Genomic DNA, 144,179 nt, shown 5'->3' with positions numbered 1-144,179 from the left:
CTAGAAATTGACAATAAGAGTTGGTTGAAAACAAAAGACAAAAGACAAAAGAGACGACTTTAGCTTCCCAATTATGAACTTTCCATTTCTATGTAGCAACATTCCAGCAGGACATGCTTACGCAGAATTTATATCTCCCTCTTGATATGAGATTACCGGACTGATTTTCCAATTATGATTTCCTTGATAGATGGTGGCTGTTCATATGAAGATATTACACCAATATTTCAAAATGGTTAAGTTGAAATCATCTCTTTAGTAATAAAGAAAACGAGTTGGTTGACTGTTACAAAATATACGTTTTACAGATAATATCGGATATGTTTCGTATGTTGTTAATATAACACAACAGGTTCAATATATGGAGCACTACCCTTCCGGCTGGGATCACCCGAAGTTTTGGTGGGGTTTATGTTGTCTTTATGTTTTTTTGTTTACCAACAATAGTTATCAAAGGTACATGGATTATTATGTAATACGCCAGACGCGCGTTTCGTCTACATACGACTGATCGGTGACGCTCATATCAAACTGACCCTGCCAACAAATGCAAACCTTCGAAACAAAAAGCAAAACTTAGCTCCATTCATTGTTGTGTTGCAGTTTATCAATATAACTGTAGGTCTTGTTGAATGTATCAACGAAATACTACATTGACGGGTCTTTATTGGGTTTGGTGGATTATGTTATTATATTTGATTTTGTCGGTAATTTGTCACAACAATTGAAGAAACAATAGAATACAATCATAAATAAGATGATCCATCAGATTAATACACAAAGCACAATTAATTTAAACATATTTTGTGTGTTGTGTTCTTGATAACTCAATGTTAAGTTAATTTATATGTTTTTCTGTATACCTGCGTTCAACTAAGGTGATACTAGAATAGAACTGTGATTGCTTTTTCATTTTCAGGATGATTGTCAAACTATGAATGGAAATTTGGTAAAAATAGAGAACTCAAATGAAAAAGACTGGATAAATTCAATAGTACAAGCAAGTAAGTATGTCTTACCACATCTGCTCCATGCAAAATTTAGTCCATTGTATACATATGTCATCTAAAAGATCATATTCAAAACAAATCACGAATTTTAACTTAATTGAATAATCAAGGAAACACTATATTCTCAAGACGTCATCATTAAGATATACGGACACAATGACAAAAACATGAATCGGTATCCCACACAAATTTCATAAACAAGCCTGCCCCAAACAAAACCAAATAAAATCAACGAGGTCTGTACCAAAGTGATTTAACTCTCTCTCAGAGCAGCAGAATCAAATACTCATTAATTGTGAAATCAGATAAGACAGTGCTGCGGAAAACTCTCCTAAGAGTAGATTAATCTAAAACAGCTCATTTTAATGGCTTTCAATTAACCTAACTAATGTTACACTACCTTAAGGTCGATTGATTGTTACACTACCTTAAGGTCGATTGATTGTTACACTACCTTAAGGTCGATTGATTGTTACACTACCTTAAGGTCGATTGATTGTTACACTACCTTAAGGTCGATTGATTGTTACACTACCTTAAGGTCGATTGATTGTTACACTACCTTAAGGTCGATTGATTGTTACACTACCTTAAGGTCGATTGATTGTTACACTACCTTAAGGTCGATTGATTGTTACACTACCTTAAGGTCGATTGATTGTTACACTACCTTAAGGTTGAGTGATTGTTACACTACCTTAAGGTTGATTGATTGTTACACTACCTTAAGGTTGATTGATTGTTACACTACCTTAAGGTCGATTGATTGTTACACTACCTTCAGGTTGATTGATTGTTACACTACCTTAAGGTCTACCTTAAGGTTGATTGATTGTTACACTACCTTAAGGTCGATTGATTGTTACACTACCTTAAGGTTGATTGATTGTTACACTACCTTCAGGTTGATTGATTGTTACACTACCTTAAGGTCGATTGATTGTTACACTACCTTAAGGTTGATTGATTGTTACACTACCTTAAGGTCGATTGATTGTTACACTACCTTAAGGTCGATTGATTGTTACACTACCTTAAGGTCGATTGATTGTTACACTACCTTAAGGTCGATTGATTGTTACACTACCTTAAGGTCGATTGATTGTTACACTACCTTAAGGTTGATTGATTGTTACACTACCTTAAGGTCAATTGATTGTTACACTACCTTAAGGTCGATTGATTGTTACACTACCTTAAGGTCAATTGATTGTTACACTACCTTAAGGTCGATTGATTGTTACACTACCTTAAGGTCGATTGATTGTTACACTACCTTAAGGTCGATTGATTGTTACACTACCTTAAGGTCGATTGATTGTTACACTACCTTAAGGTCGATTGATTGTTACACTACCTTAAGGTTGATTGATTGTTACACTACCTTAAGGTTGATTGATTGATGTTTGTTTAACGTCCAGTGGAATTATTTCATGCATGTTCAGGACGATATTACTCTAAGACTAACTAGCAAAAGAATAAATTTGAAACCAGATCCACAAGAATAAATTTTTGTGAAAGACATTCGTGCAACTCATAATGCTCTGTTTCGTTCAGATTACGCCAAGTATCGTTAACGCAAATAAAGACCTGATCGGAATTCAGATATGAAAAAAACTTTAAAAGAACATGCCCATGATTACCATTGATTCTCGAAAACCTTCCATTTGGTTAGCCTAATTAAAATAAAAACTTAGTACCTTGGTTAAAAGTTCATGTTTTAAACAATTAAAAATGAACTAAACACTTAATTTGATTCTTTCTTGCTGGGATGATTTTCCTCTTTTTAAAGGACTCGCATTTTTCAAATCTTAAAAACAAAAAAAGGTCACACGGAAACAAATTGAACAGTTTGACGTTATGATTTGTGAAGACAAGTGCTAATGTAAATTTTTATCAAAATGACCTGTTTAGATATAAAAGATAGCAATACGATATAGAAATGTCTCTTTGTAAACGACAGAGGTGCGTGAAACATTACATCCGTGGCACGAATGTTTCAGAGTATAAATTATCTCGTAATTCTGACGATCACGAATTAGTTGATTTATACGATGTGTTTGTGTCTAAACTAATGTTTACCATGTCTTACCTTGTGGTTGAACATATATGTTGTATGTCTGTTAAGTACACAACGTGACCTATTCCCGAAAATCACTGTTATACCGAGTTTGAATTTGCATAGCTATGAGACGTATCTCGGTATTTCATACATCCATCATTCATCTATTTATTTTTGGAGTTTGCGTTAAGCCTCGGTCACACCTTACCGGATAGCTCGAACGGACGTCTAACGGATAACTTTTTTTCAATCCGTTCATGTCCGTTGGACGTCCGTTCTTATCCGTTAGACTTCCGTTCATATCCGTTGCGTGTCCGTTAACTTATTCTTGTTTTAAATAAAGAAATACTTGGCATGAGTAATAATTGACACATAAACTTAGAATAAGAAAATGTATGTCACCAGATTAGTAACACCATTGTGTTTCCAGTGAGAAAGCTTCTACAAACAAATCGTTTTTTATAGTTCGTTTGATGCTTTTGATTTTTAATTTTGCCATGGTTTAATGGACTATTCATTTTGCCATGGTTTAATGGACTATTCATTTTGCCATGGTTTAATGGACTATTCATTTTGCCATGGTTTAATGGACTATTCATTTTGCCATGGTTTAATGGACTATTCATTTTGATTTTTAATTTTGCCATGGTTTAATGGACTATTCATTTTGATTTTTAATTTTGCCATGGTTTAATGGACTATTCATTTTGATTTTTTTTTAAGTTTTTTTTGTCTTGTTATTTCACTTTCAACTACTGTTTATCAAAATTTGGTATGCAAATAGAATATTTCTTGCGATTTGTATATACATGTACTTACCTTATTTTGTTTTTATTTTCCCCCAAATAGTACATGCACATTTCTTCTTTTTTTTTTTTTATATAAAACATATTTTATTAACAATCGCCTGTTACATCAACCCTCAGTTGCCCAGGGGAGCAACTAAGGGGGCCCCAATTGTTACAGTCTCATTTGTCGGGGAAAAATCAAATGAGAAAAAAAAACACCCCACTATAAATTATTAACATCAACCTTTAAAAATATTATCTGTCCTTGTACAAATGTACATGTACCTGCAATCATTATCGATCTATATATCTTTACCTCTCCCCATATATTTTTTTAAATAAAGTATGTTTTGTATCTTTATTTATTTCTCACAAAAGCTACCTGTATTTATTAAGAAGTATCATAGTTACCGTACATCAAGTCTTTTGTTATGTTAATTTCAATTACATTTAAATTCTGGTCATGTGATCATTTACCACGTGCGATTTGTTAAAGAGATGTGTTACAGTAGTTCAATCATAAAAAAATGTATTATTTAATGATTTTTGATTTCCAAAAAGGTTTTATTTCAAAGTTATGGTGAGTAAATTTTTGTTTATAAAATTAACCTGTTGATACAACATGTCTTGTTACAATTAGATGATAAACCTGAATTACATACACAATAGAAATTACATGTAGGGAGCTGAGAGCAGTATACATATTAATGTGGTGTTCGTCTTGGGGAAAGACTATTTCCCTTGAAAGGACCTGACCTGGACTTTATACATATAAGAAGTACTTAGGCTTAAATATTATGTAATTATCTATAACTCGGGCGTTGTTACTGTGTCTTCGTTATATTGCGTCTAACGTATTGTTGACCATAAGGTGAAGAGGGCGCTGCAGGCGTGCGCAGGCTCTGACATCCGCTGTATCCAACCAGAGGCCCATTGGTGTCCATCGTCTACTCCTGGCAGGGAGAATGGTATCAGTTGTCTACCCCTAATAGGGAGAACCCGGGGCTTAGGGTAAAGATACAACACCCCCTCCTTCCTAAAAAGGAGGAACTATAAGTTCTGACAAAGGCCTGACAACTGAAGACGCCCCTTATGCCTTTAATTCAAAATACTAAGTTAATTACCTAACCAACGAATGGGTTATTTCTAAAATCCACCCCCCCCCCCCCTGTTCCCTGGCTATTGGGTCTCTATTGAAATTTTATCTTTTCCCTTAAAACATGACATTTAAAAAATAAATCACTGAACTATTTGCCTAAGACAATAAAAAAAAAAAATCCATGTCAGTTACTCGGAGCTACGATTTAGAATTGTCCTAATTCTGAATCACATATCTCTAAAATACACAAAAACTAAATCTACTACAAATAATCAAAAATTTACAAAGATCTCTATTTCTGTCAGTTCATTAAGCTACCCTTGAATTTCAAATTAATCTAAACTACCTGCTATTCTACTAAATCTACTAAGCACCCGTTCCAGCATGGAACAAAAAGTGAAAACCATGACCATAAAAAACAATGTATACACCAATACCGTTCTTCAATATGGCGATATGTAAAAATGTCCAACACTAATCTACTATTTTACAATTTATACACTGGCCTGGTTTTCAAATCCTGGGGAGTACAGCTTCCAGACAGGAAGCGGAGGCTAAGCCAAAACCAAAAAGAGTCCAGAATATCATCCACGTATCTCATATATGGCTCATTTGCGTGTTACTGTCAGTTCTGCCATGGCTGGCAACAACTCCATCCTTACTGAGCTGGTCAGCTCCGCTCCCAGGTAGGTGAGCACGACCTCCTGGTCTTCCAGGTCAAACACCTCCCTAGCCTGAGCAACAGCACTAGCAACAGATGTTACCCCAACCAACTTCCTAGTGTTGTGGTACACTAGAACCACCAATGATTCCTCTGGCTTGGTTGCCACGGCTACTGGCTCCTCCACTGGTGGAGTGACCATCTCTTCCTCCTCCCTCTGGGGCACTGACTGCAATGGCTGTGTCACTTGTGGGACATCCACAGAGCTAGAGCTACAGCTTGTCTCTGTCGCTGGCACTCTGGTTGTGGACTTAGCCACGGCGGGCTCTGCCACAACTTTAGCTGCCATGAACTTCCAGTTCATCTGTTAGACTAGGTCATAAGTGGGACCGTTGTTCCCGGTGTATTCGTCCATGGCAATGGTTATTCTGTTTGCCATGCTGAGATGTCTAATAAGGGACAACATCACCCTCCAATACAGCACAACCACTGGACTATTAAATGGGTGGATCGTATACACCCTGCGCTGTGGCCATTTCATAGCAGAACAGACAGCCCGGAGCGGGGGCATATCAATTCCCTGAATCCTAACTCCGTCTGGGATGCCGGCTCGTCGCTGGAGCCATGATACAAACTCAGAGGCTGTAACATCCTCTCTCCCCGTCAACCATCTGGCAATGAGAATGACCATCTGGCCTCTGAAATGCTGGAACTCTCTGTCCTGCAAGATCTGTTGGGAGAACTTACTGCCGAACATCCCTGACAAGTGGTCAGCTAGGGCATGTTCTCTCAAGTGCCTGGTTATCACCGGACAGTCTGGGACAGGGCACGCGACATCCCTGTCACTCAGTCTCCAGGTTCTTTCCTTGAACCCACTGTATGGTCCTGTCCATACCAGGTGCTTCTTCCCCTTCCAAGCCTCTGGAATGACCTTCTTGAAAGCCATAAGGTCGACTTCCTTGACTGCTTCCTCCTGAGCGGCTGCAGGCTCCTTTGGAGTAGGAAGTGACTCTCCAGGTTCCTGTACAGATTCCTCCTGTTCCTTTAACTCACTTACTTGGGGTATTGCTGGTACCTCCGGCAGTACTGTGGGATCCTCTACAGGTCCTTCCTGGCCAGGTACTTCCCTCCTGACCCTTCTCCTGTGGTTGGCTTCATCCAAGATTGTGGTATCAAATGGCTGAATGCCCACTCCCGGCTGGGAGTTACAACTACTTGGCCTCCAAGACCTTTCCTCATCTTCACTGCCCTCGCTGGAGCAAGACCTGAATGATTCTGAGTCTGACATTCTGAAAAATATGAAAAAAAATAAACAAACATTAGTTAAACTGACAATTTACGTATCTAATACACAATAATTAAACTGACTATTTACACAATATGGTTACCTACTCATTTTCTCCCCCTTTTTTATCTTTTGAGGGTGGAGTAGGACGGACAAGTTGGCAGTTTGGGCAAATGTAGAGATCTATCTCATTGGCCTCTTGGATTGACATACCTATGCAGGTTAAATGGAACCATTCCCTACAATAATCACATTGGACCATTGTCTCACCCGTGTCTGGGCCCCGACACACACAGTACTGAGGGGTTGTAGGCTTGGTCTTATTGCCTGCCAAGACATCAATACCTTGTTTAAATTTGTCCCTACACGTCTCCAACCAAGCAGGAATCTTCCTATCCCCACATGGCTTGAGTCGGTCATGATTAGTGTTAAAAATCACCCGTTGGAGTTTCACCTTGTACACGTACCGGTAACCTTACTAATTACAATGCCTTGCCCTTTCCATGGTGACCCTAATTTTTTACATTTACCCTTAATTTGGGCAGTGTCTAAAACATACACAAGATCCCCCGGCTGGTACGATTTTTCTAAGACCCTTAGGTCATAGTCTCTCTTCATTCTCTCCTGGGAAGTCTTGAGCTTATCCCGAGCAATGGTATGCGCACTTTTAATAGCTTTTTCAAGGTCTATTATATAGCTATCAGCACCCTCATACTTCCTTTCGCTCTGACTGCCGAACATAAGGTCTGCTGGCTGATTGGTTCCCCTGCCCAGCATTAGCTTGTTTGGTATATACCCTGTACTCCTGTTGACACTAGATCTCATGGCTCCCCCTAGTTGAGCAATATGTTGATCCCAGCTTTCTTGTTGTGAATCAACAAAGCATCTGACTGCATCCATGAGACTGCGGTTCTGTCTCTCAACCTGTCCATTTGACTGAGGACGATATGGGGTCGTTCTCGCCTTATGAATTTGCAGCAAATCACATACTGCTTTAAGGAGTGCGCTCTCAAAGTTACGTCCCTGATCTGAGAATAGCTGGAATGGATAGCCAAATCTTGTAAAAAAAACTCATTAATGGCAGCCTGAGCAGTTACTTCCGCCGTTTGTGACGGTAGTGGTATACATTCCGTCCACTTGGTGAATTGGTCTGTCATCATTAAAATATGTTCATTGTTTTGTTTCGTCTTTGGCAAAGGGCCCATAAAATCTATGTGGACTCTTTCCATAGGGTACCCAGCATGGTACTTGGTCAGAGGACATTTACTATGTCTGCTCGCTTTCTTGTTCTTGTTGCAAGTATCACAACTAAGTACAAACAAGTTAATGTCTTTGGTCATGTTATACCAGTGATATTTGTCCTTTATCTTGGACATGGTCCTTGATACACCTTGATGTCCTGCACTAGGCAGTTCATGACAGAGCTCCATTACTGTTTGTCTTAAAGAAGCGAGTACAACAAGTCTTGTATTGGCTCCCTCTGTTTTGGGTTGACTCTTTAAAATACCATTGTCTAAGAAAAATCTTTCTTTATTTATCCAGTGACTCTTGGCTGCTGGTGGTGCCAGGAACAAATCATTGGATAGTGGTTCACAGCCATCTTTTAAATACGGGAGGATAAACATCAAGTCTAGATCACTCTCTTGGCCTGTTTTTATATCCTCTTCACTGAAACCTGAGATGGTTATGCCCTCTTCTTGTGCGATTGCTGCTACGACACAATCAGAAGAGTCATCCATTACAATTCTTACCGTTGATGGAGTAAAAATCAATTCTATACTTGTACTGAATGGTGGTAAATCACATTCCTCAGATGACTGGCTTGCTAGTGGCTCAATTAAGTTTAAGCTGCTAGTGTAACAACAGTCGTCAGTAACTGCAGATTCAACTGGTACTGCAGGTTGTTCCAAGGTTGAAACCTGTTCTGGAGTTTCAAATAACATCATCATTGCTGTTGCTACTCTTTTAAGTAATCTTGGCTTTTGCTTTCTTTTTCTAGCCAGTGGTACTGCTTCATCTACATCACATAAGATCTGTGCCCAACTTTGATGTGCTCGCTGGCAGTAATTACAGCCCTTGCAAGGTAAACTTGCCGGTATGGTGTCTGTAGTATAATGTGGACATTCTTTTAACCTATCCGGGAGACGAGACAAGACATCTGCAGCAATGTGTTGTTTACCAGGCCTATGCTTTATGACCAGGTCATATTGGCTGAGCTCTTCCAACCATCTAACTAATTGCCCCTGGGGCTCTTTGAAATTGACAAGCCATGTCAAACTACTATGGTCTGTCCTCACAGTGAATTGTCTTCCCAGAAGGTAGTGTCTGAACTGTCTAGTAAATCTAATTACTGCCAACAACTCCTTCCTAGTTGTGCAATAACGTTTTTGTTCGGCCCATAGTACAAAGCTACCATATACTATGGTCCGTTCCTCTCCATCTTGCACCTGAATGAGTTCTGCGCCTATTGCATTTTGGGAGGCGTCTGTATCCAGGGTGAAATAATCCTTGTTGTTATGCAAAGTAAGTACTGGTGCAGATAACAAGTTGTCTTTTAACGTCTGAAATGCAAGTTGACGTTCATGGTTCCATGAAAACAATTTTTTTCCTGTCACTTCATATAGTGGAGCAGATATTTTGGCATAGTCCTTGATAAATGAACGGTAGTAGTTCACAAATCCCAGGAATTGTTCAACTTCCATTGTGCTAGTAGGCACAACCCAACCACTAACTGGTTGCAAATGTTGCTGACCTATTTGGAGGCCCTGGTTACTGACACTCCTGCCTAAAAGTTCCACATTGGTTCTGAATAAAGCACAATTCTTAGGCTTTAGTCTAAGTCCATACTCTCTAAATCTGGCAAATACATTCTGTAGGTTAGTGAGATGTTCATCAAAAGATGGTCGTAGAACCAATATATCATCAAGGAAAGCCAAAACAGTTTTCCACGTTAAACCTCTGAGTACCAGGTTCATTACTCTGGCATAGGTACCTGGTGCGTTGCAAAGTCCAAATGCCATCTTGACGCACTCAAACAATCCATATTTGGTGACAAATGCAGTTTTCTTACGGTCCTCTGGCTTGATCTTTATTTGCCAATATGCGCTATTAGCGTCCAGTTTGGAATACCATATGTGTCCAGCCAAAGTATCCAGACATTCGTCTATCAGGGGCAGAAGAAATAAATCACGTGATGTGACTGAGTTTAGCCTCCGGAAATCAATGCACCAGCGTACCCCGCCATCTTTCTTCCTTATAAGCACTGGTGCTGAAGCCCATTCTGATGTTGAAGGTTGTATAACTCCGGCATCTAACATTTTCTGGAGGTGCGCCTCCTCCTCTTGAACAAAACAAGCTGGTGTTCTCCGCATACGGAGCTGAATAGGCCTGGCATCGCCAGTATCAATTTCATGTTCTACATGACTAAAATTACCAAGGTCAAACTCTGTCCTTGCAAAAACATCACTGTACGTGTAAAGCAAAGATCTCAGTTTTGATTTCTGATCTGATGTCAAATCCTGACTGGATGTAGTAAAGAGTTCTTGGAGATGATCTGGGAGGTCCTCTTGTTTAGGTGGTGTACCCTTTTGACTGGTACCCTGTTTACTGGTTGAACAAGTACCAACACTTAGCTCTTGAGGGTCATCCATAGATTCAATTATGGTCACAGCATGTGCCTCAGCTACTTCTGTTCCACCATGGAGTCGGACAGGGTTGTCCGTCACATTCATAAAACAAACAACAGGACTTTGTCCTTTAGCACAAACGGACCTTGGAATCAAGAGTGTAGTCTTCGAGTTTGGTTCTATCACAAAATCATTATCCTGTACTGGTACTGTACAATTCATTCGCATTACTGAGTTAGGTGGGACTACTTCCGAGCTTGGTATTGTAATTCTGCTGACTGAGGGTTGAGCAGATGGTATCTCTCCTCCTAAGACTAGCTTAACTGTCTTGTCGTTGATGGACATGTATCCTTGACCAATGTTGAGAATAACATTATTACTAGCTAAGAAGTCATGGCCCAGTAGCATCTCACAGTCAATTGGAGCGATATATAAGTTGTGATTGAAAAGTAGGTCCTGTATACTAAACAGAGTAGGATTAGTAATTCTGCAGGTCATCTGCATTTCTCGGCCTGCTCCATGCATAAGTGTCTTTTTAATGACATAAGGTTTTTCTTTCAGAGAATCAAAAACTTTGTCCTGCATTATGTTAACCTCTGAGCCCGTATCAATCAATGCAGTTACTAGCTTGTCCTGGATTTGTACCTTTACTCTCAACAGTTGATCAGTCCCAATTGTTCCTACCACAGTAAACCCATTAGATGGTCCCTCTGTAGCTTTGTCCTCTGGCACATTCATTGTAACTGATTTGCGTTCTGTTTGCTTATTCTGAGTTGGCGGTTTGCTGCCAGGTGAGTTATTTAACTTTGGGCAATCTCTTTTGAAATGTCCTATTTCATGACAATAAAAACATGCCCCGTCTGGGGTTTGTGACCTGCGGTTACCAGCACGATTATTATAACCATCTCTTCTACCTTGACCACGTCCACGTGAGGTATTATCTGATCTATAGTCCCGACTGGGCGAAGTACCACTAGATCTGTTTGAATGTCGCATTTCCTCTGTAAGTGTAGCCATTGAGGACAGTAGGCTTTGCATCTGTTGCATGCTCTGTTGTTGCTCTTCTCGTTGTTGACGAAGCTGTTGCTCCATTTGAGATACTCGTGTGTCTATGTTTGGTTTAGATGAGCCTACATCGTGCACTGATGGTGTGTCACTAACTTGTGCTGTTGGTGTTGGAGCTGACGCCTGTTTGACTTCATGTGTTTTTCCTTGAGCAATATGGGCTTGCACAGCCTTTCTTGAATGCTGATACCACTTAATTATATCAATTGCATTTTCAACCGATACTGGTTTAAACCCACATGCGTGTTGTCCAGCCTCTGGGTCGTTGCAACCTTGACAAAATTTCATTACTGTTTGTTTTGTCATGTACTCTTCAGAGAGGTCTTTGAAGGATTGTGTCGCCAGGGATAATACACGATCCGCCCAATCCTCCAGGGATTCCTCTTTCTTTTGGGTTATAGTCTGAAACTGTATCTGTGAAGTTTCTTGTGGTTCTTGAAAACCGAAGCGTTTCACCATTTTAGTCACTACTGCACTAAAAGCAATGTCTTTGTTGGATTCAAGTAGCACTGTATAAAAATCACTAGCTTTGTCCTCCAAGCACCAACAAAGCTGTTCTCGTTTTTGTTTGTCCGTCCAACCAGCAGCCTCAGCGTACCCGGTGAACTTTGTGTAAAATGCCTTCCAGTTGCCTTTCCCTGTGTACTTAAGGTTCTTGGGCACCGAAAAGAAAAATTTCTTGTCCTGTTGCATTGGAGCTGGCTTCGCTCTATGACGGTTGCTTGAGGAATGGTGACCATCCGTTTCCGACTGACCATGTCTGTCTGACCTCTTTTTGTCATGCTTCTTGCCTGAATTTTTTCGGTGTGGCGATGAGTGTTCACTAGCCTCCTCCTCCACTGGTAAAACATGTCTGCTTGATATACTGAGTCCAGAGTGTGTTTTGTGGCTTCTACTCTTATGACGACTCCGACGATACACTACCCCTGATGTAGAACTAGATGAATCTGAATCACTATTTGAGCAGCTCGTAATACTAGACATACTGCGTTGATCCTGAAACTGAGTGTGTGGACTGTTATTGTACAACTGTTGTTGTGGGTACACTGGCAAGTGTGGAGCTGTGTCATAATACCCTGATTGAGCCGTTCCTTGTACAAGATTGGTGTTGTTGAAGGATAGGGCCTCCCTTGCTAATATGGTATATTTCCATATGGCTGTTGAGTCTGATGTATAGGTGCAGTAACATTTTGGAGATGTTGCACCGGTTGTTGCCTGTAAAATTCCTGTTGGTTATGTATGGCCTGAGGCGTTTGCCCCTGCTGACCCATTGTGTTATTGAGTGGTTGTTGAAAACCTGACTGGTTGGTGTTAGGTTGGTATAGACCTGTTCTGTTAAATTGTTGTGTCGGTGGAACATGGCTGTTGATATGTGATATATTAACAGGATGGTTGATCGGTGGTTGATCTTGTTGATTATCAATCACTCTGTTTTGTTGTCCGGCTGTACCGACTGGAAAGGTATAGTTTTGTTGTCTAGTTGACTGTAGTTGACCTGTTGAACTGGGACAGGGTGGTTGATTGGCCCTGTTAGCGGTCGGTGGAAGTTGTTGATAAGGTTCCCTTTCCCTGACGGGTGGAGTAGACCTAAGTGCAGGTAAAGGGTTCGACCTGTTGAAATTGGGTTGAGGTGGTTGTTGACCTGTAGCCCTGTGGTTGATTGGTTGGTTGGCAACAGTCGGAGGTGACCTGTTGAAACCTTGTTGAGTAGGCAATTGTCCGTTAAGCACGGATGTGCCGTGTGATTAATGTGGTACGTTGCTAATGGTATGCCGGGTTTATTGTTGAATTGATTGTTGAATTGGTTGTGTGTTGGTGACTGTGTGACCACCAAGTAGATGAATGGCTCTAGTATTTGATCGCGGGTAGTTGTCATTATGTTCAACAGGGAGTTGCAGCTTGTTGACGCTGGTTGATACGTTCAACAGGTAGTTGAACAGCTTGTTGACGTTGGTTGAAGTTGACTGTATGTTCAACAGGCAGTTGAACTGTTGGTTGTGGCGGTTGAATATAGTTGACAGAATTTTCTAACAACCTACTGCGCTGATTGATTGGTTCCCTAGTCTGTCTGTTAAAGTCCTGTTCAATTGTTGATTGACTTTGTTGGAACCTGTCGTTGAGGTGGGTGTTCTCGAAATGTTGCTCTTTCATAGCAGTTGACGACTCGTACTCTGTACAATGTTCACCCACTAACCTTGGTTGCTGATTCAGCTGAACCTCTATCATAGTGGTGCTATCATGCTGAATACTCATAGACCGATCTAGACTTGGCAAATCTGGCTTATCTGACGGTTCATATTCTACATAATGTGGTCCGTATGCTGGGTCAATTTCTTCTGGCTGGGAAGTAACGATTCCTCACTACAGGACAGATTATCGTCAAAAATTCTGCAACGATCCATCTCTTGGGTTGGATATTCATTTTCCTCAATGCATGAGGGCATGGATCTCATTGACGGGCGATCAACCTGCGAATTCCACACTGTATCCATGGCAATCTCCGAGTCAGAAAAAACCGGTTGATGTAAATTAGGTTTTTGATAAATTACACCCCCCTGGACAGGTGCCTGTGTGGAACCGTGTTGGTCTATCCACCTCTGTGTATCGGTGTTAAATTCTTGCAAATGAGCAATTTCCCGTCTAATAGTACCCAGGGTGAAGGGTGTGGAAACAAAATTTGCTGCCCCTCCCTCGTGTGATTTTACATGTGTATCTGTCTCATAGTCTTGTTACTCATGTGGCTGACCTTGATACCTGACATCAACATTGTCCATGTCATTGAATTCACAAGGAGAAAAATAAATCATATCGGACACAAGTGACATTTTATTTTTCATATATGGTATTTGGGCCAATATTTCTGGTGTTATTGTTATGCCATTATTTCTCATTACTATAATTCTACGAGCAGTAGCCGTACCAATGCCAGGTACATGTAGGAGAACAGACTCCGGACTGGAGTTTATTTTAATTTTAAACCCACTCATTGTGCTGAATATTACCCTATATTCCGTGATACTTTCACTATAAATAAATGACAACACAATAACAAAATAATAAACAAGTCTTTATTGATTTAAATCCCGTTTACAAATAGCAAAGATGTGTATTGCATATGTAAGCAAATCACGGAAATCGCTTCCGGTATTGATCTCAAGTATCGCTGTTACCTGGTAACACGAAATCACGCGAGACTCAATCTGAAAAAAATCAATGACTTGGACAAAGTTTGAAAACTTTCACAGACAGTGAATAACTTATCTTACAACGCTTTGCTCAATAAGGTATCGCTTCTAAAGCTTTTCTTTTAAGCCTAATCCAACTTGCAAAGTCTCATAATAGCCAAAATTATTTTGCAAATCACGCTTGATTGCACCTAGTCAAAATTCCCTGACCAAAATGGCTAACTAGGTCACACCATGTGTGTTCGAACCACCCGCAACTACCAATAATGTGGTGTTCGTCTTGGGGAAAGACTATTTCCCTTGAAAGGACCTGACCTGGACTTTATACATATAAGAAGTACTTAGGCTTAAATATTATGTAATTATCTATAACTCGGGCGTTGTTACTGTGTCTTCGTTATATTGCGTCTAACGTATTGTTGACCATAAGGTGAAGAAGGCGCTGCAGGCGTGCGCAGGCTCTGACATCCGCTGTATCCAACCAGAGGCCCATTGGTGTCCATCGTCTACTCCTGGCAGGGAGAATGTTATCAGTTGTCTACCCCTAATAGGGAGAACCCGGGGCTTAGGGTAAAGATACAACAATATTATTATTCAATCAGTATCAAAGAGGTCATTGCACTGACCTGACCACACAAAATATATATTTATATACAAAATGGACAGCACATTTCTTCTATAACAAACGCTTCTACCAATTTAAAATGTTGTATAAATTAAAATGAGAAATGAGAAAACCAAATGCCAATATATAACAAATTAATTATAAAAAGGATATGACAAACACTAAAAAGCGACAATTACTGATTTAAAGGCTTCCAATTGAACAGAACCACATGTTTTTGCAGTATTTTAGTTTTAAATGGTGTATTTTTTATATATTATTTACTCTATGAATGTTTTTTGTTATTTGATTTTGCCACGTGATTATTGACTTTCCGATTAGATTTTCCTCTAAGTTCAGTATTTTTGTAATTTGTTTTTGCCTATCAAAGTTTTTTATTAGTTATTAGTCTCTTAAGCTGAAATGGACTTCAACATGTTCTGGTTGTCAGTCCATCTATATCACAAATCAGTTTCTCATACATTTTTTCATGCTGGAAGATATTGATTTTGGTTAGATTATTTTTACAGAGTTATTGTCCTTGTTTAATTGTCCTTTGTCAAGTCAAACGAATAATTTTATTTTTTGAGTTATCTCTCTTTGTGCAGAGTTAGGTAGATCATTTAACAAAATATATTATTGTATAAGTAAAGTAAAACTATTTACTTTGATAGAATAGAAGGACAGGTTTAGTGTTGACAATTATATTTGACAACTATTGATTGAAAGAAATAAGGTTGATGTGTTTTGTAATAGAAAAAGGTAAAATCACAAAAAATATTGAACTTAGAGGAAAATCAATTCGGAAAGTCCATAATCACATGGTAAAATCAAATAACAAAACGCATCAAAAACGAATGGACAAGAACTGTCATATACCTGACTTGGTACAGGCATTTTCAAATGTAGAAAATGGTGGATTAAAAAGTAAAATCACAAAAATACTGAACTCAGAGGAAAATCAATTTGGAAAGTCCATAATCACATGGCAAAATCAAAAAACAAAACGCATCAAAAACGAATGGACAAGAACTGTCATATTCCTGACTTGGTACAGGCATTTTCAAATGTAGAAAATGGTGGATTAAACCTGGTTCTATAGAGCTAACCCTCTCACTTTAATAACAGTCTCATCAAATTCCGTTACATTTACATGATGCGTTAAATAAACAGTCACAATCAATAAAATAGTCAAAATATGGGAACATCAGTCATCATCGTATAACAATTTAACAGGACACAACAACATCTGCTATCTACGAACACATGGATTGATTTGAGTGTCTGACGTCAGAAAAATTATATACGTCACATAAGTTTGTCGTTCAATGTGCATACAATAGTTATCAAAAGTACCTGGATTATAAACAATTTTAAATTTTACATAGGCAATGAGCGCAGACAGGGTTAAAAAATCAAAAGTATGTAAGAATAAATTACAGAAATCAAACTAGTCCAAAAGTTATACATAGAATTTATGAGAATCCAAAACTTTTAAAAGGAACAATTTAACAGGACACAAAAACCTATCCACGAACACATGGATCTACTTGAGTGTCCGACGTCAGAAAAATTATATACGTCACATAAATTTGTCGTTCAATGTGCATACAAACAATTTTAAAATTTACATAGGCAATGTACGCATACAGGGTTAAAAAATCAAAAGTATGTAAGAATAAATTACAGAAATAGACCGAGATTCAAACTAGTCCAAAAATTATACATAGAATATATGAGAATCCAAAACTTTTTAAAGGGAACAATTTAACAGGACACAATAACATCTACTGTCTAAGAACACATGGATTGATTTGAGTGTCTGACGTTAGAAAAATTATATACGTCACATAAATTTGATGTTCAATGTGCATACAGACAATTTAAAAAAAAAAAATTTTAAACCTGGTTCTATAGCGCTAACCCTCTCACTTTAATGACAGTCTCATCAAATTCCGTTATATTTACATTGATGCGTTACATAAACAGACACAATAAATAAAATAGTCAAAATATGGGAAAATGTGAGTTTAAGAATTATTGTTTTTATAAATATGTTGATATGAGCGCACTGATGAGTCTTATGACGGCGTGCACAAAGTTGACGACAACTGAAAAATGCGCTTTTTAAAAAGTTTTATACAACCGTGTTTAAAATATGTTTAAATAAGAATGAGAATAAAAAATTTCTATGATAAAATGATGAATGCATGGCATTTAAATCCACCTTACTATTAAGGTTAATTAAAACTTTATCTGTAAAGCATGAAACAGACATATAGAAAACCGCAAAAATACGGTGTAACTTGTAACATTAAATAAGCATAAATAAGAGTTATTGACCTAAAACTTATACATATTCGACATATTTTCCTGCATTTTCGTATAATAGAACTGTTCGGATTCGGACTCGGAAATCACACGAAATTCATCGCCATGAAAATCAAAAACGATCATGATGATAAGTCTGGAATGATCTTCGTTATGTGTAAGAAGTAGTAATTTGGAAGGACTAATAATCAAAATGGAAGAATCGGCAAGAAAAAACATGTTATTGCAATCTTTCGATAGTCCATACTGAACACCTGATTTTTTTTTAATGTCCAGCAATTATGTTACATTCTTAAGAAATGACGTTTTAACGCTATTTTCTGAAAAGATTCCACGATATAGTCGCTAATCATTTCTATTTCACTTTCACTACTCTGAGCATATATTTATCTATATTTCCAGAATGTGCATTTACTGCACTTTTTTGTTCGAAAGAAAAAAGAAATATGTTGAACGTAAATATTTAAAGTTATGTGATAAACTAAGTGTCCAGCGTTTTTGTTACTCGCTTGTTTTCGGGGGGAAAATGCCGTCGTCGTATATGATTTTAATAATTTGAAGACGTTACGTTTGTGGACTCAGCTTTGTGCACGCCGTCTATGTAACACGAAACGCGCGTCTGGCGTACTAAATTATAATCCTGGTACCTATGATAAATATTTACACCACTGGGTCGATGCCACTGTTGGTAGACGTTTTTCCGAGGGTATCACCAGCCCAGTAGTCAAAACTTATGTGTTGACATGAATATCAATAATGTGGTCATTTTTATAAATTTCCCGTTCACAAAACTTTGATTTTATCGAAAAAAAAATAAGGATTTTCGCATCCCAGGCATAGATTATCTTAGGCGTATTTGGAATAACTTTTTGGAATTTTGGATCCTCAATGCTTTTCAACTATGAACTTGTTTCGCTTTATAAATATTTTGATATGAGCGTCACTGATGAGTCTAATGTGAACGAAATGCGCGTCTGGCGTAAATAATAATCCTGGTACCTTTGATAACATTTTATATAAAAGTGTTTCATAAAATATTAAAGAACAAAACATAATATTTGCACGTAAATAACCTTCATAAGTTTTGAACATCCAAATATAGTTTTGACCCTTTGGTATCCTTGATTACATTTTGAAGTATTTTTATATAGTAATTGTTCACTGAAAATAGAAATGTGATAGTGTATAACAGTTGGTTACATTTTATAGTCTTTTTGGTAAGGTAATCTATGTTTTATGTTGAAGTTAACTTTTTTGGATTCGAGCGTCACTGATGAGTCTTTTGTAGACGAAACGCGCGTCTGGTGTATACACTCAATTTTGTCCTGGTATCTATGATGAGTTTAATTAAACACAAATACAAATGTTCATTATTATGTGAAATTTCTAAATGGTACACCAACTTAGTGTTTTGACCGCAATTTTATTGTTTAATGAACATAAAAAATAATAGTGGCAGTGGGGCATCTGTGTACTGTGGAAATATTTTTTTAGGAAGATAAAACAAATAAATCAAATATAGAATGAAACCCAGGGCTGAACTCCTATCGCTTTCATAAGAGAACATAAGCCTATCTTGTAAAAGAGGGACGAAAGATACCAAAGGGACAGTGAAACTCATAAATAGAAAATAAACTGACAAAGTCGTGGCTAAAAATTAAATAGACAAACAGACAAACAATAGTACACATGACACAACATAGAATACTAAACAATATACAACACGAACCCAACCAAAAACTAGGAACCATCTCAGGTGCTCCGGAAGGGTAAGCAGATCTTGCTTCACATGTGGCACCCATCATGTTGCTTGTGTGATAACAAATCCGGCAGAAAGTATAATAGGGTAGGTCACATTCATGAAAGGGAAGGGGGTTGAAGTTACGACGTAAGGAACATATCCGATATCATATGTGAAACGGTTATTCCATAACGGTCTACCAACTTGTGATGGCGTCCGTAAAATGTACGAAGGGATGATTTCAACTTCACCATTTGGAACTCTTGGTTTAATAGCTTCCTAGTGAGCAGCAACCCTCTATCAAGAAAATCATGATAGGAAATGCAAACACGGGAATATCGTATCGATTGGGAGATATATACCCCGTGTGCAGGTGCTGCTGGAATGTTGCTACTTAGAAATGGAAAGCTGAAATAATCTCATTTGTCGTAAAGTTTTGTTTTGTTTTGTCGTAAATTTTTGTTTTCAACCGACCATCTTCTTATCAAACGTGATATTCCCAACCAGAAACCATGATTAGATCCCAACTCATTACCCATATATTTTCTTGTCATATCTGGTAAACTGTTTAGATCCAATCTCTGAATCATTTATATTCCTGTTTGACATGTCAAATTTTTAAAAGGTTCATCCCTATCTCTTGCCATATGGAGATTTTTTTGTCGTTTTCAGAGGTTACACTTACAAATAAATAATACAGTATTTTTATTCGTTTATCTATACTTTAACATTATAAGACGAAGTCTTATGCACATTTACCAGATATCCTGTTACTTGTGCATCAGTATTTGGTAATTCAACAAACACTTATCAATAATAAATCAAATGGTTTATTATTGATAAAAAACAAAGGTTATTACACATTCTGTTATTTAAATGGCATTATATTGAATTTACATTGAATTTTCATATTTCTTTATTTCAGAAATACAATGCAGGGGAAGCATTATCTTATTGGCATCAAAAGAGCACATTTATATCATAAAACTATTAATTATGAATGCACAAAATGTTACAGAAAATTTAAAAAAAAACATTACTCAGACATAATTGTCCACATTGCCTCACTTTTGTATGAAGAGTTTCTACACAAATACAACAGTTTATGATACCATATATGAGAGAGCATGTATTCAAAGACATTGTATTAAAACCGAATTAGTAGAACTTTTTTCCTACATACACAGATTTAAGATAAGATTATTAAGGCAAGTTAAAAAAAACAAAGATCAGATGCTTTAAATACAGAAATCGAACTAAAAAAAACAGACAACAAGATCCTATTTGCAAACAGAATGAGTTATATGAGAAGAAAGGTCAACATCAGATTTTTTTGCAGCAGAAGTAATCGAATAACAAAAGAACCAGAAAAGAAAGCCTTGATTTGAAGAAGAAGGAATTAATTAACAAAATAAAGAAGGAAAGTCCTTTTTTTAAGCAGAAGGAATTGAATCAGAAAAGAACCAAATGAAAAAGGATTAATTTTAAGCAGAAGGAATTGAATCATGAAAGAACCAACAGAACTACTCATACTTTTGAGAAAAAAAGAATTGCTTTCTCGTGGAGAGTTGTCCTGTTGACAATCACCACATCTTCTTTTTTACATAGACGACAAGAATGAAAATAAACACAAAATGATGCAGCTAAATCCATAGACGAACTTGCAAAAGCATTCAAGTCATCTCTTCAGCATGGATGTATATATGTATGTTGCTCATGCAGAAAATTTGGTTAAACGATTCTGATGTTTCTGAATCTAAGTATAAAGATGAAATGGTGAATGGATATGTCACACTTTTGCCAATGAGAACAGGTATAAGACCCTCATTATCCACTAAGAAAGACTTGGGTTTCCACAACAAGACACCTGCATTAAACTTGATCAACTAGAGAAGAGATTGGTATTTCCAATTATTTCTTTTTTTTCTTTCTTTTTTTGCAAATGATGGAATTACATAGAAGTGGACAATATTTGATGAAAGCCAATGTCGTGAATGTTCCTTCTGACGACATTAGTACAGTTACGTGTTGATCGTTGCCACGAAGAACTGATGACAACAATAATACTCCACTCAAATTGAAAAGGGAGGTGCGTTGCATAAGCCACTACATGAAAATATCAGACCAGCAAAATGTGAAGCAGCTGTGAACTATTTATTCACAAAAGATCTTTTTAGAAATATTTAACAGATGGTTTTAATGATAAGTTCTTCAGAGTTTTTAAGAACACACATATGGTTAAAACTACTACACGAGTAAATTGTGTAAGAGTATTTCTGACGACCCTCATTGACTACGGAAAGAGTATTTATCCATGTAATGGACATTTCTCTCTCTGGTCGTACCCAATACCTGGTGCATTTATTTCAAGGTAAAAGCAATTTACTGTTACAAAAATAAAATTGATATACTTTTTATTAGATTGGATCAATTAATTCAGATATTCATAAAAAGATGGGCCAAAATTTCCGCAAAATATTTTCGTCAAGAAGATACTCAAACTTGATATGTAACTCTTATGATGTAACTGACTTTTAAAGTGCTTAAAAACGATTTATTCACTAACTTTTACATTTGATAAAAACAATACAATTAAGCAATAATATTTTTTTTCCATAAGGTGGATATTTTTTACTGGAATCCAAATGTTTCTTCTTTGGTGAATTTTAACGAAATCTTCATTTGTGTGACCTAGTTTTTTCGAGGGCAGATTATAACGAATCTTCCAGAATATCGTATGAGGTGCTGATTTAAAAAACTTTACATAATTGATGATATGTTGCGAGAAGTGAGATCGTTTACCAATACCCAACCTCTTATCAAAGTAAAACCATTTCAAATTTATTATTAATTGATGAATCTCTCTGAACTGTAGACATTATACAGCACTACCACACGTAAACTCCATATGAATTTGTCCGTACAATATATTTATATTTAACGCACAAAATATTAATTGATACCCACAATTTTGTAATATCGATCAATCAATATATTAGTAAGTTCGCACAAATCATGTCAATATTAAAAGGAAATATGTTTGTAATGGTGTTAATGCTGTAGTTTCCTGTGTTATTTTCTAATCCTGTCGGTTTTTCTTCTTAATAAAAACTGTGCTTGTGTTTGTCTATGTTGTGATGTTATGCTTTTGTTTCAGAAAAAGGGAGAAGTTTTGGTACTATTGAAACGTTTAGTCCGATGCAAATATTTGCACCTGTCCTAAATCGGAAATCTGATGAACAGTAGTTGTCGTTTGTTTATGTAATTTATATCCGTTTCTCGTTTCTTGTTTTTTTTTACATAGATTAGACCGTTGGTTTTCCAGTTTCAATGGTTTTCACTAGTAATTATAGAGCCCTTTATTTAGCTTGTTGTTCGATGTGAGCCAAAGATCCGTGTTGAAGGCCGTGCATTGACCTATAATGGTTTACTTTTATAAATTGTTATTTGGATGGAGAGTTGTCTCATTGGTACTCACACCACACCTTCTTATATCTATTAACTAAATTACCATGTTCACCTAGTGACTTTCAGCTTTAAATCATATAAATGAAGTAGCATATAGTTTTATCTACACTTTAACGTTCATATATATATATATAGAAAATAAATTTACGATAATAATAGACAAGATCATGTAGGACAAAGGAGTAAGCACACATGTAAACAAACAACATTGATCTAAAACCCTGTAGACAAACAACGAGTAACTCGGCTATTCTAAGAATTAAGCCAAGTACCTAATTCATACCACAAACGGAATAAATAGACAACAGCTCAACACAAAATGACCTATCGAACCCTAATGCATACGAAAGTAACAACTAAATACACGAAAGCGGGTGTATAAACACCAAGCCACGTTGTCTCCAACTGCAATAAGATTTTCTCTCAATCTTAGGAGAAAAAGAAAAAAATAGCCCAGTCTATTAACGCCACCTGTCGGTATACTGATGATGTACTGTTTCTTTATAATAATAGATTCAGTGATCACGTACATTCAAGTCCAAGTGAACTTGAAATTGAAGATACTACCAACACAGATAAATCTGCTTCATATTTATACCTTTTTTCTCGAAATGGCTACTGATGGTAGGTTAAATACCAAAATTTATGATAAACGCGATGATTTTAATTTTCCTATAGTCAACGTTCCATTTCTTTGAAGCAACATCCCAGCGGCACCAGCTTATGGCGTATATGGGTCTCAATTGATACGTTACTACGTTGATACGATATTGCTAGCTCAAAGTACGTCGATTTTGCTGAACGAGGAATACTGTTTTCTCAAAAGTTGCTAAGACAGGGCTATGAATCAATCAAATTAAGGTCATCAATCCAGAAATTTTACGGTCGCAATCATGAGCTGATTGTTCATTATGACAAAAGTGTGTCAGAAATCATATCTGATTTTCATCCTCAGTCATAATAACCTTCAATATTAACAAAAATAAAAAAAGAAATAACACGGTGCTGTATACGGTGCAGGAAATACTTACCCTTCCGGATTACCTGATTTCACTCCCGGTTTTTAGTGGAGTTCGTGTTGTTTCTTATTAATTTTTTATAACTGTTGATGTAAATGTCCTTTGGTTTTGTGAGTCTTTATTTACTCTTTGGTTTTTGGATTGTTATTGTCTCCTTTCAGAGAACCATAATTTAGTTCAGCAATAATATATATTTCTTTTAGGCGGAAATGTGTAATTTGAATCAAAAATTTCTTTTTGATTAATGCATCAAAATCTTCATGCGGACCATAGCTTATTTGGAAGAATATTAAAACGAAGCTTCCGTAATATCGTTTCACGTGTTAGATTTTTAAAAAATACATTATTGATGATATTTTACAAGAAGTGAGATAGCTTTCCTATATTTTCACCTCGTGTCAAAATATGACATTATAAAATCCATTGTGATTGATTCATCTCCCTAATCAGGACATATTAGATAGCACTACCACATATAAACTCCATTTAAATTCGTGTTCACAATAGATTATATTTAGCGCAGATACTTTTAATTTCATCCCAAAATAATTTAATATCGAACAACAAACAAAAATATTTGTGTGGGCTTCATGTAATAGTGAGTGACCAAACTTTGAATTCCAGCCCAAATTTGTTTTAAATCGAGTAATAGAACAAATGTATTTATTTGCGCTTCATATAATATTAAGCGAACAAAATATATTTTGAGCGCACACAATGTTGTAAATCGTCGCATGCAATTTATTTTGTGTCTGCCTAGATACCTTACATGGCGTTGTAAAATCAGTCAACCTAAACAACAGATACTTTCATCTTTCATTTATACCCGTGAAAAATTAAAACTTAACCAATCAATGGAACGGATAAAGGCAACTGTCATATTTCGTACAAGCATTTTTCAAAGAATATAATGGGTTATATCTGGTGTTATAGCTAACTAAACCTCAAACGTGTATTGATATTGGATGGGAAACATAAAAACAATTAATATGTACGACAATTTGTCGTATTCCTTGAATCGCAAATCTGTGGCATGTTTATGTTTGAAATAATGAATTAAATAGTTTCTACATTTCAGACTAAAAAAGTAAAAGTATCATGGATTTTACAGGGATGCTATATTTATAAGTTAAATTGAGAATCTACCTTTGTTTCCATCTCACCTCTTCAGTTATAGACCACAATATTCCTTTTGGTAGCTCTCTTCGCGCATGCATTTGATTAAACCCTTTTTTAATTAGAATAAGGTTGACACGTTTGAGGGTCAACTGTTATATATCTGTATGTGGAATCCGTACTTTCCGGAACTGTTGTATTGTCTTAACCATGATTGTTTTGATGATTACATGTATCAGGCTATTTTGGCGTTTGAATGAAAAGTAAAAGGATGACAATTTGAAAACTCTTCGTTTTATTTACAATATATACGCTTGTCTTTAGTCCCCCAAACCTAAGTCAGGTATACCATATGGTGGAGGATTTAGATATTTTATGGTCATTGATTTTATTATTTAATATGAGGATGAGTCAAATAGTATTAACAATCTCTGAGATGAAAGTTAGAACAATGGTTTATACTCCTGTCTTTCATTGCTATTCTTATAATAAGCGGCCAACGGCGGTATTGGGAACGTGAAATTACTAAAGAAATCATGTAGTTAATGCACCAACTTAAATATCCTCACTAGAAGTTAATATGAAAAAATAACATTTATGTTAAAATACATATCAATATGATATGATAAAAAGTAAAATCACAAAAATACTGAACTCAGAGGAAAATCATTTCGGAAGGATAATAATCACATGGCAAAATCAAATAACAATACACAGCAAAAACGAATGGAGAAAAACTGTCATATTTCTGACTTGGTACAGGCCTTTTCAAATGTAGAAAATGATGGATTAAACCTGGTTTTATAGCGATAACCCTCTCACTTTAATGACAGTCTCATCAAATTCATAAGACAATCAAACTAATATGCAGTAGTGATCAACAACTGGTTTGATTTGTAAATTTAGACCGCGCAGGTCAAAGTATCATCAACACAAAATATACTAAGGAAAATAGGATCATCAGTTATGCCATAAGTTTTATGTAAATAAGTATATTTTCAGAGGTCCTAACTGATTCTCGAATGACTTGTATTACTGATCTTTAATATATCTATTGAATGTAGCTCCTAAACTAATTTAACAAGTTGCATTTTACTATTAACACAATATGCTTTCATAATTTTTACAGAAGGATTTAAATAAAACAACAGTAGTATACCGCTTTTCGAAAGTTTTAAATATATTGAGAGAATACAAATCCGGGTTACAAAATAAAACTGAGGGAAACACATCAAATATAAGACGAAAACAACGAAATAAGTGCAGCAAAAAATCAAACGACAATGCAACACACACAGAAACGAACTATAAGATTACAATTGTCATTTTCCTGACTTGGTACAAACATTTCAAGAAAAAATGGTGGGTTGGACCTGATTTTGTGGCTAGAAAATCCTCCCGCTTTTATGGCAATGTTAAAACTAAAATGACAAAATCGCATGACAGGACTAAAATTCAAATAAATGGTAGAACATTCAATACAAACAATACTAAGTCAAACATTATCTTATGACTAAGAGAAGTCAAACCAAATACCAAAAAATTGAAGCAGCTGTACTTTAATTTTACGGTATCAAGAAGCAATAATACTTTTCTATACGTTAATGCAAAGTTCGACATTTTGAGTGGCATCTTAACAAACATTCATAATACATTTATTTCCCGATAGATATTATTTACTACTATCCCAATTACATTAACTGCCACAATTTAAAAACAACAAAACAAATTCCAAATTGTTTTTTTTTTTAATAATTACATGTCGACTCTACAAGTGCTTATTTAAAATGGAGAATGGAAATGGGGAATGTATCAAAGAGACAACAACCCGACCATAGAAAAAACATCAGCGTAAGGTCACCAACAGGAAATTCCCGCAGCCGGAGGAGTCCTTCAGCTGGCCCCTAAACAAATATATCCTAGTTCAGTGATAATGAACACCATAATAATTTCCAAATTGTACACAAGAAACTAAAATTAAAAAAATACAAGACTAACAAAGACCAGAGACTCCTGACTTGGGACAGGTGCAAAAATGCGGCGGGGTTAAACTTGTTTATGAGATCTCAACCCTCCCCCAATACCTCTAGCCAATGTAGAAAAGTAAACGCATGAAAAAACGTACATTTAAAATTCAATTCAAGAGAAAACCGAGTCTGATGTCAGAAGATGTAACCAAAGAAAATAAACAAAATGACAATTATACATAAATAACTACAGACTACTAGCAGTTTACTGACAAGCCAGCTCCAGACTTCAATTAAACTGATTGAAAGATTATGATTTCATCATATGAACATCAGGCACAATCCTTCCCGTCAGGGGTTTAGTATCTTACCATCATAACATATATGCGAAGAACATAACCCGTGTTATGCCAACAACTGTTTTTTGAATAAGTGTGTTTAGTTCCGATGCAAAGACCCTATAAAAGATAGACGAAAGATACCAAAGGGACAGTCAAACTCCATGACAACGCCATGGCTAAAATGAAAAAGACAAACAGAAAATCAATAGTACACATGACACAACATAGAAAACTGAAGAATAAACAACACGAACCCCACCAAAACTAGGGGTGATCTCAGGTGCTCCGGAAGGGTGAGTAGATCCTGCTCCACATGTGGCACCCGTCGTGTTGCTTATGTGATTACAAATCTGGTAAATAGTCCAATTCTGTAGGTCACATTCATGAAAGGGAAGGGGTTTGTAGTTACGACGTAAGGAACATATCCGATATCATTTGTGAAACGGTAATTACATAACGGTCTACCAACTCGTGATGGCGTCCGTAAAATTTACGAAGGGATGATTTCAACTTCACCATTTGCAACTCTTGGTTTAATAGCTTCCTTGTGAGCAGTAACCCTCTATCAAGAAAATCATGATAGGAAATGCAAGCACGGGAATATCGTATCAATTGGGAGATATATATCCCGTATGCAGGTGCTGCTGGAATGTTGCTACTTAGAAATGGAAAGTTCACAACTGGAAAGCTGAAATCATCTCTTTTGTCGTCAAGTTTTGTCTTCATCCGACCCTCATTGTCAATTTCTAGATGTAAGTCAAGATATGAAGCCGACTTAATTGTATCTGTAGTATCCAATTCGATGGGATAGATGCGTTCCACATAATCACCAAATTTAGAATTGTTTAGTGAAAGAACGTCATCTATGTAGCGGAAAGTAGAGTTAAAGGTCATAGCTAACTTCTTATCTTTCTTCCTAAGAAGTTCCTGCATGAAGTCAGCCTCATATAAGTGAATCAATATTAACGCCAATATATGCAATCTTTAATAATCTGACAACAGTATCGTAACTCTATCCCTTCTTAATAAGTCCATTTATAGTTTTTGTTAGTTTCTGCGGTGAATACTGACATTTTTGTGCTTTGCAAAGAATATTTCCATAAAAAATTGGATGTGAAATACCTAAACGTATAAGAAGTCTGTATGTTGAGCTATATTTACGAATGATGTCCGTATACCGATGATTAAATTTAGTAAATGTTTTTACTAGTTTGTGATATCGAAAACCCTGGTGTAATAATTTTTCAGTAATACATAAATTTCTCTCGTTAAAATCTAAATCATTGTAACAAATAGGAGCAAATCGTACTAGTTGAGATATATAAACACCGTAAGATGGTGACAAGGGAACGTCACCATCTAAAAATGGATAATTGACGATAGGAAATGAAAAATCATCTCTTTTATCATAAATGTTGGCATTAAGCTTTCCGTTAGTGATATAGATATCAAGATCGAGGAAAGGGCAGTGGTCATTGTTAATATTAGCTTTATTTAAAGTAAGTTCAACAGGATAAATTTCTTTAGTATACATACTGAAGTCGTCATTATTGAGAGCCAAAATGTCATCCAAATATTTAAAAGTATTATTTTTGTTTATCAGATGTTGTTTCGATGGGTCTTTGCTGATTTTTGTCATAAATTGTACAAGGGGTACAATCAAAATCACGTGATGGATATACACACACCGGAAGTAACAGTCGAGCAGACCGCTAGAAAGGTAAGTAGTCGTATTAACTTGTTTATATCAATAAAATTTAATAAATAAGGTAGTGCACCGAATGTCGGATACTATCTAGATTTGAAATACACAATTATCCTTGCTGGAAAGCGTGCAGTTAATGCTAACACTTCGACACAGTTCCAAAATTTCACCAGATAACTGTGTCGAAGTGTTTGCAATAGGTGCACGCTTTCTAGCAAAAACAATTGTGTATTTTAAAACTACATACTATCCGACATTCGGTGTGCCAACTTATTAATTAAAATTTAATTGATATAAACAAGAAAATGCAACTACTTACCTTTCAAGTGGCGAGTTCGACTGTAACTTCCGGTGTGTGTATACCCATCACGTGATTTTGATTGTACCCCTTGTTGTAACTCGTAGCAATACAAAAACAGGTCCGCAATAAGTGGTGCACAGTTAGTCCCCATTGGAATCCCGATAACCTGACGATATAGGGAATCTCAAAAGCGAACAAAAATGTTATCTAGTAAAAATTCAAGGGCATATATAGTATCAAAGCATGTCAAATATTTGAACATATAGCTACTGTACTCGTAAACAATAAAACATGTGTTTCCATACTCATGGTTTTCATGCATGAAATAAACGAAGTTTTTAAAGTTTTGTGATTGCGACAATATGGCTGATTATTCGCATGGGAGAAGTATTTATGTCGCTGTAAAACAACCAGTTCCGACACTTGATGATTGAAACAATATCCTTCATCTTGCGGTTACCTTATCAACAAATGTTTTATTGGTAGCGGGCATGAGAAGATGTTTAATTGGTAGAGGGCATGAGAAGATGTTTAATTGGTAGAGGGCATGAGAAGATGCTTAATTTGTAGCGGGCATGAGAAGATGTTTAATTGGTAGAGGGCATGAGAAGATGTTTAATTGGTAGAGGGCATGAGAAGATGTTTAATTGGTAGCGGGCATGAGAAGATGTTTAATTGGTAGAGGGCATGAGAAGATGTTTAATTATTGGTAGCGGGCATGAGAAGATGTTTAGTGGTGGTTATCAGTCAGTGTAACACGTTCACAATGACAGTCTGCAGTAAATGTGCGTTAACTTTTAACCAAACTGAAAGACGCGTCTTGTTAACGCGTTTGCTCTTTTCAAATAAAAAGACGCGCGGTTTTCGCGTTCACGCAGACGTAAACGATCTTTTAACTTTTATGTATACAAAAATTTTACATGAATATCAGACAAGTTAACGCCATGTTAACTTTTTCTGCCCCACGTCATGCAACGATAGAGCTGCACCTAACTGATGAAGCGGTCTTCGTGTGTTTGCAAAGTGACATAGGACAGTTGTATTTATTTGAAAGGGTAAACTTTGCTTCACTTCTCTAGATGAGCTGTTTAAATATATGTGTATGAGTTTTTGTTTATTTTTTTATATGCGTTCGAGGCCACGAATAAGATAATGATTAATCGTTAGGAAAATTGGTGCTTAAATTCTTACAAATACCTCATTTATTTCAAAAAGTAAAATAACAAAACTACCGAACTATCAGAAAAATTAAATACGGTTAGAGTACATAAATATAATGAAATGGAACTACTAGTATACAACCGACCATAACGTAATACAAATATGTCAAGCACTAAGACATATTTTGTTAATGTTTCATATATTTCTATTTCTATTTCGCTTGTTCATACATGTTCTTACAATATATAGGTTTTTGCTATATTGTACATGTGTACTATACAATAATGTCTACATAACTACTTTGATAAAATCAGGTAATGGAAAAAAACAATATATTATCGAAAACTTATGATTGATAAAGACTAGAAAGGTATTGAATATGACAATTGATTTTATTTCGAAAAGAACGATCCATTAATTTTAAAACAACCAATGATATTAACACGAATTTATCAAAACTGTTTCAATATTCTTATTAAGTCTTGACATATAAAAACGATCCATCTATGTTTACACATGTTTTAGTGTATCTCATTTTATAAGCACTAAGTAAATTAAACACCAAAAATGAAATTGCATTTTTCTTTTTTCATCATAGTTGCGATATTGTCATTCAAACACATTATTGTGCGTGGTAATATAACTGTATTTAATTCAAAAAGTGGTTACAGCATTGTCGGGATCAGTAGTCTTAAGGTCTACTTTTCAAGCAGTAAAATTGAGTGTTCATGCCGATGTGCTATAGAGGAGGGATGTCGGACTGCAAGTTTTGACAACTCAGCACAAAAGTGCTCCCTTCATGTTACAGATGTGTGTCTAGAAACAGAAGCTTCTCACACAAGCTCTGTTTTATATATTGGAAACGCAGGTTTGTTTTATTTCTTTATTTTTCTTTGCGTTTCGATTGAATAATTGCACTCACTTCATAAAAGGTCAGTTAATTCATAGATCAGGTTATGGATAGTTTATTATTACCTCCTCCTGATTAAAGCCAGACGAAGGGTTCATCTTTCATGCGATAGCAGCGGCAGCGTCGTCGGTTGCGTCAACAGTATATTAGTTTGTGAGTATGTCACTAAAGGAGGAACTTCTAGTGGTTCGGCAATGATATGTGTTATTCAATTGTTTAAGCATCGGGACAGCATATGTCCGTAGAAAATATTTACCCCAACGCTTCAGTCGTTTTATGACTTTGAAATTTTTGAAGGTGAAATGTTTAAGATTGTGATATAATTTTTGTTATTCATGTCATGCTGTAACTTCAGAACTTATGAAATATTTGTATATTTTTCTATATACGAGATATCATCGGAAAACAGTTAAGTTTTTCCAACATTGGACGATGTGTCGAAACTATGTGGCATGTTTTCCCAAACTACCACCAGTTCAAGTTTACTGAATTTCTTTCTTAGTGTACACTTAGTCGATTTTGCCAAAGTATATCAGAACAACGATGGTTCCTAAGGTTTTATATACTTTGATAGAATATACAAATAAAATGTTGATGAACCTATTGTTAATTTTCAACTATATCAGTTTAAATGTTAATTTCTAACTCTCAATTAGTCAGGTTTAGTTTTTATTTTCTTTGTTTCCCCGACTCGTGATTTGTAGTGTTGTGGTTAGCTTTATAAAAAAAAAGAATATTACTGTATATTGGTAGTAATTTTTGTCGAAAGATGGTTGATCGAGGTCATTTATATTTTGTAGCTTTTGAAGTGTTTTATTTTTGACGATTTATTAGAGATTAACTCTATTCCACATCGGAATATACTCATTACAGTACGGAAAATGTAAGACACTCTTGTAAAATTTGCTAAAACTGATCGAATTCCTTGTAGTTTAAAATTCTGCAGTATTTCTTTAATTTCGGTCAGTAAAGTTTGTCAAAGGCAACAGAAAAGAAGAATACTCTTTTTGAGGGAATGTATATGAGGAAATATAGTATGTATCGTCGTCTACATGAGGAATTCGAATCAATTTACACCAAAAAAATCGCTGAATATTTCAGCATACATGGCTAATTTTATGCTGAACTGACAAAACTTATGGTGCTCCTGATGCTCAAATGAAAATGAAATCTTATGAAAATGATGATTTTCATAGGCATTATAAAGTCTTTACGGGTTTTTTTGTGGTTTATTTTGTGAATATAAAAGCATTGTCGATTTATTTTTTACAAGTTACGCATTGATCCTTTCGTCCTGAATAAAAGTATAACAAGTGTAAGTCTTAAGTGCAAGTACTAACTTCAGATCAACCCAAGGGAAACGTTTCTGGCAGATCATTGTAATAAATTAAAATTATCGTGGCTCCATAAATCGATCAGCCTTGTCGTACACTTATAAAAATCTTAAAATATGGATTAATTCATTTCAACTTTGATTAAAAACTCTTCAAATTTTTTTTAGGCTTATAATGTTGTACGCCAGATACTTGTTTCGTTTACAATAAAAAAAAAAAAAAGACTCATCAGTAGGGCTCGAAATAACTGTGTGAAATTCTTCCTTAATGATGTATTTAGGAATTTGTGTTAGATGTTCGGACTCCTTGTCTTTTTCCCTATGATATCGGGTAAAATATTTGGCACCATGATACCAATTTTTATTACAAATAAGACTCCAATAACTCATAAAAGGTCATTTACCAAAATTTCAGTAGATTTTAGATTTCTTTTATTTCGATTTGATACCCATATAATACCAATGCAAATATAAGGTAAAAGTCCGAGTCAGCCTTTTTCTGCCATTTAAAAAAATGTATCTCGAAAAGAAGCTCAATAACATCAATATCTTTAGCTTATTTTGTTCCCTTACTGATAGTATCAATTTTAAGTTCTATATCTGCAATACAAACAAGTCTTCATCAAACCTATCTTTTTATCATTACTATATTAAATAATATCCAAGGTTTTATAAACCAGTACAAAGTATATTCACAAGTAAGACTATATATATACAAATCCTTGTATAAACTAATATGAAATTATAAATTGCTGATTTTTTTATGGTCTAAGCAGAATAAATTCAATTCTGAGAAACCTGCATTCAAAATTTTAGGTAGAATTTGATCTAATCCATATACTTTCCCACTTTATAGTCACGATATGGATGCAGAGAACTTTTTTGTTATCTTCAGTAAAAACAAAAGTTTTTATAAAAGTCGCATAATTAAAAAGACATGATTAATCATTTAAAGTATGTGTAACATTTAACAACAAAATCATACACATTCTCTCTTTACAGATGGTGAGTGCATTGATCCTTGGAAGGCTTTCAAAACCCATTGTTATTATTTTTCGAGGGATGTCCTGTCATTGAGGGACGCTAAGGTATGAACATTATTTCATAGTGTACGACTTTGCCTCAAGCACAGCTAAAGAAATATTGAATTCATAAAGTTGGAAGTAAACGTACGATTTTTATTATATTTTAAGGCGGAATAGGGGGTTGAAATGGCACATCCTCCATTTTTTCAACAAAAAAGAATCAAGCCTGTTTAATTGAAATAATTCTTATCCCCCCTTTTCCGTTTTTCCCCAAATACAAATCAAACGTTAGCTTGCCTACCTCTGAAATATTTTTCGTATATTACTTGCTTGTGAAAATGCATTTCTAAATGTTTCAAACGTGTACAACATTCATCTTTTACTTAGCATTGTTATTTTTTATAAAATTTTTAGATTTCTTGAGAAAAAAAACTCTCGGGTGAAGGGAAGAGAAAACCAAATTTGTTTAACTCATACATATACTGGTGTTTTGTCTTGTTTCAGTGTCTAATCTGTTTACTGTTGCTGTCTCTCCTAAATTCACAATGTACTCTCATACATTTACTGGTGTTTTGTCTTGTTTCAGTGTCTAATCTGTTTACTGTTGTTGTCTCTCCTAAATTCACAATGTACTCTCAAACATATACTGGTGTTTTGTCTTGTTTCAGTGTCTAATCTGTTTACTGTTGCTGTCTCTCCTAAATTCACAATGTACTACTCCTTTCTTGAAACGTCGTATAAGTCAGAAAATATCGATTTTTATCATTAGCAAAATTGAAACATAAATAAATTTGCATTCTTTTCGGAATTTGATGAGACTGTTATTAAAGTGAGAGGGTTAGCGCTATAGAACCAGGTTTAATCCACCATTTTCTACATTTGAAAATGCCTGTACCAAGTCAGGAATATGACAGTTCTTGTCCATTCGTTTTTGATGCGTTTTGTTTTTTGATTTTGCCATGTGATTATGGACTTTCCAAATTGATTTTCCTCTGAGTTCAGTATTTTTGTGATTTTACTTTTTCCTAACTATCCTCCTGCCTGTCAAAACATTTATGTTTGGCAATGACCAAGCCATGTCTTCTTAAACTGTTCATGACATTAAAATATTAAATCCCTTTGATGTGTTTTAGTTGATTTTAGTCTCTGATGCTTGTTTATTTTTTTTTTATTATTAATCATTTTGGCTTTTAACTAGCTATCAGTTACTGCGAGTACCCTGAAATCGGTCTTTATTGTTAATTTGACCAGTTAATACAATTTGATATGGTTTTTTTTTAATTTCTACTTATTAGTGTTATATCTCGTTTCTCTATTTCTAATGTATACCAGCTTTGATAAGTGTTTGCTATGACTATGAATTTTTACTTCTGTTCTCGTACTATGAGCAACAAAATTATTAACAATAGTGTCTTAATTCTATCCTAAATATCTACTAAATACCCCATGTTCACAGAAATAGCAGATTTAATTAGCAAATCTGAGGCCCTAATGCCAAAAACAGAGAAAAAAATCCTACCCCTGGGACATGAATCAGATAATTTGACATGTAAATGCATTTTTATCATTATAAAGTTCTTTTGTTTAGAAAACAATAACCAGATTTTAGCAGACTGTAATATTTTGTCGAATTCATGTATAGAAACTATGATTTATTTTCCTTCTCAGAATGCGTGTAAAGTAATGAATGCGAAAATGATGAAGATAGACAATTCACGTGAAAACAAATGGATGATTTCAGTAATAAAAGCATGTAAGTAGATTTATTTTACCATGTGTGCTCCGTGCATGTCTAAATTAGTAATACAATCATGTAAGTAGGTTTATTTTACCACGTGTGCTCCGTGTAAATCAGTAACCAGGCATGTAATGTAAGTAGGTTTATCATCCCACGTGTGATCCGTGTAAATCAGTAATACAAGCATGCAAGTAGGTTTATTTTACCACGTGTGCTCTGTGTAAATCAGTAATACAAGCATGTAAGTATGTTTATTTTTACCACGTGTGCTCTGTGTAAATCAGTAACACAAGCATGTAAGTATGTTTATTTTTACCACGTGTGCTCTGTGTAAATCAGTAACACAAGCATGTAAGTATGTTTATTTTACCACATGTGCTCCGTGTAAATCAGTAATACAAGCATGTAAGTATGTTTATTTTTCCACGTGTGATCCGTGTAAATCAGTAATACAGGCATGTAAGTAGGTTTATTATCCCACGTGTGCTCCGTGTAAATCAGTAACCAAGCATGTTAGTATGTTTTATTTTACCACGTGTGCTCCGCGGTATTCAGTAATACAAGCATGTAAGTAGGTTTTATTTTACAACGTGTTCTCTGTGTAAATCAGTAACACAAGCATGTAAGTAGGTTTAATTTTACCACGTGTGCTCCGTGTAAATCAGTAATACAAGCATGTAAGTAGATTTATTTTACTACGTATGCTCTGTGTAACTCAGTTAAACAAGCATGTAAGTAGGTTGGTTTTATTTTACCACGATTGCTCCGTGTAAATCAGTAACACAAGCGTGTAAGTGGGTTTTATTTTACCACGTGTGCTCCGTGTCAATCAGTAATACAAGCGTGCAAGTAGGTTTTATGTTTACCACGTGTGCGCCGTGTTAATCAGTAATACAAGCATGTAAGTATGTTTTATTTTACCACGTGGGCTCCGTATAAATCAGTAATACAAGCGTGTAAGTATGTTTTAGTTTACCACATGTGCTCCGTATAAATCAGTAATACAAGCGTGTAAGTATGTTTTAGTTTACCACATGTGCTCCGGGTAAAGTCATCAATTATTAACATTTTACATTATACGTAGGGCATCTTATTGATTATATTTAAAACAATTTCATCAAGAATTTTAACTTAATTGAACAATCAAGAAAAACACTCAATTTTCAAAACATTCCACTCTGTGTTTTTGTTAAATGTATTTCTATTTGTATCCATCTGATGAGTTGAGCCTTTTGAACTAATTTTTATAGTTCGTTCTTATGCTGTACTGTTACACCACTGTCCAGGGTTATAGTGGAATATCGAATTTTATTTATGTCATTTCATCTACTAATGTGCCAAATTTACATGAAATGCATCTAACGTTATGAAAATCCAATTTAAACGTTTCCAAGCAGATAACACTTCTACATAAAAAAAATGGTATTTTAAAATTTTAAAACTCAAATTCACATCTGCTAAATCCTCTAAAACAAAAAGAGGGGAAGAATGCTTTGGAAACATGTTTCCATTTGGAGTCATGTTCTGCCAGAAATCTTTTTACCCACATAAAACGAAAGGAAAACAACTATAATTCAAAATTTGGTGCTGTCAGTCTCACCCCCCAACACCCCCCCCTTTTGGAATCCGAATTTATTAGGTTCAATCCTTTTATTAAAGTTGACAGAACGAGTATTTGTTACAGATCGTGGTACATGAAATGCATAAGGTTCATTAATGATGTTGTAGATGATTGTAAAGATTGTTGCCAATCGTTAATTTAAAAACAATATCTTTGGTTTCTGGATATTAAATAATGACTAAACAACTTTTAAAAGTATAAGAGATTATTATTATCAATAATAATAAATACAGGTAAATGAAACACAATAGATTAAAATGTTTGAATGAGTTTTTTGTGTATGCAAAATTACCTCTTTGAATCTTTGAAGATCTGTTTAAATTCGTTTCGTTATAAGAAAGATCCGGTTTTTATAGACCTTAGCACGCCTTATCCTTGCGTGTAAGAAAATAGTTCGCTACCGGTCAAGGTTTATCATGTAAACAACTGTCAGTGCGTAAATAAATATGAATTATAAAGAAAGCAAACACGATGTCATACAAGTCTCGACACCGATTCAACAATATAATGCATGTAAATACAAGTAACTAAAGAAATGTAGGATTCATAACAAGCTAGAAAACAAAGATGTTATCCGAACGCCACATGTTGGCGGAATTTCGTAACGTTAAATCGGCAACTGTCAAATTTGCCGGGAAGGACGTTACGTTTACTATAAGGTACTGCCGCGGTATTTAACGTTCACAACACTGCCCTCCGTCAAAATAGAATTTCGTCTCGAAATTTAAATAACTGTGAAATATGAATTCATTATGCAATCAAGCAAAATTTAGACAACCACCTGCTGTCTCAATAGAAATTAAAATTAAGAAAATTTCTTCCTGTCTAAATCACGAATATCGGAATAACCTACCACGATCTATGACACGTATAAATAATGATAAAATTATACCAACGGCATACAAAACAATATACAATCATATAAATGATATTAACAAATGTCTAGTTATGTGTCTTTTCAATATAAATAAATGTTATTAGAATTTTCGACGTCTTCTTTTTCCAACAACTTCACTGTATTATTGGTTCGTCTTTTTTTTTCTCTTCTGTTCTTTGTCCCTTCTGTGTTCTCTTCTGTTCTGTTCTCCTCCTGTGTACTCTTCTGCTCTTTCTTCCGTTTCCTCCAATCTTTTTGTGTATCTCGAGTCACATGTGTTTTATTCCCAAGTTCATTCCTAGTTTGGTCTAAATCAGTTTTATTGAAACTTACTTTCAGTTGACTTATCTTTTCCTCCTGACAGAAAATGTTTCCATCCTCTTCTGTAACTATAACATTTACAGTTTCTTCAGTAACTGGAACATTTTCATCATCTTGTGTACCTAGAACAATTACAATTTCCTTTGTAACGCGTACATTTTCTTCCGTAACCTTGATGTTTTCTTCTGTAACAGTTATATTTTCTACTGTTACATTTTCATTTTCTTCTGCAACATATTGCAACAGTTCAGGCAACATTTGAACATCGACCTTGTCCGTCTGTATACCCTTATAACTTGCACTAGTAATATTGTCCTTATATACATGTAGATGCATGTACTGCATACATGCTATCATGGGGTTTTCGGTATTTGCCAGTACTGGCTCTACCATTGAATTTCTAGTTGACAGGAACTCACTTCTGTCCGCTTCTTTGCAAATGATAAGTCCAGAATTATTGTCCTTTTCTCCGACTCTGGCTACTTTCATTTCATCAATTAGGTCACAGCCTAATAACTTGTTCTCTACAATGTCAATGGGCGCTACATCAACTGGCCATTTGAAGGTTTCACTCCCCAGATTAGCCTCTACCTCTTCAATCCCTCCTGTTGTCAAGCTCTTTCCGGCCTCAGCAACTTCCCAATTTCTTGCTGCTCTCCTTAGTTTTGGCCGTTTACTTTCATGAATCTGATCATACAACTTCTCACTTAGAACCGTCACCTCTGCTCCAGTGTCAATAACTGCGTTCTTCGCAATCTTGTTAATGACCACTGGAACTGCAATGCTAGCTGCTGTCACCCGATCAACGATACTCTCTTCTATCCTGTTGATCGTTTCTGCACTACCCATTACCTCCTCTGGTGTGTTCTCTGGTGTGTTCTGTCGTATCTCCTTAGACTCCTCAAACAACATCTCTAGGCTTAAATCTAGGTCTTGTATATCTAGGCTATCTTCTTCAAATGATCTTTTAATAAAAACTGTACCCACTGATGTTTTCGGTTCAACCAAATGCTCTTTCATTTGGCAAGGTTTCTCTTCATATTTCAAAATGTTCTTTTTAATTTTTTCTTCATCATGTTTAGGGGCTGACACTTGGTCGATAGTCTCAACCCTTAGCAGTTTAAAGACTTTTCAGTTTGGTTTTGACTCCTTTCATCATTCCTTATAAAACCACTTCTGTTTTCTTTATGATAGGGGCTTCTCTTTTCTTTTGGACAATCTCTTATGTAATGGCCATCCTCATTACAGTTAAAACATCTAAGATTCTTCATCTTGTTCGTACGGTCTTCATACACCTGCTTAGTTTGCCATGAACTACTGTCATAATCTTGTTGTGTATAATACTTTGCCATTTCTGTTTGGATGACCTTCTCTAGTGACTGGGTGAATTGTGTAAGCCTCTCCTCAGTTACATATCTTTTCCCACCAACTTTCCTTATTTCGAGACCATCTTCACCTTCATCAAAATTAACAGTTTCCTGCATACTCAGCTGACGGATGTTTCTATCTTTATTTCCTCTTTTATATGTTTCATACAGAGTCACCTGGTGGATAGCTTCGGTCATACTGGTAATTCTATTTGTCAGTAACTCTATAGCAATGCTCTGGTCGGGTAATCCCCTTAGCATGTACTCTACACTCAATGTACTGTGAGTGGCTACGTCAATAGTTGGAAATGACCGTCTGACTAGCATTTCTACTCTGGAAGCATATTCATGGATGTTTTCTTTGCCCTGTTTCCTCAATGTATGCAATTCTTGTCTATACGTCTCTGGATAACCATGGTCACCAAATCTATCAGACATAGCTGCACATAGCCAAAAGAAAGATCTTTTGGTCTCTGGTGAGAGGTAGGACGCATAAACCATTGCCTCATCTTTAAGTGCTGTTACTAATTCAATGGCTTTAGTATCAGTATCCCATCTGTTTATCTCTGCAATGAGCTCGAACTGCATAAAGTAGGCATTCCATGGATCTCTGCCGTTGTAATATGGCACTCTGTTTCTTCTCCCATTGTCTATCTTGGAGTTTTCAATATTATGGTACTGTTGCTGTGGTCTGCCATATTGTTGCTGTGGTCTGCCATACTGTTGTCTGGGTAACCAGTTTGATACTGAGGAATTGTTTGGATACTGCTCGTAATCTGTACGTTGCTGGATTTCAGGCATGATTGTACTTGTACCAGAATAGTTTGGACGATGCTGTATCTCAGGTATTGTCATATTAGCATAGGCATATGATTGTTGTTGCTGGGTGTCTGACAGTGTTGTATCCATGTATGTATGTGTAGAACGTTGATGGGTGTCTGGCAATGTTGTGGTATTATATGAGTAGGTTGGACGTTGCTGGGTCTCTGGCAATGTTATATTGTTGCAGGAGTTTGTCGAACGTTGATGGGTCTCTGGCAATGTTGTATTGTTGCAGGAGTTTGCTGAACGTTGCTGGGTCTCTGCGTAACTATTTGGACTTCTGATAACAGGGTCAGATTTACTCTCAGTGAAATGTTGAGCATTATTCTTCATCTGAAGGTTCTTAAAATTTCTTAATGCCTCTAACTCTTGTCTCATCTTTACCATTTCTTCACTCTCATATGATTTCTGAAGGTTTTCATTTCTTAATGCCTCTAATTCTTGTCTCATCTTTATTATTTCATCACTCTCACATGATTTTTCTCTTGTTATAGTCGCTATAGCACTATCACTCTTACTTTGAGTTGGGAAAAGAAATGGGTTTGTGCTTACTTCCCTTTGAATATTACTCGCAGTACTACTAAATGGCCTGGGGTTTGTATTTATTTCCCCCTGGTTTAAACTAATAGCCTGGTTTGAGGCTGAATAATTATGAGACGGGACATCCCCAAATGAGCAGGTATCAATATTTGTAGATGCAACAGACCAAGTGGGAATGGTTGGACTAGCTAATGTGGTTATTCCCCTACTAAATGAATTGGACCCCTGTGGTATACGAGATCTGTCTCTTAAATTATACATTTTACTTTTAATTTCTAAATGAAATCTAGAGTTTCAATTTTACTAATCAACTTGGATTAAACTTTATCCTTGTTAATCTTGTAGTTTTTCAGAATTATTCAACTTAGATTACTTTTTATTCTTGTTGAAAAAGAAAAACAATTTCCTATGTCTTACTTTTAAAACACCTTTTAAATTATGAATATATCCTTATTTTGTGAAATAGACTATAAAAAAACAAATTTGAAATAGACTATAAATTTTTCAACTTTGACCTTTTCCAAATATTCTTATATTTACAACTTAGATTTATATTTATCCTTGTTGTAAAAGAAAACTTTTGAAATAGACTATTAAATATTAACTTTGAAATAGACTATAAATATAATTACTGGACGGTCTGGACCTATTTGAATTATTATGGTCTTAATATTTAACTTGGATTCAGATTTATCCTTGTTAAAATAGACTTCTAAATTTAAACTCAACTTGGATTAGAATTTATCCTGGTTGAACTTAGATTAAAATTTATCTTTGTTGAATTGTACCCCTGAACTATTTAATTTCAACTTGGATTTATATTTATCCTTGTTGATATATATTAAATTTTAAATTATGACCTTTTCAACTTGGATTAGAATTTATCCTTGTTGATATAGATTCTGACTATCTATTATATTATATCCTTTTCAACTTGGATTAGTATTTATCCTTGTTGATATATATTCTGACTTACTATTATTTTTTATCTTTTTCAACTTGGATTAGAATTTATCCTTGTTGATATAGATTTTAACTAACTATAATATTATTACTTTTCAACTTGGATTAGTATTTATCCTTGTTGAATTTAAAATAACTTAAATATATACTATAATTTAATTATATTCACCAACTGTACTATCTATTTCTCAGCCTTCGTTGAAGTGTCTTTTTTTTTTATGTTTAGGTGGTTTTTTTTATGTGTAACCAAATATCATAAAATATGGACAGAAACAATGTATGTACTTAACAATTGCGTGCCTAATAAAATATTCACGTAGATTTTTAAAATTTTCTTAAGAAAGAAAACTAAATTCGCTGCCACCAGTGTAAAGATTGTTGCCAATCGTTAATTTAAAAACAATATCTTTGGTTTCTGGATATTAAATAATGACTAAACAACTTTTAAAAGTATAAGAGATTATTATTATCAATAATAATAAATACAGGTAAATGAAACACAATAGATTAAAATGTTTGAATGAGTTTTTTGTGTATGCAAAATTACCTCTTTGAATCTTTGAAGATCTGTTTAAATTCGTTTCGTTATAAGAAAGATCCGGTTTTTATAGACCTTAGCACGCCTTATCCTTGCGTGTAAGAAAATAGTTCGCTACCGGTCAAGGTTTATCATGTAAACAACTGTCAGTGCGTAAATAAATATGAATTATAAAGAAAGCAAACACGATGTCATACAAGTCTCGACACCGATTCAACAATATAATGCATGTAAATACAAGTAACTAAAGAAATGTAGGATTCATAACAAGCTAGAAAACAAAGATGTTATCCGAACGCCACATGTTGGCGGAATTTCGTAACGTTAAATCGGCAACTGTCAAATTTGCCGGGAAGGACGTTACGTTTACTATAAGGTACTGCCGCGGTATTTAACGTTCACAACAATGATAATGGCGATTTTTTTTGTCTCATGACGCTATTTACCTTTGTCTCATGACGCTATATATATATTTACCTCTGTCTCATGACGCTATTTACCTTATGAATGAGCTAGTTGTAAAGAAATAGAAACTATAGAACATACATTTGTTTTTATTTTACTTCAGTGGGACCACCTTATGGTCATCGTCTTGGTATGCAGAAAGACCTCAATGGTAAATGGAGATGGCTATATGACAATTCTACACTTGGTTTTACTAATTGGAATCCCGGAGAACCATCAGCTCAGGGAAAGTGTGTTGTTCTTTTTAACTATGATAGCAGAACTTGGAATGATGGTGGGTGTACCCAACAAAAACCATATATTTGTGAAAAAGAAAAAGAAAAATGTTCGCTAAAGTTTGATACATGAACTATGATAAATACACTGAGTGGCATTAACAAAGTTTGATACAAAATTGGAATTTATATATTAGTATTGAATGTTAATAGAAAAAATAAGAATGATACACTGTGTGTCAACAGAAATGCAACACCATTGTGTTTTTATTGAGAAAATGTTTACCAACAAATCGTCTGTGAGAATATCTAATACTAGAAGTTGGTTGCAATTTTTTAACTAAGGTATCGTCTTTTATTTGACAGTTGTTTTTCATTCGTTTGATGTGTTCAGATTTTGCAATTTGTTAAGGGACCTTAAAGGTACCTTACGTTTTGGATTTTCCTTAGAATTCAGTATTTTTTGTTATTTTACTTTTGACTGTTGACCAATAGTTATGTTTGATCAAGCAGATTTAATATTTCTAGCGATTTTGAGAAACTAGTAACTTAAAAATTTAACAATTTCTCTCAAACACAACCTGTACGTTGGATAAAAAAATGTCTACCATAATATAATGAAGGCTTCTAGAAATTCAAAATGTAAATAACTCCGGATTCATTACAAGCGAATTAAAAACATAACTTATAAGACAGACATTATCAAATGATAACTACTGACTTTTGATTGAAGAAAGGCACACATATAACATGTAGATGTGTTTAAACCATACTAGAATCCCGCAAAATCTATTAAAATATTTTATTGTTAGCAGTAAAAAAGAATCTTCAGCGTACATCTGAAAAATACTTGTCTCAGCAACTAAAAAACTAGTGATCAATTGACATCATATAGATTAGTTATAAATACTTAAAAAACAAAAATTGTCTGTTGTAAATAATGTTAATGATCGAGTAAGTATGACAAGGTTCAGAATCAGCAGTCATAAACTTCCTATTGAAATTGTTAGCTATTCTATACCAAAAACTCCCATAGATACATCTACATCTACATAATACTTCTTAACTTCAATTTGCTGAAGATTACAAGAAGGCACACAATATATAGGAAAAACAATTAAAATCAGAACATATTTACAATAATTTAAAAAAAATCTTTTTGAAATTTGCTTGTACATAGATAAAAACATGACTTTAATCTAGCAATATATATGTGATTTTGCACCAGACTTTTAAAATGCTTCTAAGTCTGGGCTACAATTTACGTGGTATGGTAAGGAATTCGACAACCTTACTAGACTATTTACCGGATTTGTAATCACATAAGCAACACGACGGGTGCCGCATGTGGAGCAGGATCTGCTTACCCTTCCGGAGCACTTGAGATCACCCCTAGTTTTTGGTGGGGTTCGTGTTGTTTATTCTTATGTTTTCTATGTTGTGTTATGTGTACTATTGTTTTTCTGTTTGTCTTTTTTCACTTTTAGCCATGGCGTTGTCAGTTTGTTTTAGATTTATGAGTTTGACTGTCCCTTTGGTATCTTTCGTCCCTCTTTTATTGTTCTAGGGAAAATATAAATATAAATCGTAAGTTGCTGGAGAGAATGGATGTTCTTTTGTTTTATATTCTGTTTGTTTTTTCGTTTCTTTGAATAAGTCTAAGTGATGCATTTGCTTTATTAGTGATGTTAGTTATACGCGAATTCCATGTCAGATCGTTTGTGATGCTAAGATATTTTGCTTTGTCGGTGTATTTTGATATATGCTCATGTGTTGTGTATTTAAAGATGATTTTTCTTGTAATGTTGCTGATTTTACAATTGTCAGGGTTATAAGACATAAGCCGTTCTTACTCCCATGTTCCAATTGATGTAAGTCTGAATGATGTGATTTTGGTGGTCTATCTTGAACTATTTTGAATAATCAATTACGTTAAATTCTTTACCGTTTGCTATAATCAATTATTTGTGGCGTGAATGTTAGTAGTTGTGTTTCACAGCGATTGTTATAATCAAGTATTTGTGGCGTGGATGTTAGTAGTTGTGTTTCACAGCGATTGCTATAATCAATTATTTGTGCCGTGAATGTTAGTAGTTGTGTTTCACAGCGATTGCTATAATCAATTATTTGTGGTGTGAATGTTAGTATTTGTGTTTTACAGCGATTGCTATAATCAAGTATTTGTGGTGTGAATGTTAGTAGTTGTGATTCACAGCGAACTTTTGATCTGAACCCATGCAGCAATGGGAATAGTAAATTATGATTATAATCCTGGTACTTTTGATAAGTATTTAGATGTTTCTAATTGTTTATTAGGAATAAAATCTAGGTAGATGGGCCTTCAATTATCAGGTTTAGATTGTTAATACTGGTGTAACCATTGCCTCTCTCCAATCGTTTGTTACAGTATTTACTGATGAATCAAACAAGTCAAAAAGGTAAATGTGAGATTTCATGGTGAACTTCTTTTTGAAAATGTGGTGATTCTTGGCTGGACCAATTGCTTTTTTTGGGTTTAAGTTGGTTTTTTTTTGGTAATTTAGATGTTCTATCTGGGGGATAATGATTTGCTTCATTTCCGATTTGCGTATTGTTGATTATAATGATTTTAGTTCACAAATGTGAGATTATTTTAAAGGTTTAGGTGTGATAAATGCTAAATGAAACTGATTAAAAAGTGCTTCAGTCTGATCTTGGGTGGTTTGGTTTCACTTTTCTGGGTTTTTGTATAAAAGACCAAAATGTCTTGCTGTGTTTACTATTTGTCAGTTTACTGTCTTCAATTATAATATTTTGTATATAGTTCCAATATGATGTTCTTTACTTTTGTTGCACTTAGTTTTTTTTATGGATATGTTGTGTTTTTTAATAATATTTGATGTATTCTCTGGGTTTTTTTTATAGAGGATTTGTAAGTAATGTTATATAAATTCAGTTGAAGATGAGTTACATTTTCGATCAAACTGTCCACAATTTTCTTATTTTAGCTTAAGGAAAGAGTAATTATACAAATGTTTAAAAAAAACATTACTTATACCAAAAATATTCATTCTCAGTTGATGTGGTTGTTTAGTAATGCAGACAATGATGTATGCAGAAGTAATAAAAGCTAAGTACCTTAACATGTGTTTATTTACTTAAAACACGATCAATGTGTGACATTTGTACGTTTGTTGGCTATTTTTAATGCACATGTATACATGGTATATTCATGCTGTTATTGTATGAGATTTATTGGTGTAGTAAAAGTTTTAAAAATTATGGATGACAATAACTGGTAAACAATGTTTGTAAGTTGAAAAATTAGACTATGTCTTACATTATTTGAAGTCAATATATTTTGCATATATATAAATCTTTCAATTTAGACTTGTATATATTTTTTTGTTTGGGCTTGTATTATATTTTCCATCTGGTGCATATAATTCGTTTATCCTATCTCTAAGAGTCTATCCTAAATTTAGTAAAATTATATGGCCTTCGAATAACTGTTTTGATCCTTAACATCACTGAAGAGACATCAATTGTCGAATTCCGGATATGGTGTACTAATTGTTGCACCTCATTTTGTGGTATAACATCTTTGCTACAAGTTTATTGTTTTCTGTTTGGTATTAAATTAATATTAAGATCCATTTTATTACCTCTTGTGATCAATTTATTTGGCAATCGTCAATGGCAGTCAGCAGTATTTAATAACATCAGTTGTTTAACCTGTTTGTCAAATCCCCACCTTTAGATTAAACCATATATATTCATGTATGAGAACTAATCAAATGAAATATAGGGAGAGTCTTTAGGGTCACCCTACCCACTCCTGTTTGATAACTTAGAAACAGATGAGATCCCCACTCCTCAACCATATATTTTCATGTATTGGACAATATAACAAATCAAATTAAATAAAGGGGAAGTCACTGGGGCCCCCACCCCCTCCTCTTTGAAAACTTGATAACGATCGAGATCCCCACCAATAAACCATACATATTCATGTATGGGACAATATAAAAAATCAAATGAAAATTAGGGGTAGTCCCTAGGGTCACCCCACACCCTCTTGTGTGTGTTTTGAGAACTTGTAAAAGATTGAAATACCAACGCCTAAACCATATTCATTCCTGTTTGTCATTTCAAAAAAGATTGAATGACATAGGTCAATCTCATAGGCGACACATATGCATATCACTTTGCTAGACCCTAACACCTGTCATTTTATTACAAACTTAGACATCATGGACTTGGGGTGAAGGTGGGAGTCGTTTACATTTATAAGTCAGACCTCACCATTGATCCCTGTAGTAGTAAACATTTGTCTGATTTGTGTCTCATAACTTTTGTACTGTACAACACAAACTCAGTTTTTGTTTCCAGGGAAGCAAGTCCATTCATACTTTTACAAGCTTGTACTAAAGTCAACTTGAACTACTAACAGTCAACTAATACGAACAATTACGATTAAGTAGAAGAACTGCAATCATTGCAAATTTATACCACTGCTGACTCATTAAAGACTCATGACCATTCGTGGTCATGTGTGTTGCTATTGAAAACCTTGATAAAATATGAATTATTTGCCTTAATGTTTAATTCATTAAATGAACATAAATGTACAATTATATATGAATGTTTAATGTTTGTTCTTTTAAATCTTTAAAAAAAAAGTTGAAGCAACATTGCCACAGTTTTCATAATTATGTTTGCCTTGTTTTTTGGTTAACTGCTACAGTGCTTACAGCGCTTTGATTATACAACATAATCATAGGTTTAAACGTTGTTTTCAATTAAGACTTGTATATATATTTTTTACGCGCAACTTTTGTGTTCCTCAATGGAAGGCGCATGAGGGATACTGACCCTGTTACCTGTTCTACTTAGTTAATATCTCGAATTCAGTGATTACATTATCGGGGACAAGAGGACGTGATACAACAATTAAACATTGTACATAAAACAGATACAGTATTCAATAACAGTCAACAAATCATGATGACGCCAGTAAAACATTCACATGATAAATTCGATTTTCCAAAAAGAACCAAAGCGATAAGTAAGGGACGAATGACAAATATTAACCGGCGAAGGTTGAGGCATATGCTTTCTTCAAAACAAGAAATCTTAGAAATGCTTTTCAAAACCTAAGGAGGATTAGCTATTAACAACCTTTTAAGTTATTAACTTTAAGTAAAGAGAAAACCCTGGCCTTATATTTGATTACAAAGAGAAGATGTGGTATGATTGCCAATGAGACAACATTTTACAAGAGACCAAAAGACACAGAAATTAATAACTATAGTTCGCCGTACGGACTTCGACAATGAGCAAATGAGTCAGCTTTATATGGCCCCAAAATGAAAATGTAAAACAATTCAAACGAAAAAATTAACGGCTTAATTTACGTACAAAAAATGAACGATAACAAATATGTAACACATAAACAAACGACAACCACTGAATCACAGGCTTCTGCCTTGGGACAGACACATACATACATACATGTGACGGGGTTAAACATGTTAGCGGAATCCCATCCTTCCTTCTAACCTGGGACAGTGCTGTAACAGTACAACATAAGAACGAAAGCTATTTTATCTATTTTTTCATCCGAATACATATAGACTCAAAATCAATCGGCAGAGAAAGATTGAAATTTCATATATAATTCAAATTGAATTACTCAGTCACTGTATTTCATTGTGTTCTTACTCCTCCTATCAAAGGTGAGAACATCCACATCCTGTAGGCCCACAAAACTGAGCGGATTTGTTTGGTTGCCAGGAGGGATCAATATGGTGTACGGCATATACAATGTCTTTTTCAGCAACTTGGTTGGTGCTTGCAACCGTTGACAAACATGGACAAAATTTATACTGAATACAACCATCAAGAGCAGCTTTTACAGCCAAAGTAACGTCTCTAAGCTTTTTAGCGTCTTCTAGAACCTTATGAAACTGTCCGGTGCTGACCGTCGAACAATCGGGTCGTAATGAGCTCAGATTGATAAAATCGTAAATGGATAGATTGGCGAACGTGTCCACTAAAACACAGATGACGTCTTGTTCTGCGATTGATTTACCAAAGGTGGCGATATGTTTGTCGGCGACACCAGAATACGCGTTGTGTACAGCGTCAACTAACATTGATAAGGATTCCGATTGGCTGCTATTTAAATAACGAACTATTACGTCTCGCATCAGTTTGGATTTCCTCTTGGTATAAGCTTGTCGGTTCAAACGGTCAAACGTGGTTGCATTGACATCACAACGAGGCCTGAAACTGTCTATAGGGAAATAATCATACTCTATAAGATCATATCTTAATATAGAGACTGTACAAACTGTATCGGCTAGTGTTAAAGAATCGCCAAATGTTCGCATTGTTCTTGACGGGCTGAATTTTAAAATACTTTTGATATCTGACTGCATATCTCCTACTGTTTCCTCTATTTCAGACTTACTTAATGTATTGTTGTAAAGGACTGTTCGCGCTAACATTTTGTCGTGAATTTCCGTCATATTATTGCTCACCTTTTTCAAAAATTCTATGACATTAATTTGTTGAGATCTTATAGATTGTTTTGTTATAGAGTTAAAATCAATTGTGAACAAAGGATCAGACGTATCGACCGGAAGTCGGGGAAGTCCAATGACGTCAGAAAAGTTACTAAAGTTTGTAGAGTTCTCCACCAATTGTTTAAACGGTAAACTTAAATGTTGGAAAGTGTGGACAACGTCTGTCCATATGCCTTCCATTTTGACAGTTTCATTTGCAATAGTTTCGAGTTCATTGGTTAAGTTATTATGATAGTGTTGGTAGTCTTCGCGCGCTTTATCCATCTTGTCTGCCACATCGTGCCATTGTTTGACTTGGAGGGCGGTAGAAATGCCATCAGCTATAATACCGATACCCATCATTGCTTTCTGTGACCAACTCAGTCGGTAGTTCTTCACAAACAACTTGTTCTTTGAAGGAGAGAAGAAATCTTTCGCATTTTTTAACTTTTGTAATGGTGATTTAAAGGTGCTTTTCAATTTTCCTTTAAATCCTTTCCAGGTTTTGATAGCTGTCCATTTTTTTATGTTTTTTCCAAAACTGCGAAGACTTTCGCCGAAATTTTTTCCCATTTGTTTTAAAACTTTAGGAGCCATTTTCAACTTTTTAACAACTCCGAATTTCGTATTTGTGTTTCTTACTCGTGATCCGTCCATTCTTGACCACAATTCATCAGACGTGCTGGCTAGAATGTCTTCACTGCTGAGAACTTGTTTGTATGCTGTTTGAATTGCACTGATGAACTTATTAACAGTGGCTTCAATCACAAATTGGACAACAATACCCAAAAGAGCACTCTTTTTATATTCAAGTAACATCTGCTTTAGATCGGTAAGTCGATATTCGAGGGTACCAACAGCATGTCCAAGATATTGTTCGTAGGTTTCGTTAGTTGTCGCAGCTGCCATTTGCGACAATTTTGGTAATTTAATTTCCAGTAGTAATGTCAGATCTTCCTCTATTCCTTGTAATTTTTCTACAGCCTGAAGGGTTTGATTAATGTAATAGTCAATATATCCATTATTTGTTGTGGCCGTTTTAAGGTTATAGTACCTTTCTTTACTATGCATGTATTCTTCTTCATATTTACTAGTCATGGTTTTTATTTCCCCGTCAAGGCGTGCAATTTCATCTTTATTTCTGCAAATACTTGGATAATACATGCATCCTTCTACAAATAATTAGAGAAAAGCGGTTAAATAGAATATTGTTTAACGTATATTTCAGTCGTTCTTTATTGGCCTATTAATTTAACTTTTTTATTCTAGCGTCACTGGTGTTGTAGACCAAACGCGCATCAAACAATATGTAATCATGGTATCTATGACTTTTTAATGGACGTTTGAAAAAGAATGTTAAATTCAAAATAAATACCGAAATAAACTTGCTCTTAATCTGTAATGCAAATGTTTAGCTTAATCATACTGTTTTTAATAGTTGGCAATAAAAGTTACACTATATCGACCAGCAGAACGGAAGTAAAACAAAAGTCATATTCCTGACTTGGTACCCATCTATAAGTCAACATACAGTCATATACAATAGAAATGTGAAGAGAGGTAAACAGCTTTTTGGGGGCCGGGGGTCAACTGGTCGAAACAATTTATCTACAATAAACACTGATGTTGTTAGTTCCAATTACGCACCCGACTGTTTCGTCTCGGATTTTGATTGAAAAGAAAAGGTTGGTTATCATTATATCCTTAGTTCGACTTTAACAATTAACGTCAGATTCTATAAGAAGATTTTGAAGGTCATTCCTGTCCGGAATATATTTTTCTATTATTCGATATTCTTTTATTCTGAACACTCTAGATGTTGTTTCCCAATAAGATTACAAAATCGACTAGAAAGAGAAATGCTTAATCAAAGAAACCAGGCTGCATATTTAACAAACTCCGACAAATACTGACAACAAACTTAACTGATTTTATAACATGAACCATGTATCATGTTACTTACCTGATAGTGCACTTCCGAGAGTCAGACCGAGGCTCGTTGCCTTCACTAGCATGGAAACACCGGAAACTGCAAGATAAAATGTTAAACTTTTCAAAAGTTTCGCATTGTGTTTAAAAAAACGAAGAAGAAGATACAGTATGATTACATTAGACCCAAATGACATTAATGTTTAGTTTTTGAAACGCCTCGACATAACAAAAAGTAAAACAATTCAAACGAGACAATCACAAAATTTCATATGTATAAGAAAAGGGAAAAGCTCAAAAGTTGGAAGACAGAGTACTGCATGTCAAAAAACACAACACGGAATTATAAAGACTGAACAACACGAGAACATAAAAATCCTTAGGTGCGGCAAAAAGGTGAGCAGTTGTTTTCAATAATAGCGTAGCGTATCATTTTTAGCAAGCTTTTAGAAAAAAAAAAAAAAAAAAAAAACATTCATGGGGTTCGCGTTGCTCGTGAATTAGTTTTCTATGTTGTGTTTTGTGTACTGATGGGTTTTTTGCTGTCGGTCTTTTTCTGCTATACCTATTGCGTTTGCAGTTCATTTTCGTCTTGGGAGTTTGATTGTTCCTTTGGTATCTTTTATCTCTCTGTTGTAGTTGAAAACCTTAATTTTGCATAGTATTTACTTACAAATAACTGATCCCCAGCCTCTTTTCTCTCGGTGCAACAGCTCAATACCTAGAAATGAATAACATGAAGATTGTGGACTAAATGAATATTTTGCTGAACACAAAGGAGTGATAGCCCTTTTTGTGTAAGACTATTACAGTAAAATTTGTTTACACTCCCTTATATGATTAATGCAGATGTGTCAATAAAGTGTTGACAATGACAATCCTCACCCCTATGGGAGTGCTATGATAACGGGAATTAGGTTATTATGGTAAGGAAAGAACACGGAAAGCGCAACCGGGCTCCTCGGCGGGAACCGAATAGATATCAACAGATTGATCTCCAGATCAAAGTCCGGGGAAACTGTTTCCTACCGATACCCCCAAAGTACTCATTATAGTACAAACTCCGATATGGGTAGCAGAGATGTGGTTGGGAGGTTGAAAATCACCCTTCAGATGCACTAAAAGTTCCAGTTACCCGAGTTAGAATTGATCTCGGGACCCGTAGCCCTGCAGACATCTGTCTTAACCACTAGACCACGAACTCAAAAATGTTAACCGTACTCACCCGTTTCATCTATGTCTAATGAATGCTTGAGTTCTGGGTCTTTAATCCTTTTTATGTCTCTATCATTCAGAAACTTTTGTTCAGCTGCAAGACAATAAATAAGCTTCATAATTTTATAAATGGTACCAAAACGTAACCATACTTTTGTGTCGTGTGTACTATTATTTGTCTATTTGTCTTTTTCATTTTTAGACATGGCGTTGTCAGTTTATTTTCGATTTATGAGTTTGACTGTAACTCTGGTATCTATCGTCCCTCTTTTTAGTATTTTGCACAACTAAAGTGTATCTTTACGTATATCTAAAGCAACTGAAAGCTATTCTAACGTCGATCTCAATACCTTACATGTTGATATATGTAGTTTTGTATGAAAATATCCAAACACTTTCATAAAACTTAAGGAAAAACTTCAATAATGCAAGGTTTCTAATGTTTATCGGAAATTCGTATATTTTCCCTTTGATCTTACTGTCTAATATTTTCGAGTATCAACATACTGGCTGTATCACTGAAAATATTAGGCAAACATTGTGTGACGGCATAATTATCGATAAACAGAATAATAGGTAGTTTCGTTTTTGATAATGACTATATCATGTGGAATATCTAAACTCGCCCTAACAAGCTCGTCTAGATATTCCACATGATATACACCAAAAACAAAACTATCTTATATTCTATATATCCTCATCTACCTTAGACAATTTGTACCTTATCGTAGGAAAGATTGTGGAAACTTTTGATCTTTTATCTTTTTTCTCATTATCTTTTTTGTCAACAAATCTTGTTACAATTTTCGTTATATATGTTTTCTTTCATCTATTTAAACACGTGTATGTTTCTTCTCATATAAATAGTTCTTACCTAGACAGTAGTTGACTGCCAGGAGAATGACTACAATCCTTTTAGTCGACAACATATTAACTGGAGAGAAGTAAGCTGAAAGTTCAAGAATATATTTGTGTAAGCGTTTCCTATGATTTTCATTGAGGCAGACAAAACGCAGAAGAAAAAGTAATAAAAAGAAAGGACGCACATATTGATTATCAAAATCTTAGGTATATACTAGAATACACCCGTGATATCGCGGGTCCGTGACTGAACTAAAGTACATAACTATGCGCAAGCCTTATTTTAGTATTAGTATTGTCATCTGATAAAGTTATGCCGATTATAAGATACACAGTTTTCTCTGCTTTCAAATCTTTCTGTTTGAACCCGTCGAACTGTAACTTATCCATTATTGGTAATATTAATTATTTGGAAAACAAAAGGTCCTGGAATGGAGTATTTTTTAATCAACAGCATTGTCCTATAGTACATGTAGTTATAAATAAAGTTGAATTCTTTGATTCGCTGTTTTACGTCATGCCCGCTAACAAATTGAAAACTGTACCTATACGCCTTATTTTTAGTCCAGATTTTTAGTATTCGTATTGTTATCTTAGAAAGTCTTACTGATTAAAATACTACAATAGGTAACAATTTGACAATTTAGTAGTGTCAACCCTGTGATAATGACCCGTGTATATAGCATATTAATCCTGAATACACCGTTTGGTGGTGCGCCTGTCAGATGCGGAACGTACAGATAAGGTAATAGGTAACAGGTGAATATACTATCGGAATCGACCCGAAACTTCTTAATTATTGTCAATATTAATTACGTGGAAAACAAAAGGGCCTAGAGTAATGTAATTTTTAATCTACACCTTTGAACTATATTAGTAATATATAAAGTTGAGTTCTTTGATTCGTCGTATTTACGTGATGACGGCTGACAAATTGGACCTCGTAATTTTAGTATTATAGGTAATAGATATATATATATATAAACATAAGAATGAGAAATGATAGTAATTGCCTAGATAAATAGACGGAAGACTCCTGGACGGAAAGGAAATGAAACAGTGACGTATAGTTGTATAGATGGAATGAAGAAAGAAGAGAAGAAAGAATTATCGAGGGATGGGAGATTGCAAGATTAACAACGTATTGACTTATAGTTGGATGGATGGATGGATAGACGGAATAGTTCTGGAGGGATTGAAAGACTGACAACGCATTGACGTATAAATTGATGAATGGATTGAAGGACGGAAGAATTTTTGAGGGATGGAGGGAGGAATAAAGAACTGACAACGCATTGACGTAAAGATTGATGAATGGATGGAAGGACGGAAGAATTTTGGAGGGATGGAGGAAGAAATGAAGAACTGACAACGCATTGACGTATAGATTGATGAATGGATTGAAGGACGGAAGAATTTTGGAGGGATGGAGGTAGGTATGAAGAACTGACAACGCATTGACGTATAGATTGTTGAATGGATTGAAGGACGGAAGAATTTTGGAGGGATGGAGGGAGGAATGAAGGACTGACAACGCATTGACGTATAGATTGTTGAATGGATGGAAGGACGGAAGAATTTTGGAGGGATGGAGGGAGGAATAAAGGAATGTCAACGCATTGACGTATAGATTGATGAATGGATTGAAGGACGGAAGAATTTTGGAGGAATGGAGGGAGGAATGAAGGACTGACAACGCATTGACGTATAGATTGTTGAATGGATGGAAGGACGGAAGAATTTTTGAGGGATGGAGGTAGGTATGAAGAACTGACAACGCATTGACGTATATATTGATGAATGGATGGAAGGACGGAAGAATTTTGGAGGGATGGAGGTAGGTATGAAGAACTGACAACGCATTGACGTATATATTGATGAATGGATGGAAGGACGGAAGAATTTTGGAGGGATGGAGGGAGGAATAAAGAACTGACAACGCATTGACGTAAAGATTGATGAATGGATGGAAGGACGGAAGAATTTTGGAGGGATGGAGGAAGAAATGAAGAACTGACAACGCATTGACGTATAGATTGATGAATGGATGGAAGGACGGAAGAATTTTGGAGGGATGGAGGGAGGAATGAAGGACTGACAACGCATTGGTGTATAGTTGTATAGATTGACGAATGGATTGATAGACGAAAAATTATGAAGCGTATGAAAGACTGGCAACGCATCGACATATGGTTGTATAGATTGACGGATGAATGGATTATCGAAAGAATTTTGGAGGGTAATAGGGATTGAAATATTGATAACGCATTGACGTACGGTTGTCTAGATTAACGAATGGATGGATAGACGATTGAATTGTGGAGGGATTCGAAGATGAGGATTAAAACGTCCAACAGGACCTGGATTCTCCAAATCACGGTCGGGCATGTTAAGGATATATCAATTTGATCTACATTTTGAATAGAACGACACGACAGTATTTCTCATACACTGGTTCTGTCCCACTGCAGTTGGAAATACAGTACGTCAGTATTAAGGGAACTACAGTACGTCTTGTAGCCAGAAGCTAATTTGTATTTGCTTTATTTAGTTGATAATTTTGGTCTATATTGTGTTTTGTATACTGCTGAGTGTGTTTTTGTCTTTTTTTATTTTTACCATGGTGTTATTTATTTCTTATCTATGACTTTGAATGTCCCTTTGGTATTTCTCCTCTCCACTTCAAGAACATAAACTTCGAAATATATTTTAACTTTGTATGAGTGTTTCAAATTTACCTGCAAAGTTAAACTGTAATGGTTTTAGTTGTCCCGTTAGATATCATATTTCTTTAAGTTTTAATATGTTTATGTTTCGAAAATGTATGTCACAAGCATATCTGATGGAAGTTGATTTAATTCCAGATTGTGCTCAGAAATAGTTTATGCTGTAAATTTTACTTTTTTAACTCCTCTTATGTATAATATGCCTCCTTACCTTAAAGTTTACATGAAGTTTCTTTGATATCCCCTATTATTCTCTATAGACCACGTCTGGCGACCGATTAATTACTTCAGGTGCTTTTATATGTCCCAGAAATAGGATGAATTGGGTTTTTTTCTTCAAATGTTAGATAAAGATGTGTTATAAACACATATTTATGTCAATTCTAATACCCTGACCTATAAACATTATATCAGTGGAAACTTCTTGTTTACAAAGTATTTACTTAAGGTGTTTCATGCGTCAAAATATGACTGAGAATTACAAACAACTGTTTGATCACATTTTAATCTGTCTAAATTTCAAAGTTCAAAGGCAAAATAAGCATTCTATACAGTTGTTTGTTCTCATTGTTGAAGGCCGTTTGATGACCTATAATTTATAAGATGCACGTCATTTGAACTCTTGTGGATAGTTATATCATTGGCAATCATACCACATCTCTTTGTTTTCATATTATACTCTTTTTATAATTTACTCTGTTGGATATATTCTGTTTCATTTGGTTACTGTCTCACTGGGGTATGCCATTACGTATACACTCCTTTCTAGAAAAGGGTCGGAAGATATCACATTGACATTCAAACTCATAAATCAAACATAAACTGACAACGCCATGACTAAAAACGAAAAAGACAAACAAACAAACAATACTACACAAAACACAACATAGAAAACTAAAGAATAAGCAACACGAACCCCACTTAAACCTGGAGGTGATCTCAGGTGCTCCGAAAGAGTAAGCAGATCCTGCTCCACATGTGGCACCCGTCATTTTGTGCATGTTAATGCAAACCAGGTAACAAGTCTAATTCAGGAGTTCATATTCGTGAAAATAAGACTGGATTGTAGTTACGATATGAGGAAATAATCCGTTTCACCATAACGGCCAACCAACTCGTGATAGCGTCCGTTAAATTAACGAAGGGATGATTGACCATGTGGAACTCTTGGTTTAAAAGCTTCTTAATTAGTAGCAACCCTCTATTGAGAAAATCATGATAGGAAAAAAAACCGGGAATATATACTCCGTATGCATGCGCTGCTGTAATGCTGCTACATATAATTGAAAGGTTCACAATTAGGAAGCTGAAATACTATCTATTATTTACACTGGTATTAAGCATACATGCGTTTCATATTAAACGAACAGGGGAAAAAATCATAATCCAGGTTAGCGTTGAGGTGATTAAGTTGAAGCACGCAATAACTCAACACGGTTGCTGCGCTGTAGCTCTATGTGGAAATCATATATGTCACGTAAGAATTAGGTCAACCGTTGTCATAAAACTAAAACATTTCTAAAGCAAAATTCCCTTCACCTTGTTTTCAAAAAAAGACAGACAAGCGACAGATATATGTTATTAAAATGTTTGTAACGTAACAACAAAATAGAAAAAAAATGAAATCCACCTGCCATTCCGAAACATCGCTCGTACATATTTAATCTTCTTGGAAACCAAAATGTGTCTCAGATTTTATAATAAAACTTTTTGTTTAATGTTTCCTTTTGTCACAATGATGGTTTAGCATCATGGATAAAAATATAAAGAAATCTGTAACATTGTCGTATTGGCTTGTGCTAATAGTACTGATTTTACTTGAACACCCAGCTGGTAAGTTTGAAAGGAACACGTATTGGCTTGTGTTTATAGAACTGATTTTATTTGAACACCCAGCTGGTAAGTTTGAAAGGAACACGTATTGGCTTATGTTAATAGTACTGATTTTACTTGAACACCCAGCTGGTAAGTTTGAAAGGGACACGTATTTGCTTATGTTAATAGTACTGATTTTATTTGAACATCCAGCTGGTAAGTTTGAAAGGGACACGTATTTGCTTATGTTAATAGTACTGATTTTATTTGAACATCCAGCTGGTAAGTATAAAAGGGACACGTATTGGATTGTGTTAATAGTATTGATTTTATTTGAACATCCAGCTGGTAATTAAGTTTGAAAGGGACACGTATTGACTTATGTTAATAGTACTGACTTTATTTGAACATCCAGCTGGTAAGTTTGAAAGGGACACGTATTGGTTCGTGTTCATAGTACTGATTTTATTTGAACATCCAGCTGGTAAGTTTAAAAGGGACACGTATTGACTTGTGTCAATAGTACTGATTTTATTTGAACATCCAGCTGGTAAGTTTGAAAGGGACACGTATTTGCTTATGTTAATAGTACTGATTTTATTTGAACACCCAGCTGGTAAGTTTGAAAGGGACACGTATTGACTTGTGTTAATAGTACTGATTTTATTTGAACATCCAGCTGGTAAGTTTAAAAGGGACACGTATTGACTTATATTAATAGTACTGATTTTATTTGAACATCCAGCTGGTAAGTTTGAAAGGGACACGTATTGACTTGTGTTAATAGTACTGATTTTATTTGAACATCCAGCTGGTAAGTTTGAAAGGGACACGTATTTGCTTATGTTAATAGTACTGATTTTATTTGAACACCCAGCTGGTAAGTTTGAAAGGGACACGTATTGACTTGTGTTAATAGTACTGATTTTATTTGAACATCCAGCTGGTAAGTTTAAAAGGGACACGTATTGACTTATATTAATAGTACTGATTTTATTTGAACATCCAGCTGGTAAGTTTGAAAGGGACACGTATTGACTTGTGTTAATAGTACTGATTTTATTTGAACACCCAGATGGTAAGTTTGAAAGGGACACGTATTGGTTCGTGTTCATAGTACTGATTTTATTTGAACACCCAGCTGGTAAGTTTGAAAGGGACACGTATTGGCTTATGTTAATAGTACTGACTTTACTTGAACATCCAGCTGGTAAGTTTAAAAGGGACACGTATTGACTTGTGTTAATAGTACTGATTTTATTTGAACATCCAGCTGGTAAGTTTGAAAGGGACACGTATTTGCTTATGTTAATAGTACTGATTTTATTTGAACACCCAGCTGGTAAGTTTGAAGGGGACACGTATTGACTTGTGTTAATAGTACTGATTTTATTTGAACATCCAGCTGATAAGTTTAAAAGGGACACGTATTGACCTATATTAATAGTACTGATTTTATTTGAACATCCAGCTGATAAGTTTGAAAGGGACACGTATTGACTTGTGTTAATAGTACTGATTTTATTTGAACATCCAGCTGGTAAGTTTGAAAGGGACACGTATTTGCTTATGTTAATAGTACTGATTTTATTTGAACATCCAGCTGGTAATTAAGTTTGAAAGGGACACGTATTGACTTATGTTAATAGTACTGATTTTATTTGAACATCCAGCTGGTAAGTTTAAAAGGGACACGTATTGACTTGTGTTAATAGTACTGATTTTATTTGAACATCCAGCTGATAAGTTTAAAGGGGACACGTATTGGTTCGTGTTCATAGTACTGATTTTATTTGAACACCCAGCTTGTAAGTTTAAAAGGGACACGTATTGGTTCGTGATCAAAGTACTGATTTTATTTGAACACCCAGCTGGGAAGTTTAAAAGGAAAACATATTGGTTTGTGAACATTCTGTAGGTAAGTACTAAGAAACATCTAACGTAATGCTGTATTGGCTTGTGTTTATAGAACTGCTGCTTTTATTTGAACTTCTGGTAATTTTAATAAATACAAATCTATCATATTAGTGTGTTGACTTTTGCTGATAGTTACTGTTTTTGTATGTATGTTTGAATATGCTGCTGGAATTTTTAAAGTAAAGCAATCCAAAGACATTTGTCTGCACAATATATAGCGATCTTCAAAACTTGTTATTCATATACAACGGTACTGATTGTGTTCACTCACTCATTGTCTTTGAGAATATATACTGTATTTGTTGTCTCCTTTCTCTTATATAGTTTTAGTTTTATTGTCATGTATTGTAATTTCAATGAAAAAAATCACCATAATTATTTGTACACTTTAATTTAAACTGTAATTGTACTGCTCCTCGGGGCGTCTTGATTCACAAATAAAAGTTGTTGTTGTTGTTGTTGTTGTTGTTGTTGTTGTAGTTGTATGAATTTACAAATAAAATTTAAAAAAAACCTGTACTGGCTAACAAATATTCTATCTTAATCCTTGCTCCATGAACTACATATCTTCTACCAGAATCCTTGGTTAAAATCCTGAAACTTGAACTATTGTTTTACTCTTGAATTGCTACGTCAGTGATGCTATAAAATACAATCATCGCTTGTACCCACGTCCGTTTGATTAAATGGTTCTTTATCAATCTGCCATATAAAAGATAGTTTTGCTAAGAAATACAAGTTCAGATGAATAATTGGGAATTCAGTATCAAAATTTGGAATTCGAGATTTGAAATATATATTATTTGACTTTCAAATTCTAGTTATAGAAATCAATTTCGAAACAGCTTATCAGCTCAACGCACATTCCGTTTTGCTGTTCGCTCGTTTTGGCTTTTTTCTACTTTTTCTTACTTTACAGAGAAAACAAATTAAAATATTAACCTTTTCATCATTATTTTTCAGCAGTGGCATTAACTGTTAGTGGTGTTTCGTTTGAAAGTCATGTAGATTACGACCAAGCTGGTAAGATATTTAATAATTAAAAAAAATAATAACATTGTATCACTAAGCATGTTATAGCCAAGGGTATATCGAAAAAAACAAATCCCTCAGACATGATTGTGATTCTTCCATTGACTATAAACTCAATCTGCTATCAGTTAATTGGTTGCAGCGAAAAAATTAAATACACAACCTGAATATTATCCAGTTTTTGATGTCATATTACTATAAGTCATGGGGATTGTTTCTCATTTTGTATGTGAATTAGACTGTTGTTTTCCCCTTTCAATGGTTTTATACTAGTCATTTTGGGGGCCCTTTGTAGCTTGCTGTTCGAAATGATTCAAGACTCCTTGTTGAAGACCATACTTTAACCTGTAATGGTTTTTCTTTTGCAAATTGTGACTTGGACGAACAGTTGTCTCATTGCCGGGCACTCATATCTCATATTCTTATATTTATACTCAGTACTGCTTTATTTTACACCATTTTACTGTAGATCAAAAGGAAATATTCATTTATTATACAGATTCTTCTGATACCTGTAGTGCCTGGGAAGAATTTGACGGGACGGAATGTGTTTGTGCCAGTAGCAGTGCTGGATGTAATGACGATGGCGGAATGGTTTGTGATGACCAAGGGGGACAATATCGTTCCTCTTGCTATTTCTCTCTACAGATGTGCCAACAAAACATTAGTATTGACGACAACATAGTATCCTGTGGTACGGAATCATTATCATCAACAGAATCATTAGAATCATCAGTATCATCATAATCTAATCAGCATCATCATCATCGGCATCAATCAATCAATAATTATATTATTATATTATCATAATTTTTATTATCATTATTAAGGTTGTTAAAAATGCTTTTGTCGTTTGTTTGTTTTGTTTTTTGTTTTGTTTGCTGGGTTGGGGTTTTTTTTTTTGCTTTATTTGTTTGGGATGTTTGGTAGGTTTGATTGATTGTATGTTCGTTCGTTAGTTCATTTGTTTATTTATTAAAAAAAAATTTGTTTATCCTAATTAGACAAATTTATAAGATTAATAGACCGCTCGTATTCCTGATTAAATGTTTTTACACTAGTTTATTTTATCTGTTTGTGTTTTATTTATTATAAATTTATTACCTTTATCGGCAGGTGCATGCGACACACTAAGGCTTACCGGCGGGAAACACTATCCTAAAGGTGTCACACTAGCAAAGTTCACAAGACAAGGACCAGAGGCAGGATTAGCAACAAGATATAAATCTATAAACGACAATGAAACAGAGGTTTTCTTTGTACCAAAACTGAATGCATGGACAATTGGTATGTTATTTTATCATTTTATTAAATATTCATTAAATTCGCATAAACAAGGGGCGAAAGATACAAGAGGGACAGTCAAGTTCATAGATCGAAAATAAAATGACAACAACTTGGCTATAAAATAAAAAGACAAACAGACAAATAAAAGTACACAACACACAACACAGAACACCAAAGACTAAGCAACACGAACCCTACCAAAACTGGGGGTGATCTGAGGTGCTCCGGAAGGGTAAGCAGATCCTGCTCCACATGTGGCACCTGTCGTGTTGCTCATGTTATTACAAACCCGGTAAATTGTCTAATTTGGTAGGTGAAAAGGGAAGTGAACCAAATCGTGATGGCGTCCGTAAATTACAACGTCACCATTTAGAACTCTTGGTTTAATAGCTTCCTTGTAAGCAGCAATCCTCTATCATGATAGGAAATACAAGCCCGGGAATATCGTATCTGTTGGTAGATATATACGCCGTAAATTATCCATTGCAATAGTCGGCTGTCAACTAGTTAAATCCGTCGTGTTGTTCATAGTAGTACAAATCCGATGATAAGTTTAATTTGGTAGGTCATTAAGTCCAATAGTTTTTTGAGAGATGACTATTTTACATTTATGTATTATTTTAACAGGGAAATCAACTGTCAATGGCAGTTTTGTATCTATGATTCAACCAATAAATGCCTCATTCCCTGGAGATGGTGTTCCAGGAATGCTGATACCAAACCAAAACGGAACGGATATTACATGGGAGTTGGACGAAACTTTTCGCTTGGAATGTGTCAAAGGTATTTTATTTATAGTTCGCATTTATTTACGGCGCTTTGTGTCAGTCAACTGTAAATATCATGGTGTGGGATTTTTTTCATTATAGAAAGGAACATGTTTTTAGAGAAATTCTATTTTGCTGTTGTTTTGTCTTTCCATATCACTTCTACAAGTAGTTTAATTTTACTACTTTTAATGTATTTGTTCGCTCAGGTACATTTCACTTCCTCTACTGTTTATGCACTATTTAATCAAATTGTTTATTTGACATATATAAATAAAGGCAACAGTAGTATACCGCTGTTCAAAACTCATTAATCCATGGACAAAAAACAAAATCGGGGTAACAAACCAAAACCGAGCGAAACGCATAAAATATAAGAGGAGAACAACGACACAACATCGAAACGCAACACACACAGAAACGGACCAAGCATCAGACAAAACACCACGAGAATAACAAATATAACATGAAAACCAAATACACGAATTTAGGATAGACAAGTACCGTGCCACGTCTTATCTCAAAAAAGCATACATGTATTTGAAATATCACTTTTAATCTGAAAGATTTCCACCGCCATTTTGAAACATACATTTATTTATTTATTTTTATTATTTTTTTCTCAATCGTTTAGATCATTTACCAGGAGTAAGAGTAAAGAGATTTATCTTGTAAGTAGTCTTTTTTAAGTTTTACTTGATCACAAAAATTAAGCAATTCACAAATATGGTAATACCTTGTCTTCTTCAGTTTGAGGTAAAACCTTATAGTTCACTTAAACATTAAAAAACTATGCAAAACGTTTGCTTTTTCCAGAATAACCTTATTTATATATATTTCATATTTTCTGGCATGGCTATAGGTTGCATTTCTGTAAATATGGACAATGCAATTTCCCATAGGAACTCCTTTTTCGGCTAAAACTGTACGACTTTTACTATGAAGTTTTGAAAAAAATCTTATCTTAGAATTGAAAGTTCATTTGCACCACATTTTTTTTCAAAGGTCACAATATAGGGCTGTGCGGCATATTTTCAACGTTTAAATACCCTGAACTTCTCAGAGTTTAAACTTTCACTAATTTTCTTAACTACCCCTACCTCGAATGAAAGGTTACCACATATTTCAATGTGTTTTTATTTACTGGTAACATTCCCAATTTCTGTCTCTGCGATATGGAACACAGAGAGCATAACTGGGAACCAGTATGTAAACAAAATTAATTTTCTATGAATATTCAATTTCTCCCCAAAAGAGGCGTGTTTTCAGAAATTGCTGTATTTACAAAGTACAACCTATATTCGCTGATATAGTCTGAAGTTGACAACACCATTCTATTATTTCAAGTATCAATATTTATTCTTTTTGTGTTCTAGTATGGCTATATTCACTGCTGTATCTGTATTTGACAACACTATTCCATTATTTTATGTATCAATATTTATTCTTTATTTATTTCTAGTATGGCTATATTCGCTGCTGTATCTGTAATAACCGCAGCGACAACAACTACATTACATGTAGTACAGTCTAAGAAGGGATGTCTGTATTATCCAAGTGTGTGTTCCATGAGGTAAGTATCTTAAAAGATAATACAGGGTTTAATGCTGGTATAATTTTGATTAAGAACCTCGTTTTTCATATGGAGAAATACCGATAAATGACAGACAAGAAAGCAATATGTTAGATGGCGTGTTGTTTTCAGTTTTTCACAGGGCTGGATCGAAAATCTGCAGTTCTAGATGGTCTCATCAGCTCAGCAGTCAGAACTTCGGTACTGACATGAGTAATAACAAAACCTTCTGCAATTTTCCATTAGACCTTTGTAAATCATAAAGACCCCCTTATGAATGTTGAATGATCACTTATGTATTTGGCTATTTTGGTCTAGGCCCATATTGGTAATATAGTTCTTTAACGATTGTGAACATCCTTGGCTTTAGAATCAATATAAAGCGCCTCGGACGCATGGAATTTATAAATTTGTTGTTTTCATTTATCATAATTATCAAGTAATGGATGGGACTTTGTACGGAAATACTATTATTGGTACATATACATGATATATAAAGATTTAAATATGTGAAGATGAAACACTCTATTTCGTTAAATTACGCAAGTTTCAGGAAATATTTTGGAAAATAGGTAGATACTGACATTTAATTCGAAATTATGCAACATACATAATTTATTATAAAACAAAAATAACAGTCTTGACCAACATTCCTGTTAATCATAATATTCAGTAACAATTATTGATAAAACCACGTTGAATGAATTCACAGAAATATGTGATACCATTATTTGCTTTTTATTTTAGAAATGAAATCAAGAACCATCTTTTACCATCCTTAAAAAAGGACAAGGAAAGATTCCTAACACTATACGGACAGCCAAAAGAGTTTGAATCAGTAGTAGACAAAATACATGACCAAATTCAAATAATTCAAGAGAGAATAATAAAAATACCAGAGTTACACACAACCCTCAATATAAGTTTGTCTAGCTTAGTGCAAACTTACAGCTCAATGAAACATGATTTTCCTCAACTGAACAATTTTTTATCTCACTATGACGATTGGTTATCCAGTGTATTGTCTGCTGCCGGAAATGACGTGGCTATGCTTCCCATGGAGGTCTTAATGGCTATGCCAGCACTTGTCGCTGAAAGTGCCACTTCAATGGCGCTAGCAATGTCTGGCATCGGTGCTGTTCTATCATTTGCCTTTGGAATCGTAGATGTAGTTTCAAGTGTCTTAGATGAGAAGAAAGTAAGAAACCAATTACAGAGTAACAAAAACGTCCTTATTAGAGCCAGGACTAAACTTGATCGTGCTTTCAACGATATGAAGTCATTTCAAAATAAATTCTGTCAATATGTCGTCAAGTATCTCGAGGAACTATCAGGTAAAGGGAAACAGTATGAGTTCACATTCCGTTTACTGAACTTTTTTATCGTGCGTACTTATGGTCATTCGCATAACAGGTGCAGCAATTCTGCTATTGTAGCTCTTTCTAATCCAAGAAACTTAAAAACCCTTCAGCAGCACTACTTACAACCAATTGTTAACAAATTATCGGGAAATATTGAATCCCTAAAGCATAAAATAGTAGAAGTTAAAGAGACAAAAGCGTTTCTAGATGAAATCAATAGGAAGGTAAAACAACAGCATCAAGATCCGGTGGTAATATTCAGATTTATTAAAAGCAACATGCCAGTCATAACAAAGAAAATGTTTAGCAATCTTTTTGATCTTCTGAAGTTTATATCTAAATATGTACTACCCACAAAATCGTGTTACTGGGGTCAAAACCTCGATCAAATCCGCCGTGGTCTGACAACAGTTCACAACTACATGAGTGTTCCAGTATGCAGCAGCAATGAGTTAAGTTTAATGAGTAACGCAATTAAAACTGCAATTCATAATCATGAGGCCGTTTGCAAAATTTACAGACAAGTTCGAGGAAGCGTTTTCCGAAATAAATACCAAACTGTGAGATTTATTGCTGATAATTTACTTCCAACGGAACACTGCTACTGGGGATACGACCTGGATGACATCCGAGGAACTCCGAATACAACTGAAGTCAGTAACGCCAAAGTAGATTCGAGTTTGCTTAGTACACTCCATAACCTGAATTCGGTAGGTCAGATCGTCCTAGCTCGTAACATGATGGAAGGGATGTATTCAATCCATTCTACAAAATGGCAAGACTTTCTTCTGTGTCACGTGTGGAAAAATCCGTCAGTGTTGAGGGATTTACATTGTACTAGTTTTACAGCTTCCTCAACGTGCATTCCCACGGCATCTAGTTTCCAGTCATGCTGATAATGAGCAAAATTTCAACCGTATTATACCATTTAGATTTTTATACTAATAAAGAAAAACTATATTTAATGATGTTTGATTATTAAAGACCAAACTTGACAAAATTGATTTGAAACGTTTGAAGATTCGACAAGATTTTTTTCTAAGTCACATTTCACAGATACATATTGTTAATAGTTAACATAAATGTAAATCAAAGCTACACAGAGGAACTAAGTGAGCTGGAGCTTCTTATGAGTTAACCTTATTGATAAATATTCAGTATCAACTACAAAAGTAATATATGATGGTCTCGAAGTATATATTCTTGACGTTGTTTGTCATCTAAATTACGTGTTAAGGTGTTCTTTATATTTGTCTTTGTATATTTTTTCACCTTTATTGTTTAGCCAATTTTTCAGGTAATATCCTTTTGGCGTGGTTCTTAATTCCTCCCTTTGTACTATTTTGCTAAGGTATTTTTTTTTATTCTTGTCTTTCATTTTTACCTTTGTGTTTTGTCTATATTGACTGATGATCCACAATTTTTGGCTTTTTAACCTATAATGTTTCATCGTTGAAATATAATAGAATTATATGTGACTGTCATACAAATGAGTGATTTAGTAAGCTACCACACACAGACTCATACACCATTTAAATACCTGTACCAAGCCAGAAATATGACATTCGTTTTTAACGTGTTTGAGCTTTTGATTTGCCATTTGTTAAGGAACTTTCCATTTTGAATTTTCCTTGAAGATTGGTATTTTTGCTACTTTAATTTGTAATTGTTAAGACAACTACATTCTTAAAGTTGTTTCTGATAATTGTAAAAAAATTGATGATGTCCGTAAAAATTGTCGAAACGATGACTTCAATTTAAGCACTCGAAACACTTGTTTTGAAAGCTTACGTGTTGGAGAAACACACCACGATAATCAATATGAGAAATGCAAGTTCAGAAACTTCGTATCAACTGAGATATGAATGTTCAACATGATATTATAATGATAAAAAATCCTCTTTTTGAGTTCATGCGATTCCTTTACCAGGTTTTAAATAGTATACGCCAGACGTGCGTTTCGTCCACACAAGAATAACCAGTGACGCTCAGATGGAAACAAAAAACCAGAAACCGACAGTGCACGAAATACAAAAAGAAACTAAATACTGAGCGACTAGAACCCCAGTCAAACCGAGGATGATCTCATATTAAGTGATTAGTCATCTCATAATAGCTGATTGATAATTGATATCTAATATCACGACATCACCAAAATTAAAATACCATGGGTCAAATAAATGTTTAACTGGCAAATGTGACAATTTTAATTAGAAACACGTTTTTTATGGTAAGGGATAGACGAGACTGTTACCGGTATAAACAACACATATTGAAAAAAATAAAAAGCATAAGGACACTAAAAAGCAACAATAACCTGCTTAAAACACAACTAGGGATTGTCGCATGTGCTCCAAATGTGGCACCGGTCGTGCTGCAATTAAAAGTAGAAATCCGATAATAAGTCACATTCGAGACGGACAGGATTATGATTACGACTATTAGAACATATTCATTGTCATTTTTGAAACAGATTGATTCATAACAATCTATCAATGTGCGATAGCTTAAATTTACCACTAGGAACTCCTTTTCGTTTAATAGTTTCCTTGTAAGTAGAAACCCTTCATCAACGAAATCACAATATGAAATGCAAGCTCTGGAATACCGTTTTACCTGGGATATATATACTCTATATGCAGGCGCTGCTGGAATACTGCTGCAATTGTCAATTTCTATATACAAGTCATGATATGAGTTAAACTTAACTGTAGCTGTTGTTTCCTTTTCGAAGAGAAAGATGCACTTAACAAGACGATTCTGTATGAAGTCAGCCTCAAATGAATAAAAGAATAGGTCGGTAAGAAGCGGAGCACAGTTGGTTCTCATTTGAATCCGATTGTTTGATGAGAAACAATTCATCAAAACATAGCTATTATGCTGTCAATCAAGCATCTTGATAATTTCTCTTTCAGAGTTGTTCTTTGAATCAGAGTGGTACCGGTATCTGACAAAGTATGATTTGAACCTCCTGAATATAAGAAAATGTATATGCGTTGACTATTCTTGAAAGAATCAATTTGTTTTTGGAAAAGGAAATACTTGTTTAAAGCGCAGAAACGTTTCAAATATTTCAATCCTTTATGGGTTGATTTAAAATACATATAATAAGTAAGCAATGGATGTGGTTGTCAAATTTGTTAAATATTTGTTTGTTTTGTTTTGTTCTAAATAGTTATCAAAGGTACCAGGATTATAATTTAGTAGGCCAGACGCTCGTTTCGTCTACATAAGACTCATCAGTGACGCTCATATCAAAAAACTTATAAAGCCAAACAAGTACAAAGTTGAAGAGCATTGAGGATCCAGAATTCCAAAAAGTTGTGCCAAATACGGCTAAGGTGATCTATGTCTGGAATAGGAAAATCCTTAGTTTTTCGTAAAATTCAAAGTTTAGTAAACAGGAAATTTATATAAAAAAAAAAAAATGACCACATTATTGATATTTATGTCAACACTGAAATGTTGACTACTGGGCTTGTGATACCCTAGGGGACGAAACATGCACCAGCAGTGACATTGACCCAGGGGTGAAGATAGTATAAATTAGCAAAGGTACCAGGATTATAACTTAGCACGCCAGGGATTGTGACAGTGATGACTGCTGTGCCCCTATTTTGACAATTTTACCTGTTATGTCTGTTTTTTCGCGCATCGTTGTAAATATAATGGAATTTGATGCGACTGTCATAAAAAATGAGAAGCTTTGCGCTAAAAAAAAATGCCTGTTCCAAGTCAGAATGTGAGTTATCCATTCGTTTGATGTACTTGGGCTTTAGAATTTCGCTATTGATTAGGACTAATATCATCGAGATATTGACTATGAAGCTCGTCTGAAAACCAAACTTTACGACAAATGAGATGATTTCGTTTTCTCAATCGTGAATTTTCATTTTTTAGACCAAGAGTCCAAATGATGAAGTTGAAATCATCATTTTGTCAATTTTACGGACGCCATCACGGGTTGTTTGACCGTTCTGGAATAGCCGTTTCACCTATGATATCGGATATGTTCCTAATGTCGTAATTACAATCCCCTTCCCTATTTACGAATGCAACCTACCCAGTTAGACTATTTATCGTCGTTGTTATAACATAAGCAACGGGACGGATGCCGCGTGATGAGCAGGCTCTACTTGCCCTTCCGGGGAACCCGAGATAACCCAGTTTTTAGTGGGGTTCGTGTTGCTGTTGTAAACCCTATGTGTGACATTTTTATCTATTTTGACTGTTTTGATCACATATCATTGTCAAGACAATGGAATTTGATGCGACTGCCATACAAGTGAGAGGTTAAGCGCTAAAAAAACAGGTTTTCTACTGTGATTTGAAAATGTTTGTACCAAGTCAGGAATATGACAGTTGTCTGTTCGTTTGATGGGTTTTATAATTAGTTTTGCCATTTTATTAGGGACTTTCCGTTTTGAATTTTATCGTAGTTCAGTATTTTTGTGATTTTACTTTTTTCAAATGTGTTATGATATTGCAAGTTAAGAGAGATTTTTTGAGTGGAATTGACCTGTCAGTGTGGCTAAAAAAAATTATCCGCCATCAAATCATGTCACAGAGTGGCGTGGATTTAAATTATCAAAAGAAACAATTTCATTTGATAATAGTTATCAAAGGCACCAGGATTATAATTTAGTACGCCAGACGCGCGTTTCGTCTATATAAGACTCATCAGTGACGCTCATATCAAAATATTTATAAAGCCAAACAAGTAAAAAGTTGAAGAGCATTGAGGATCCAAAATTCCAAAAAATTGTGCCAAATACGGCTAAGGTAATCTATGCCTGGAATAAGAAAATCCTTAGTTTTTCGAAAAATTCAAAGTTTAGTAAACAGGAAATTTATAAAAAATGACCACATTATTGATATTCATGTCAACACCGAAGTGTTGACTACTGGGCTGGTGATACCCTCGGGGACGAAACGTCCACCAGCAGTGGCATCTACCCAGTGGTGTAAATAGTTATCAAAGGTACCAGGATAAGGAACTTTCCGATTTGATTTTCCTTGGAGTTCGGTATTTTTGTTATTATACTTTTTTTCAGAGTGGTAAGAAACTACATATACCACTGAAATATGCATAAATTTGAAAGGATGTCAGAAAGTGGAATGAAACTATATAAATCATTACCTGTCAAAAAGACACACATAATAATATATTCAACTAAAATTATGTTAGATTGAAACGCAATTGTATTATATATATGTTTTGTACAAGATGTAAGTTTGTACAAATTATAATTTGTAAGGGTTTTTTGTACAAGTTATAAGTTTTTTTGACACATAACTTTTTGCACCATCTGGTATAAGTTTGACTTCTAAAATGTATCAGTTTAATGTCTTAAATTCTAAGGCCGTGTTCACACCAAACGCCGTGTACAGTAAACATGTTTACATTTGGTTTAATGAACTGTACACTAGTTTCGCATAAGATTTGTCCACATCTATACACCTTGTTTAGTTACCTGTACATAAGATTTGTTCACACTTATATGTCATTTAAATGTTCATTACGTAGAAACCGAATTCAAACTTTCAAACAACTTTTCTAGCAGTAAGGGAACGACCATTTGACTTAAAAAAAGGGGGATGGATTTTTCCACAATTTGATTAAAAAAAAATTGGGTCATACAGATGATTAGAATGAAAAAATATTCTGAATCCAAAGTTTCCCCATACATTATAGTGTTAAATATTGAATTGCTATCATCGAAATAAATATTAACTTTCGCGCGAGAAAAAATTCGGACTCAGACCCCCCGCCCTTTGTTTTTAAAGTAAAGTGGTTGCTCCTTTAAGAAAGTAATTCTGGATGATTTGCAGTAGTTTAAAGATGTCTCGACTACGCATTAAAAAAAAGGCTGCATCAGCTTGCTTATAGACAGAGAAAAAGAATTGCGATTTAAAGGATCAGTACATTTCTATCTTTTCTGTTTGTTTCAAATGATATTTTTTCTACAAGTTTTTCTTTGGCAAAAGAAGAGGGTGATATATTTTTTTTTATTTCTAATTGTATTTTAACGGATCTGAGATTCTACACAAACAAACTAGTTACCTCACCCTTTTTCAGTAATGCATTAATGAGTGAATCGTTGTTTGAAAAAATACCAGTGGCAAATATTTCTGTCAAGTGTGTACGTCCAGTCGATATGGGAAGCACAGGCACTTGTTTCTGTCAATATATGGTTTACTATCCATACCAGTACCAAAAAAAACATTTTGTACTGGTATGGATAATAAACCATATATTGACAGAAACAAGTGCCTGTGTTCTAATAAATTATGTGTTCGGCAAAGATGATGGATGAGTCTTGATAAGGGGCTAATAAGGCTACGTAAAGTGTTTTATAACAAATAAATATATCAAGTTCAGACAAATATTTCTGTAAAGAACTTTATTAATAAGTGTTATAAGTATCAATTTTATATAAAAATCGTTTCTTTTTTTACGTATAAATGGAAAAATTACAGTTCGAAATGCCTAGTTTTGTGTACACTGAACCTACACAAGGCCTACATCGACTATCGACTGCATGTATGCAAAACATGATTTAAACTACATGTAAACATTGAGTTTTATCAATGGGAACGTAATTATGTTTAGTTTATGTGTGAGTTACACTAACATAACACCGAGTTTAGGTCAATGTGAACACGGCCTAATTTTTACACTTCAACCTAACATTTAGAAATCATCACTTTGTAAATTTTACGGATGCCATCAAGAGTTGGTTAATCATTATAGAATAACCGTTTCACAAATCATATCGGATATGTTCCTTACGTCGTAACTACAATCCCCTTCCCTTTCATAAATGTGACCTACCGAATTAGACTATTTACCGGGTTTGTAATCACATAAGCAACACGATGGGTGCCACATGTGAAGCAGGATCTGCTTGAACAGCGGTATACTACTGTTGCCTTTATCTACCCTTCCGGAGCACATGCGATCACCCCTAGGTTTTGATGGGGTTCATGTTGTTTATTCTTTAGTTTTCTATGTTGTGTCATGTGTACTATTGTTTTCTGTTTGTCTTTTCATTTTTAGCCATGGCATTGTCAAGTTTATTTTCTCTTTATTAATTTGCCTGTCCCTCTGGTATCTTTAAGTGCTATTCTCTGTGTCCTGAATATTGTAAATTCAATTTTTATTTTATCTCCTTATATTCAAATCATATCCATAAAATGTCTTTTTGTGTTCTTATATAAGGATTTTTTTTTATCAATTCTCAGTATTAAACTGTATCATGTAGTCATGGAATTTTGACAGAAATATGTAAAACAAACGATTCGTTGCATATAAAAAAGGGTAAAAAAGATGAATTTGACAGTTGAAGCTAGTTAATCCTACATTTCATTGCAGTAAACCATCCTTTTTCTAGTTTGTGTTTCTACAGAATATTTTGGAAACTTGGGGTTTCATGGTTACTAAAGCTTGTACATAGGAAAAAGAAAATTATATGCAATAAAACTATGGTGGCATTACACCTGTTAGAGAGTTGAATGATAAAAAAATCCTCCGTCAGAAAGAGGCAGGAATAAATATATACTATATATATACTGTGGTATGGTCTTTGCCCATTGTTGAAGGCTGTACAGTGACCTATAGTTGTTAATTTCTGTGTCATTTGGACTCTTGTGAACAGTTGTCTCATTGACAATCAAACCACATCTTCTTTTTTATAGCTCTGAAACTATCTGTCAGTGTGGCATAAAATTTTAAATATAACTGGATTTTAAATAGAATTTGAAAAAATTGTGACAAGAAATTGTAAACAACTGAAACTTTCTGTCAACGAGGCATGCAATTTCATATAAAACTGAAATCATTTGTTGAAGTGTAGCCTGAATTTTCTATATACCACAAAAATTATGTGAGAGAGTGGCATAAAATTATACATAACACTGGTTTCATCTGTCATAAAGTGGCAAGACATTTCATCTGTCAAGATAGTGAAATGAAACTATATACTAATGAAATCTGTGTTCAACAAGAATCTAAAAATCTGTCAAGGGAATGTATGACACATAGAAAAGTTTATCACAGAGTGGCATGGTTATGAGACACATTGACATTATGTGAGAGAGAGGCTTGGATTTTAATATAGTATTGATTTCATCATGATGAGAACAGCAATAGAAACCCCTGTTGCATTGTTCTAGGTTTGTTAAAATGTATTTGTAGAGTATTAGTGTCATGAATGATTACATCCTTTTTGAATGGAAAAAAATAAAATAACAAGATAGAAAATGAAAGTTTATGTAAATAATATTGCACATTTATAAAAATAACTTAAAGGAGTAACTATAATAATGCCACTTGTTTGGTCTGTTAAGTCAGATACAGTAATTCACCGACATCTACCAGTGAGTTAACATCTTGTAGTGTCAGCTTTTAAAAGCATATTTGTATTTTGACTTACAAATAGCAATTTTATGACAGCACTGTGATAAAATAATACCACACTATTAATTTACCATCAAAATATATTTATTTTTACTCCTTCACTCTTCATAATAAACATTAGAAAACTACTGTTGCCTTAAGTTTGCAGTTTGTGCTACCAATATTATATAAGGCAATGTTCCCTCCTCCCCCAGGAGATTTATCTTAATTGTACAGTGATGTTGTATTGTTTTAATATGATGATATCTAGATTTTTGTATGATGTATATGATGAAAGATTCAAATTTTAAATTTAACAAAATTTCAATCACAATAATCTAGAAATTTATATATCTATATATTTCATTCCTGTTTTCTTGAAGCACACACTACTTCAAACTTGCCACATGTGAAGTGTACATATTTATGCAAAGATGCAACTTTGAAGTTATAAAGCACAGAAAAAGATGAGAAATCACTTCTGGAGCTAATCTAAACTTTTTCATTAGCAAGAAGGAATTTCAAAGCCATCCTTTCACCCCCAAAAAATATTTACATAATAGACATGATAGAGGACACAGTGATTTTTCATAGTTAACAATAGTATTATTGGGTAAATGTTGATGCCTTCTTGAGGAGTATACTTGTATTGCATACTCTTGCTTAATAACTGAGAACAATAACTCTCAAGAAGACTAATTGCATCTAATAATGAGACAAAACATAGTATATAAATACTAATTCCAAACATCCAAGAGTTATTAATAGCACTACCATCTTATAACAATAGACACATGTGATCTTCATCAATTTTACATTACACATGTTCTATGCAGATGTGTCAAAGAATTTATCAACAATAACACCCACAGCTGGTGCCGTATATTTGATATATTTGTCCAGATTTTTAGTAAAGTTAACTCTTTCATACTTTTCTAAGAACATTTTATATCTTGGTATAATGAAGTCTTTGTTATCTTTCTTCAGGGCCTCTCTAAGTTCTTGGTCAGGAATAGCATAACCTTTCTGACTTTTCATAATCTCTTCAAGTTCTTTGTTAAAACCCTGGAAATAAAAACACAAAATACACCTATATTTTTTGAAGTTGTTAATTGATATGTTCCTTTTAATTTAAACATATTTATTCATAGTGGATTGGAAAACAAGTTTTTCAACTTATATTGATCCCTTTCCATTTTGGGGGTGTGAGTGCTGCCTTGTAGTGGTATTAGCCTGCTCTTTTTCGAAATCTACAAAGGTGTCTTTTCAGTGCAAGAAATATGGCTCTCTCTTAACACGGGTCGCCATTAGTTGTCCCCTTCTGACGGACTATCATTGTTCCCTCAAGACCATACTGGCAAATGGTGTCAAGGTGGATCTGAAAATTTGCAGGAATTTTCATTCCTTAGTTAATTCGTTTAAAATTAGGGACTTTCCATTTTGAATTTTTCTCTGAGTTCAGTATTTTTGTTATTTCACTTATAAGCTGACTCATTGTGATTGTGAACAATATTTCTTATCATGTACTTTTATTTAAAAACTGACATCTCAAATTTACAGCAGTTTAAAAAGGATATAAAAATAACAAAAGAAAGCTGCTAAATTAATACTAGAAACAGACCCTTTCGCGTCTTCTGCACCCTTATTCAAACACTTAAACTAGATGACAGTTGAACAGAGAATAAAATATCATAAGTAAGGGATGACATTTAAGTGCATTAAAAATGATGCCCCATCATATCTTACTTAACAAGTTTCATTATGTTTCAGACAGAAATCCATACCCCTTTTGCTGTTCAAGGAAACCTCATACTCCCTAAACCAAAAACAGAATTGTTCAAAAAATCTTTTATGAATTCTGGACCATTCTTGTGGAATAATTTGCCAATACCGTTAAGAAATATTACAAATGTTAATTCTTTCAAATATAAAAAATAACAGATCATTTATTGAAATCAACCTAGCTGTATAACTAATATTAAAAACAAATTATGTCATCATGTTTATTTTTTTCATCACATTCTATCAAGTTGTATTGAACATTATTATCATACTTGCCTTTTATACTTATGTATGCAATGTTTATGTTTGCATTTTGTTTGATTTTTCATAATGCGGGCCTCAGGGAAGATTAGTCATAAAGCTAACTGTGTAACCCTCTTTGAATACAGTATTGTTGCTGTTGTTGTTATTAAGTATAAGAAGCTGTCATTGTTATTTTGCTTAGTGTCAAATAAATACTATCATCAGAGGAATTATTGTCTTCTCTTTGTTTGAACAAAATATATTTCCACTTAATGCTTGTCTATCTCAAATTAATTTTTACTTACAGAGAATTTATCCTTTATATTCTGTTTCTCTTTGTCTTTTAACTGCAATTAATATAAATATCTTTAAACATCTATAAGAATCTATGCATTATTCCTTAAATAAGCTGAAAATTTTAATTATTTGTTGGAATTTGGTGCAGTAGTTTATACAGATGGAAAGCACATGTTTCATAGAGCACTGATGTTGGCTTACTCTCATCTTTTCCCTATACTTTAATATCTGGCATCATTAATCTCTGTTGTGACAATGGCTCACCTAGTTTTAGTACATGTATTTACTTCAGCTTTAAAGGTTGCACTTTGTAAATACAGCTGTTTCACAAGACACACCTCTTTTGGGGAGATATATAATAGACACCAATATGTTAGTTTGTTAACATACTGGTTCCAAGATATGATCTTTGTGTTTCATCTCATAGATACTGTATGGCAACCTATAAAGGGGGAGGGGCAACTCTTGTCATTCTGTGTTATGACCTTACCTTAACATCTGGCATCATTAACCTCTGTTGTGACAATGGCTATAGTGTTTAATTCAAATTAAAGAGGGTGTGGCAACTCTTTGTCATACTAAATTATGACCTTACCTTAACATCTGGTGTCATTAATCTCTGTTGTGACAATGGCTATAGTGTTTACTTCAAATTAAAGAGGGTGTGGCAACTTTTTGTCATACTAAATTATGACCTTACCTTAACATCTGGCATCATTAACCTCTGTTGTGACAATGGCTATAGTGTTTAATTCAAATTAAAGAGGGTGTGGCAACTCTTTGTCATACTAAATTATGACCTTACCTTAACATCTGGCATTGTTAATCTCTGTTGTGACAATGGCTATAGTGTTTACTTCAAATTAAAGAGGGTGTGGCAACTCTTTGTCATACTAAATTATGACCTTACCTTAACATCTGGCATCATTAATCTTTGTTGTGATAATGACTCTAGTTTTTACTGTATATGAAAGTGGGTGTGTCACCTCTTGTGATACTAGATTATGACCTTACCTTAACATCTGGCATCATTAATCTCTGTTGTGACAATGGCTCGTCAATCTCAAGGATATAATGTAAAACTTTACTCCAACTGTAAAAAAAAAAAAACAACAGATAAAAATATTAAGAATATTTGCTTCTCTTGTTTTGAAATTTTTGCCAGATATTCGAAATCCTTTGGTTTTATCCATGTTGCACCATTAAAAAGTTTTGCCCATTAACACCTCCTTTTCTTCCCAGAATTTGATTACATATAGATTAAAATGTTATCTTTGAAAATCTTTGTTATTTTTTCATCTTTTTTAAGGCAAAAAAGGTGTCAATGTTAAATGTATGAAAAGTCAAGAGAGAATTATATCTGGCCAAATTTACAAAGGGTTATATCTTCAAACAAAAATTGACCCTCCAGAATACACCTTACCTTTCAGAGTACAATCTTTTCTGTTCATGGATCTGATCTTCATAGTACTGACCAACATCTTTGTTACACAGATGAATCAAATTTAACAACTCTGACCTGTAATAGAGGTTAATAAAGGTCATATGTCAACTGGAACCTGCAGTAAAGATTAGTAATAGTTACAGGTCAACTTTGACCTACAAGAGAGGTTAACTAGATATCATTGAGATGGGAGCCATCTCTGTGGGTCCCGCTGTCAATAACGTGGCGTAAATAAGTTGTATGGATAATCTGATATGAAGTATTATTTGAAGTTATTACATAGTCTCACGTGTGATTTTAATCTAAGATTTTAAGTTAAACCTGATAAATATTCTCAACTTACTTTCATAGTATAAAAGTGATATGACTGCATGGTGTGAACTCATTGTTGACTACTCTAAGATGGCTTCTGGATATATGGATTGATATTTGAACAAAATGTTTAAAGGTGCTGCCCAATTGATATTTGTCACATATTTTTAGAATTATGCCTTCAATATATTATGACCCACCAAGTATAAAGTATGAAATATTTACGGTTCTCAAGATGTAGAGCGGACACAATTTGTTAAGAACGAGCGGATGGACAGACCGACGGACTGAACTTTGACCTAGGATGCATACATTATGACACATTCTCTGGTGTTGGTTAATATATATGTCAAGTTGAAAATGTTTGTCAGATATAAAGTATGAAATAATAACAGCTGTCCTCTCAAAATATAGTGTGGATCAAATTTGTTAGCGATGGACAGACCAACAGACAGACAGACCTTTGACCTAGAAAGTGGTACATACATCATGACACACCCTCTGGTGTTGGTTAAAATGGATGTCAAGTATAATATTTAAAATCATAACGGTTCTCAAGATATAGAGCGGACACAATCTTCACAACAGAACACGGGGTTGTCAACTGAAACCTAAGTTTTTTTTACGTTAACCTTTGACCTAGGAAGTTGTACATACATCATGGCACGCCCTCTGGTGGTGGTTAAAATGGATGTCAAGTATAAACTTTGAAATCATAACGGTTATCTAGATATGGAGCGGACACAATCTTCACCACAGGACACAGGGTTGTCAACTGAAACCAAAGTTTTTGACCTTGACCTTTGACCTAGGAAGTTGTACATACATCATGACACACCCTCTGGTGTTGGTTAATAATCATGTTAAGTATTAAGTATAAAATCATAACGGTTATCTAGATATGGAGCGGACACAATCTTCACCAAAGGACACAGGGTTGTCAACTGAAACCAAAGTTTTTGACCTTGACCTTTGACCTAGGAAGTTGTACATACATCATGACACACCCTCTGGTGTTGGTTAATAATCATGTTAAGTATTAAGTATAAAATCATAACGGTTATCTAGATATGGAGCGGACACAATCTTCACCAAAGGACACAGGGTTGTCAACTGAAACCAAAGTTTTGGACCTTGACCTTTAACCTAGGAAGTTGTACATACATCATGACACACCCTCTGGTGTTGGTTAAAATGGATGTCAAGTATAAACTTTGAAATCATAACGGTTCTCAAGATATAGAGCGGACACTAAAGTGTTACGGATGGACGAACAGACGGACGGACAGACTGATCACTATAGGGCGACCCGCCTTAGGCGGGGCCCTAATAAAGGTTACAAACCACTACTGACCTTCACCAGGGATCAATAGGTGGACACATTAACCATGGCTCACATTTATAGTGATTACTGTAAACCAACTCATTTTCATGGACACTTTATTTCAATTTCAACTTTTTTTAACAAACTTGCAGTGATTCATTTTTGTAAACTTTCAATTGTATATGTGAATTTATAAAAGGCAAGGTCCATTTGTTTATGTCATACTATATTCTTTATCGATTCAAGAAAGTCATAAAATAAATGATTGTAAAAATAAGTTGGTTGGCAGATATTATAGTTATAACCAATTCATCAAGATCTTGTTGCTTTTATTATTTTTATGCCCCACCTACGATAGTAGAGGGGCATTATGTTTTCTGGTTTGTGGCTCCGTTCGTTGGTTTGTTTGTCCTTCTGTCCGTTCGTTCGTCCACAGGTTAAAATTTTTGGTCAAGGTAGTTTTTGATGAAGCTGAAGTCCAATCAACTAGAAACTTGGTACACTTGTTGCTTATGATATGATCTTTCTAATTTTAAAGCCAAATTATACTTTTGACCCTAATTTCACGGTCAACTGAACATGGGAGTTTCAGGTTAAAGTTTTTGGTCAAGGTAGGTTTTGATGAAGCTGAAGTCCAATCAACTTGAAACTTAGTACACTTGCTGCTTATGATATGATATTTCTAATTTTAAAGCCAAATTAGACTTTTGACCCAATTTCATGGTCCATTGAACATGGAAAATGATAGTGCAAGTGGGCATCCGTGTACTTTGGACACATTCTTGTTTTTTATATTTTGGATGTATTTACCAGTAATACAAACTCCTCAGATTGTATTTCAAAATCCTATCATCAAATTGTCTCCCCTTTTTTTCGATTTGTTTTTAATCCATATGTTTTTTTACAGGATGTGTGTGGTTTTTTTTTAATCTATAGCTGAAAACAATGTCTAAGTCTTTGTCAGATGACTTCTACAAGGTTTTTGGTATAGCAAAGTAGACAATATTTATTGTTTTCAGGTGAAAATCCAAGAGCCATCTGATTGTTAAGACTTACCTTGTAATAGATTTCAGTATATAGTTGTAATTATTTAACATGAAGACAGGTCTCAGGGTAGGATCATTGTAGGTCTCTGATTTGTTACTTAAATTCAATCCTAGAGCTGATAACACTTTGGCTACAAAAACACAAATATTTAAAGTACAAAAAAGTTCAGTTTCTTGTTTGAATTATTTATTACATTTTATAGCCAACTATGCAGTATGGGTTTTGCTTATTGTTGAAGGTCATACCAATAGTTGTTAATTTCTGTGTCATTTGGTCTCTGGTGGAGAGTTGTCTCCTTGGCAATCATACCACGTCTTTAAATTACAAGTACTGTGGATTCAGTTATTTTCGTGGGTATCAATTTTAGAGGATTGCTGAAGACTTTCATATTCCTAGACATATGATTTCGTTGTTTTTCTGATCTCTGTACATAAAGCCTATTGAAAATATGTTAATCGTTGAATATTTGAATTTGTGGTTCACCTGTTACCCATGAAAATTGGTATCCAACGAATAATAATGAATCCACAATATTCCTTTTACGATGATGACTAATACAAAAGGAGAAGTACTTTCATAGCATGTTATATATACAACATTAATAATAAATTTAATACTGTTTATTATTCATTTTATCCAATCAACAAATATGTTCAATCTTAAAGGTAGTTCAAGATATTAGATGGTATTGACTTCAGCTTCAATGGTGCAAAAATAGAATTTGTTGTATTAAGATAAGTCAGGTAAATGTTCTATTTTATAATATATATGTTAATCTTAATAAATTCTTAAACTACTTTATACTACAGATAAATAATCATTATTATAATAACTTAATTGACTTACTCATATAATCAGCAAACTTCATTTTACTTTTCTTGGCATCAACTGCTTCTGAAGGAGCTGCTTGTTCACCTAATAAAATCAATACTTTAACTTTTTTATTTTTATTTAGTTATCTTATACTATACAGGTTGACTCTTATAATACTGTCTTGTTAACCTCCCCTGGTGGTTGTCTCTTTTACACTATACTTGAAAATACCATAGAAATAAATGCTTCCAATAAAAGATAACTTGTACTCCTGGCTACTTTCTCCTGTAATAACACTGATAGAACTTCTATTGTCTAGATTTGACAGACAGCAGTTTGTATGAGCCACATAATGGAGCTAGATAGATCTACCGTCACTCAACTACAGATGGTTAACCCTTGTGACATAAGTATAGAAACTGTTTAGCTATACATACTGTTACCATGAGAACAAGAGAAAAAACATAAAACCACACACACTGTAACCATGGGTACAATAACTACACACAAACATCAGTTATTATCCAATAATTTATAAAAAGAGGGAAAAAAGACCTGTTGAATTAATTCATGACATAAATATCAACACTTAAACAAAACAAAAGCACTTTCTATTGCAATGTTTCATCTCAAAGTTTGAGTCAGGCCTTCAACATGTTAATAAAATATTCATTGATGAAAAACTTTTACAAAATGCCAAACTTTGTTTTGGCTTGGCTTTGCCTGGCTGTAAAAAAACATTTATATGTTTTATACATGGTATCGAAAATAAAGGTAATTTGATGTGGTCAAGGTGGGTTGTCAACTTTGTACTTTGTTTGGCCTTTTTAACACTTTTTGATTTGAGTGTCATTGATGAGTCTTTTGTAGAATATAAAATTTCAATCCTGTTATCTATGATGAGTTTATTTATTGAATGAAAAATAAAAAATAGTTCTTGTGTAGTTTTTCGTGAACTGTAACAATTACTCATAAGTTTTTTCCACTAACTTTAGGTAGGGTAAATTAAAATCATTTACAAAGAATATATAGGACTATATCTTAAACTCAACACAGTGCTTATGTAATATTTACATAGAATGCTTGTCTAAATTCTGATCAAATATAAAACAAGTCTTGGCCACTTAGATAGTTATCAAAGGTACCAGGATTATAATTTAGTACGCCAGACGAGCGTTTCATCTACATAAGACTCATCAGTGACTAAGACATTGGATTAATTAAGACAGGTAAAACAAACTTTATTCAAGAGTGAATACAACAAATGGTCACTTTACCAACACATTAATTTACAGATATTGGATTTAAAGGTTTTTAGAGTAAATTAAATTCATAACAAGCTAGTATATGTTGGTGTTTTTTTACTATCAATCTTAGTAGCTGGAATTGTGATTTTATGGTATGCTCTGTAAGTGCATATCTGCATAAATATATATATGGTAACATTTCCATGATGCTTGCATTGGATCTGGCTTGCAATGTGACATTTGCTAGTACATGAATCAGGGGTGAAATTGTTTGAATAATATATTTTTCCTGAAATAAAAGCATGCAATACATGTGTCGTAATGCATAAATATTTTGTTTGTATCAATACATTATAACAAACTTTATCTGCTTTATGGCAAGATTTTTAATGAATGTCATATACTTGGTAGTGATGCAATAGGGTGCCCTAGAATTTATTTGGTGAATAAAACTGAGCATTTATTTCTGTTTCAATTCAACTTGTAAATACAACAACTTTAAGTGAGTTAAAAAGACATATTTTATAAATATTTTTGGCAAAACTAAGATGGTTCCTTGTTGCCTAACTTACAATTGGACCGTTTTATTTTTGAAATGGAAAAATTATATTATCCTTATATACAAATTGATATCTCAATAAAAATAAATTCCAAATACCTAATTTATTACAAATGTGGGACAATTTCAAATGCTAACAATACTTTAAACTATTAATAAATAGCCTACATTTATAGGGATTGGATGAGAGAGAAACTGTTTAAAACTCATCAATTTAGGACTACATTTGTAATTTTACAATGGACAGGTTCCGGGCAATTTTACCAAAAAAATAACAACAGAAAAATATATGTTATAAAAAAACAGAAATGAAATGCTCAGTTTTCATGCAAATTTCAGGGTAATTTAGAATTTTAGTATACCTTTACGTGACAAAGTGCCTGATTGTAATGATTGTGAACCTGAAAACATTCGTAAAATAAAAATACTTCATAATAAACATAATTAAACTATAAAATGTATTGATGATCTTATAAAAAGAATATATTATTGGGTCTATTTTATACACTTACAGATTTTTAAACTCTTCTGTTAAATGCATAAAAAAAATGAAATACATTTGGAGAAAAAATGTATTTTGAAATTCTTTGAAAAAAAATTGTAATTGAAATAAAAAGATTTTAATAAATTAATTCTGTGACCTATTAACCTTACCATGCATCAGTAGCATGGCCCCAGCTGTTTCAGAATAGTCCAACAATGGTTCCAGGAATATAATAGTCTGAAATAAAAAACATACTATATATCAAAATAAGCCCACTTAAACCATTAACCAAAAATCAGTTTTTTTTTAAAATAAAATTATGACAAGGAACTATATAATATACAAAAGATTGGTGCTGTCAAAGTACTTTTATTCGTGGGGAACCAATTTTTGTGGTTTTTGTGCCCGACTTTATCCATGAATTTAAGTGTCCAACGAAATATAACAATTGTTGTCCAAATCAAGACATGGAATGGAAAGATCCACATGTAGGTGTGACTACCGATATGATATAGAATACATTGAATATCGGCAAATCTGAGGCTACTTTAATAGTAGTCTCAGGGCAAATGCACTATAAACTACAATTGCAGGCAGTATTATACCCATCTTTAATCTTTGAAAACATAAACTGTACCACTTTTGATGGTCTTTGATCTGTTGATCACTCGATCTCGGGTAAATCACTGTTTTTACAATGATTTACACGGATGCAACAATTAAAATGTCTACTTTGCAATTTCCTTCAATCAAGACAATTTGTAATCTTTGTTTCTAATGGCTTCAATTCTTGACTATTTTTTTTTTTTTTAGGAAACTAAATTTCCACGAATTTAAAAACCCACGAACATGTAACTTTTGCTCAATCCACGAAAATTGGTACCAACAAATGAAAGTACTTTAAATATTTTCAAAACTATGTATTCTTACCCTGTTTGTTAATTCATGAACTGTTCCATCTTTAGGCATTGATGCTCTTTCAGGGTCATTCTATTAAAAAGTCATTAAATATTTAAAATATCAGTTAAAAAAAGCAAACAGTATAAATACATGTTTCTTCACTGTAAGTATTAGACACTTTTAAACCTCACAAATCTAACATAACAAGTCTTAAAATCTTTTGTAATGTTACACATACCATGACCGCTGGTTTAATTATATTTTTTTCTATTCTTCATTTATCATTCATTCATATAATATGTTCACAGTTCTAACGACATCAAAGATTTGTTTGGCACAAAGGTGTTCACTGCAGCTCCTAAGTACGCTTAATCACAAAGTTGTATTCTTTACATTAGTGATGTTATACCCAATTTTCTCAACTTTAATAATTTAAGTGGATAGTTGTCATCCGACATTTGATTATTTTCTTAGAATGTGTTCTTATTGTTTTGTATAAAATAATTTATACAAATAACTTTTTTTTATTAACATTTTATTTATCTGAATGTTTTACAGATCTCTTAAGAAATAAATAAATTAATTAGCATGGATTTTATAACTATACCTTAATACTTTCAATAAAATCTTCCAACGCCTTAGCTCCCTGTAAAAAAAAACACCAGAAAATCAGATGTTATAGTGATCTCGACTAATTTTCCTTTATGTCTAATGTATATATTTTGCAAAAGTTATATAAAACCGTATATAATCACCACAGGTTCAGAAACAGTTAGAATTAAACCTGTGATTTTATATATTATTTGTGATGAAACAAGATAGATTTTTTCTGGTAGAAGATGGTATATGTTTTATAATTACAACTTCACCAGTCTAAAAGCAAACTTCAGTCCCATGGCACAGTTAAATACTGCTCTACTAACTATGTTGTAACAATATATGTGTTCCTCCTAATACATTTTCTCTAGAATTTTTTGTAATAAGGAATGCTGTTGGAACAATTACTATTTTTAACACATATTTCGGTATTATACAGGCTTTTTTTTTTTGAGAACATATAAAACAAATATGAATTGACATAAAAACAAATACTTAGTGTGATTTTTGTTCAAAATGTTAAAGATACACATTTACTTGATTGATATGTACCAGTATTTAACAACTTAGAGCAACAGAAAATATTATTAGCCTGTGCCATGGTATTGAGGTTTTGATAGATACAGTGTCTTTTAAATAATATTAGTTCCTACAACAATAAATAATATGTTTTCTTTTTAATATGAGACAGTACTTATACACCTTATCACTGTTTAGAAATCTGCGTCAGGTGAACTATTGATGCCAAACAACAATCACTTCTCCATTGTGACCTCAGACATTTTCTATTCTGAAATCAAAATTTTACAGGAACCTTTGTGGTGTCCAGTAATGGCAACAAATAGAGATAATGTTAAATCTGCTTAAAATTTACCATAACATCATAACCATAATATATAGGTACAGTGCTTCCTTAATTAAAGTTGATAACATTGAGGTTTATTAAGGTCATAAAAACTTACAGTGCTACCTTTACCAACCTAGAGTTGATAACATTGAGGCCAATTTAGGTCATTAAAACTTACAGTGCTACCTAAAGTTGATAACATTGAGGCTAACTTAGATCTTGTTGGAGTGGAACAACCCTGCAATAAAACAATATATAATTATTTCTATGAAATCTTCCATATTGGTTTGGTTTTATATAACCTGGTTTAAACAAAACTTTAAAGGTGGAATCCAGTTAATCAAGCTCAATTTTCAATTCATTAAATAGTCGATAGGTTGTGTTTTGTTGGTTTAGATAGAGAACTCAATGTTTTAAAGCCACCTAAATATAGACATGTAAAATGCAAGATTTATTATCTTACGAATAATTTTTTGGGTCGGATCCAAAGTTGTTTTCTACAGAATTTGTTTTTGATTCCAGGACTTGGTTAATTTTATGTTCTAAATATTTTATCCTCTTTTAAAACAACTAAAATAAGTTTAGATCTGAATTTTTGCATCAATGTAATTTTCAAATATGCTTTTCTGCAAAAAGTAATGAATTTAAGGTCATACTTCGCAGGTCAAATTTAACTTATAACATACCTCTAAAGTGTAATCAAAGTCTGGCTTTATTGATCTGAGATGTTTGACGACTGGGAAGATGGACAATACAGACATAAACTCGTGTTTATTGATACTCTTCTTTGCTTGGGTGGCCAACATCTAAAACATAATATAACATTTTAGTTTATATTAGTTAATTATTAAAGCATCATATAATACATTCAGAAAGTAAAGTTTTACATAATCTCATGTTTGCAAAAAATCTTTCTCATCTTTTATAGTCAACATACATTTAATTCATCCTGCAATCAGCCAACTATTGTACAAAAAGACTTCTTGTTCAAATTTTTGAAGAGTCAATCTGAAGTTTATAAAAGATATTACTAACCCCTCCACAACATCCCTCTTATTAGCTTTATATTGATATGACGAAACCTGCATGAAATGATTGAAACGTAATACAGTCAATTACTTCCCTTTAAAATACTAAAAAAATAGAATAAACAAACATATCCTTATGGTTAAGTTATATTTTATTTTTTTTTATTTGCTGACCATAAAACAAAGAACTTACAGATGCTGGATCTAAATCCTATACTAAAATAGTTCAAATTAATCATTTCATTTTTAATTCTTTTTCAAATAATGTTATGAAATACAGAATTACCTCCCCTTCTGATACTACAGAATCTAATGATTGTTGTACAATGCCATCAAATACAGTCCTTCTGTTCTTATCTGGTATGATACAGGACATCAGCTGGGCTTCACTCTATGTAAAAAGATATTTATACATTTTCTCCAATGAACAAAATACATTTTCTGGAATAGCCTTAATCAAGGTCCTTCAAGACAAAAAGTTTGAAACGATCCAAGAACTATATCATAGAAAAGTGAATGTACTATTTAGGGCTAAATAAAATGTATCTAAATATGTCTTCAATTTACAGAATAAAAATGTTGTTTCTATATTCTCCAAAAATGCATTACAAATTTGATTTCTTTTTAAATGACAGACAAATATGAAATGTCAAATTAAAAGTTACAGGTAAACAAAATCTTAACCACTTAACACACATGCAAGTAATAGAAGAATATGTCAGATGACACGAATGATCCTACTTTAACTTGCTTATAGTATGTGAAAATACTTTTGGGACGATGAAGGACAGATCGAGTGTCAAGGGTAACCCTTAATGGCCCCTTTGCCTAGCAGCATCAGCTTACATATATTAAACACAGTCTTCTACAAAAAGTTATATCAAAGTTGTTTTTGAGTCCTGAAATTTTGCTGTCTCATATTCCACATCTATATTTATGTATATTGACAGTTTTATTTACCTGCATTAGTTTAAGTAGAGCTGATAGCTGTGTTATATAGATCTCCACTTCAACATCCAAGTTTTCTACAATATCATTGTATGACCCCTGTCTTCTGTGGCCTTTTGATGCTGAAAATTAAAATTGAAGCTCATAATGAAAATAACGTTGAAGTTCATAAGGAAAATAAAATATCTTCTAAGTTATTATTTTTGTTTTGAACATGCATGAAATATTTGCCATTGAATATTAAGCAAACAACAATGAATCACTCTAAATTAATATTGTATATTATAAATATATCATTGTATATCATAAATATATCATTGTATATCATAAATATATCATTGTATATCATAAATATATCATTGTATATCATAAATATATCATTGTATATCATAAATATATCATTGTATATCATAAATATATCATTGTATAAAATAAAAGGTGGTCATAAAAAAGTATGCTTATTGCTCTCATACTCAGAATTCAACAATCAAAATACTGGATTTAGAGTTTCAAGCACACATTTTTTGTTCAGAGAACCTAGTAGTGATTTTTTTGATTTTTTGTGTTTTAACACCACTTTTAAGCACAGCATTTAGGTTTTTTGTGGCGGCCAGTTTTTATTAATGGGGGAAGCCAAAGTGCTGGAGAAAACCAGTGACCTTCCATAGGAAAACTGACAATACTAGTCAATTAAGATTGGAGTCAAGTGCACACCCTCAAGCGGGGTTCGAACTCAAAACTTCAGTGTTAACTGGCTAGGGATTACAGTAGTAATGTTTTAAGAATGAGAGGACGAGCTATTAAATGTGAAGCTATAACAATGCGATCTCATTCCAAACCAATTTCTGGTATGGTAATTTGTTCATAGATTCAGTGAGTTAAAACTTCTAACATGAACCATAGTAGTGTCTGTAATAAGTAAGACTGTTTTTGTTGAGAACAGAAAACTTTTATTTATCATGTTCACTTACTTTGCTCAAATGGTGACTGAAGGAGCGCTGTCTGGGCTTTCTTCTTCAAATGGAGCCTAAAACATAGAAATCATCAGAACATGTATTTTGTTTTCAGGTTACTTTACAGATAAAAGCTCAAAAGAAAATGTAAATAACATACAGAATGATCCAGAAATGCAAGATGAGGCATAAGATGATGCCTCTACATATCATAAAGTTTTTTGAAATTTACATAAAACATTCTTAATATGGAAACAACTGCATTAGAATTCATCATTTTGATCAATCTTTAAAAAATGTTTTTTTTTTCTCTAGCTTATTGAAAAGAAACTTGGCCAATTCATGAACCTTGTCAGTGTTTGTTGCAAGTCTAATTGTTTTTTGGAAATTTTGTAAAGATGGCTAATTTTTTTATAGTCTCTTCCATTTTTTTTCGTATCTTTTCTGAACTTCCAATAACTTAGAGCTATGAATATTGTGAAGACATCTGCCTTTTGTTGAAAAATCAAATGTTAACCAAATTATTCTTTCAATAATGTGTGTCATCAGGTTGCTGTCTCGAGGACCTATACCTTACATCTTCCTTCCTTCATACAAATTATTGAATTGTACTAGGGATTCATTAGTATTCGTTGGATACTAATTTTTATGGATTTGGTGGGTACAGTGGAACCACGAATTTAGATGTTAAACGAATTACAAATTTACTAACGGAATGTATGCTTCTTTGCAAAAACCTTGAAATTAAATATCCACGAATATGCAAGTTTTCCTCAATCCATCAAAATTGGTACCCACGAAAATAAATGAATCCACACTTATTTGTTTTTTGATAAATCTTAGAAATGCAAGATAATCATAAGCATTTGGAAAAAATATTAGGTAATATGGTGCAAAGCATGCAATCAAAAAGGTTAGCATCAATTTTAGGGATTGGAATAAAATGATCTTTTCTTTTTTGCATATTTTAGTTGGCAAGGGTTTAAACACACAGGTTATATAGGGTGCATTTCATACCCACGGCCTGGCAAACTGAAATATAAGATTTATAAATATAATCAGATAAACATATGTCTTCAAATTGTTTTCATCATGTTCATAGTTCATTTTAAGACTGGTTATCCTTTAAAAAACACATCGTTTCAACACTATTTGAGGTTGGGAATAAATCCCTATTTTTCTAGTTTTTGTGGTTTGTTCTCTATTAGTGGTTTTGATTTTTGGACTTTGCAATAAGTGTTTTCTAAATCCTCAATTGGTTTCTTCAACCTTTTCTTTCCACCTGTTTTTTCACTACTGGTAGTTGTTTATTATCCTCATTTTTAAACAATCAGATTTTTTTTTAGTGTAGAAATCATGCACATTCACAGACAAGATAAATGACTTACGCTATCTTCAGTTTACTCTTTCTAACAGGTGTTTCTTTTGATCTACTAAACTTTGAGGTCTGAAATAAATAAAAGATGAGAACAGATTCCACCAAATTTCTTAAAATTTACAGAAAAAATATAGCTGCATACTGTTAGTTACAATCATAATGGGTTTGTAGAAGTACTTTTTTTGGTGTTGTGTTCTGTTCAATTTTTTTTGAATACTTTCTAACAAAAACTCTAAAAGGAATTATTGTGTAGTACATGAAGGGTACAAAAAGTTAGGTTTATTTCAAGATATTTCGTAGTGTGTCTTTCAATGTTGTAATGTTATACTACTGTTTCAGGTTAGGGTGAGGGGATGGCACCTGTTGAATCATTTGAACCTCCTGCATTTGTTTGCACCTGTCCTAAGTCAGGAACCTTTTGTTCATACAGTGGTTGTTGTTTGCATATGTGGTTTATAAGAGCTTTTCATTTCTATTTTTTTTTTTAGATTAGACCTTTGATTTTCTTGTTTTAATTGTTTTACACTAGTCATTTTAATGCTTTATAGCTTGCTGTTCAGTGTGAGCCAAGGCTTCATGTTGAAGGCCTTACTTTGATCTATAGTTGTTTACTTTTTAGACATTGTGACTTGGATCAAGAGTTGTCTCTGGAATTGGCACTTATACCACATCTTCTTCTTTCTTTAAAGAACAAATGGTCCCAGGATGAAAACTGAATGTAATGGCATTTTCTTGTCTCATATCAGTGAGAAATTAAAACAATTAAAATGCCATTATTTGACTTACTGGAGCAGGAGAATGTTGTCCTATATATTGTATAGATGTACCACTACTAGCACTAGCTGACTTCAAATGTTCTCTTAACCTACAACAGTTAAAATAATATTCATTTATTAGAATTTTGAAACCACTGTAAATATAAAAAATATTTTATGTTTAAAAAGATTTCCTGTACAAGTTATTTCCATGATGACTAATTATAATTCAAATATTGTGACCTACCATCCAAAATAATAATTTGTGAGTTTCTTTTTTTGTTAGTGTACTAATCTGAAAATGAATGCAGTTTAAATTAATGATTTTGAAATCAAGCATTCTTTTTTTTTATTAGAGACTGCCATGAAATACAAAACAAAATGTTTTCATTGTGGGGCCTTTAATAGTGGACTATGGCTGTGCTGTGACCTATAGTTGTTATTTTCTGTGTTATTTGGTCTCTTGTGGAGAGTTGTCTCATTGGCAATCATACCACATCTTCTTTTTTATATGTTTGCCTTCTTGTAAATGGTATACATACACTTGAAGTGATTTAAGCATAGCAGTTCCTCGCATAGTCTGATAATCTTTAGTAAACTCAGCTGTATTTCCTTTCTTATCTGTGTTTCCTTTCTTATCCAACCATTTGGCAATTTGTCCTAAATCATCAACAATCTTCTCAGGAAAATGTTCTAACGGAACGTCAGGATCTGATGAAGGAATTTCTGTAATAAATATTAAATTGATATGGTAACTTATCTAAAAAGAAACAATAAGGATGTTTGCAAAATTGTAAAAACAAAATTTTCATTAATTTTTTATCTAGGATCATAAGATACCAGGCTTTTATAAAACTTGAGACATGCATATAAGATAGATTTTGTTTTTATAAAAGTTGTGCAGTAACAGTCAGCATATCATGAGATTTAGTTATATATAAGGTACGAATATTAATTATGACTGACATACCGTTTTGGCCTATAACATGACATTTCTGTATACACATGATGTAACATATCAGTGTGTACTACATTTTGTCATTGTACTGCTTAAAAACTCACACAGAAATCTAGTTTCTGTCAGCATACCGGGCCTCGGTTGCCAATTGGTCTAAGTAGTTACTACTGTAATAACTAGCCAGTCAACAATGAGGTTGTGAGTTTGAACCCCCTCGTGCAGGTGCACTAAAATCCAATCTTAATTAACTAGATTTGTCAGTTTTCCTATCAAAGGTCTGTGGTTTTCTCTGGGCACCCTGACTTCCTCCACCAATTAAAACTAGCTGCCACGAAATAGCCTAAATACGGTGCTTAGCAGGGGCGTTACAACACCAAAAATCAATCAATCAATGTAAGCATACCTTCATCTCCAACCAGATCTAGTAACATAATGGGAGGAACTGGTCGGCCATGTCTGCTCAACAATGAACGGAACTCACAACAAAGAACTTCTGTTCCATCTTCAAACACGCGAGTCTGAAATAAATATTTACCAAATGACCTTCTATCTTAGTATTTATAATAGTAATTATAGGAGATACAGAATATTATACATTCTAAAATCATTATTGGTGTCAAAGCTCAATGTGAAAAAATTTAAGCCAGAATCTTTATTTTATAGTTTATGGCATGTATGGTAGAACTTATTCAACTCAATTTACTCAATCAGTTTAATTTATTTCACTTTGCATTAAAAATATTAAAAAAAAAAACACAATTCTGAAATCATTCAAATATAAACCACCAAAGAAAGTGTTAAATGACTTAGAAACCAATATTGTACAAGATAACAATTACAATTTGTATTTCATATTTATTCCTTGACCATAACAAACAAATGAACTGACCACATCCAGTAATTCTAAACTTTTACTATTATGACTTTCAAAGTACTGCATTGCTTGTTTTAGCCTGTCCATTTGTGCCAAATATCTGTCCAGTCCGCATGAAGATGGCCTACAAAATAAATCATACAAGTTTTTTAATTGTACATATGTATTGTCAGGTTGATGAGTATGATATAATGATCTACTAAATAAAACAGATGGTTTTACTTTTCATTTCAGGTCGAATGACTACAATATAATGAACTATTAATAAAATAACAGCTGATTTTACTCTTCATTTCAGGTTGTTTTTATCTATCCAAGCAAATTTGATTCATTTGTCAATTTATGCATGTACTTGTCCAATCTTTTAAAAGAAGATGGCCTGATAAAATAAATCATAATTTAACTGATACAATCAATATCTTATGCTATAAAATGTTCAGTGAATGTCTTGATAGAGGAAATAAAGAAATGAATAAATGAATGTAATATGATTGCCAATTTCACATAGGAGACAAAATAATATGACACTCATTAAATAAATCAGTTATATTCAGTCTCAAACTTAAGATAGGGAACAGAATTGAAAAAAATCTGCATTTTTTTTCCATTTGTGAAGGGGCATTGCTCTGGAAAGGTAAAAGTTATGCCACAAAAATTCAAACAGTTGTGAAACTTGATACAAATTTTATGGTAATAAACATTTGTGTATAAGTTTCATAACATTTGGTTGAGGCAAATTAAAGTTAGAGAGTGGAAATCAATTTTGGGAAGTATGGACAGACTGACATACAGATGGACAAAGGTAAAACTTAATGTCTCCTCCACTCCACAGGGGCATAAAAACTCACCCCTCCTTGATCATATTTTCTACTTCTTTAGCTACATGGTAATAACCTAGTACATTGTCTAATGTGACTGTAGTCTTCTCAATATCTTAATTTGTTCATCAAGGAAACAGTAAGTCTGTAACTTTATAAACTGTTGATCAGTTACAATGTCTTATTAAGTTTACAATAAACTAGCTAAACCTGAAACTTGACTAAAATCTAATCATAAACAATGAATCATGAATATGTGGTCAGATTAATACCAGGTGTTGAATTTAACATAATTCATTATATCACAAAATGTGGTTAAACTGTCCTTAATATAATAGCTTTAATTTATATTAGAAAGATAACAAATATATCGGCACACTGTCATGAAATATAAGTTTCTCCTAATATAAGTTCCAAATTGAATAAATAATATGGAATATTATTTTAACTGGAAAAAATAATTATTCATATTACAGTACTTTTATAGAAAATTTCTTCAAACAGAAACAGATATTATGGCATTGTTTAAAATAGAGCATCTGAGCTACCAGGGGAGCTTCTATTCGGTAGATTAAAATACATCAACAACAATACTCTTCAGTCTTCTGATCTATATTTTGGACATGTGGTCACACCATCCTTTGCATCTTTATTCTGTGCTGCATAGACATCTACCTAACACATGAATAACCTTAAACTAAAATATCATCAAAGAAACATGAAATTAAAGTCGCACAATAAAAGACTATATACGTTTTTTTTTATTTTGATTATAAAAAGGATACTCTCTTGTCTGCGTCTCAACATTTCTGTTTCATTGTAAACAGGTTCTATTGTACTTTCTAACTTTTGTAAACGATTCTCAAAACTGTTAAGTATCCCTAACATGCCGTGGGTGTTTGTTCTACTTTTGTTCATGGCCTCTTTCAGTATTGACAAATTGTTCTTCTCCTAAAATGATATATATTACATGGTTAGTAATTTTTTTTCAAACCTTATGATTCTTAGAAGGTCAATGGGTTATTAGGTTACAATTATTTGCATGCAGAAATGTATAAAAAGTACCAGAAAGTTTAAATAGCTGGTACAGTAGTTTTGTAGTGTTTTAAATACTGGCTTCACTGGCTGTTGAAGAGTTATGCAAAAAATACATAGAAGAAATTATCATGGACATCTCATTCTGACATATGTACAGTACAAAGTAAAATCACAAAAATACAAAACTCAGTAGAATTCAAAATGGATAGGCCTTAATCAAATAGCAAAATCAATGCACAAAGACGTCAAATTAATGGATAACAACTATCTTATTCCTGACTTGGTACACTCATTTTTTTATGTAAATATGTACATGTAGAATATGGTGGATTAAACCTTGTTTCATAGCTAGCTACACCTCTCTTTAGTATGACATTCTCATAAAACAAGGATGCTAAGCTATTGAAACAGGATTTTCTTGTGGTAAATGAATGACATGGTGTGCCACTACTGAATAGCGAAGCAGGACCTGCTTACTCTAACAGGGTACAAGGCCTAAAAAAGCTGCCTTACCCATAGTTATAAGTTAGCTTTGTTTTGTGTTTCCTAAATTCATGTAAATATTTTGTTGACCAGTGTTTGTCATTTTGTCTTTTTTTTTCTTTTTGACCATACATACAATGTATGTACAACAACAGCAATTTGTATTTGTCAATCAAGACATTGTTTACTATAACACTAACATGACGGATAATAAAATATCACAGCAAAATATCAACAACAATGTACCTAATTGCCATTTGTCTACCATAACTGGAAATCACAGACATTCCTGTCAAAGGAGTAGGTTCAGTAAGACCCCTTTTTGGCCCCAAAATATAGCAGTTTTACAAAAGTATGAAAGTGTTATCTTTAAGCAATTTACTGGAAAGTAGAATGCTTCTGCAGCATAAATACAGGTTGTTTTTGACAATACAATGCACATATATAGGTAACTAGCATCATTAAGTCATACTAAATTACTGAAATCTTCACAATTTGAGCATTTTAGTTAAATTTTAGACGGTTTAAACTCTCATGTCAAGTGTCTCATTTGGGAATCTGCAACACTTTTGGTACCTTGTGATTGATGTCCAGCATTGTCATACAAATAGCAACAATTTTCAAATGTGCTTTTTCCTAGAATAATTAGACGTCACACAAATTGTCACAATATCCTTAGACACATTTGAGCAGTTCATTGATTAAATCTACTTATTACGGGGTACATGTACTAGAAACTAGTCTATTGCAGTATTGGAGGCAAGAAACAGATTTTTACTTTGCCCCATTTGAAGGTATATATCCCTGCAACATATAACATACTGAAATGTTTCCTGCTACACATATATTGGAGGTTGATAAGGTACATGTAGTTGCACCAATTTTTTTTATTATGACCGATTGGACAATTTCCATATGATATTTATTAAAATTATCCCTTCAAAAATTTTGCGGAGGCCATCACTAATTAGTTGACCATTATGAAATATCAATTTCACAGATGATATAGCAGATATGAGCCTTGTGTGGTAAGGACAATCCTGTTCCCTTTACACGAATATGAAATACAGATTTGACTGTAATATAACCTGATTTCTACTAACATAAGACACAACAGGTGCTATCAATACATCTTAATGTTATCCCTATTTGGAAATATGTCCCGGTGGACCTAAGAATTTGCCCTGCTTGAAGTATTGACATCATGCAACTATCACTTTTTCATTGCGGCGTCAGATATTTAGTATTATGACATCAAAATTTAACGAGAACCTTTGTGATGTCCAGTACAAATAGTATGTATGGTGCCTGGGCGCTGGTTCCACTGTCGTATTGTTTACAGAAAGTGTGAATGTCTGAAAGAGTCCTTAGATGTACAGTCGGCACAGTTAGCCACTAGTCTGATGCCTAAGACTAGTGAAATTTTATATTGACTAGTAAGTTATTGCAAAACTTTGACTGTTAGACCAATAAGAAAAATGTTGGAATATTGGTCTTCAGACTAGTAGTAGAAAACGTTTTTGGTGCAGACTGGATGTATGTACATGTATGTGGTTAAATGTGAGTGAATCTTAATGGGTTTTTTTAGTTCTCGAGTATGCTTCATTTAGCCTTTAAGGTTTAAGTGAACCCTTTGGCTAAAATGGCTGCGTTTAACTTTTCACCTCAAAATTAACCCTGAGTGCAGACAAACATCTGGAAAAGTTAGAAATTGGGTCCGTTCGCGCCCATTCGTGTTCGCACCCACTCATGTTTGCCCCCTTTCACTTTCGCACCCCACATGTTCGCACCCAAAGTCCATTCGCACCCTACATATTCACGCCCGATTTTAATTGGTTTTGGGTTTAATACTTTGTTATCAAGTTTTGGCAAGTAGTATTCTTATAAGTATAATTGTTTTCGTTGTCTCAATATAAAGTGAGACAGCATTTTTTATTGTGTTGAATAAATCTTAATTATGTTTTGGATAGTGCAGTGTTCTCCCCAGGCCCTTAAAGGACCACGGGCCCGCGATGTATAATTTTCTACCGCGGTGGTATCGTTCTTGCCACGATGTATAATTTTTCTCCGTGGTGCTAAAGTTTTCGGTAAAAAATTTGTTTTAAAATCGGTAAAGTTTCAAATGACTTCAACTTTCAGTGAGGGTTAAAATTTTACATGAAAATTTACCAGTTTTAACCAGTTTAATCCAGTATTGACAGGTAGATTGTTTACACCACGTGATCGATTTACCTGTTGAGGTTAACATTGATGATTGGATTTAATTGATGTACATGATTCTCTTGTGTTTTAATTATTTAAGAGATCATAATTTTAATAACAGACTTGTAATAGGGGACAAGCAGACATTTGTGAATGAACTCTTTTACGCCAGTCTTTAGTCAAAATAATTTGACTGTTATAGAAATTAATTGTGGAGTTATTTCCCCTGATTTTGCTTATTACAAATAAATGCTCCTCACATATAATTTCTCATTGAAAATTAAAATAAAGTACAAATTGAATGCAAAATTATATTAGAATGTTACATTAAGGATAAAAAAAATATTAGAACATACCAACAAAAATGTTTTGCAAATAATTTTAGAGAATGATACCTTTATTGATACACAGACATTTTGTCATTTTATATTAAATATATACTTCAAATTGGTCAAGGACTAAACAACTTAGTGTGCCTAGACTAAAAAGGAAAGTTAGTAAAGTAAGAATTTTCAAAGATATTAAGGTATACAAACTGTTTTATTGATTTACTTTTTCTACCAATAATGTTCTGACCCAAAGTCCATACAACACAGTACCACAGTAAACAAAACAAAGGCAAAAAGGTAATGACAAAAACCAACAAGAAAAAAATAAGCGACGCAACGCGACACTAAATATTGTAAAATTCATTTTGTCACGCGTTACCCTGGTGCTATCCAAAAATCCTGGGGAGAACACTGATAGTGTAGTTAAAAAAAATTATATTCCTCTCAAAATAAAGTGGGATTCTATCAATGTTTTATTTTGTGTTGAATAACTGTTTATCATGTTTTGGTAACTTGTGTATTGCTATTACTTTGTTTCATTGACTTGTTTCAAAATGGAGTGAGATTCTGTCTACGTTTTTTTTTTTGGTTGTTGTATAAATTATTTTATCATGTTTGATCATGTTATGATTATAATAGTATAAAATTTGCTATATCTTATTGTTTCGTTGTTTCAGATCAAAGGGACTAAGCTGTTAAAACAATTCTCTTTTGTGTTTTTTCATTTAAAGACTGCGATCTTTTACTCATACCAAGCTATAAATACATTCAGTATTTACACGAAAGCAATTAAAAACAACAATCATGATTTTCCAATAGGGCTCTTCACGGTTAGTTCGGCCATGTTGGATAGGGGGCAGATTTTTAAGAAAGAGGTGGAAATAGTATGAAAGTATGGGAAATCCTATGTGTGTTTCCAAGCAACTGCTCTGTTTCTATGATGTTTTCCCGTATTTTTGCCCCCTATCCAATATGGCCGAACTAACCGTGAAGAGCCCTATACACCTTATCGTTATTCCCGGCTGACCCTGCCGCTTGAACTTTTGACGTCAACAACAATCACTTTTCCATTGTGGCGTCAGATATTTTGTATTATGACGTCAACATTTTACGGGAACCTGTGTGAAATCCAGCAATGGCGGATAAATAGCGATAAGGTGTATTATTCAACTTGAATTTGAACTAAAATTGGGCGCGAACATGTTGAGTGCGAAGGTGCAAGGTGCGAACGTGTAGGGTGCGAAAGTATATTGGGCACGAACGGACCTGATACCGAAAAGTTAGAAGGCATAGCAACCTTATGAGTATGACTGATGGAAATTTAGCAAATGGTATGATCCACCCATATAATTTCAATTAAAGCATTTTATGAAAAAACTATAGAAAAACTAGTACTTTTTCGAGCTTCATGTCGATGTCTGATTTGAATATCTTTGTCTGTGACATTTTGTGGACGATTATTACTCCCTAAATGGCAAAAAAGCAATGTTCTTGAGCTTCCTAGGAAGCAGACAGCTAATTTTTATGCATTCGTGGTCAATTTGAATCTTGTGTAAGCCGATAACAATTTCCATTGAGTAAGCATTAAAAAGAGCAAGACTATGTCGTAATTTTTTTTATTTCATTTTTATTGAATACAGATATATTTTAAGATATAAATGCTTTTTATATTAATTCAAAGATATTCAAAGCCTATTTTATATGCAAAAAATTAACAATAACAAAACTTTTTATTTGCAACATTTGCTGCACTTACGGCAAGATAAAAATGAAAAAAAATATCATGCTTTTAAATTCGACGTTTAAATGAATATTGTGATATTATTTGAGCAGGACTTCACCTTTTTTAATTTTCAGATATGTTGATGGTTTCAGTTTAGCACTCAATCCTATTTGCAAGTTACTGCGACCGACTGCAAACGTAGTAACATTATTTTGAAGTCGGTGTCATCACACAGATACCAACATGGGACGCCGTTCAATTAACACCACTAAAAGTGGGAAATATATGAATCCCACTGATCAAGCCAGTAAGTACCCTATAACTTACCATTTTTTTAATTGAACTTCAAAAAGAAAAAGTATAAACACAATTCAAACATCTACTAGCTGTGAACCTGGTCTAAGCATGACGCAGGATTGCTGATTTTTCCTAAGAGTGAAAAGTCAAATTATTATGTCGTGAAAAAATGAAAAGAGGTCTTGCGGGACCTGGGAAACGAAAAAAAAAACGAGAATTGCTTGCGTAAGTATGTATGTATGTAGATTTCTTCGTTTACGGAGCACCCCTCGAGAGCTGCGAGGGCACAGTGGAATCCGTGTACACTCTCTATCGGGATTAATGGAGATGTGTCACTAACGTATTTACAATGTTCAATATTTACAAGGACAATCCCCACCCAACACCAGGGAGTGTTAGGACACCGGGCAGAGTCTGTTATTATGGTGGAGGAAGCCGAAGTACTCGGAGAGAACCACCAGGCTGCTGGGTGGGAACAGACAAACCGAAAAGATATCAGCAGATTGATCTCCAGGTCAAAGTCGGGAGCAACTTTGACCAACCGAGGCCCCCATAGTACCCATTCTAGTTTAAACTTCGGTCTGGGTAACAGAGATGTGTGTGAAAGGGTGAAAAACGCCCTTCTGATGCACTGATATTTTTAGCATCCCGAGTGAGAAACGAACTCGGGACCTTCAGCACTGAAGCCTTCGGTCTTAACCACTAGACCATGAACTCACACATACATAGATAGTGTAACTATAGATAGCTTACATACATAGTGTAACTGTAAGCGGGATACAGGAATCTGACAAAACAGTAAACGGGATCCGGGATCGCAACCCCCCAACAAGATCCTCCTCATAGGTCCTTATGATATTTTTTTACTATTTGTGGACCATAGAGCTACAGATTTTTCCTATTTCAAAGCATGAGTAATTGCGACCTAGGTCATTGTAGGTTAAAGTCACACTTATTTCCCCAAAAATTATTGTTTACAATCCATGCAACGCTTGTCAATTATATGGTTCGTTTTGTTAGATATTTTTCTAGGATATGACATCTTCTTCTTTATATACAGAAAAACATCAACTGGTTGATGAATACTTTTGGCGCATGTCTGGTTTAACAATATAGTTAATGATCATGATGATTAAAAAAGTATTTTTTTTGATTTCGTAATAACAATGAATAATATTTCAATTTTTATATAATACAAATGTATTTATAAACTTGTATTTTTCAATTTTTCAATTTTAGTATAAGATAAAAACAAGATGTTTGTAAGTGTCAAGGAGCATCTCTCTAGTGAGTTTCTCCTTGAAGCACTCAGTAGTGACGTACCTACATATATTTATGTTTGAATATTCATTTCCTTAACACTATTATCTAATTTTCCCATTCTCCGCCTATTTTGTTCAGCCATATGGAATCTGGTTCACCGTTGTGATGATCATGATGATGTTAACATGGTTAATGTGTGAGTTACATGAAGCATTACAGGGAAAAATTTTATTGAAAAGAAAAGAAAAACAATTCTTTTATCAGGCTAATTGTTGAAGGAAATTGGTGTTAATGCCTTGCATCATACATGTATTTCTATTTTTATAGGAAAAGAGGCAAGAAAGAGAGAATTAAAAAAGGTATTTATTTACTATGTCTACTATAATTTCAGCTTTTCATTTATCAGGTTTATAAAAAGTTGCTGTTCAAGTTATTTTAGATCGTGTAAAATATCCCTGAAATATTTATTTAAAATTTATAAGTTTTAACTTTTGCCCAAATTATACATTATAAACAATTCAGTTGTATATATGGTTTTACATGTCAATTTAAAAATAATATTGTAAAAAATTTGTTTCCCCTTATATTATTTGAAATGATTTATTTTTTTAATTGTAGAACAAGAAGCAGCGTATGCTAGTACGACAGGCTGTATTAAAGGGGAAAGATCCTCTACAGTTACTCACAGAGATGGAAATCATAGACAAGATGGGTATACAAATATAAACGGGAAATAATAATAGATTATTATTGATCACCTCAACGAGATTGATTTTCTCGCTTCTCCTGGTACAACGAAAGTGAGAAAAGTAATGGAGTTGAGATGACCAATGATTATCTGTTTATCGCTCTTTTACCTATGACGACGTTGTCTATTTCAATAGCAACGCCATGTGCCCTTATTTTTAGTGATATAATTTTCATATCACTCGACTTCTTATGAAAAAAAATGTTTGAGTGTGAAAGAACAAAAAGAAAGGGGAAATCAAGAAAACTGCTATTGATGCATAATATTCATGACATGTTCTTTTCCTTTTATACATATCACAAGTATTTAAACTTATACACTATGGTGTTGAACAGTGTTCTCCTCAGAAACTTCTAATATCATCCTGGCAAACAGGAAATTTTGAAATACCATCTTGTTTCTAGAAATTATACCATCGCATTCATTACACTATCTATAAGAAAATCATTTCTGATAGCATGACATCCTACATGTTCTAGCAATATAGCATCACATTACATTGATGCGAAGAAGCTTTCAGGAAAATACTGTTGAATGAGTATGTGCGATAAAATACAATTTTGGCCCTTTGAATGGCTGTTTTGAGGTACATGTGCATGGTATAAGGTCAGGACATCTAATTGGGTATCCTATATTCCCCATAAATCTGGAATTTGGTAGATCTGTTGTCTATCTCCCTTAATAAACTAATGTTCCTAAAAAGAGAAACATTTCAAATATATCTATGTAGTCACACTATCTGGGCGTAAATAATGGTAGACTTATAGGGTTCTGGATAGTTTTATTACATTGAATGAAGCATCAAAAGAAACCCTGTAAAATAATATTACATTAAATAACAACGTATATAAATAAATTCTCTTAAAACATGTATTATATCAATCTGATAAATTTACGTAATATGTGTACTCACAAAAAATAACCAATTGACTGTAAAATACGTCACAGTTTATGAAATTAACAAAATGTGCAATTAAACCTTATCTTATCAAAATATAACTTTCTGTGACGTTCAAAACAGAATTTAACTTGTCAGAAAAGCAAAATAGAAATATAGTTTCTCATTTAGCAAAACATTATAATATACAAATTAGCCGTTAAAACTATAAACAAACAGTCTAAGCAAAATAAGCATTAATTAAGCAAATAGCAACAAGCAGTTAATTAATAAAGATAAGCTAAGCTAAACAAAGCAAAATAACTAAGCTAATAAAATAATAAGCAACTACAAATGAACACTCATTCTTACCTCGAATGAGGTACAAAGGTTATGCCTCTATGTATATCTACATCATATGCAGAACTCTGTCAAATACCTGTATAACAAATACTAAATTATAGTTACTATCCACAGACTGATATAGTACTTAAAATCTATCAATCGGAGACAAAAATATTATAAAGACTCTTAAAAGTATTTATCAAGTTAACATTTTACTCATTTACTCTCGAACTCATTCTGCTCAAATATGCGGCATTCAATACGTTTATAATTACACTATTTATTCTCAGGCTTAAATTATGTAGCTCAAATGTAAATCAATAATGTGCCTGTTATAAAAGTTACGTTAACCTTTTTAATAGTTTACAACATTCATTCACCAATCACACGATACACATTCTTACTACGAATTCATGCTAAAATGGAAAGTTACTCATGCGTGAAATACTGATTAATCCGGAAATAAAATTACAATGAAAGTAAGATAACGACAGAATATCTAAAGAGATAAGTAAGCAAACTGACCTGAAACAATCGTGGAATTCCTCCAATACAAATGATACAAAATCGGAAACAGCAAATAAAGTAAATGAAACGTCTGTTCGGTTTGAACATCAATCCACAATTGAATATAGACTTAATATAAATAAACCGCCAAAAGATATATAACCAATGAAATAGCAGAAAGTGTGCGGTCAAATCAAGCCTAAAACACTGACCATCAGAATAGTAGAAGTGAGTAACAATCAAGGCCAAGCTAGTCAATCGTCAAAGTCCGTAAATATAAAATACGAATAGTACCACTCATAATTAATTACAATCCGTAATTAATCTATTTGAAAACGAAAACACAAATATGCATTAGGAATAAAATCATCTTTATTTTAAGTAAATTCAAATAGGAAATAAAATATAAATTACAAAATCATATCAGTATTTATTCAATCATGAATAAATACTGATATGATTTTGTAATTTATATTTTATTTACTATTTGAATCATGAATAAATACACGCTAGCACATCTATGTAAACCAATGTTGGTGAAAAACAAATGAAAGATATATGAATGTTTTGTTACTTCTCTCTATGATTGACAAACAGTATAAAAAAGAAGATGTGGTATAATTGCCAATGAGACAACTCTTGATAAGAGACCAAATGACATAGAAATTTACAACTATAGGTCACTGTACCACCTGCAACAATGAGCAAACCCCATACCACATAGTCGGCTATAATGTCTGTTTATTATTATTCAGAATATAATCCAGTGGAAGCACCATTACTGAATGAAAAAGTGCTAAAAGATAAAAGAAGAAAATTGAAGGAGACTTTCCAGAGAGTTGTCAGATTATATGTGAGTTTGTTTTTATCAATTTAACAAAATATGGTACTGAGTGAGAGTACCTAGATATATTGAGGACCTGGTTTATTAGTTTAGTTTAAACATATTTATTTATAGTGGATTTGGACACAAGTTATTACAATTTGTATTAATCCCTCTCACTCCTGTAAAGGCATTAGCCTTCTCTTTTTCGAAATCTATAAGAATGTCTTTTACATGCAGGATATATATGGCTCTCTCTCTTAACATGGGTCAGCCATTCACCGCCCCCTTCCGATGGACTATCATCATTTCTCAAGACCATACTTGTTTCATTGGACGAAGAGTCAATAGAGTGTTTCTCATTCAAAATTGAATTTAATATTTTAAAAAGGACCTCCACAATTGTTTTATAGTATTTTACAAACTCTAGATATTTTCATATATTTTTTGTTCAAATTTAATTTACATGCTTGAATTTAGAAATTAAAATTAATAAGAAACATCTTACTTAATGTTGTAATATAAAAAACGAAGATGTGGTATGATTGCCAATGAGACAACTTTCCACAAAAGACCAAAATGACACAAGCATTAAAAACTATAGGTCACCGTACAGTCTTCAACAATGAGCAAAGCCCATACCACATAGTCAGCTATAAAAGGCCCTGATAAGGCAATGTAAAACGAGAAAACTAACGGCCTTATTTATGTAACACATTAACAAACGACAACCACTGAATTACAGGCTCCTGACTTGTGACAGGCACATACATAAATAATGTGGCGGGGTTCCCAACCCTCCGCCTAACCTGGGACAGTGGTATAACAGTACAACATAAGAACGAACTATAAAAATCAGTTGAAAATGACTTAACTCATCAGATAGACAAAAAATAAAAGTGGAAGTGGCCGGGTACTTATACATCCCGACACAAAAAGACACAATGAACATATCTGAGAGTACACACAGTTATCTGACAGCTAGTTCAAAGTCACTAACAACTAATAAAAAAAATCACGCCTCTAAGACTTAACACTCAATCCGTACACATCCAACATACAATGGATTTAGTGTAAAGACGTCATAAAATTCGCTGTTTATTGTAGGAAAAAGAGAATATGGACTATTCTAAAGAGTTGAAGAAAGCAGAATATGATTATGAAAAGAAAAGACTTAAGCTTCAGCTTTATTTTGGTAACTATTATATATAATATGTATTTTTTAATTAATTTGTATATGCACTATGCCCTTTGAGGGTACCTCTTATGGAAATAAAAGATTCTCTATTCTATATAATCTTCTATATTTGGTTGATTGCTTTTAGTCAAAAGGTAAACGATATTTGATGAATATTTAATGTAGGAATGAGTTCAGTAATATACATTTAGCTTTAATCATGTTGAATAAGCACAAGACTCATTTGAAAAAAGTACAGACTTTATGTTTAGCCTTAATCATGTGGAATAAGCACTATAATCATTCTAAAATGATACAGAATTTGTGTTTTGTTTTGCTGCCATTAATTTTTAGGTAAACAGATACAAAAGAAAATTGCCAAAAACCATTGATACTCATTTATATACTTTACGCAAAGTCTCTAAACTATACTAGAAAAGAGAAATGGTACAGGACAATATTTCTGCTCAAATGCAGGAAGTGGGAAAAAATGAAAGATTTTCGATTTTTGGAATCATTAGTTTATTGATTTTTTTGTTTTTATTGAATTTGAAAGCTTTCATTTTTACATATACTTTTTCCAAACTTGCAGTAAAAATGCTATGACTATAAATAAACAGATCACCTAGAATAATATATTACTGTGCTGTTATGTAAGACATCAGCTATTGTCTGTGTCTAATTCACTGCTAGCTTACAGTTAAATAGAATAACCGTTTTATTTATTTCAGAACAAGTAAAAAATGCCGAGCGTGTACAGCTAGACCAGATTCCATTACCAGATATTCCACAACAGTTGACAAGTAAGTGTAGAAATAGATCGATTTTACCTTTACCCCTTCAATTAGCTCACCTGGTCCATCATTTGGCATTCATCTCTGATGTTGAAATTTGTTTTTAAATCTTCTGTGAAACTAAACTTTATCTAATTGTTCCTAAGGGAATCTAGCTTGAAATGTGTATCCAGGGATTTTAGGTGACATGCCTTTTTTTTTTGGCTTATAAAACCTCTAAAACAAAAGCTGTTGATGAAACCTGACTTGGGTTAAAATTATCAGCAAGTCAGGTCCACATATATCTTCTATGAAATTTTCACAAACATCTGACAATCTGTAATGGAGTTTTTCCAATGAAATGTTAATTTTGTTTGTTTAATGCAGTCTGGGCAGTTAATTTAAAACCTATTGAAGTTATTTTAAATATGTAAGTTAACAAATAGTCAGCAACACAATGACTAACTATATGTAAATGACATAAAAATACTAACTAGCAAAGTGACAAAAATGTCTAACCAGGTGAGCGATACAGGTACATGTGTGCCTCTTGTTTCCATTTTTAGCTCACCTGGCCTAAAAGGCCAAGTGAGCTTTTCTCATCACTTGGCGTCCGTCCGTCGTCGTCGTCGTTAACTTTTACAAAAATCTTCTCCTCTGAAACTACTGGACCAAATTAAACTAAACTTGTCGACAATCATCATTGGGGTATCTAGTTTAAAAAATGTGTGGCGTGACCCGGCCAACCAACCAAGATGGCCGCCATGGCTAAAAATAGAACATAGGGGTAAAATGCAGTTTTTGGCTTATAACTCAAAAAACCAAACCGTTTAGAGCAAATCTGACAAGGGGTAAAATTGTTAATTAGGTCAAGATCTATTTGCCCTGAAATTTTCAGATGAATCCAAAATCCTGTTGTTGGGTTGCTGCCCCTGAATTGGTAATTTTAGGGAAATTTTGCTGTTTTTGGTTATTATCTTGATTATCATTATAGATAGAGATAAACTGTAAACAGCAATAATGTTCAGCAAAGTAAGATTCACAAATAAGTCAACATGACCAAAATGGTCAGTTGACCCCTTTAGGAGTTATTGCCCTTTATAGTCAGTTTTTAACCATTTTTCGTAAATCTTATGTATCTTTTACAAAAATCTTCTCCTCTGAATCTATTGAGCCAAATTAAACCAGACTTGGCTACAATCATCATTGGGGTATCTAGTTTAAAAATGTGTGGTGTGACCCAGCCAACTAACCAAGATGGCCACCATGGCTAAAAATAGAAATAAGGGTAAAATGACGTTTTTGGCTTATAACTCAAAAACCAAAGCATTGAGAGCAAATCTGACATAGAGTAAATTTATTAATCAGGTCAAGATCTATCTGCCCTTAAATTTTCAGATGAATCTGTCAACCTGTTGTTGGGTTGCTGCCCCCAAATTGGTAATTTTAGGGAAATTTTGCTGTTTTTGGTTATTATCTTGACTATTATTATAGATTGAGATAAACTGTAAACAGCAATAATGTTCAGCAAAGTAAGATTTACAAATAAGTCAACATGACCAAAATGGTCAGTTGACCCCCTTAGGAGTAATTTCCCTTTATAGTAAATTTTTAACCATTTTTCGTAAATCTTAGTTATCTTTTACATAAATCTTCTCCTCTGAAACAACTGGGCCAAATTAATCCAAACTTGGCCACAATCATCTCTGGGGTATCCCATTTTTAAAAAATGTGTGGCGTGACCCAGCCAACCAATCAAGATGGCCGCCATGGCTAAAAATAGAACATAGGGGTAAAATGCAGTTTTTGGCTTATAACTAAAAAAACAAAGCATTTAGAGCAAATCTGTTTGGAGTTAAATCGTTTATCAGGTCAAGATCTATCTGTTTTAATATTTTCAGGTGAATCCAACCTGTTGTTGGGTTGCTGCCCCTAAATTGGTAATTTTAAGGAAATTTTGCTGTTTTTGGTTATTATCTTAAATATTATTATAGATAGAGGTAAACTGTAAACAGCAATAATGTTCAAAATAAGACCTAAAAATAAGTCCACATGACCAAAATGGTCAACTGACCCCCTAAGGAGTTATTGTCCTTTATAGTCAATTTTTAACAATTTGTCATAAATCCAACTGCGTCCTTTGTTTAAAATTCACATAGACCAAGGTGAGCGACACAAGCTCTTCAGAGCCTCTAGTTTTGTGGACACTATAGTAGAAAGACAATCTCTCGATAGTAAAAAATGTTCAGAAAAAAATATTTTTAAGTCAGCATCAACAAAATCATCAATTGACCCTTTGGGAGTTATTGCCCTTGTAACTATGAAAAAGGCTGAATTTTACTTAGATGGCGATGAACCATCAATTATACCTTTACCTTTTTATTTACAGTACCACCAATAATACCTTTACCTTTTTATTTACAGTACCATCAATGATACCTTTACCTTTTTATTTACAGTACCACCAATAATACCTTTACCTTTTTATTTACAGTACCACCAATAATACCTTTACCTTTTTATTTACAGTACCACCAATAATACCTTTACCTTTTTATTTACAGTACCATCAATGATACCTTTACCAAATGAAATACCACTGCCGTCACTTGATAAACTTCCACATGGAATATTGAAGAAAACCTCAGGATTCAGGTAATAGCCTAAATTGTTGATGGTCAATCAGTCATTATTTAGTGACAAATCTAAATATCATGAATATCTGTTAATGAATCCTATAGTATAATAGAGATTACAGCTGTTCATTTCCTTTCATCTTTTTTCTGTTTTATAAAGGAGTAGGTGCGGTAAGACCCTTTTTTGGCCCAAAAATATAGCAGTTTTACAAAATTATTAAAATGAAAACATTTAGTTCTTTATTGGACAGTAAAATGCTTCTGCTATATAAGTATGGGCTGTTTTGGACAATATGATGCACATATATTGGGTACTAGCATCATTAAGTCATGCTAAATTACTAAAATCTTCACAATTCTATCATTTTGGTTAAAAGTAGACGGTTTTCATGTAAAACAAAAGTGGCCGCATTGGTGTTCATTCTTAATATTGAAATGTAAGTTGTATTTTATGATAATACGTAACATACATAAAGGTTGAGGATGAACACGGATACAGCCACTTTCATTTTTGACAAAAACCATCTGAAAAGTGACAATTTTTGGCATATTTGGTAGACCGTTCATATTTGAGCTTGAATCGGATTGTTTGTAATGATTAAATCAGTTAAAAACTTTCACATAAACTAGTCTATTCGAATAAAAAATACACCTAAGTGTTTAAAAAGTGGTCAAAATCTTTCGTTGGATGAATCTGAAATGTGAGACCAAAATCAGTCCTTACAGGTACTCCTTTCCATATCAAGCTACTTAACACTCAGATGCTTTTCTAAGTCGAATGTAGTGAGAATGCTATGACCACATGAACTGACTCATTTGTCTTTGCCATTGTACATGAAATGGCATTTAACATATAATTTAAACAGTCCTTCAACTCTATAACTTTTCTCAGTTACATAGATGATATCAGGGCTATCTTGTTTCTATGAAATCTAGCTGAAAAACTTCCTCACATTTTCAATACTATAGACAATTTTATCTGAAAATATAGATGAATGAAATTGGATTTTAAAAAGTAATGACTATTTTCACAATTGCTCATGTTTATTATCCTTTTAAATAACATATTTATATAATATATAGAGAGATATCCATGATGGATGTGGACCACGAAGCTCTGAGAAAGAGAAAACCTCCAGGTCCCCCTCCTGGACCCCCTCCACAACTGAGTGACAGCGAAGATGAAGAATATGATCCAGAAAAGGGTAGGCATTTAATTAGATATGAATAAAGGAGATGTGTAGTATGAAACACATTAGAGTAGACATTTATATATATAGGAAGGAAGCTTTTAGATTTTCTATCCAGACTAGAAGAATTTTCCATTTTACTAGAAACAGACATTGATCTGTTATGGAAAAATAGTTCATTCTAAAGAGAAATCATTAGCACAATATATCTAGGCATACACAATTCTCAGGACAGCCCTAATGTCTCATTTAATGTATAAATTCACATTTCACAGGTATAGAAGAAAACATTGGAACTGTAGATCTTGACATAGAACATCCTCACGATAGTCCTGATGAAGACGAACATGACCATGATGATGAGGAACTTCTAGGTAAGAAAATAGTTAATGGTTTTAATGAGATATTGAATAATAGTTATTGTATATAAAATGAGATAAGGGGTCAGATACATAGTTTAATTCCAGTAATATAATACTTGCAAGAATGAAATTCATTTCTCATTTATAGTGTCAATCATATGATGAAAACTGCTGTTGATGCATGAAATGCAATCAAAAACTGATGTGTCCTGATAGATAAATTTTCAGGCTTCATATCTGCCTTTGAGTGTTAAAATCATAAATGCTTTTTAAGAACAAAATTTATTAAAAATTTCATATATTGCCCATGGACCTATTTTAAAAATTGTTTTAATGATAAATGTAAAATTACAAACCAATCCAAAATATTGGCTTAATGTCTTCTATTGCTTAACGTTCTATTTCAGTGCAGCATTTAAGTTTACGTTATAAAATGAAAGCAATCTTAACCCCTCAGTGCTCACAAGCACTTTGATTTAAAGTTTTACATTTAAATGTATCTTTATGTATATGGTATTAATAACTTATTGACACATCATTCATTTTTATACGACCGCAAATTTTGAAAAAAAATTTCGTCGTATATTGCTATCACGTTGGCGTCGTCGTCGGCGTCCGAATACTTTTAGTTTTCGCACTCTAACTTTAGTAAAAGTGAATAGAAATCTATGAAATTTTAACACAAGGTTTATGACCATAAAATGAAGGTTAGTATTGATTTTGGGAGTTTTGGTCCCAACATTTTAGGAATTAGGGGCCAAAAAGGGCCCAAATAAGCATTTTCTTGGTTTTCGCACTATAACTTTAGTTTAAGTTAATAGAAATCTATGAAATTTTGACACAAGGTTTATAACCACATAAGAAAGGTTGGGATTGATTTTGGGAGTTTTGGTTTCAACAGTTTAGGAATTAGGGGCCAAAAAAGGGCCCAAATAAGCATTATTTTTGGTTTTTGCACAATAACTTTAGTTTAAGTAAATAGAAATCAATGAAATTTAAACACAATGTTTATGACCACAAAAGGAAGATTGGTATTGATTTTGGGAGTTGAGGTCCCAACAGTTTAGGAATTAAGGGCCAAAAAGGGACCCAAATAAGCATTTTTCTTGGTTTTCGCACCATAACGTTAGTATAAGTAAATAGAAATCTATGAAATTTAAACACAAGGTTTATGACCATAAAAGGAAGGTTGGTATTGATTTTGGGAGTTTTGGTCCCAACAGTTTAGGAAAAAGGGGCCCAAAGGGTCCAAAATTAAACTTTGTTTGATTTCATCAAAATTGAAAAATTGGGGTTCTTTGATATGCCGAATCTAACTGTGTATGTAGATTCTTAACTTTTGGTCATGTTTTCAAATTGGTCTACATTAAGGTCCAAAGGGTCCAAAATTAAACTTAGTTTGATTTTGACTAAAAATGAATCGGTTGGGTTCTTTGATATGTTGAATCTAAAAATGTACTTAGATTGTTGATTATTGGCCCAGTTTTCAAGTTGGTCCAAATCTGGGTCCAAAATTAAACTTTATTTGCATCAAAAATTGAATAAATGGGGTTCTTTGATATGCCAAATCTAACTGTGTATGAAGATTCTTCATTTTTGGTCCCGTTTTCAAATTGGCCTACATTAAGGTCCAAAGGGTCCAAAATTAAGCTAAGTTTGATTTTAACAAAAATTAAATTCTTGGGCCTCTTTGATATGCTGAATCTAAACATGTACTTAGATTTTTGATTATGGGCCCAGTTTTCAAGTTGGTCCAAATCAGGATCTAAAATTATTATATTAAGTATTGTGCAATAGCAAGTCTTTTCAATTGCACAGTATTGTGCAATGGCAAGAAATATCTAATTTCACAATATTGTAAAATAGCAATTTTTTAAATTAGAGTTATCTTTCTTTGTCCAGAATAGTAAGCAAGAAATATCTTATTGCACATTATTGTGCAATAGCAAGATTTTTTAAAGCAATTGCTTTCATGCCGTCGCGTATGGCCATCTTTGTGACCCAGATCAGAGACTCCGCCCAGATCAAGCCATAGTATTTTGTTAAACAGGCTCCTGGTCTGTCATTCTTAAACACCTATGTATGTTTTCTAATGCAATACATAGCTTGAAACTTTTGAAAAACGTTAGTGGATTTAAGAAGTTTCAGCATACGTTCTTGTAGATGTATTTTTGTATTTAGGGGGACAACCGTTTGACTATCAAAAAACATAGACGTCCGAGTGAAAAAACTGCATTTTTATACCTGCGATTCCGTTTTCCGTTCGTACGATGTTTCAACAAAATATGGAATCATTTCAGATTGAAAATTTGACTGAATTGTCTTTTATAATATACGGTTTTATATGTTTAATTGGTGTTTTTTTAAGAAAGAGGTCAGGTGCTCTTGTTCATTCATAAAATTGTCGTTCATTCATAAATTTATCATAAAAAATCAAAATCACTACACAGGCATGACAGGTTATCAGGTTATACGTAGTGTCAAATGATTACCTGTAATCTGAAATTAGACAAAGTTAACTGACCTATTTTGTTGATTTGTTTGCGCAAATAATTTAGAGGAACGAAACCCTTGTTAAAAACACATAACAATAAGTTTGTTTTCCTTTTTTGTCATAACTCCGTAAGATTTATCGATCACCTCACTAATGAAATGGACCCGTCCAAACGTGATAGATGCCAAGTCCAGATGAAGAGATATTTACAATTTGGTATTTTCTAGTTTCATAGATTAAAAAAAGTACATCCTTTTTGGATATCATATTCAAAACTGGGTATGCATGACAAATGATGAAACCATTATCCTCGTCTTTCCAATGGACTACTACGTTTGTTGACCCTCAACGGTCCACCGTGTTTGCAATTTTATTTCACATGTTTTCGAAATATTGAAGATCATTTTCACAATGTTTCCTGAAAATTGGATAAATATCAAGCAACTTAGAGCTGTTTGTTCTTGTTCGTATAATGACGATTTAATGTCATGTTTGTCTGTGATGGCCCCTCTTTTCACGATTGCATGAGAATTATAGTTATCTCGTACCGCATGAGGATGGCACATATCAACTGAGCAATAATGTTTGGGACTTAGTTTTTAAGAAATGTTGACAAAGTAACATTATGAAAATATTTTTAGTCAGCTGAAATATATATATATTTTTTACATGTTTATGTCTTGTAAAATATTTTGTTTCTTTCCCGTTTTATAACATTTGCGTCTGGAAAGTTGAAATGTTTTAACTGAAGAGTTAAATTTAAATTAATTATGAAAATTAAATCAATAAAGGAAATTATTGCCCAGTTACAAACACTACTAGGGGATAATCCATAATAATTTCTCTTGGAGTTATATGTTTCAGCACATGTATATTTGACCCCAACTTTAGCACCTGGTAAACGTGTTGTCTCCTTGTGAAATATAAAACATATTAAAAATGACTTTCTGCTAAAGTCTTTAATTGATATAAAGTTAAAACCTTTTTAATTCTCACTAGACTCCTGTCACTCCTGTCATGTTTAATTCTTAAATATATGTGGATGAAAAAAAAGTCCCCAAAACATAAACATGGCAGCAATTGCTTTTACAGCCTTTCAGGCTTTGATTTTTAATTGGAGTTATCTTTCTTTGTCCAGAATCAACTTAAATCTTTGTTATATACAATATACAATGTATATTCACTTTTTACTACCAACTGATAAATTTAAATAATCTTTACCATTCAGTGATAACAAGCACTTTTTTTACATCTTTAATATTTTATGATGTATTTAAATGAGTAGTTATTGTTGCAAACTCCGTTCGAATATTTTAATTGAGATTAGTTTTGGAATAAGGGAAAGGGGGATGTGATTAAAAAAATGGGTTCAATTTTTCTCATTTGAAATTTCATAAATAAAAAGAAAATTTCTTCAAACATTTTTTTGAGAGGATTAATATTCATCAGCATAGTGAATTTCTCTAAGAGAAAACACAAATTTTAAGTTCATTAGAACACATTCATTCTGTGTCAGAAACCTATGCTGTGTCAACTATTTAATCACAATCCAAATTTAGAGCTGAATCCAGCTGGAATGTTGTGTCCATACTTGCCCCAACCGTTCAGGGTTCAACCTCTGCGGTCGTATAAAGCTACGCCCTGCGGAGCATCTGGTTATGCACTGTAGTGAATTCGGTTTTTTTTCTCCTTAGGCTCAAAATCGAGAAAGATCCGATTTGTTGATGATGACACAAGGGACCCTGATGAGGAAGAGAAAGATACCAGATTAAAGTTTAAAGCACCTAAGGGGGTGACAGCATTACAGGCTAAAATGTTACAAATGGCTGGTCAGCAAATACCAGACAAAAAGAAGGAGGCTGAGAGACGACGAGATGTAAGATTTCTTAATTCATTATGGTGTTTGTTATCCTTATAATGTTACTTTCATTCTCCCTACCATGTTGTTTTCATAATAATCTACAAGTCTTGTTGGGGGCCTTGGTGGCAGGGTGGTCTATTTAAGTAGGTTATATACTGTATAACTAGCCATCAACAGGCTTGAACAGAGTTTTAAATTTTGGAGTTAGAATCCCACACTTGCCATGTGTGTTGTATGTGAGTATTTTTTAGAAATCTGCAAATAAAAAAAATATCATTAGTTATATAAGATGATTATACAGTTTCTTATGCAGTCATAATGAATTAGTTATTTTATAACTGAGAATAGTTTATCTCTCTGTTAATTTCATACTATATTTAATACAAGATAGTTTACTAAATTGAATATTTATCTCCCTTGGCTGTCTGTTATGAAAGAAAATGTATTCTCTGTAAACTTCTGGTTTATCTCCCTTTGTATGATTAGTATTCTTACATTTTGCTCCAAAGCAGCAAAGAAAAAAATACTATTTCTTGATTAAAAGTTAATTTTGATTTTGGCACTGTTTTTGAAAACAGAATTTTTGGTTTGAATATGGAAATTGCACAGCATAGAATCTTAGCTAGATATTTATTTTATTTTCTCCTGTTTTTTTGTTAGTAAGATTAAACAAATAAAACAATATGAGGGTAAATATAAAAAGAAAAAGAGGTGATATGATTGTTGATTGAGATAGCTCTCCCCAAGAGACTAAAAAACAACTATATGTCACCGTAACAATGAGTTAATCCCATACCACATAGTCAGCTATAAAAGGCCCTAAATGACAAAATGTAAAACCATCAAACTAGAAAATTTATTATGCTAACTACGAGTTTAATAGGCTCCTTTTTGACCGTCAATGTAAATCAATTAAAACCGGAAGTCATGTTACTGTACATATTGTAGAGTTCAGAGAGCAGTTCAGATTCTGATAGCGATGAAGAAGACAGAAGAAGGAGACGAAGACGGAGAGATGATGAACGGGAAAGGGAAAGAGACAAAAGGAGAAGAGATGATGAAGATAAAAAGAAAGCTAGAGATAGTCTCCCTGATGGACCTCCTGGGGAAGATGAGAAACAATCACAACCAAGACTGATGCCTCCAGGGCCACCACCAGGGGCACCACCAGGGGCTCCCCCTGGGTTACCTCCAGGACTTCCTCCAGGTAAATTAACCTTGTAGGGAAACGAAAACTATGTGTCCTATTATTGGTTGACTTGGTTTGTGTTGCTCAGTCTTTAGCATCTATGTTGTGTTTTATGTATTTTTTTTTTGTCTTTTATTGGTTTTCCTCTTATGTCATGGCATTGTCATATAAAAAAGAGACACAAAAGACCAAAATGATACAAACATTAACAACTATAGGTAACCATACTGCCTTCAACAATGAACAAAGCCCATACTGCATAATCAGCTATAAAAAGCCTCAGTTTGTTTTTCCATTGATGAGTTTCATTATTCCTTTAGTATCTGTTGTCTCTTTTTTTTTCAAATCATATTTTTAGCTCACCTATTCTCTAGTTACCAAAACTATCGGTCCAATTTTTTGCATTGCAAGGCTCTCGTATGGATCATTTAAGGTTTTATATCTTTGAAATTCTTCAATAACTAAAGAATAGGTTCGGATTTTTTTTTCAGTTCTACAACCAAATTCTGCTTTTAAAGAATTCAGATTATTGTTTACTGTTTTCTACTATTAGACAGAGCCATTTCAGCTATTTATTGACGATTATTATGCTAAAATAATAACAAAAATACTCAATGTTTACTTTATTTTTTATTCTTTACTGAATATACTGTATACATTTACACATGTAAGATCCTTTCTCACTCCTTTATTGACTGGTGTGTCATCAGTTCATTGTGAACTGAAGCTGTTTATTTGCAGTCGAAATGCAAAATATAATTTTCTGGAAAAATAAATAGTAATTTTAAAATCAATAAGCTCTATAAAGTTAGTTGTAAATTTTATAAGAACCCTTTCTGAAGTATGTATGATAAACATGTTAGAGATCTGATATTCTGTCCTACCCCCTGAGCCTCAAAGATTGTATGTTTATATTGAACAGGTCCACCTCCAGGGGCACCTCCAATGATGTTCAGACCTATGAGAGGTCCAATGCCACGTATGTTACCACCTGGACCACCCCCTGGCAGACCAGCTGGACTTCCTCCTGGACCACCACCAGGACTACCACCAAATGTTAGAATGCCACCAAGGATGCCACCTGGGCCACCCGGTATGTATTTATTAATTCTTATATGTTAAGTTGTTTTCATATTTCATCAACTACTTTATGTAATGGCTGCAATAGAAAAGTTGACATTATTTGTGGTTTGTACCATAGAGCTCCATCCAGAATCAATGCTATTTGATTGTAATTAATTTCAATTGCAGGCCTTCCTCCTCACAGAATGCTCCGTCCACCAGGAGCACCTCCAGGGATGCCTCCACTCCGACTGGCTCCACCTGGTACCCAACCACTACAGAATCCTAACGTTATCAGTGCTCAGCCTAGTATCATGAAGCCTCCACAGATATCATCTGAAGAAGAAAAGAAGGGAACAGCTACAATAGAAGCTAAACCACAGATAAAGAACGTTGGTGGAGATGTGACAAGGTTTACTCCGGTGGCCTTGAAAATTAAACGTGACCCTAGAGATGCTAAAGGCAGAGTTATTAAGAAAGGTAATAATGTAAAAACACTGTCAACAATAGAATTGCCAGAATATATCCTACTCTGACAGGATTTTTAATGTAACAGGGAAAATCAACAACATCTGCCAAAAAATATAAATGGTGATTGATGCGTGAAACAACTTCTTTTACATGATATGTTTTTTATTGGTAATAGAGTGATTAATGCCTGATACTTTATTTTGCTAAACAAGCTTGAAAAATTAGGTTGTACAGCTTTAAAAATTTCAAATGCTAAAATAATAACATAAATACTCAAATGTAATTGGTAACCTTGATTAGTCTCAATAAATATTCACAATAATCTCAAGTATACTGTCATCATTTCAGCTAAAGAGGAAGAGAAGAGAATATCAGGAATTGCCCCTAAATCAGCGCCAGTGGTGGCAGCAACCCATACAAAGACAAAGGACGATGCTTACGATCAGTTCATGAGAGAAATGGAAGATTTAATATGAGGGAAAATAAAGGTAATTATCTCAGCATTCATTAATATGTTACTTGCATAACCGCCTTCAAAATAAAGGATGGTACTCTTCAATATATTCTAGATTAATGGAAGGAAATGAATTTAACCCTATCCCAGCTCACTAGACAATCGTATCCCTCAGAGCAATCTGCTCTTTGATTATAGATATTTGTTGGTTTAAAAGGAGGATTGTGAGAAGGATTAGTTTAAATATTTTGTAATTGTCCCTATCTATACAACATAACAGTAGCTCTAGTTATTTATGTGTACCTGTATGGTTTATGAGAGAATATATCAGTTATATCAATATGTGAAATGGATTATCTCCCTTCGTATGATGATATTCAATGTGTGGTTTACTTAACATTATGCCTATACATATAACTTCCAACACAGCATATTACACATTTGTGTTCAAATGTAAAATTTTAATATAGTAAGCTATGTTGAAAGACATGTATAATGGCAAATTATAAAAATCATGGAGGCAGTTTTATAGTTACTCATCTTTGAACGTTCCAAGGTAGGTTCAAACCCAATTTTCTTTGATTTATTATGGATTCATAATAAAAAAAAAAATTAAATAAATAGTGAATATGAATAGATCTACAAAATAAATTCAGAATGGAAACTTTAGTATTTTTCTTGAATGAATCTGGATGGAAAAGCTATCATAACAGGTACAATTGGGATACTCTCTGATTAAGCAGTTTGCAGAATCAAATGAATATTAGTGTTCCAATAGGTGCCTTTTCTTTAAAATTTGATGTTAAAAAGCAAATATCTATACATCACAATGTCCTATGACACATTCCCTTCTCCCCCTCCCCTGCCCCTCCAATTGACTCACGGTCAACTGGGACAGTTCATTCACATAATATATTATTAAACTGTATGTATCTGATGTTTATATTACACTAACTTGCTCAGGAAAAAACTTATTTGCCTTAAAAACATTTGCATTAAACAGATGTATTTTTTTAAAATTTAATTTTGATATTTTGGTTGAAACAATATCATAGTAATAAAGGTAATTTTATATACATGTATATATGAAGAAATTATACAATTGTACAATTTGGAAATGAGTATGGCGTTCATTATCACTGAACTAGTATATATTTGTTTAGGGGCCAGCTGAAGGACGCCTCCGGGTGCGGGAATTTCTCGCTACATTGAAGACCTGTTGGTGACCTTCTGCTGTTGTTTTTTTTTTTGGTCGGGTTGTTGTCTCTTTGACACATTCCCCATTTCCATTCTCAATTTTATAGTATTGATATATTTTGAACTCATTGCTTTTTTGCAAGTTGAAAATGGTCTTTTTTGGGTGAAAATCATGATAATTTGGCAAAGTTTACACGTGTAAATTACCTAGGATTGGTACAATAGTTAACTAACGGTTTTAACATCTATATTATTTATGAAACAAAATCAATAAAATAAAATAATTGACAAACACCTTTGATCATGAACTGCCACCCACCTAAGTACTTATGATAACAGCATGTCACCTATGTTAATTACATCCAAACTTGGTGTCAACTAATGATCTCTTTCATTACTCACCATAGAAGGGGATTAACCTAACATTAGGCTAAGTCAACAAGAGGAGGTATGAAAAAGGGTACTGGGTATAGGACAATGACACAGCAATCCATTGACATAATACCAATAATATCGTTAATAAGAGACATTTCAATTGTTTATACAAATATTAAAATATTCCAATCACTAAGAGTTTGTGCAGTAATCATTAATATTGCCAGACACATAAAATAACCTAGAACATTGTAACAATGTAATTTATGAGATTTCAAATGATAAAAAAAGGAGACAAATGGCATATTTTTTATGCCCCTGCTGAAGCAGAGTGGACATTAAGCTTGACCCTAGTCTGTCTGTACATCCTCAAATTGGCTTCCATTCTGTAACTTTAGTTTGCATCAAAAAAAATGTTATGAAACTTTATATTCATAGTTTTTTATTACCACAAAACTCAGATTGAATACGATTTGGGTAATGTGACTTTTACTATTCTTGTGTTATGTCCCTTTATAAGGTTATATGCAAGTGGGGGCATCATCTTGAAACATTTCCATTTTTAAAAAATCCATAATATCAGCTGATGTCAGTATTTTTAGGGTCAACCATTTAAACTTCAAAGTTCTCTGTTTACAAACATATGGAATTATGGTGACTAAGTCATTGAGGCAGCAACCCAAGAAAATTACAGGAAAAAAACACAGAAAAACACTAAATTTCATCTGAATCAGGATTTTTTATCAAGAGCCAAGAAATTTATTTGTTAAGAAAAGATATATTTTGTATTTATTTATTTATTAAACATTGAAATTCAAATGTAAGAAATAATTATTTGTGTTTTTTGTGGAATATAAATTTCACAATTCTTTCACTTGTTTAGAAATATTTAAAACCCTCTTCAAATGGATTAATAAGGTTAATAAAGTAGATGCTACTATTTAAAGTGTTCTGTATGTTGGCCATAAACCATAAATGAAAATTCTTTTCTTATGAATATAAATTATTCCTTAAATAAATTCCAGCTTTGTATAAAATATAACCTCGCCTTTTAAGTGTTTATATTTTGAATTCCCATTCTAATTATTGAGAATTAGATATCTATTCATTCTGTTTACTCTTTAGCTTGGCATTTTCAATGTCAAGGTCATGGCTATCAAAATAAATAGTGCCAGTTATTGCATGTATTGGCATAGGTGTCAGTTCAGCTAGGGTTGTATTGATATAGAAAATTAAAGAAATGTACATTTAAAAGGCTATTATTTAAACTTAGAATTATTTTTAATTATGGAATTTGCCTAATTTCTTATGCTTGAAATTTTTAATAAATTCCATGTTTATTCTGTATTATTATGTTTTGAGTGGTGAATAACACTTTCAATACTATGTATTTTGTATAGAAATTGTTGTGCGTGGCACAGTACATTCTATTGAAAATGTGCTTGTTTTTTTTATAATAGAAAGTGTTGTGCTCGGCACAGAACAATAAAATACAGAATATTTCAAGCACAAGAAATTAGGCTACTTCCATAATTAAAAATAATTGCAAGTTTAAATAATAGCCTGTTATATTACAATTTTGAAATTTGCTACTTGTAGATGAAGAATACAATAATATAATTAATTCATCTTTCATTTGTGACTTTTTCTTATCATTTTCTACAGTAACTGACTTTTGTACATTTAGTTAATAATCTCTCATTAAAGAACTAACTGAGAGAGAAGACATATATTAAAAACAAAAACTCTAAAAACTGTGCCTTTCATTCAACTGTAAAACCAGATATCATAAAGGAAATAAGTTTTACTTGTTTAGGGTCAGGTTAATAGTATATGGGATATATATGTCATTGATTTGTGTAAAATATAGATACATACAAAGGAGAAGTTATTGAATAAAGACCTTTTTTTATATCCTGTTGCAGACTGAGTTCTCTGCATACTAGCATGTTAAAACAATCAGAAATGATTGATATGCCAGTACCTGCTTGGTCAAAATATTACAAAACTGTAACTGTTTATTGCTGAAACCTGTCAATGGAATTGTAACTGGAAATGTCCTCATTTGATGGATCTTGTCTCCCACAGAATGTGCTGTTCAATCTTAATTTGACCAATGTAGATAAATATAATAGATTGTCGGGCACAGGACATTTGAGCGAAAAAATTAAAACTACTAGGGGACATTTGAGCGCCAACATTAGAGCCCATTTAGATAAAGAGAAAAAGCAATTCTATGAACAGTATTGTACAGGGGGTATATCTAGAGCCCATTACGTAGGTTCTCTAGGTTATAAATTCCAGACTAGAACAGACTTTTAACATTTGATTTACCCTTTTAGACTTTTAGTGCTGTATTTTAATTGAAAAGTTTTATATTGTTTTATGTTTTGCTAAAAAGAGTTACAAATATTTTGCTAAAATGGGCTTTGACAATTTTAATTTTCGCTAAAATGGGTTAAAATTCTAGCGATCAAACGTCCTATTTTTTTTCGCTCAAATGTCCTATCAATGCACTCAAATGTCCTCCTCCAAAATTGTCATCCATAGTATTATAGAATAGAGTTATCTTTCTTGAACAGGTGCTTGTTTGAACATGAATTTGAACTTGTTAATTATGGTCAATTGTTATTTATTAAATACATTAATGTGGTCTTTGTTGGGTTATTCCCTCAATTTTATGACCTGAACAGAATTATAATAAGTTGAAAGAATTATACAATTATAAAGATAATCCATATTATCTGATTTTTAAATATTTATGTCTTTTTTATGTAGAGCTGACAGTCATGTTATGTCTGCATGATTTATAGATATTTAAAGTACAATTCTTTGTCAATATTAATGCTACACAATTTTCAATAAATGAGCATGAATCAATATTACATGTCCTATGAAAATTGCTTTACATTCCTGTCTACTATATCACTACGTTTATTCCTACGTTTAAATCACATCTTGTTCAAATTTTTCATCAGAAAGTTTATTGAAATTTTAGTCGATTTTGTTTTGAAAAGTTGTTATCGAGATATGCTGTCCATTAAAGCCAAAGGCTGGCCTTAGTGGTTACATTTTAGGTTCCTTAAAAAGAGTATATTTATATTGTAAAGCAAAATTATATCCGGGTGAAATTTGATCCGGAGGAAAAAATGTCACATAAGTTGTTGTCATTTTTTTATCCGGAGGAAAATATTTCCCTGGGATATTTTTTCCTTTGCCGTGAAACTCTATCTGGGTAGTTAACTTATTGAATAGTTATTACAAAAAACTTATCCTTTACAAATACTATGAAATAATAATAGTGTATTTGAATTAAACCTATTTTGTAAAAAAAAAACAATGTATTATATTGAATGGGAATTATTTCACAATTTATCATTGAAAAAATTCAAGTAAATATCAAAATTATCATTAAACATAAGAAAGAAAATCAGAAATAATTTCAAAGATTGTAATGGTGAAATAATATCATGATTAAATAAGGTAAGTGAAATACATGTAAAAGTGAGTTGTTTTCAGATCTCAGTACACATATAAATTAAAACATAAAGGTAGAAATATAGTTGCATTACTACTGTTCACAGTAATGGAAGAATTTGATTATGATAATATTTTTAACTATATAAATAGTCTAGGGACAAAGATGTTTTTGTTGATTATATGGAAATCAGACAAATTATAGCATAGCAATATATTGGAACAAAAGCAATTTTAACACCTGGATAGTATTTACCTGTGAAATGTTATATGTCTTATTAAAAATTCATGTTGTTAGTCATATTGTTATATAAATGAATATATAAAAAATAAGATTCAAGGAAAAATTTCACTTTGAAATAGATTCAGGATTATATTATATTAATATCTTTAAAATATAAATTGTTCATAATTACCTCCCTTTGATAAATTATGCAAATTTGTTATACCTTTGTGAAACATTTTATAATTAAAGTCAGGTATATATTGATTGCGAGTAACTTACATACTAGGAAATGGGACTATATTTCACAAGGTTCTGTGAAATATGAAACGGCAAATATATAACGGTACATACTATCCGCATAACACAGATAGATTTTCACTCCTCTGGAAAAATTTTACCTGTGAAATACCATGCCTGGAAAAATATGACCGTGACAAATTATCCTCAGGATAAAATATCACAGAGGAAGAAATAAACCGTTACAATATCAATACCAGTAACAGTTTATTTCCATTACATGATAATTCCAAACTTCACCATTTGAACAATTTAGAGCAAATTAAAATTAAAGTCGCCTTTATAATATTAGGAGTATTCATGGAGTGAATTTGTGTCTGTTAGCCAAATGACAACTAATCATTGACGCTGGCCTACAGAAAACTTCTATTAATGCTCCTCTTGACCTATAATTTATGCGTCAGTGACCTTAACGATCCTTAAGTTATTTTCATGAATATATGTAGTCAAACTGTTTTAAACACAGGTTTTAATTGTGAAATTGGTTGCTTGCTAGACCTTAAATATTCTAAAACCCCTATTTTTAGTTTGATTATGCCCCTTCCGTAGTAGATTGGAGTGGACATTAGGTTTTCCCATGATTCATCTGTTCATCCAATATGCCCACATAAACAGGGGTCAGTTTTAAATTTTGGTGGTGTCACTTTTACCATTCTAGAGTTATGCCCCTTTATAAATGGGGAAAAAAATCTGTTTCTGTTTTCTAACTTTAGTTTCCCTTAACCAAATTTTATGAAACTTATGCACAATACTTATGAGAAAACACGGATCAAGTACAAATTTGTGTAACTTTACTGTTTAATACTTGAGTTATGTCCCTTTTTAATATGTCCATCATTGAAGTGAGTTATGTCCCTTTATAATCTGTCCATCATTGACGTGAGTTATGTCCCTTTATAATCTGTCCATCATTGAAGTGAGTTGTGTCCCTTTATAATCTGTCCATCATTGAAGTGAGTTATGTCCCTTTATAATCTGTCTAGCATGGAAGTGAGTTATGTCCCTTCATAATCTGTCCATCATTGTAGTGAGTTATATCCCTTTATAATCTGTCCATCATTGTAGTGAGTTATATCCCTTTATAATCTGTCCATCATTGAAGTGAGTTATGTCCCTTTATAATCTGTCCATCATTGAAGTGAGTTATGTCCCTTTATAATCTGCCATCATTGAAATGAGTTATGTCCCTTTATAATCTGTTCAACATTGAAGTGAGTTATCTCCCTTTGTTTTGATTGTTGCAGTGTGATTCATTATATCAATGAGCAAGGTGATATAATCTCAATGCTTGCTAGAACTAATTATATTTAATAAGTTGTTTTATATTATAAATCAGAAGTACTTGGATACATGATATGCTTTAAAACAGGAAAATATCAAATAAAGAAGTTTATTATTGCCTGCAGTGTAGGTGTGAAAAAAATGTTAAATAATAAGTCAAAAGATGACATAGTTCCTCTAGAGTTAAATATTGCAAATGAGGGTTATATCTTGACACATAACAATCAAGAAACTACTTGTTCATTTATCTTATATTTTCATACTGCATTTAGCATAAAGTAATTAGATAAATCAATAATTTGAAAATGTTTTATCAGAACTATGATGATTACATACAAACAAATTAGAGGTTTAATGAACTTCTGAATCAGATAAATAATATTTACAATAAGAAATACCAGGATCTTGTGTTATGATATAATTTAAATCTTAGGTTTTATTGATGTATAGTTTAAATCATGTGTGAATTATACCATACTAAAATCAACGGTATATAGCGGTACAAGTTACAGTTAACATTATAACTATTTCATTGGCCAACTCAAGTCTTAATTTTAAAACTTTCTGACTCATTTAGGTAAACAGTTTACATTTTAATATGTACACAATAACTCATCATGATATTTTATTTCTATAAGATTTTGGAGGGACCCATTTGATTATTTATTCATGCACTTAACTGTCAAACCTCAAAAAATATAACTTTAAACTGTTCTATAAAAGTAGGCCTTAAAGCTTTTATTAAATTAATATAGTTTTAAGAATTTCTAAGAAATTTTATATCTTAACTATGCAGGGGGTATCAATTATTTCTAACAGTAGGTCTTTTAAATACTTATAACAATTTTTTATATACAGCATGAAAGAATAAACTCATTTACATGGAGATAGATTTTTCATCAAGATTTGCCCTTTTTAGCTCATCTCACCAAAAGGGTCAATGAAGCCAAAACTGCCAGTCTACTTATTGAAGTTTCAAGATAACCAGATTATAATAAGAATTATAAAGAGCAACTCTTAGATACCTTTGAAGTATGCTTATTATGACAAGAACCGAAGTAATTGGAAAAGTTTGAAAAATATTTTAAAACACAATAATGAAACAATATTCATAAAATTCAATAATACATACCCACACCAGTTAATATGCAGACAGAATTATTTATTGTAAAAATTCAAATTTTACATTTGACTGACTGTCACCCCCCTCCCCCTTCTAAAATGACTACTGGTATCTCTTGTGGTGGCTAATCATTTGCCTCTAGATGGAATGGCAGACCAGTTATAATATTTTCTAAATGAAACAAAAACTGCAATTTGCTATTTCTCTCAATCGTGGTTTCTATTAAAAACCAGGTGAAGAGTGTCAAGTGTAGTTCTAACTTCCATTTTCTTTTTGTGTCAGCAGTTTTTTAATGCTATATAGATATAGGAAGATGTGGTGTGAGTGCCAATGAGACAACTCTCCATCCAAATAACAATTTAAAAATTAAACCATTATAGGTTAAAGTACGGCCTTCAACACGGAGCCTTGGCTCACACCGAACAACAAGCTATAAAGGGCCCCAAAATTACTAGTGTAAAACCATTCAAACGGGAAAACCAACGGTCTAATCTATATAAACAAAACGAGAAACGAGAAACACGTATATATTACATAAACAAACGACAACTACTGTACATCAGATTCCTGACTTAGGACAGGTGCAAACATTTGCAGCGGGATTAAACGTTTTAATGGGCCCAAACCTTCTCCCTTTTTCTGAAACAATAGCATAACATCACAACATAGAAAAACATACGATAAAATATCAATTGGCAGACTTAACTCAATCAAAAAACGTATGATTACACAATGAACGAATAAATTTGATCTGCGATATCTGAATACAAATGCACAGTTAATTAAATATTAGAGACAAACATTCATGACCAAAAGGCTAACAAAAAAAATTCAAACACACTGAGAAATATTTAACCAATCAATGTTCACTTTAGAAAAAAACCGGTTTTTTTATAATCTTGAAGTTTATACAAATGTTGTAAGAATAAGTGAAAAATTGAAGATATTACAAATAATCAAAGCTGGTATACAGCCAAGATCCATATAAATAAAAAATGACAAAAAAGCATTATAAACAGTATCAACAGGTCGAATTAACAAGAAAATACGATTTGAGAGTACTCGCAGTTACTGACAGCTAGTTAAAAGCCAAAACCAATTAATAGTAAAAAATCATGCATCAGAGACTAAAATCGACTAAAACACATCACAGAGATTTAGTATTTTAACGTCATTAATAGTCAAAGAAGACATGACTGTAAGCTGCCAAAAGATTGAAATTTGTTGTTTACAGTTATTTATCAATTAATTAGCTAATACCATAATCTAAGTTAAGTTTGGGGATTATGCGTATTGGAAAGCCAGAATGATGCCTACTTTTTTGTCCATACACACATGTATGCATGTATATAAGTACTGTGTTTTTGTGATTTCAATGGGTGGACAGTATAACACATAGCTTTTTATTTGTCAAATGTTCAAGCTTATTTACACATTATAATGTAAATATTTAAAAATATTCCAATTAAATCCATTAGTCATAAAAGATCTTAAGTCCTTTTAAAATTATTAAATTTAAACATTATAAAAGTACCATAAAGGGCGTATTCTGTTTATAAATGTATGCAAGTACTTTTAGGAGAACAGCAGCAAATATTTTAATATAACTGTAAATTTGTGTTTATATAATTTTTGTAATCCTCAAATCATTTTGAAGATTTAAGCAAACAGTGTTAATACTCTGTGTAAAGATTTTAAAGATCCTTTCAGGAGTGTTAAAAGTGCTGTTTTTATACTTTCAAACTCACGACCTCTTGGTAAAGTAATTTTAGCCACTACTGACCTAATTTTGATTATAGGAGAGTTAAATCTCTAAGTCTCTCCATATATATTAAGAACGGGCCAGTAGACATTTTCAATAAAACTCTCTCAAAAACAAAAGTCCCCTGTATGTTATAAATCCTTAAGAGAAAATCTCTACTGGTCTTCAAATAGGTTATAGTCTTATTAGTTAGATTATCATAATTTAAGTTTTAATAGCAGTCTGCACGGTTATCCACTAGTCCGATGCTTCAGACTAGTAAATATTGATTTGGACTAGAGAAAAGTTTCAAAATTTTATATAGTCATATAGGGACAAGTTTTGATATTTAGTTTCCAGACTAGTAGATGAAAACGTTTACAACTCTTCACAAGAGACCAAATGACACAGAAATTTACATCTATAGATCACTGTACAGCCTTCAAAAATGAGCAAAGCCCATACTGCATAGTCAGCTATACTAGTCTTGTATTCAACAAACCTGTCATGGAAGTGTAGCTTCCTCATGTGCATCTCAAATGGTGACAGATCATGTAATTAAAGAAGATTATATTCTTCAGGGCGACTAATTATTATCTTCAAGGTCCAATAAAAGGTAATATAAGGGATAGACATATCATTACCAGTAATTGGTCTCATAGTCTGACCTGTCCAAATGACCTAGGTTGTTATTATATTAGCATATTGAAAAGACCAATACTTTTATTATTCAAATTTGCTGAACTTGCGTAAAATAACTAATTAATCTGTTCTCCTTAAAGCAGGGCAGTCAGATTGAAAATATCTGACATATTAGTATTTTGATAGTCAGATACTTGGCTTGATTGTATGTTCTAATAATAGTTGAGTTTTAGTTCAATGTCATACAGCAGGTCAAATGTAGACAAACCTGAATCCATTTGAACTTTTATTCAAATGATCCAGTTTTATAGACCCGAGATAGACTATCTAAGTACTCCTAGGTGCTAAGTTTGTACACGGTTAACAGGTCCATCAGACTTATAGGTAAACCAAGACATACCATAGATTTTACTAGGGTTATTTATTATTCAAAATCAATAGAATATGTTTGATTAGGTGTAATTACATTTCTTTTATCAGTGCTAAGCATTTAATATCCTATTTAAATGATTTAACAGGAGAGGTATGACGTTAGTCTTCTTTACGAGTTTGGTCGTGACCGTCAGCTAGTTAATAAGACCGGGATATTTGTAGAAGGACATATGAATTATTAATTTCTATTGCACTTTTGAAATAATGAAAATGTTGATTTCACTTTGATTTATTGATATTAAGAATGTGAGAAGGGCCTAGTTAAAGTTTGATATTCTTCTCTTACGGTACTCACATGTCTAAACAAAACAGGGTTGAGAATATTTTTTACCTTTAATTAATTTGTCAGGTACATCTAGGAACAGTATATTAAGATACATGTTCCTGGGTACTTGTATCACATGTTTATATATTATTTCTTGAAGAAATTATGTGAGCTTCTGTTCTGCACTAACATGTTTTCTTAACATGAATACAATGATATGTTGGGATAAGGTTTATGTTTCATTGCCTAAAGTCAAAACAAGATGTGGATAAATTTCCTAACATTCTAAAATAGTTTTGAAGTTTTTTGTTGTTGCAAAAATATAGATTTTTATTAAAACTATGATAAAATTGAGAATGGAAATGGGGAATGTGTCAAAGAGACAACAACCCGTTCATAGAAAAAACAACAGCAGAAGGCCACCAACAGGTCTTCAATGTAGCAAGAAATTCCCGCACCCGGAGGCCTCTTTCAGATGGCCCCTAAACAAATATATACTAGTTCAGTGATAATGAACGCCATACTAATTTCCAAATTGTAAACACGAAACTAAATTTAAAATAATACAAGACTAACAAAGGCCAGAGGATCCTTACTTGGGACAGGCGCAAAAATGCGGCAGGGTTAAGCATGTTTGTGAGATCTCAACCACGCACATTAAAATTTAGTTCAAGAAAAGTCCGAGTCTGATGTCAGAATATGTAACCAAAGAAAATAAACAAAATGACAATAATACATAAATAACAACAGACTACTAGCAGTTAACTGACATGCCAGCTCCAGACTTCAATTAAACATTAATGTATAATATGTATGCAGTTTGAGAGTTGTCTCATTGGCAATCATTACCACATCTTTTTATTTATAATCCACATTTCCTGTTTTTTCTTAGCTGAAATTAGGAAGTGAATGAAATCTCATAAATTTATAGATATTTTGAGTGTAAAATAATGTAAAAAATTTTCAATATTGAATTTTAGTTATTTTTCACTAATTAATCATACTTTCTTTATTCTACAAATGGTTGATAGGCTAAAACAAAATCACACCTTTATTTATGATGTTTAACAGGACATGCATCAATTTTGAGTTTGACTCACAGTATAGGTACCTATCTATTGTTGAAGACGATAATGGTGACTTTTATGTGTCTTTTTGTTAGTCTTTGGGTTGTTGTCTCATTGATGTATATCCCACATCTTGGAATTTCATGTTTTGTAAACATTTCCTCCAAAAAATGTTATATTGATTATTTCTCTTTTTGCAGGACACAGTACAGAGAATAAATAATTCAAACATTGACTGGATTATCCCCCTTGGTTTAAAGATCAGCCATACCATGGAAGCCTTCTGTTTGTTTGTAAACACAGAAAACTATGTCACCAGACAAAAGCATGGATATTGATTTCAAATCAAGTGTTTTAACACAATATTTTCTCTTTATGTGATACTTGTGACTTATTTCTTGGAGATACAGACATTTGTTAATGATATCATGTACAGTTCTACAAAGTTCTGAGTGATTAAGGAAGTGTATCTGCTGTGAGGATTGTTTATGTTATTAATTCTAGTATGATTGAGTTTCCAAGTGAATCATTATGTTTATCATTTCATTGTTCTCAAAAGTTACTTAGCAAAAATCATTTAACTTTATAATATTTTGTTTGTATCTATGTCTGCATTAATATGTAATGTTTAAAGTAGACAAACTTCAAAATTTTATATTTTAACTTAATCACCCATAAATTAATCATATTTTGACCAGGAATTATTGAAAAACTCCCCTGTAATATCTTCTTAATCATGCCAATGACTGAATATTATGATTGTTTCAAAACAGAGGTTAATTCTTTTCATGAAAATGTACTAGCCCAAAAACAATAAATGCAAATTGAAAAAAACAAAAAAACACCTGCGTGTTTTCAATTAAATTTTTAATGTGTAGATAGTGTACTGCTTTTGGGCCAAATTATTAGAATTATAGAAAAGTTTACAAACACTAAATGAAAATATGGACAATTTATGTCAAGGTGTTAATAATTCAGTAATGAAGACCTACTGGTATGTTTTCCTGTCAGTCAATGTCATTAAACCAGTAGACCTTTCTGCATGAGTCTGGTAAATTTAAAAATTAAAATACTACCTTGTAAAGGTTTTTAGCCTCCCACAGTGTTCCAATAAGTTTCATAGTGTGTAAGTCCATTGTCATTTCACAGAATATACTTATGCAACCACTTTTTCGTCATTTTGTAAATGGCATTCAGTGAAATATCTTGATCGAAGGAACAAAAATCAGATAGAGAACCTAGAAATATATGGCTGTGAATAAATCACATTTTGGCTGGGTTGAGCTGAACACTTTTTATGGACACTTAAAATGCAGGGAATTGAGAAATTCGGAATAATTCACCGTCGCAGATCCAAAAAAGATCATAAGTGGGGGCCCATTGACTGCCGTAAGAGGGGGCCCACTCCCGCCACTCTTCAGTGATTCCCTATACAAGCAACCAAATTTTTTTCTCATAAGGACAAAAATCCTAAATCCGCCTCTGATTCAAATAGGAAGAAAACTTCTACTTTGAGTGTTATTTGAAGATCAGCATCTGTCTAGTATTGGGGTAATAAGTAATTCACAAAATCTGCTAAAACAATCGTATCTCAGGGGGTAACCATATCCACCTTTTGGGATATATCCCTGCATCAACCCAAAATAAGTATCCCATGAATAAAATTTAATCCATTATAGACAATAAGGATTACAAGATCTGGTTTATATTAACATCATTTCATATCATGGTCATGTTAAACAGTTCTTAAATGTTAAATGTTTGATAAGATAGTGTTAGGTTGAATGTTTTAGAATGAGTGCAGGAATTGATTAGAAATGGTTAAATTTTCATTAGGATTTATACTTATTTTGAGGGTCAGTTGTGGATGAAAAGTAGCTTGTCTTACCATTAAAATGTGTGAGACGTCTAAAATGTGTGGTTGTTTTTTAAACTTGAAAATTTTATGAAAAACTATGTGTACATATTATGTAGTGTTTACATAGAGCTTATGTATAAATTATAAGATATGAAATAAAACACAAATTTTAAAAAAAAGTTTGTTATAATTATGAAGAAGAGTTATTATGAATAGAGGAATAATTTAATCATGAAATTGTAAAATATGGAAAGGCTTCCAAAAAATGTTAATTTTATAAAATAATGAACAAATTTACAATCTCGTCTCTATGCACTTTAGAAATTTCACCTCTTAGTTATTTCACTTTCATGTTGTGTGCATGTGATAACATGAGGTCATTTTAACAAATTGTGCAGTTTTCCCTAAAATTCAAAAGGTTTTAGAGGTCTTAAGCAAATATCATAAAGAAATTTAAAGATATAATTACTGCTAACTAGCAGGCTAATGAGTAAAGAACATTGAAAGATGTTTTTCGATGGATTCCTGATGCTGTGTGATCTTAAATCTGAGAATTGACCATATTGTACCTTTTTGATATAAATCAATTGCCCATTGTTTCCCAGTAACTTCTTTTTAAACTACTTGACCTCCTTTCACCAAAGGGACAGGAATTATATTGGCCCTTTTTTGTCTCATTTTCTCAAGCTTTTTAACTTCTTATTCATTGCGTTGAAATTTATCTTATGAGTTCAATTTTAAAGAATTTAAAAAGTGTATTTATATTGCCATTCTAACTTCTAAACTGCATTTGTCAAACTTAGCACAAAAATAATAAAAATAAAATTTTAGGCTTGTTTTCAAATTTGTTACCAAACAATAATTTTTGTTTTGTCAACAATACAACAGATCAAGATGGGTTCTTGTTGTGGAGCAAATGTCAAATGACATTCACCAAAATGAAATGAAAAATTATTAATGTTATATTAAATGTTATTTTTGTCAAATTTTTATCAGTTGTCATATTTTAGTCAGTTTTGCCCTTCAAAATTCAGGAAGTTACAAAAACAATTTGACAACTGTTAAATTATAAAACTATGAACCTTCCAGGTTAATTAATTACATCATGTATAATTGTTATATTTAACTTCAAAATCTCAATAAGCACTAAGTATTTAAAAGATGAAATAACTCTTTTATTGTTGAAGCTATTATCTCGTACAAGAATAAAGGGAGATTTTTTGGTGTATATCAATGAGACAACAACCCAGTTACACAAAGTAAAAACATCAATAAAGGGCAACCTTCAGTCCTCAACAAAAGACTTGTATGACTAAACATAAAATATCAATGAGATGTCATAAAAACCTTATTTTCTGGATATTAAAAATATACTGATTTGTTTAAAACAACCACTGACTTGTAACAGTTTGTCAAGCTCCAAGTTTCACTAATTGACCTGAAAAAAAAGTTTCTAAAATAGTAAATGTTTATCAGTGATGCATGAAACAAGAAGTTATAAAACATTGTAGGATTGTCTACTGGTTAATTAATGGTGTCAATTATTTAAAAGTAGTTGTATAATCAAATGGATAGTGTTTTTATTGTCTGAATTTCATTACTTAAATCAATTGGAAATACCTGAAAAATCAATGGTTTTAAGGAATGTTTGATTTTCCATCAAGTTATTGAAATCTGTATAAGAGATGTGGGATATGCCATCATCTAGACAACATGATTTGCATATTATATACTATCATGAACCAGTTAATTAGTTCAGTGGTATTTGCTAAGGGATAACCAGTATACACTTTAATGAAAGTCATACATTATAAATCTGCTATGCATACAAAATCTGAAGAACAAGTTATCAGTGAAAAATATAAACCCTGAACCATCGAAAACAATTGACTACCGGTAGTTTAAAAAAGAAGGCATCTTGTTTTCTTGTCATAGTGAAATGAAGTTAAAAAAATCAAAAAAATCTCTCATTCTAAGGAATGGCTTGAACATCAAATGAAATGTGAATACAAGGACATGTGAGTGATACATTCTGAAGATAGGAATCAAACAATACAAAAATACAAGAGATGATCTGAAGGTTAGGTTGTTATCCATCGTTTGATGTGTTTGAGCTTTTGATTTGGCCATATGATTAGGAAAAAAGTAAAAGCACACACAAATACTGAACTCAGAGGAAAATCCAATCAGAAAGTCCATAATCACATGGCAAAATCAAATGACAAAACACTTAACTCGAAAACGAATGGACAAGAACTGTCATATTCCTGACTTGGTACAGGCATTTTCAATTGTAGAAAATGATGGATTGAACCTGGTTTTAAAGCGCTAAACCTCTCACTTTGATAACAGTCTCATCATATTCCATTATATTTACAATGATGCGTGAACGAAACAGACATAATAAATAAAATAGTCAAAATATGGGTACAGCAGTCATCATCATGTAACAATTTTAAAAGACTTTCTGTTTTGAATTTTCCGGAGTTCAGTATTTTTGTGATTTCACTTTATGCTACTCTTTGATCATGACTGTCAAACTTTTTTCTTTATTTGGTTATGGTTTTGAAGTAGAATCAAGCATAGGAATAAAAATAAGACCTTTAAAAAAAATACCAACTGGTCCCACTTAATACATCACTCACATTGCATAAAGATTCATGATTCTTCATTTTTAAAGTATCCAAATGATGTCATACACAATGAATGTATTGACATTGATGTTTATAATACTTTATATTAAATTGATTTTTGACAAGTTATATTAAGTTTTTCTCACTGTCTGGCCTTGTTTTTCACAGACATAACTGCACAATATTTAAATGTGAAGTTATTGTGTGCACTTGGTGGTCAGCTTTAAAAAGCCTGTTTGTTCTCTGTAAATCAGTGGGAGTGAACCTTCCCAGGTGCACACACAGAGTTAAACCACTTATTTGGTCAAAAGGTGTATTACACAGTAATCCTCTTGATTTAAACCTTATAATCTTAATATTAAATATAATTAACCCAGTATTGTTAATCTCAGGTTATGTGTAAGGATTGTATGCTCTAGGAATTATTGTTAATCTCAGGTTATCTGTAAGGATTGTATGCTCTAGGAATAATTGTTGACTCCACAGTATTTCAGTTTTATTCTTCTAAATTGAAATTAAATATATATAATTTAAGAAAAGGGAAATATATTTGTATTTTGGCGTTAATAGAACATTCACAAGATTATTATTATAAATCCAAAAAAAAATATTCCCTTGTTTATCACATCTGGCCGAATCTTACCAAATTGATTTAAAAAAGATGAATAAATTATTAGCTGCTACTGTTGGACTTCATATTTTTGACTTAATGTAGGTAACTACTCTACATAGATCAAAAGTTTAAAAAAAACACACTCTCCTTATGACATCCACCCTATCTGGATGAGCTACCATTTCAGAGAATCTGAGTTCACATTTTGATTTTTGTTATGTGTCTGCTGCTTTATTTTCAAGCAGTATGCTGTAGAGCATTATTTGTCTTCTTTCTTAAGGCCATGATCTTTCTTTTATAGTTGTATTTCATTGTTCCTTTGGTATCTTTTTCCTCTTTGTTTTAACATTTGCTAGAAGGCATTACAAAATAAATCTTTTTTCCCTCTAATTCTTTGATACTTCTTATGATCATAATTAAAGTAAAACAATGAAACAAAATAAACTCGAATTGTCTTGAATGACAATGTTATTAGATTCAATAAAACCAAGTAGTTTTGGGTCATTTATCTACATATATTAGTCAGAGCAAGATGAATTATTGTCGAGATAAAATCCTCAATCTATGATTTCTTATACGCTTAGGAGCATTTTTTTTTAAATACTGTCAACCTTGTCAACTATATCTGAAGAGTCACCCTTAGACTCTCCAAGACCGCACAATTTAGTACTTGCGATTTTTTTTCAAGCTTATACATGAAAAGTATATATTTTTTAATCATAAATTGTACTTGAAAACCTTGCATAATACAGACCTATTCGTTGTAACAGTTTTCACCTGATGGTTGACCCCCCTCTGGGTTTAAATGCACTTTTTGTTTGACTTAATATGAATGCATTGTTCAATATACTATGATAGAATCGTAACATGAATTGAGATTGAAAGTAATATACATTGGTTTATTGTAAATAATTGCCGCGTCTTTATAAGTACAATTTAATAATAATAAAAGTTTTTTATGGGGGTGTTTTATTTGGAAAGTAAAACTCAACCTGATATTACACGTTGAGGCAGGTATGATTAGATGCCACCATGTGGAAAAGGTGACAGGATATAAAATACACGTTTATCCAATTCTCAATTTGTTTATTTATTACTATGTATTAAGACATGGAAAGCCCACGAAATGATATTATAAATATTCATTATATCATCAAAGTAGTGAACTATGGATCAAGTTTTATTGTTATCTATTTAATGGGTGACTTCAGTAATGCTTGACGTTTTTTGAAGTTTTTACTAAAACGATTTACTGTTCCATTATATTGCCTACTGAAGTATAAAGCCTTTGTACTTCCAAGGAAAAATTAAATTGCCTGATTGAAATTCATGGCTAGATTATGAGACAGTTAAAAACAATATTGAGTTAATCTCGTCTCAGGGTCACCTTCTTTTGTAAAAGAATCTGAATCTGACAAAAATAAAGGAGGCTGTGCGTTTGACATTGAGAGATGGTTCATCGACCTTCATAGGCTTTTCTCTCACTTTATACACTGAATTAATGAAGTTGGTAAACATCTATAAAACGTTAAACCAAAGGATAAAAAAAGACATATAAAGGGCAACATACATCTATAGTATAGAACCACTTAAAGTCTTCAGCAAAAGACGTCTAGAGGGGAACATAAGACATACAAATGCATATAGTCCAATAGAAATCCATCTGATGAGCAGCATACAGTCTCCAAAAAAACTTCTAGAGGGCAATATATAGTCCTAAACAACAGACATCTATAGGGTAACTTATAGTTTTCAACAACAGACGTCTATAGGTGAACATAATACATATAAAGGGCAACATATAGTCCATAAAAACATCTAGTGGGCTCCGTAAAGTCTTCAACAAGAGACATGAGGGGAATATACAATATTCAACAACAGACTTTTAGAGTACGATCAATGTATAGTCCTCAACAAAAACATCTAGAGGGCAACATATAGTCATCAACAAAAGACATTAAGAGATCAATATATAGTCCTCAACAAAAACATCTAGAGGGCAACATATAGTCCTCAACAAAAGACATTAAGAGAGAAACGTATAAACCAACAATAAGCATTTAATAGACAACATATAGTCTTTAACAGCAAAACATCAAGAGGGCAACATATAGTCTTTAACAACAAAACATCTAGAGGGCAACATATAGTCCTCATTAAAAGACATTGAAAGAGCTATGAACAGTCTTCAAAAAATACATATAGAGGGCAACATGCAATCTTCAACAAAATACATATAGAGAGCAATATAAAGTCCAACAAATACATCTAATTGACAACAAATAGTGTTCAACAGAAAACACCAAGATGGCAATGTAAAGTCTTAGAACAAGAGACGTCTAGAGAGAAACAGACAACAGCAGACATCTAAAGGACAACACAAAGTCTGTACAACATAAAGCTTTAAATCGTTCAATCGTTAAACTATGCGGTATGGGCTTTGCTCATTGTTGAAGGCCGTACGGTGACCTATATATAGTTGTTAATGTCTGTGTCATTTTGGTCGTTTGTGGATGGTTGTCTCATTGGCAATCATAGGATTTTTATATCACATTTTTTTTTTATAAATAATTGAGACAGAAACTATCAAATAACACATCGAGTTCAACTAACAAAAACATTGAGATTTGAAATAAAACAACCACTTTGATCATTTATTATACAACTGGTGAATAGAAATGTAGCAAGAATTACACTGGAAGTTATAGTTATTTATAGTCCATCCCCAAAGTAATATCTATAAATTGGGATGCTAAGTATAATCAGCGAGATAGCAATCAAACAACAGCAAGCAAACAAAATACATAGAGGTCAGCATACGATCTGTTTAGATCTGCCTCTTATAAATGGTTTCTAAAATGTCTGTATGAATATAAGACAATGTGTATTCATATACGTATGAATGAGAAACAATTAACACAATAAAAGTAGAAACTTTTCTTAATATTTACCTCTACAAAAGCATAATATTGTAACTAAATACTTCATTGAAAGGAGTTGTAACCTAGTTCCACAATAGCCTTTATTATAGATGTCGGTTTAAGTAACATATCTGTCAATGGAACCTGTTTATTTAGTGTATTTCAAAAGATTTCTTCACCTTTAACAGACATGGTAGATCTTTTGATTAAAATTATTCAATATTTGTATCTCAAATTTCACTGGAAATTGTTTTCTTTTGAAACAGTTAGACCAAACGGATTGGGAGCAAACAAAAGTAAAACCGTTTTGATTTACCAGATAAAACTTTCTGGGTCTTTAAATAGGTCTTGTGACATATAATTACTGACAGCTGAATGTATAATATAGTACAAAAAAAATGGTTTCAAATCTGGAAATATTTAATATTCTGTATTTCCTTCACGACTATACAGTCTATGAGAAAAGTTTTGTTTAGGTCATCAAGTTTATGTTATTACTTATGTACAGGGAACTAGACTACAGTAAACTGTCGCAAACTAGATTAAGGTATATCTTGATAAAACATTGATTTTCACATAACTTATTAATGCCGAGACATACATGGCATGTTGAGATAGGCCTGCATACCTTCAAACAGGAATTTTATTATCTATAAATGACTATATTTAGCAGTTAGTTTTATTCAATTTATATCAAACATATTTTTGTGAAGAAGTAAGTCCACTTTACATTCAAGGACTTTTTTCAAATCATTCCGCAGTGTCATTTTCATTGATTCAGTTTTTTTTCTCTCGCGCCTTTTGGACAGGAAGAGATTATCGTGCCTGTCAACAATTGCCACTGGCGTGACTGCTACAGTTAAAAACTTCTAGCAAAACATCACGGTCACTATGACCTTCAAAAATGAGCAAAACCAATCGAATGGCGCGACGCCGAGGTTAAATTGCTTGTGAGCTCAAAAACAAATTATTGTACCAACACAATAACAATATATGGGCTTGGTACTATCACACGAACAGGATATGGGCTGGGAATAAAAAAATATCAAAATATGGGATAAGTAGCCCAAAATTAACGATGTGTAGACTTTGCAGTCATAACAATAATATATCTGGACATAGTAATTTAGACAAAATAAAAAAAATACAATAAATAAGCTTTGTGTGAGCACAATACAATACATGACATTTATGCCAACACCAACTTAATACATGGGCTTGGTATATCTCAAAAACAGTCCAAGGATTAGGGCTAGGTACTAGGTACAGGCACAAAAACAATATATGCATGGTTCGGTACAATACCAACTTAAATCAAACAATAAAGAGGCTTGGTACCTTACCAAAGACAAAATATGGACTTGCTTCCAACATGAATGTATCGGCTTGGTACAAACATATTACCAATAATTGGCTTGGTCCCAACACTAACAGCTCGGTATCAACATAAATTGATGAACGGACTTGGTACCAACATAAATCAATGTAAGGGCTTGGTATCAACACACATCAATGTAAAGGCTTGGTACCAACACAAATCTATGTAAGGGCTTGGTATCAACACAAATAGATGTAAGGGCTTGGTATCAACACAAATAGATGTAAGGGCTTGGTATCAACACAAATAGATGTAAGGGCTTGGTATCAACACAAATCAATGTAAGGACTTGGTATCAACACAAATAGATGTAAGGAATTGGTATCAACACAAATAGATGTAAGGACTTGGTACCAACACAAATAGATGTAAGGAATTGGTATCAACACAAATAGATGTAAGGACTTGGTACCAACACAAATAGATGTAAGGACTTGGTATCAACACAAATAGATGTAAGGACTTGGTATCAACACAAATAGATGTAAGGGCTTGGTATCAACACAAATAGATGTAAGGGCTTGGTATCAACACAAATAGATGTAAGGACTTGGCATCAACACAAATAGATGTAAGGGCTTGGTATCAACACAAATAGATGTAAGGACTTGGTATCAACACAAATAGATGTAAGGACTTGGTATCAACATAAATCAATGTAAAGGCTTGGTACCAACACAAATCTATGTAAGGGCTTGGTATCAACACAAATAGATGTAAGGGCTTGGTATCAACACAAATAGATGTAAGGGCTTGGTATCAACACAAATAGATGTAAGGGCTTGGTATCAACACAAATCAATGTAAGGACTTGGTATCAACACAAATAGATGTAAGGAATTGGTATCAACACAAATAGATGTAAGGACTTGGTACCAACACAAATAGATGTAAGGAATTGGTATCAACACAAATAGATGTAAGGACTTGGTACCAACACAAATAGATGTAAGGACTTGGTATCAACACAAATAGATGTAAGGACTTGGTATCAACACAAATAGATGTAAGGGCTTGGTATCAACACAAATAGATGTAAGGGCTTGGTATCAACACAAATAGATGTAAGGACTTGGCATCAACACAAATAGATGTAAGGGCTTGGTATCAACACAAATAGATGTAAGGACTTGGTATCAACACAAATAGATGTAAGGACTTGGTATCAACACAAGTCAATGTAAAGGCTTGGTATCAACACAAATAGATGTAAGGACTTGGTATCAACACAAATAGATGTAAGGGCTTGGTATCAACACAAATAGATGTAAGGGCTTGGTATCAACACAAATAGATGTAAGGGCTTGGTATCAACACAAATAGATGTAAGGACTTGGTATCAACACAAATAGATGTAAGGACTTGGTATCAACACAAATAGATGTAAGAGCTTGGTATCAACACAAATAGATGTAAGGGCTTGGTATCAACATAAATAGATGTAAGGGCTTGGCATCAACACATATCAATGTAAGGACTTGGTATCAACACAAATAGATGTAAGGGCTTGGTATCAACACAAATAGATGTAAGGACTTGGTATCAACACAAATAGATGTAAGGGCTTGGTATCAACACAAATAGATGTAAGGGCTTGGTATCAACACAAATCAATGTAAGGACTTGGTATCAACACAAATAGATGTAAGGACTTGGTATCAACACAAATAGATGTAAGGGCTTGGTATCAACACAAATAGATGTAAGGACTTGGTATCAACACAAATAGATGTAAGGGCTTGGTATCAACACAAATAGATGTAAGGGCTTGGTATCAACACAAATAGATGTAAGGGCTTGGTATCAACACAAATAGATGTAAGGACTTGGTATCAACACAAATAGATGTAAGGACTTGGTATGAACACAAATAGATGTAAGGACTTGGTATCAACACAAATAGATGTAAGGACTTGGTATCAACACAAATAGATGTAAGGACTTGGTATCAACACAAATAGATGTAAGGGCTTGGTATCAACACAAATAGATGTAAGGACTTGGTATCAACACAAGTCAATGTAAGGACTTGGTATCAACACAAATAGATGTAAGGGCTTGGTATCAACACAAATCAATGTAAGGCTTTGGTATCAACACAAATCAATGTAAGGGTTTGGTATCAACACAAATAGATGTAAGGGCTTGGTATCAACACAAATAGATGTAAGGACTTGGTACCAACACAAATCAATGTAAGGCTTTGGTATCAACACAAATAGATGTAAGGGCTTGGTATCAACACAAATAGATGTAAGGACTTGGTATCAACACAAATCAATGTAAGGACTTGGTATCAACACAAATAGATGTAAGGGCTTGGTATCAACACAAATAGATGTAAGGGCTTGGTATCAACACAAGTCAATGTAAGGACTTGGTATCAACACAAATCAATGTAAGGACTTGGTATCAACACAAATAGATGTAAGGGCTTGGTATCAACACAAATAGATGTAAGGGTTTGGTATCAACACAAATAGATGTAAGGACTTGGTATCAACACAAATAGATGTAAAGGCTTGGTATCAACACAAATAGATGTAAGGACTTGGTACCAACACAAATCAATGTAAGGGTTTGGTATCAACACAAATAGATGTAAGGACTTGGTATCAACACAAATAGATGTAAGGACTTGGTATCAACACAAATAGATGTAAGGACTTGGTATCAACACAAATAGATGTAAGGGCTTGGTATCAACACAAATAGATGTAAGGACTTGGTATCAACACAAATAGATGTAAGGGCTTGGTATCAACACAAATAGATGTAAGGACTTGGTATCAACACAAATAGATGTAAGGGCTTGGTATCAACACAAATCAATGTAAGGACTTGGTATCAACACAAATAGATGTAAGGACTTGGTACCAACACAAATAGATGTAAGGACTTGGTATCAACACAAATAGATGTAAGGACTTGGTATCAACACAAATCAATGTAAGGACTTGGTATCAACACAAATAGATGTAAGGGCTTGGTACCAACACAAATAGATGTAAGGACTTGGTATCAACACAAATAGATGTAAGGGCTTGGTATCAACACAAATAGATGTAAGGACTTGGTATCAACACAAATAGATGTAAGGGCTTGGTATCAACACAAATAGATGTAAGAGCTTGGTACCAACACAAATAGATGTAAGGACTTGGTACCAACACAAATAGATGTAAGGACTTGGTATCAACACAAATAGATGTAAGGGCTTGGTATCAACACAAATAGATGTAAGGGCTTGGTATCAACACAAATAGATGTAAGGGCTTGGTATCAACACAAATAGATGTAAGGACTTGGTACCAACACAAATAGATGTAAGGACTTGGTGTCAACACAAATAGATGTAAAGGCTTGGTATCAACACAAATCGATGTAAAGGCTTGGTATCAACACAAATCAATGTAAGAGCTTGGTATCAACACAAATAGATGTAAGGGCTTGGTATCAACACAAATAGATGTAAGGACTTGGTACCAACACAAATCAATGTAAGGGTTTGGTATCAACACAAATAGATATAAGGACTTGGTACCAACACAAATAGATGTAAGGACTTGGTATCAACACAAATCTATGTAAGGACTTGGTATCAACACAAGTCAATGTAAGGGCTTGGTATCAACACAAATAGATGTAAGGACTTGGTATCAACACAAATAGATGTAAGGGTTTGGTATCAACACAAATAGATGTAAGGGCTTGGTATCAACACAAATCGATGTAAAGGCTTGGTATCAACACAAATAGATGTAAGGACTTGGTATCAACACAAATCAATGTAAGAGCTTGGTATCAACACAAATAGATGTAAGGGCTTGGTATCAACACAAATAGATGTAAGGGCTTGGTATCAACACAAATAGATGTAAGGGCTTGGTATCAACACAAATAGATGTAAGGGCTTGGTATCAACACAAATAGATGTAAGGACTTGGTACCAACACAAATAGATGTAAGGGCTTGGTATCAACACAAATAGATGTAAGGACTTGGTACCAACACAAATAGATGTAAGGGCTTGGTATCAACA

At 33.3% G+C, this 144,179-nt stretch overlaps 6 protein-coding genes across 6 annotated transcripts; 3 read left to right on the top strand and 3 right to left on the bottom strand.

The window, feature by feature from the left end:
• Window positions 1–12,729: 12,729 nt before the first annotated feature.
• Window positions 12,730–15,284, bottom strand: LOC134726734 (probable serine/threonine-protein kinase DDB_G0280133). The gene is made up of 3 exons (XM_063591151.1): window positions 15,195–15,284; window positions 13,516–13,936; window positions 12,730–13,295 (listed from the first exon to the last, which is right to left on the bottom strand). The coding sequence occupies exons 1-3, from the start codon at window positions 15,282–15,284 to the stop codon at window positions 12,730–12,732; spliced, it is 1,077 nt and encodes a 358-aa protein (XP_063447221.1).
• Window positions 15,285–33,784: 18,500 nt separating this feature from the next.
• Window positions 33,785–43,554, top strand: LOC134727299 (perlucin-like protein). Its single transcript, XM_063591676.1, has 3 exons — window positions 33,785–33,866; window positions 35,472–35,556; window positions 43,159–43,554. Exons 2-3 carry the CDS (start codon window positions 35,487–35,489, stop codon window positions 43,401–43,403), a joined length of 315 nt encoding a protein of 104 aa, XP_063447746.1. The 5' UTR covers window positions 33,785–33,866; window positions 35,472–35,486; the 3' UTR covers window positions 43,404–43,554.
• A 5,320-nt stretch (window positions 43,555–48,874) lies between these two features.
• Window positions 48,875–56,948, bottom strand: LOC134726030 (uncharacterized). Its single transcript, XM_063590394.1, has 6 exons — window positions 56,761–56,948; window positions 53,837–53,911; window positions 52,973–53,056; window positions 52,421–52,468; window positions 51,782–51,847; window positions 48,875–50,990 (listed from the first exon to the last, which is right to left on the bottom strand). Exons 2-6 carry the CDS (start codon window positions 53,889–53,891, stop codon window positions 48,982–48,984), a joined length of 2,262 nt encoding a protein of 753 aa, XP_063446464.1. The 5' UTR covers window positions 53,892–53,911; window positions 56,761–56,948; the 3' UTR covers window positions 48,875–48,981.
• Window positions 56,949–58,291: 1,343 nt separating this feature from the next.
• Window positions 58,292–67,210, top strand: LOC134727298 (uncharacterized). Its single transcript, XM_063591675.1, has 8 exons — window positions 58,292–58,382; window positions 61,245–61,304; window positions 61,813–62,007; window positions 62,430–62,600; window positions 63,228–63,383; window positions 64,002–64,038; window positions 64,830–64,940; window positions 65,688–67,210. Exons 1-8 carry the CDS (start codon window positions 58,301–58,303, stop codon window positions 67,195–67,197), a joined length of 2,322 nt encoding a protein of 773 aa, XP_063447745.1. The 5' UTR covers window positions 58,292–58,300; the 3' UTR covers window positions 67,198–67,210.
• Window positions 67,211–75,428: 8,218 nt separating this feature from the next.
• Window positions 75,429–99,942, bottom strand: LOC134726029 (exocyst complex component 7-like). The gene is made up of 22 exons (XM_063590393.1): window positions 99,755–99,942; window positions 95,093–95,258; window positions 94,338–94,422; window positions 93,505–93,613; window positions 93,019–93,133; window positions 92,200–92,383; window positions 91,689–91,767; window positions 90,913–90,971; window positions 89,543–89,598; window positions 88,584–88,693; window positions 87,910–88,014; window positions 87,282–87,401; window positions 86,774–86,833; window positions 85,759–85,797; window positions 85,182–85,241; window positions 84,422–84,488; window positions 81,995–82,063; window positions 81,158–81,278; window positions 78,445–78,540; window positions 78,036–78,114; window positions 77,030–77,071; window positions 75,429–75,764 (listed from the first exon to the last, which is right to left on the bottom strand). Exons 1-22 carry the CDS (start codon window positions 99,803–99,805, stop codon window positions 75,528–75,530), a joined length of 2,109 nt encoding a protein of 702 aa, XP_063446463.1. The 5' UTR covers window positions 99,806–99,942; the 3' UTR covers window positions 75,429–75,527.
• Window positions 99,943–100,094: 152 nt separating this feature from the next.
• LOC134726028 (WW domain-binding protein 11-like) lies at window positions 100,095–132,742 on the top strand. The gene is made up of 15 exons (XM_063590391.1): window positions 100,095–100,389; window positions 101,970–102,001; window positions 102,261–102,354; window positions 104,875–104,972; window positions 106,050–106,137; window positions 106,851–106,922; window positions 109,457–109,547; window positions 110,612–110,733; window positions 110,994–111,092; window positions 115,269–115,450; window positions 116,384–116,642; window positions 117,547–117,717; window positions 117,876–118,166; window positions 118,506–118,645; window positions 130,935–132,742. Exons 1-14 carry the CDS (start codon window positions 100,326–100,328, stop codon window positions 118,631–118,633), a joined length of 1,791 nt encoding a protein of 596 aa, XP_063446461.1. The 5' UTR covers window positions 100,095–100,325; the 3' UTR covers window positions 118,634–118,645; window positions 130,935–132,742.
• The last annotated feature ends 11,437 nt before the right edge of the window (window positions 132,743–144,179 follow it).

The sequence above is a fragment of the Mytilus trossulus genome, chromosome 7 (genome assembly GCF_036588685.1).
Source record: "Mytilus trossulus isolate FHL-02 chromosome 7, PNRI_Mtr1.1.1.hap1, whole genome shotgun sequence".
NCBI classification, from domain to species: Eukaryota; Metazoa; Mollusca; class Bivalvia; order Mytilida; family Mytilidae; genus Mytilus; species Mytilus trossulus.
Note: the sequence above shows the minus strand (reverse complement) of the source record. Positions and strands in the feature narration are given on the sequence as shown.

Bases quoted from the DNA above. Each gene is read 5' to 3' on its own strand.
- LOC134726029 (XM_063590393.1), bottom strand. From the start codon at position 99,805: ATGTCACAGACAAAGATATTCAAATCAGACATCGACATGAAGCTCGAA. The intron at 93,134-93,504 runs GTCAGTTCATTT...TATTTATTTCAG, and splicing joins GTTTAGAATTACTGGATGTG to ACTCGCGTGTTTGAAGATGG. The intron at 91,768-92,199 runs GTATGTATACCA...TAACTGTTGTAG, and splicing joins ATGCTTAAATCACTTCAAGT to GTTAAGAGAACATTTGAAGT.
- LOC134727299 (XM_063591676.1), top strand. From the start codon at position 35,487: ATGAATGCGAAAATGATGAAGATAGACAATTCACGTGAAAACAAATGG. The intron at 35,557-43,158 runs GTAAGTAGATTT...ATTTTACTTCAG, and splicing joins GATTTCAGTAATAAAAGCAT to TGGGACCACCTTATGGTCAT.
- LOC134726734 (XM_063591151.1), bottom strand. From the start codon at position 15,284: ATGGACACCAATGGGCCTCTGGTTGGATACAGCGGATGTCAGAGCCTG. The intron at 13,937-15,194 runs GTTAGACGCAAT...GTTACTTCCCAG, and splicing joins CACCTTATGGTCAACAATAC to CCAGAAGAAATTGACCCAGC. The intron at 13,296-13,515 runs GTATCAACCAGC...CTACTCAACAAG, and splicing joins TGTTCAACTACCTGTTGAAC to GTTTCAACAGGTCACCTCCG.
- LOC134727298 (XM_063591675.1), top strand. From the start codon at position 58,301: ATGGATAAAAATATAAAGAAATCTGTAACATTGTCGTATTGGCTTGTG. The intron at 62,008-62,429 runs GTACGGAATCAT...CTTTATCGGCAG, and splicing joins CGACAACATAGTATCCTGTG to GTGCATGCGACACACTAAGG. The intron at 63,384-64,001 runs GTATTTTATTTA...TCAATCGTTTAG, and splicing joins TCGCTTGGAATGTGTCAAAG to ATCATTTACCAGGAGTAAGA.
- LOC134726028 (XM_063590391.1), top strand. From the start codon at position 100,326: ATGGGACGCCGTTCAATTAACACCACTAAAAGTGGGAAATATATGAAT. The intron at 109,548-110,611 runs GTAATAGCCTAA...TATAATATATAG, and splicing joins AAGAAAACCTCAGGATTCAG to AGAGATATCCATGATGGATG. The intron at 110,734-110,993 runs GTAGGCATTTAA...CACATTTCACAG, and splicing joins AGAATATGATCCAGAAAAGG to GTATAGAAGAAAACATTGGA.
- LOC134726030 (XM_063590394.1), bottom strand. From the start codon at position 53,891: ATGTTGTCGACTAAAAGGATTGTAGTCATTCTCCTGGCAGTCAACTAC. The intron at 52,469-52,972 runs GTGAGTACGGTT...ATTCATTTCTAG, and splicing joins ATTAGACATAGATGAAACGG to GTATTGAGCTGTTGCACCGA. The intron at 51,848-52,420 runs GTAAGTAAATAC...TTTATCTTGCAG, and splicing joins AGGCTGGGGATCAGTTATTT to TTTCCGGTGTTTCCATGCTA.